The sequence below is a fragment of the Pseudophryne corroboree genome, chromosome 10, assembly GCF_028390025.1.
Source record: "Pseudophryne corroboree isolate aPseCor3 chromosome 10, aPseCor3.hap2, whole genome shotgun sequence".
Lineage (NCBI taxonomy): Eukaryota > Metazoa > Chordata > Amphibia > Anura > Myobatrachidae > Pseudophryne > Pseudophryne corroboree.
Genome location: NC_086453.1, coordinates 58,833,486 through 58,977,664, shown reverse-complemented (window position 1 = coordinate 58,977,664; position 144,179 = coordinate 58,833,486). Strand labels below are relative to the sequence as shown.

The 144,179-nt window shown below is 46.3% G+C and overlaps 1 protein-coding gene across 1 annotated transcript; it reads left to right on the top strand.

Annotated features, from left to right (window-relative positions):
* The first annotated feature begins 49,514 nt into the window (after window positions 1-49,514).
* LIN7B (lin-7 homolog B, crumbs cell polarity complex component) lies at window positions 49,515-113,628 on the top strand. The gene is made up of 6 exons (XM_063942443.1): window positions 49,515-49,694; window positions 79,893-80,011; window positions 85,921-85,992; window positions 89,556-89,765; window positions 90,237-90,400; window positions 113,394-113,628. Exons 1-6 carry the CDS (start codon window positions 49,658-49,660, stop codon window positions 113,413-113,415), a joined length of 624 nt encoding a protein of 207 aa, XP_063798513.1. The 5' UTR covers window positions 49,515-49,657; the 3' UTR covers window positions 113,416-113,628.
* Window positions 113,629-144,179: the final 30,551 nt, after the last annotated feature.

Sequence of the window (144,179 nt, the reverse complement as noted above, 5' to 3'; positions counted from 1 at the left end):
CAGAATGAGCCAAAATTCACATTATAGCACGCTGAATGAGCCGAAATTCACATTATAGCACACTGAATGAGCCAAAATTCACATTATAGCACGCAGAATGAGCCAAAATTCACATTATAGCACGCTGAATGAGCCAAAATTCACAATATAGCAAGCAGAATGAGCCAAAATTCACATTATAGCACGCTGAATGAGCAGAAATTCACATTATAGCGAACAGAATGAGCCAAAATTCACATTATAGAACGCTGAATGAGCCAAAATTCACAATATAGCAAGCAGAATGAGCCAAAATTCACATTATAGAACGCTGAATGAGCCAAATTTCACAATATAGCAAGCAGAATGAGCCAAAATTCACATTATAGAACGCTGAATGAGCCAAAATTCACAATATAGCAAGCAGAATGAGCCAAAATTCACATTATAGAACGCTGAATGAGCCAAAATTCACAATATAGCAAGCAGAATGAGCCAAAATTCACAATATAGCACACTGAATTAGGCAAAATAATGCAGGGACATAATGCAGGGAGAAGAGGGGGGAGAAATGGGACACAAGGGACCCCCCCCACCACCACCACCACCACCACACAGACACACACACACGAGACACCTACTCATAGATGGCACACACTGGAGGCCGGGTCCCGCCGCGTTATTGGGAACTGGTGGAGAGCGGTGCAGCGCGGTGGGGGACGAGGAGAGAGAGAGCGTCCTAACGCGCGTACAGGGAGGAGGGGACGTGGTCAGAACAGAAGCTGCTGTACGCGCGTGAGGACGCTCTCTCTCTCCTCGTCCCCCGCCGCGCTGCACCGCTCTCCACCAGTTCCCAATACCGCGGCGAGACCCGGCCTCCATCCCGGTGGCGGTATATCTAGGGGGGGCGTTTGCCCTAATCGCCCCCCGCTAAATCCGCCACTGAAAGGAGGTGGATATATACTACCAATATCAACCGTTTTGAATATATCTTACAATCTAAAAAGACATATCGGCCCTGAGGGTCCACCTTTACCAAGATACACTCAAAGGGTACTGTCTTTTTAACCAAAGTAGAGACTCCACTAGAATGTGTCGTAAAAGGGGCATGATAAGCCCATCCTATCCAGGGCCTCTTAATAGTCATAAGTTTCCCACCTTTCAGATGGATCTCAGTTAAGCACGAAAATATATCAGCACCATATTGTCGTAGCTGTTTTATCGGGTGGTCTTCAGTATGCCGAATGTCGGGATCCCAGCGCACAGTATACCGGCGCCGGAATCCCGACACCCGGCATACCGACAGCTATTCTCCCTCGCGTGGGTCCACGACCCCCCTGGAGGGAGAATAAAATAGTGTACCGTGCCCGCAAGGGGCTCCTTTGCGCTCGCCACGCTGTCGGTATGCCGGCGGTCGGGCTCCCAGCGCCGGTATGCTGGTTGCCGGGAGCCCGAGCGCCGGCATACCGTACTACACCCGTTTTATCACTAAGGAGCATTTTAATTTATCATTTAATCCCCTTACATGCCAAGTTAATATTTTAAGCATTTACTTCCAACCGGTCTACCCATAGAATAACATCCTTCTTTCCCTTATTCCAATGTTTATGCTAGCAATATTGGTAATTAGTAGTTTAGTGTAGCTGCGCATCAAACATTTTACTGACACAGCTGCTTCTGACGAGGAATCCACTACTCAGGTTGATGTCCCTAACTTAGTGGTTGCTATTAAGCAGATCCTACAAATCACTGATGATGACGAGGATTCCACTACGGTGTCTAAGAAACCTTATAGGTTTGAACGTCAGAAGGTAACTAAAACGTTATTACTTCTGACCATCTAGTGGACATACGACAAGAACCCTGGACTTTTCCAGGAATTAAATTCTCCCTGTCTAAAAGGATGGTAGCTCGCTATCCTCTCCCTACAGAGTTGTGTAACAAGTGGGAAAATTCACCGGTTGATTCCCATGTCAGTCGTCTACTCTGCCTGTCACCTCACTGAAGGAACCGACAGATAAGCGTGTGGATGGATGCTTGAAGTCTTTTTACTCCCTTACAGATGCTGTACATAGACCCACTATAGCAGCCTCTTGGGCTGCAAAAAGGAATTGAAGCTATGGGTCCAGGCATTAGAGGTAGAGCTGCCTCAGGATATATCTGACATTGCCAGACAGTACCTGTCTCACATGACCACCACCACCTATTACATTTAGGAGGCGTCCTCTGAGGCAGGTGTGTTGGCGGCCAAGGCATCGACTATGTACATCCTGGCTTGCCGTATTCTGTAGTTGAGGTCATGGAAGGTGGACCTGGACTCCAAAAAGACCTTGGAGGTATTCTCTTTCAAGGGAGACATCCTGTTTGGGGATGACCTCAATAAAATTGTGGCTGACTTGGCGGCTGCTAAGGCCTTTCTCCCCAACACTACTCCTTCTGCACAGAAGGCAAAAAAGTACCACTTTTCGCTCCTTTCAGCCTCAAGGGAAAGCAAAAGGTCAGGCATACCTGAGACAATCTCGTGCTTCCAGAACCACAAAGCCCAAGGCTAAGCAATCCTGGGCATCCCGTCAGCCTACTTCTAAACACGACAAGCCTGCTGCATGATGGGACAAGCATTCCCCTGGGGGATCCCAGTGTGAGAGGCCAACTTCTGACATTCACCCAGGTCTGGTTAAAGACCACTTCAGACGCATGGGTGCAAGAAGTTGTCTCTCACGGTACGCAGTCTCTTTCAAGAGGCATCCCCCTCGCCAGTTCTGCACAACGGTTATCCCTTCGGATCTGTTGCAGGTGCAAGCTCTACAAATGGTTGTGAGTTCCCTCCTGGTTACGGAAGTGGTGGTGCTGGTACCTCTATCCCAGAGAGGCAGAGGATACTACTCGGCCCTGTTTCTAGTACCGAAACCCAATGGGTCTTTCCGGCCTATACTCAACCTAAAATCACTGAACACGTTTGTGAGAGTATCCAAGTTCCATATGGAAGCACTGCGCTCAATTGTACTGGCCATGGCACCCGGAGATTATATGGTATTCCCGTATATACAAGATGCTTACCTGCATATACCTATTGCCATATCGCATCAGCAATATCTGCGGTTTGCTATTGGCAACCTTCACTATCATTTCCAGGCTCTGCCGTTTGGACTGGCCACGCCCCTTGGATCTTCACCAAGGTTATGGCCGTGATGACTGCTCATCTCCGTCGCCAAAGGGAGTAAGGATCCAGCCATATCTGGATGACTTGCTGATCCTGGCAAACTCCCACAATGTACTCTGTCATCTGCAATGGAAAGTAAACTTCCTACAAGCCCACAGATGGCTCATCAACTGGAAGAAGTCCTCGCTGGTCCCTGCTCGGAGCATGGTGCACCTGTGGGCACTACTGGACACACAGTGTCAACGGCTGTTTCTGTCTCCAGAGAAGGTCCTGAAGCTTCAGGACAGGATAAGGTACTTCCTCTTTCGCCCCAAAGTGTCGATACACTCAGCGATGCAAGTACTAGGCCTGATGGTGTCGGCTTTTAACATGATAGAGTATGCTCAATTTCATTCCCGCCCTCTGCAGAGGTTAATCCTTTCCAAGTGGGATGGCCTACCTCACACGATGTCCTTGACTCCGGAGGTTCGTCTATTGCTGACCTGGTGGCTACAGGACCAGCAGTTCAACAGAGGCTGTGCCTTCTGGATCTCCAACTGGGTCTTACTGCGGATGCCAGTCTGAGGGGCTGGGACGCGGTGTTGGAGCAACACTCTTTCCAGGGTCGGTGGACCAGGAGTTATCACTCCTCCCGATAAACATTCTGAAATTGCGGGCAGTGTTCAATGCTTTGTCTCTCGCCCTACCTCTGTTAAAGGCCTGTTCAAGTACGGTCAGACAACGTTACCACGGTGGCATACATAAACCATCAAGGAGGCACTTGAAGCTGCATGGCAATGATGGAACTGTCAAAAATCCTTTGTTGGGTGGAACGCCATCTGCCAGCAATATCGGCAGTGTTCATTACGGGAGTCTTCAACTGGGAAGCGGATTTCCTCAGTTGTCAGGACGTGCATGCCGGAGAGTGGAGTCTTCATCAGGAAGTTTTTCAACTCCTAGTGGACAAATGGGGCCTACCAGATGTAGACCTGTTGGCATCTCGACACAATCACAAAGTTCCGGTCTTCGGATTAAGAACCAGGGATCCTCAAGCAGCATTCGTGGACGCACTGGAAATTCCATGGAACTTTCGGCTGCCCTATGTGTTCCCTCCAGTGTCACTCCTGCCCAGGGTACTACGGAAGTTCAAACAAGAAGGAGGAATACTACTTCTAGTTCCTCCAGCGTGGCCCAGATGGCATTGGTTCTCAAAACTGCAGGGTCTATTGATAGAGCATCCTCTTCTACTTCCTCAACGCCCAGACCTCGTTCAGGGCCCTTGTGTCTACCCGGACCTGACCAGAATGGGTTTGACGGCTTGGCTCTTGAGGCATCACTCCTGAGGGTCAAAGGATTCTCCGAGGCGGTTATCCAAACTATGCTAAAGGCCCGAAAACCGTCATTTGCATGGATATATTACAGGGTCTGGAATTCTTACTTCACCTGGTGTGCTCCTAAGAATTGCGATGCATACAAATTCGGAACTTCCAGACTTCTAGCTGTTCTGCAACAAGACTTGGACTTCGGCTTTTGTCTGGCCTCCCTCAAGGTTCATACAGTATATCTGCCTTGTCGGTGTGGTTTCAGAGAAAAATTGTGTCTATTCCCGACGTTCATACTTTCACTCAGGGTGTTTTACGGATTCAGCCTCCCTATGTCCCTCCTGTGGCTCCATGGGATCTGTCTGTTGTCCTGAATCCCCTGCAAGAGTCTCCATTTGAACCTCTTTAGTCAGTGGACCTTAAATGGCTCACGGCCTTTTCCTACTGGCTATTGCCTCTACTAGGAGGGTGTCAGACCTAGGCGCTTTGTCCTGTCGTCCATCCTTCCTGATATTTCACCATGACCGGGCAGTTCTTAGAACTCGCCCTGGCTATTTACCTAAGGTGGTGTCATCTTTTCACCTAAACTAAGAGATTGTGGTTCCGACCTTCATCTCTTCTGGTTTGTCCTCCAAAGAGCGGTCTTTGGATGTGATACGGGCTCTCCGTATATATGTGGAGAGGACTGCCTCTATCTGGAGGTCAGATTCCCTTTTTGCATGGTTTGGTTTTCACAAACGTGACTGGCCTGCGAATAAGCAATCCCTGGCCAGATGGATTAGAATGGTGAATGCACAAGCTTAAGCACAGGCTGGACTCCCAGTTCCTGCTTCTATCAAAGCCCATTCTACTCGATCTGCATCCGCTGAACAATTGTGCAAGGTGGCTATGTGGTCCTTAGTGAATACGTTCATTAGGTTCTATGGCTATGCCTTTGATACTTCCGCCTCCCAGGATACTTCATTTGGGCGCTGGGTTCTCATACCCGCTAAGGCGCGTCTTGTCCCTTGAGGAACTGCTTTAGTACATCACCTGATGTTTCCCTGTGGAAACCAATGTACCCTGCTGCAGAAAAGGAGATATATAGTAGACTTACCATTGTTAAATCACTTTCTGCGAAGTACATTGGGTTCCACGGGGCACCCACCCTGACGCACCTAGCTTCTATGGTTTTGTATGGCATTAGCCACTGGTCCCTTCTCCTGACATGAGAATGTGGTTCTATGTGACTAACATCTGCCTTCTCTTTTGCCTGCTCCTACATTGGACTGGTTAACAAAACTGAGCTCACAGTGCCTGGAGGCGGGGTTATAGAGGAGGCCCCACAATGCATCCTAGTACAGCCTAAAGCTTTAGCCTGTTGGTGCCCCTCTGGATCAAGATCCACTCTACACCTGATGTTTCCCCGTGGAACCCAATGTACTTCGCAGAAAGAGATTTAACAATGGTTTCTCCTGTAGTGTCCACAGGTTATCCACAGGATAAACATGAAGATATGAGGTAGCGACAGCGGAATCGCACCAACAATCAAAGTTTTCATCCTCCCAGAATGCAACGGGCCAGTCCTCTATATCCCCGCCTCCTAGCTCAAGCAGTTCAGATTTTTGTTTGGTGCTGCAGGAGCCGGACCATGGTCAGTGAGCTGCTGGTTTTTAGCAGCCAAAGGCTTTTTTTTTTTTTTTTTTTTGAGCGATCTTTCTAAAAAGCGACTTATACATACCTTAGAAAGTGTCGCTCCAACAACTCTCCGCCGGGTTGCGACAATGCTTACCCATGAGTACTGGTTTCCCCTGAAGAATGTCCTTCAGTACAGTGCTGTTTTGGAGGTCGTCTGTGTAGGATGTACTAGCAAGTTCAGCAGACGTTACCATGCTGTGATTGGAGCACGGGGAGAAGGTAAGGCATTGGTTCCGCTTAGAAGGGGAAACGCAAGACAGCCGCACTGTTTTGGGATGGAGACTACCAAACAGTCGCTGACGCGGCTGCCACCTCGGGTGCACCAGTGGTAGGCCTCAGGGATCATAGGCTCCAGGGGTAGTATGAGGCCGCGATCCCTGGGGTTGAGGTCAGCAGAGTAAGACGCTCCCCTGGTCGCATCTCCCCCCGCTTCATGACCCGTTTCCCCCCGAGTTTCCCGCCATGAACTGATTTCCCACTTCCGTCTGAGATGCTGTGTATTTAAAAGGACCCAGTTGCAGCATAGGCATCTGTATGACTAGGGTGTCATTCACTTGGACATCTGTGTTCATGGTTCGGTTGTGTACACTAATAGCATCTGGATACACTTAGCGTTCACTAACGTTTTGATCGATCCTGGAAGCGGGGTGAAGTCTACCTGTATCCCACTCTCCTGAGCTAATGTTACATCTGAACAAAATATCCAAAATTCAGTCAAGGATTCAGGAGCTGCTACACAAAGGGTATCCATTCACGCAGCAATGATGGTGTCGACATTCGACATGGCGGAGTATGCTCAGTTCCACTAGAGGCCTCTGCAACTTCTAATCCTTTCCAAATGGAACGGTTCTCATCAGACAATAAAAACGCAGACTATGGTCCTTCCTCTGGCTGTAAAGAGGTCATTAGCGTGGTGGCTACAGACATCTCATCTGGACAAAGGAAGACCCTTTTGGATATCAGATTGGGAAATTCTGACAACAGATGCCAGTCTTCAGGGCTGGGGAGCAGTGTCAGGAAGAATTTGCTTCCAAGGATAGTGGACCAAGGAAGAAAGTTGCCTGCCAATAATTATACTGGAACTGAGGCAAAGGACATTCTTCAGGGGAAACCAGTTAAAATTTGCTCGGACAAGCTATGGCAGTAGCGTACCTCAATCATCAAGGAGGAACTCGCAGCCAAAATGCAATGAAGGAGGTAAGTCACATGTTAAAGTGGGCAGAACTTCATCATCCTGACTTGTCCGCAGTGTTTATTCCGGGAGTCCTAAACAGGGAAGCGGATTTTCTCAGTCAACACGCCATTCATGCAAACGAATAGGCTTTACACCCCAAGGTCTTCCAGACTCTGGTGGACAAGTGGGGGTTACCGGAGATAGATCTTATGGTGTCCCATCAAAACAAAGTTCCTGCGTACGGGTCAAGAACAAAGGATCCCAGAGCAACCTTTGTGGATGCCCTGTCAATGGGATGGGAATTTCATCTGGCCTATGAGTTTCCACCGATCGCCCTGTTGCCCAGGGTGATGTGAAAGATAAAACAAGGAAAAGGCGCCGTGATACTAATAGCCCCGACTTGGCCCAGAAAACATTGGTACACAGATCTGCAGAGGCTGTCGATGGATGCTCCATTTCTACTCCCTCAACGTCCAGATCTACTGTCACAGGGTCCTTGCTATTACAAGCACTTGGACCGACTGTCTTTGACGATGTGGCTCTTGAGACTTCCATTCTGAAAGCAAGAGGATTCTCACAACAGGTAATTCATACAATGCTCAGAGCAAGGAAACCATCCTCAGCTTGCATTTATCACCGAATATGGCAAGCCTATATTCAATATTGCAGTGACCGGAAATTTGACCCAGAGTTTCCAGAGTCCTAGCATTCCTACAGGCAGAAATGGACAAGGGTCTACTGGTGGCTTCCTTGAGAGTGCAGGTGTCAGCGTTGACTGTATGGTTCCAAAAGAAAATTGCTAACCTACAGGATGTTCGCACTTTCTATCAGGGAATGCTTCACATCCAACCTCCCTTTGTTCCTCCTGCAGTGCCTTGGGATTTAAGTTTAGTCCTAAAGGCGCTTCAAGTTGCTCCATTTGCACCACTAAAACTTGTGGATCTTAAATGGTTGATTGCTAAAGCTCTCTTTCTACTGGCTATTGCTTCAACTAGAAGAGTGTCAGATTTAGGGGCATTATTATGTCGCCATCCTTTTCTGATTTTTCATCCAGATAGATCCTAAATTCCACCTTAGTGAACAAATTGTAGTCCCGTCCTTCCAAGGCCCGGACCTTTCTGTGGGAGCTACATCATTGGACATAGTCCGTGTCTTAAGGATCTACGTGGATCGTACCAGTGCCATCAGAAAGACAGACACTCTGTTCTCTACGGATTTCACAAGAGAGGATGGCCTGCTGGCAAGCAGACACTGGCGAGGTGGCATCGGATGACGATTTCAGAAGCATTTTCTCAAGCTTATCTCCCTGCTCCGGCTAAAGTCTCTGCTCACTCTACTCGTAAGGTAGGTCCGTCATGGGCAGAACAACGTGGTGCTTCAACTGAACAGATAAGTAAGGCAGCCACATGGTCTTCCATTAACGCATTCATTAGACATTATGCCTTTGATACCTTTGCCTCTCAGGACGCTGAATTTGGGCGAAGGATTCTCCTGTCCAATCAGGAGCATCCCCACCACTAAATTTGCTTTGGGACATCCCAATGTTTATCCTGTGGATAACATGTGGACCCTGCAGGATAAATAAGTTATGGTAGACTTACCGTTGATAACTCTATTTCTCCTAAGTCCACAGTACCCATCCTGATGCACCTGATTTAAGGATCCTTTCACCTACTAACCTCTTCCTTCTTGTACGGAAGGATGTGCATGTGTGTTCTTGCCTGATTAGGTCTCTCTATGATGCTCCTGCCTTGAGCTTTGGAAACAACTGAATTGCCTGAGCCAGGAGGCGGGGGTAAAGGGGACTGGCCCGTTGCATTCTGGAAGGCCGAAAGCTTTGATTGTTGCTACCTCATATCCCAATGTTTATCATGTGGATATTGTGGACTAAGGAGAAACAAAGTTATCAACAGTAAGTCTGCCATAACTATTATTTTCTACTGTTACTTTCTTTTTCTGTGTGCGTGTCTCTTATACCAGCATGACGAGCAGATCTAACACAAAAGCTTCTCAGAAGCTGTTTACATGTGTAGAGTGTAACATTAAGTTTACTCAGACAAATCCTCAGGGCAATTGTACTTTATGTGAGTCTTGCATTCCAGGTCTTGCAGAACCTGATAAGGCTGTGGATGCATCCTCCGCTCCTCCCTGGGCGTTGCTTTTAGCCGGGGCAATGACAAATTTATTGTTAGAATTATCTGAGTTCCGTAGGACGGAACCAGCTTGGGCCGTAGGTTTAGGTAAGTCTATGGAGGGAAATTAGGACAGAACCTTAGAAGGCGCAGTAAATGAATGGTATACAAATAAGTTACCCGTGTGGGCCAAAGTCCATAGCTTTTCATACAGGGAAGTCCATATGTGAGTCCACTTCCAGGTGATTTTATTCAAAAAAACACAATACAGGTTGAGTATCCCTTATCGAAAATGCTTGGGACCAGAGGCATTTTGGATATCGGATTTTTCCGTATTTTGGAATAATTGCATACTATAATGAGATATCATGGTGATGGGACCTAAATCTAAGCACAGAATGCATTTATGTTACATATACACCTTATACACACAGCCGGAAGGTCATTTTGGCCAATAGTTTTTATAACTTTGTGCATTAAACAAAGTGTGTCTACATTCACACAATTCATTTATGTTTCATATACACCTTATACACACAGCCTGGAGGTCATTTAATACAATATTTTAATAACTTTGTGTATATAACAAAGTTTGTGTACATTGAGCCATCAAAAAAACTAAGGTTTCACTATCTCACTCAAAAAAGTCCGTATTTCGGAATATTTGGATATGGGATACTCAACCTGTATAGACACAAATGTTCAGAAAACACTCCTCGTGAATATTTAAAAGGTGGCTCTCAACCCAGACTCCTTTGGCTATTCAATATTCGGGATGTGTAGTTCTTATTCGTAAGGTTCACCTCAGTGATTCATATAAAGTGCTGCTCACATGTGTGCTTACTTGAAGGAAGGGAGAACAATACATATAAAGGTATCTTTATCCTTCTACAAGTGATGTAACCAAATAACGGACCATGTGTGATCATTCACTCCTATTCAAAATTCCATGAAATGAGGTGCTCACATGAGCGCTTACTTCAAATGGCGAGGTACTTCCATATAAAGGTTTCTTTCAACATCTCCAGGTGCCTTCCTCCTTTATTCCTTCAATTCGTTTTTTGCTTGGTATTAAGCACAAAAAAACGAAGAAGTATATGAGGTTGCAAATAATGTTTAATAAAACCAAATGTAAAATACAAAATGTTCTGAAGAATCACAACAATTGATTCGACAAGTTATAAGAAAAAAATGAATAAAACTGATAACCAAGTGATACAGCTGTTCAACGTGAGAAATAGATGGAAACCCGGGATATCTCACCGTTTACTAGGCCACAGTCGCTGGTAGTGTATACCTCAGTTTTCACATGCTCCACCAACGCGTTTCAACTTCTGGTAAGTCTTTATCAAGGTGCATGTGAAGACTGACTGAGGAAATATTTATACAGAGTATGCTGTATATGCCCCACCTCTCCATGGGCGGGGTATGTACTAATTAGCACAACTTACCACACAACAAATCCCACATACAATGATAAAATATAGCCTGTTATAAGTGTGGTACATGAATGCAAATAAATTTATTAAAAAACGAAGTTTAAAACTGAGGGAACGGCTTTATAGATTAGAAAGCCCCGGCGTGCGTTCCACTGATTGTGGAACACATCGCACTACCGCTGGATATCCGGTCCGTCATCCAATCAGTTTTGGACACGTCGGACCTTAGCGCACAATGCGGAAATGGGGTAGTGCCCTGTGCGTTCCACGTCCTGCGGACCGCACTAATGCCGTCATTGTTATCATGGCGCCTGGTATGCGCTTCCGTGTTTATGCGTTCCACATAGAAAGAAGCACTCACGGACAATAATAAAACATTTTGATAGGTAAATGATAATACCGTGGTGGTTTCCTACCATACAAGACCAGGATTCAACAGTTTAATCAGGATATATCCCATATTCTATTATTACCTATAGATAGGTGCATAGATGGAGTGCATTATACACATCTTTCTACAGAGAATGAACAAACCCAAGGAAAGATTCTTGTTGTAAACAAAAGTAGATTAGTAAGCCATCTTATAACATATAAGGTGTATACTGGGATATTATAAACGGATAAGAAGCGGTCCTATAGAGGGTACATTCCTAAAATATGAAACTATACGTACACCGATGGTATTTAAAAGGAAAAAAGCAGAACTGCTGGGTGTGTCTGTGGAAAGTCATTATGTACATACTCTCATGGGGGGAGTTTTGTTATACTAAAGCCTCTGATTCCATGAGTGAAATTTTAATTCCATGGGTGAAATTTTAAAAAACTCAACCTATTATAGACGGGGTGCGCAAAAAAGGGGGGTAAATTAAAGTAAAAGATGCCCTACAAGTGTGGGGATTGATACATTCGAACAAGATGATGACGTCTTTCACAGGAACCATTTTGTCTCAAAGTCCAAATTCAGTCCTGTTGGGTGCAATGTGCCCAGTTCAAAAATACTTCTCATTTCTCTTGCTAGTTGTTCCTCAGTGTCTTTTTTCCTACAATTCCCCTTTATGATATGAATTCCGCAAAAGGAAAGGAGATAAGTTCAGATAGTTGACACTGATGTGTTTCCTTAAAATGTGCCGACACTCCATGAGTGGTGATCCCTTTTTTGATGTTACGGACGTGTTCTGCCATCCGATCTTTCAATTTCCTCGTAGTTCTACCCACGTATTGCTTTTTGCATGAACACGTTAAAAGGTACACGACATTTGTGCTGTTGCACGTAATGAATTGGTTGATGCACCCAACAGGACTGAATTTGGACTTTGAGACAAAATGGTTCCTGTGAAAGACGTCATCATCTTGTTCGAAAGTATCAATCCCCACACTTGGAGGGCCTCTTTTACTTTAATTTACCCCCCTTTTTTGCGCACCCCGTTTATAATAGGTTGAGTTTTTTTAAATTTCACCCATGGAATTAAAATTTCACCCATGGAATCAGAGGCATTAGTATAACAAAACTCCCCCCATGAGAGTATGTACATAATGACTTTCCACAGACACACCCAGCAGTTCTGCTTTTTTGCTTTTAAATACCATCGGTGTACGTATAATTTCATATTTTAGGAATGTACCCTCTATAGGACCGCTTCTTATCTCTGTTTATAATATCCCAGTATACACCTTATATGTTATAAGATGGCTTACTAATCTACTTTTGTTTACAACAAGAATCTTTCCTTGGGTTTGTTCATTCTCTGTAGAAAGATATGTGTATAATGCACTCCATCTATGCACCTATCTATAGGTAATAATAGAATATGGGATATATCCTGATTAAACTGTTGAATCCTGGTCTTGTATGGTAGGAAACCACCACAGTATTATAATTTACCTATCAAAATGTTTTATTATTGTCCGTGAGTGCTTCTTTCTATGTGGAACGCATAAACACGGAAGCGCATACCAGGCGCCATGACAACAATGACGGCATTAGTGCGGTCCGCAGGACGTGGAACGCACAGGGCACTACCCCATTTCCGCATTGTGCGCTAAGGTCCGACGTGTCCAAAACTGATTGGATGACGGGCCGGATATCCGGCGGAAGTGCGATGCGTTCCACAATCAGTGGAAAGCACGCCGGGGCTTTCTAATCTATACATTTATTTGCATTCATGTACCACACTTATAACAGGCTATATTTTATCATTGTATGTGGGATTTGTTGTGTGGTAAGTTGTGCTAATTAGCACATACCCCGCCCATGGAGAGGTGGGGCATATACAGCATACTCGGTATAAATATTTCCTCAGTCAGTCTTCACATGCACCTTGATAAAGACTTACCAGAAGTTGATTGAAACGCGTTGGTGGAGCATGTGAAAACTGAGGTATACACTACCAGCGACTGCGGCCTAGTAAACGGTGAGATATCCCGGGTTTCCATCTATTTCTCACGTTGAACAGCTGTATCACTTGGTTATCAGTTTTATTCATTTTTTTCTTATAACTTGTCGAATCAATTGTTGTGATTCTTCAGAACATTTTGTATTTTACATTTGGTTTTATTAAACATTATTTGCAACCTCATATACTTCTTCGTTTTTTTGTGCTTAATACCAAGCAAAAAACGAATTGAAGGGATAAAGGAGGAAGGCACCTGGAGATGTTGAAAGAAACCTTTATATGGAAGTACCTCGCCATTTGAAGTAAGCGCTCATGTGAGCACCTCATTTCATGGATTTTGAATAGGAGTGAATGATCACACACGGTCCGTTATTTGGTTACATCACTTGTTAGAAGGATAAAGATACCTTTATATGTATTGTTCTCACTTCCTTCAAGTAAGCACACATGTGAGCAGCACTTTATATGAATCACTGAGGTGAACCTTACGAATAAGAACTACACATCCCGAATATTGAATAGCCAAAGGAGTCTGGGTTGAGAGCCACCTTTTGAATATTCACGAGGAGTGTTTTCTGAACATTTGTGTCTATATTGTGTTTTTTTTTATAAAATCACCTGGAAGTGGACTCACATATGAACTTCCCTGTATGAAAAGCTATGGACTTTGGCCCACACGGGTAACTTATTTGTAAACCATTCATTTAGTGCGCCTTCTAAGGTTCTGTCCTAATTTCCTTTGTATACATTTGTCTATAGTGTGTTTGGTGACACACCTGGATAGACCTGGGTCGGCTGCAGTGAGAGTGCGCAGGGACATATCTTAAATATTTAATCGGCATATTCAGTTTTTCACCTAAGATATTGACCAGCTGCACTCAAGAAATGTTTTCCCATAGGGATGTAAGGAGGGATAAGCTTGAAGAGATATTCTTAGAACATGCAGAATCTAGCCACTGTAGATTGGGACCTAGAAAGCATGATGGATAAACTACAGAATGCATTATTGAAAGAAGGGAAAATCTGGTGGGAACTTATCTCACTAGAGAGATATATTGCAGAGGAAATTATTCCCAGGGGCCTCAGAATAGATAATCTACCCTCTTTTCAGAATAGGTCATCACCATTTGAAACAGAATGGATCAGAATTCTAGATTCTTGCTCACTGTCCCTAATGAGGCTTATAGTACGAGAAAGAACTAAGGAATTGAAAGAATTAGAAACGGAGATCGATTCTCTTAAAACACTGGTAGAACCATTCAAGGGTCTACCGGATTTCAAAGAAATGGAGCAAGATATCATTGAAAAAGTGGCACTAAATGAGAAAGAACTAATGCAGAAGAAAAAAAAGAAGTATATAAGGGATGTTATCGACTTTAAGGAAGGTAAACAACATCTCATCACCAAGAAAGAGAGGAATTTCTTCGGACCCCATGGGGTCGCGTCTAGAAATGTAGAAAATAGGGTCCGTTTCCATGAGACACGACCCTATGACAGGAGAAGAGACTATCGAGATAGAAGGGGAAACTCCACACACTCCAAGAGATACCCAAGACAATGGACGGAACGAAAGAAGAAATCCAGAGAAGACAGGAGGGGATCATGGAGAGCCAGAACCCCATTCGTTCAGAGGAATGGAAGTGTAAAGGAAAGAAATAGATCTTGGAAAGATGGATTCCAACAGAAGAGAAGCTATGATATCAGGAATCATAGGGAGTATAGATCTGGGTACTCGCCACACTTTGAGAGACGACATCCGTTTAGGATGCCCAACCGACCTGGATACCGAAATGTTGACAATGAAGGGGAAGTTTTTTTAGAATAAAGCATCTCCAAAAAACCAAAAGGGGTAAAAGAGGTGGGAAAGGGAAAAGAAACAGACACCCAAATAATAAAAAAAACAAGAAGAAGAAAAAGAGGAAGGAGACCACTAACCCCGATGCTAACATGAATGGGGGTACAGACACACATGATTCCAACACTCCCCAAGAGAAGGCCACCAGGGAGAAGAGGTTGAATCAAGGATACGTCAAAATATTCAACTTAAGTGATTATAAGCTTTCGGAGGTAGAGGAGAATGTCCTGGCAAAAGGCTTTGTCAAAGTCGAAAAATATTGTAATGCATGCCCCATGTACTAACCCCATGCACATGCCCGCTGCGCGTGCACTCAGTCTGCCGTGCGTGCACATATCCGCAATTTGCGTAAAGGAGCTTTCCACGGCCATGCGCCTTAGCGAGTGGTATGCGCATTTACGGTAGAGTTTGTGAACGCATAGAGGTTATTAGAACATTACATATTTAACCCAAATAGTGCATTTTGTACCCATAGTTCCCTTGCACCACATCAATGAGTATTAATAGTTTAAACAGTTCCTGGACTAAGAGATTCGCCTTTGCATGATAGGAGGGGTCAGATAAAGGTTGGAAGGTGATGTCTAGTATCCAGCTGTAGGGTATTTTGAGGGTAACATTCCGGTGTTGGTTAGAGAAAGATCGCATGTTCCAGCGTATAGTTATGTGCAGAAGTAGAATATAGATATTAACTGTATTTACTGTATATTATGTATGCGGCGGGAATCCAGAGGATACCACCCACAAGAGCAGTTAGGGAAAGACATCGCCCATCTATTCAAATCAACCTATGACCTCTTCTGTAATGTAAAGACACTTCCCTGTGTCCAATGGACAATGAGATTACAGTGACCATTGTATTGTGTATGCATGTTGTGTATAAAAAGCCCATTGTTGCCTGGCCGGTCAGAAGACTCTGAACGCTTTCTATCTGACTAGCGGAGGACCGGCCAGGTTGCGCTTACGAACATTCTCACGTATATGTACATTCTCTAGCCATTATTCTGTTTAGATTTATCTTGTTAGCCTGTAGTGTATGATTTGTACTGTTTTACCTTTTGGAATAATCCACTGTGGCCTTAGAACCCTGTGGTTTTAACTACAAATCAGTGTTGTCTTCACCTTCCTGCAAGGGTTTTAGAGTGTATTTATCTGTATAAGGTGTATAAGTATTGATTAGGTGTACGCACTGCGGGTACTTTATACCGTCAGCGCTACTTAAGGTTTAAGGTATAACATCGTTGCAGTACTTTGCTGTTAAGGGTTTAAAGTGTGATCATATCATTACATTGTATCATTAACAAGGTTTAAAGGTTATCAATTGTGTGTGTGCACGCTGTGTGTACTCTGTACACTCAGCGCGGCGTGTGTACGCCAAGTACGTACCACGTGCAGGACTCTGTACGCAAATAGCGTACAAAATGCGTAGCACGTGTATTCAGTCTAGCGGCCATAGCGGCTCCACGGTAATAGTGTATCTAGAGGTATAGCTTTTCGGTCTAAGATAATATCGACATTATCATTTGGGAGCTCGTCCGGTATCTTCCTCATACCCGCAGCCTAGCAGGTTTACGCAGACTTTATCTATCAGCAAAGGGCGGAAAGGTATCCCCTGTAAGCCTTCTCTTGGTCGGTGGATACACTAGTGCTGACTAGATAAGCGTCTGCCCTGCATGGTTTTAAGGGATGCTGGAGGGATCCGTAAGGTAAGAACACAAAAGCTATTTTTTTTTATTATCTGAAAATTTCTGTTTGGCGCCAAATGCGCACGCAACACACGCATACACCTGTATTTTGTACTTTGCATATCTGCTCGCATTATTGCCATAAGCATTGATTACTAGATTCATTTTGACCTGTACTGAGAAAATTTGTTGCTATTTAGTTAAAATATAGTTAATAGTTAAGGTAGTAAGTGTAAGACGCACACGCAGCCTGGCCTAGTTGTAAAGGTTTATACAGTAGAAACTGTGTGTTGTGTTCAGTAAGCGATTATAGTTAAATATCGCTTACATTTATAGAAGTGTGGGTTTTGTAGTACTGCGGACGTACGGTCTTTGTACACGTGTCTCAGGCAACGTAAAGACATACACACGTGGCGTGTTCACGCAACGTGCGTAAAAATACGACCGCTAAATACAAATCACACAATAGCATTGTTTTAGTTTAGGCGCGAGACGGTAGCCACGCGATAATAGCACAAATTGATCAGTTTTCCAATATTTAGTTTAAAAACCTTTTTTACTGTATTACCTCTGGAACTAAGACTGTTTTACCTGAATGAAAGTTAATTTTCTGTACAGAAAAACCAAAGTGTATATGAGTGAACGAGCGTGAGTGTGCAAACAATAAAGGTTTTGTGGACCCAGGGAATTCGGGATCCCGTAGGAGACCACACCAGGTGAGTGGACACTTGGTGGCGTGAGAGTGGCTTGCTCACGTTAACATTGATTAAGGTACAAAGGAGCAAGTAGTAGATAACAGCAGACCAAGAGGTCAGCGAAGTCAGAAAACCGCTGACAAAGTCAAGCGAAGCTCTGAATACCGCGGCCTAAAAAGGTCAGCTAGGTTTTTGTGTAGAGAGCGCAGCCCAGGTGGTTGGCGTAGAACCCATATAGGCCCGTTCAGATACGCTCCGGCTGAGGTTTCGCAGCCTGAAAAACGATTATATTGGTCGCACGGCGGATAAGTAACAGTTACCTATACGCTGGGCGATTGGACCGCGCGTTCGTGTGTGCAATACTTAGCTCACCGCAATACCCTTTCTCTATCGTCCTAGTGGATGCTGGGGTTCCTGAAAGAACCATGGGGAATAGCGGCTCCGCAGGAGACAGGGCACAAAAAGTAAAGCTTTCCGATCAGGTGGTGTGCACTGGCTCCTCCCCCTATGACCCTCCTCCAAGCCAGTTAGATTTTTGTGCCCGGCCGAGAAGGGTGCAATTCTAGGTGGCTCTCCTAAAGAGCTGCTTAGAGAAAGTTTAGCTTAGGTTTTTTACTTTACAGTGAGTCCTGCTGGCAACAGGATCACTGCAACGAGGGACAGAGGGGAGAAGAAGTGAACTCACCTGCGTGCAGGATGGATTGGCTTCTTGGCTACTGGACATCAGCTCCAGAGGGACGATCACAGGTACAGCCTGGATGGTCACCGGAGCCTTGCCGCCGGCCCCCTTGCAGATGCTGAAGTAAGAAGAGGTCCAGAATCGGCGGCAGAAGACTCCTCAGTCTTCTAAAGGTAGCGCACAGCACTGCAGCTGTGCGCCATTTTCCTCTCAGCACACTTCACACGGCAGTCACTGAGGGTGCAGGGCGCTGGGAGGGGGGCGCCCTGGGAGGCAAATGAATACCTATTTTGGCTAAAAATACCTCACATATAGCCTCCGGAGGCTATATGGAGATATTTAACCCCTGCCAGAATCCGTTAAGAGCGGGAGACGAGGCCGCCGAAAAAGGGGCAGGGCCTATCTCCTCAGCACACAGCGCCATTTTCCCTCACAGAAAGGCTGGAGGGAAGGCTCCCAGGCTCTCCCCTGCACTGCACTACAGAAACAGGGTTAAAACAGAGAGGGGGGGCACTAATTTGGCGATATGCTTATATATTAAGATGCTATAAGGGAAAACACTTATATAAGGTTATCCCTATATAATTATAGCGTTTTTGGTGTGTGCTGGCAAACTCTCCCTCTGTCTCTCCAAAGGGCTAGTGGGTCCTGTCCTCTATCAGAGCATTCCCTGTGTGTGTGCTGTGTGTCGGTACGTGTGTGTCGACATGTAGGAGGACGATGTTGGTGAGGAGGCGGAGCAATTGCCTGTAATGGTGATGTCACTCTCTAGGGAGTCGACACCGGAATGGATGGCTTATTTAGGAAATTACGTGATAATGTCAACACGCTGCAAGGTCGGTTGACGACATGAGACGGCCGACAAAAAATTAGTACCGGTCCAGACGTCTCAAAAACACCGTCAGGGGTTTTAAAACGCCCGTTTACTTTAGTCGGTCGACACAGACACAGACAGGGACACTGAATCCAGTGTCGACGGTGAATAAACAAACGTATTCCTTATTAGGGCCACACGTTAAAGGCAATGAAGGAGGTGTTACATATTTCTGATACTACAAGTACCACAAAAGAGGGTATTATGTGGGATGTGAAAAAACTACCATAGTTTTTCCTGAATCAGATAAATTAAATAAAGTGTGTGATGATGCGTGGGTTCCCCCCGATAGAAAATTATGGGCGGTATACCCTTTCCCGCCAGAAGTTAGGGCGCGTTGGGAAACACCCCTTAAGGTGGATAAGACGCTCACACGCTTATCAAAACAAGTGGCGGTACCGTCTATAGATAGGGCCGTCCTCAAGGACCAGCTGACAGTAGGCTGGAAAAATATCATAAAAAGTATATACACACATACTGGTGTTATACTGCGACCAGCGATCGCCTCAGCCTGGATGTGCAGAGCTGGGGTGGCTTGGTCGGATTCCCTGACTAAAAATATTGATACCCTTGACAGGGACAGTATTTTATTGACTATAGAGCATTTAAAGGATGCATTTCTATATATGCGAGATGCACAGAGGGATATTTGCACTCTGGCATCATGAGTAAATGCGATGTCCATAACTGCCAAAAGATGTTATGGACACGACAGTGGTCAGGTGATGCAGATTCCAAACGGCACAAAGGTGTATTGCCGTATAAAGGAAGAGGAGTTATTTGGGGTCGGTCCATCGGACCTGGTGGCCACGGCAACTGCTGGAAAATCCACCGTTTTTTACCCTAAGTCACATCTCTGCAGAAAAAGACACCGTCTTTTCAGCCTCAGTCCTCTCGTCCCTATAAGATCATATCTGCCCAGGGATAGAGGAAAGGGAAGAAGACTGCAGCAGGCAGCCCATTCCCAGGAACAGAAGCGTTCCACCGCTTCTGACAAGTTCTCAGCATGGCGCTGAGACCGTACAGGACCCCTGGATCCTACAAGTAGTATCCCAGGGGTACAGATTGGAAGGTCGAGACGTTTCCCTTTCGCAGGCTCCTGAAGTCTGCTTTACCAAGGTCTCCCTCCGACAAGGAGGCAGTATGGAAAAAAATTCACAAGCTGTATTCCCAGCAGGTGATAACTAAATTACCCCTCCCACTACAAGAAAAGGGGTATTATTCCACCCTATATTGTGGTACTGAAGCCAGAAGGCTAGGTGAGACTTATTCTAAAAAAATTTTTGAACACTTACAAAGGTTCAAATCAAGATGGAGTCACTCAGAGCAGTGATAACGAACCAGGAAGAAGAGGACTATATAGTGTCCCGGGACATCAGGGATGCTTACCTCTATGTCCCAAATTTGCCCTTCTCACTAGGGGTACCTCAGGTTCGTGGTGCAGAACTGTCACTATCAGTTTCAGACGCTGCCGTTTGGATTGTCCACGGCACCCCGGGTCTTTACCAAGGTAATGGCCGAAATGATGATTCTTCTTCGAAGAAAAGGCGTCTTAAGTATCCCTTACTTGGATGATCTCCTGATAAGGGCATAGTCCAGGGAACAGTTGGAGGTCGGAGTAGCACTATCTCGGATACTGCTACAACAGCACGGGTGGATTCTAAATATTCCAAAATCGCAGCTGATCCGACGACACGTCTGCTGTGCCTAGGGATGATTCTGGACACAGTCCAGAAGAAGGTGTTTCTCCCGGAAGAGAAAGCCAGGGAGTTATCCGAGCTAGTCAGGAACCTCCTAAAAACAGTGCATCATTGCACAAGGGTCCTGGTAAAAATGGTGGCTTCCTACGAAGCAATTCCATTCGGCAGATTTCACGCAAGAACTTTTCAGTGGGATCTGCTGGACAAATGGCCCGGATCGCATCTTCAGATGCATCAGCGGATAACCCTATATCCAAGGACAAGGGTGTCTCTCCTGTGGTGGTTATAGAGTGCTCATCTTCTAGAGGGCCGCAGATTCGGCATTCAGGATTGGATGCTGGTGACCACGGAGCCCAGCCCGAGAGGCTGGGGAGCAGTCACACAAGGAAAAAATTTCCAGGGAGTGTGATCAAGTCTGGAGACTTTTCTCCACATAAATATACTGGAGCTAAGGGTAAATTTATAATGCTCTAAGCTTAGCAAGACCTCTGCTTCAAGGTCAGCCGGTATTGATCCAGTGGGAAAAACATCACGGCAGTCGCCCACGTAAACAGACAGGGCGACACAAGAAGCAGGAGGGCAATGGCAAAAACTGCAAGGACTTTTCGCTGGGCGGAAAATCATGTGATAGCACTGTCAGCAGTGTTTCATCCCGGGAATGGAAACTGGGAAGCAGACTTCCTCAGCAGGCACGACCTCCACCCGGGAGAGTGGAAACTTCATCGGGAAGTTTTTTCCACATGATTGTAAACCGTTGGGAAATACCAAAGGTGGACATGATGGCGTCCCGTCTGAACAAAAAACGGGACAGGTATTGCGCCAGGTCAAGAGACCCTCAGGCAATAGCTGTGGACGTTCTGGTAACACCGTGGGTGTACCAGTCGGTGTATGTGTTCCCTCCTCTGCTTCTCATACCTAAGGTGCTGAGAATTATAAGACGTAGAGGAGTAAGAACTATACTCATGGCTCCGGATTGGCCAAGAAGGACTTGGTACCCGGAACTTCAAGAGATGCTTACAGAGGTCTTATGGCCTCTGCCGCTAAGAAAGGACTTGCTTCAGCAAGTACCATGTCTGTTCCAAGACTTACCGCAGCTGCGTTTGTCGGCATGGCGGTGGAAAGCCGGATCCTAAGGGAAAAAGGCATTCCGGAAGAGGTCATTCCTACCCTGGTCAAAGCCAGAAAGGAGGTGACCGCACAACATTATCACCACAGGTGGCGAAAATATGTTGCGTGGTGTGAGGCCAGGAAGGCCCCACAAAGAAATTTCAACTCGGTCGTTTCCTGCATTTCCTGCAAACAGGAGTGTCTATGGGCCTCAAATTGGGGTCCATTTAGGTTCAAATTTCGGCCCTGTCGATTTTCTTCCAGAAAGAATTGGCTTCAGTTCCTGAAGTCCAGAAGTTTGTCAAGGGAGTATTGCATATACAACCCCCTTTTGTGCCTCCAGTGGCACTGTGGGATCTCAACGTAGTTCTGGGATTCCTCAAATCACATTGGTTTAAAACCAGTCAAATCTGTGGATTTGAAGCATCTCACATGAACAGTGACCATGCTCTTGGCCCTGGCCTGGACCAGGCGAGTGTCAAATTGGTGGTTTTTTCTCAAAAAAGCCCATATCTGTTTGTCCATTCGGACAGGGCAGAGCTGCGGACTCGTCCCCAGTTCTCTCCCTAAGGTGGTGTCAGTGTTTCACCTGAACCAGCTTATTGTGGTGCCTTGCACCTACTAGGGACTTGGAGGACTCCAAGTTGCTAGATGTTGTCAGGGCCCTGAAAATGTGTTCCAGGACGGCTGGAGTCAGGAAAACTGACTTGCTGTTATCCTGTATGCACCCAACAAACTGGGTGCTCTTGCTTCTAAGCAGACTATTGCTAGTTGGATGTGTAATACAATTCAGCTTGCACATTCTGTGGCAGGCCTGCCACAGCCAAAATATGTAAATGCCCATTCCACAAGGAAGGTGGGCTCATCTTGGGCGGCTGCCCGAGGGGTCTCGGCTTTACAACTTTGCCGAGCAGCTACTTGGTCAGGGGCAAACACGTTTGCTAAATTCTACAAATTTGATACCCTGGCTAAGGAGGACCTGGAGTTCTCTCATTCGGTGCTGCAGAGTCATCCGCACTCTCCCGCCCGTTTGGGAGCTTTGGTATAATCCCCATGGTCCTTTCAGGAACCCCAGCATCCACTAGGACGATAGAGAAAATAAGAATTTACTTACCGATAATTCTATTTCTCGGAGTCCGTAGTGGATGCTGGGCGCCCATCCCAAGTGCGGATTATCTGCAATACTTGTACATAGTTACAAAAATCGGGTTATTATTGTTGTGAGCCATCTTTTCAGAGGCTCTGCTGTTATCATACTGTTAACTGGGTTTAGATCACAAGTTGTACGGTGTGATTGGTGTGGCTGGTATGAGTCTTACCCGGGATTCAAAATTCCTCCCTTATTGTGTACGCTCGTCCGGGCACAGTACCTAACTGGCTTGGAGGAGGGTCATAGGGGGAGGAGCCAGTGCACACCACCTGATCGGAAAGCTTTACTTTTTGTGCCCTGTCTCCTGCGGAGCCGCTATTCCCCATGGTCCTTTCAGGAACCCCAGCATCCACTACGGACTCCGAGAAATAGAATTATCGGTAAGTAAATTCTTATTTTTACGAGTTTTGCGTAAAATCGCGGGATCATTGGCGCTAGGTGTAGCACACGCAACGTGATTTGTGTAACAATTTTTTTGTTTTAAGGGAGTTTTCGCTGGTCACTCAGGAAATCTCCAACGACCAATATTTACTGGGAAGGGTAAGTCACTCCCACACACTCTCAGTAAATAGAGGTTACACAGGGGCCCTAGATTGGGTACGTACCGGCGCTGACGACAGTGCTTAGGTGTATTGGCCAACGTGGCCGTGAGTGGGTGAGAGCACTCGTTGAACTTTCACCGTTGCCTTATAATTGAGTATTTTGGTTTTTTGTAGGAATTAGCTGAGAAGGCAATACCTGCAAAAGATGGGGGCCAGTTGCTCAAGTAAGGGACGATCAACCAGGGTTCAGGTTGATATTCCGCAGCCCAAGGGGTCGGCGAGGTACATAATGTGTGAGAAATATGGATCACACGCAGAGGTTTTATGCAATGAATGGGAACGTATGACTGCGGAAGATAGGGAACCATTCCCTAAGGTAGGCAGTTTTAATCCAGAGGTGTTGCAGAATTTAAGGATTAGGATATGTCTGTTAAAATCCCGCAAAGAAAGGATCAGACACTCAAACTGTTTACATTTATGGCAACGAGAGAGTGATATGCAAACGGAACTAGCTCACGCAGCCGGTTCCAACCCTAGCAGGAAACTGATTGCAACTGCACCACCACCACCGTATATTACAGGGGAGAGAGTGGCTACAGACAATGGCATACTAATATTTGATAAGAGTGAACTTGATAAATGTATTAATGCTAACCCGTGCAAGTTGTTTCCCATCTTAAACTTCCCTCAGGACTGCGACCAAGAAGATGAGCCCGGCACGATATAGGCACTCTCTCTAGCAGCCACCATACAAGACACACAAGTGGGCACGGCCCAACCAGTAAGAACAGTAGCAAAGGCCCCTAGCGGAGGGACAGGTGAGGTCGTGTCCACAGGTAAGTACGGTACAGTACATTATGCAGAGACAATTGCACCGCACATTGTAGAAGCAACCCAGAATTATGTAATTGAACTAAATCCTGTCAGGGTGATCGCAGTCCCCAATGGGAAGACTGACGCTCAGGGAATCACTCCCGTCAGGAACATTGCTATGCATTGTCCTTGGTCCGGGACAGAATTGAGGACAATTTTGTCTGAATTTCCCGATCCCAGAAAGGATCTAGCCGCATGTCAGAGGTTTATTAGAGAACTAGGTAACGCCACCGAACCCACAAACAAAGATTGGCGGACAGTGCTACGGGCATGTTTGCCCTCCAATATTGACCCTGTGAAATTCATTGCTGATTGTAAATTAGACGCAGAAGTACCTCTCACTGATGAATACACTCAGGAGAATGTAAAACAGATCAATCTGCAGTTAGGGGTATATTTCCCTACTGTTGTCAAGTGGAATAAAATCTTTTCCATAAGACAAAAAGAAGGTGAAACTGCTTCTGAATATTTCCATCGAGCACTGCAGGAAATGGCAAGATACACTGGGGTCGAGGACATTAAGGAAAATGTACATCATAGAGAGGTAGCTGTGTCCGTGTTAATGGACGGCTTGAAAGAAACGTTGAGGACAAGGGTACAAACCACTCAACCTAACTGGAGAGGTATTTCGGTGGCTGCATTAAGAGAGTCCGCTATCGAGCACGATCAGAAACATCATTAAGCACAGGGAGTCACAGGGGGATAAGCTGATGACCGTAAGTATCAAAGCCCTGACAACGAAGTATGTAGTGAAATGTTATAATTGCAAGAGGGAAGGACATTACTCACGGAACTGTAATTATAAAAGCAACGTATATCGACCCCCTAGACCAGAACATGACTCACAGCATAACACACGTAATTGGGATCAGGGACCGCATAGGAGGAATTATGAGCCACATGCAGGGGAAACAAGGAGGTACCCACCTAGGAGGGACTGGCAGACCTCTGAAAATTCTCAGCTACCCCCCTCACATATTGTAGCTGCCAGCGCGCTGCGGGAGGGTCACAACATACAATAGGGGTTAGGCCACACCTGTAGTTTGCAGCCAGTGAAGTTGATTGCTAGCCTTGGAAATGAACCCAAGGTTACAGTTGATGTAGCTGGTAGATCACTACCTTTCCTTGTAGATACAGGGGCGGCCAGGTCAGTGTTAAATTCAATGGTAGGTATGAAAACCACGGGTAAAACAATTTCAGCAATGGGGGTAACAGGAGTAGTGCAACACTACCCTTTAAGTAGACCAGCTGAGATTACGATAGGGCCTTTGCAGACCAAGCACTCCTTTTTGCTGGCTGCATCGGCTCCGACTAATCTACTTGGGAGAGATTTATTGTGTAAGATGAGGTGTGTCATATATTGTACTCCTGAGGGTGTCTTCTTAGATATACCAGAGAATCACGTTCAGGAAGTGCAGGATATGTTAGACACCCCACAAAGGTTGATGTCACACTCTGCTGTTATAGACAGGTGTCCATCCAAGGTAGAGGAAATGATCTCCCAGATACCGGAATCCCTCTGGACCAAAGATGGACAAGACACTGGATTGATGGCAAATGTAGCTCCTGTAGTAGTGCAAGTAAAAGATGGTAGGATAGCTCCAAAAATCCCACAGTATCCTCTGAAGCCAGAGGTGGAATTAGGAGTGTACCCAGTCATAGAGCGCTTGCTACAACAGGGCATCCTAGTTAGGACGTCCAGCACTGCCAATAGTCCCATCTTCCCTGTGAAAAAGAGTGGGGGGAGGGGTTACAGGCTAGTGCAGGATCTAAGGGGGATAAACAAGATAGTTGAGAGCCAATTCCCCGTAGTGCCAAATCCAGCTGTCATCCTCATGCAAATTCCCCCTACTGCGAAATTTTTCACTGTCATTGACCTCTGTTCTGCTTTCTTCTCGGTCCCTCTGCACCCTGACAGCCAATTTTTGTTTGCATTTACATACAGGGGAGTACAGTACACCTGGACTCGCCTACCCCAAGGTTTCATTGACAGCCCAAGTATTTTCTCCCAGGCTTTGCATGACTGTTTACAATCCTTTCAACCTGAGAGCGGATCAGTATTAATACAGTATGTAGATGACTTACTGCTGTGTTCAGATTCACTCGAAGCATCCTTGAAAGACACGAAACAGCTTCTGTTTCACCTTTCTAATACGGGACACAAGGTTTCAAAGGATAAGTTACAGTTGTGCCAGACCAAGGTAAAATATTTCGGACATTGCTTGACACAAGGACTGAGACACCTCACCGCTGATAGAATACAGGTGATTCGCGACATGACTCTGCCACAAACCCAGCAGCAGATCCGCACTTTCCTTGGAATGTGTGGGTACTGCCGAAACTGGATCCCAGGGTTCTCCATACTGGCTTTATCTTTGCAGGAAATGGTCTCCTCGAACAAACCAGATCGGAACTCTCACACAGATGAGTCCGAACTATCATTTGAGAGACTTAAACAATGCCTATCACAGGCATCTGCATTAGGCATGCCAGATTATGGGAAACCTTTTGAGTTGTACGGTACGGAAAGTGCTGGGTGTGCGGCAGGTGTCCTAACCCAGAGACATGGTGATGCCAGCAGGCCGGTAGCTTACTACAGTGCACAGTTGGACACCGTAGCACGGTCTCTCCCCACATGCTTGCGAAGTGTTGCAGCGATAGCATTGCTAGTGAGTAAAAGTGAAGATGTTTTGTTGGACACAACCTGACCATCCATACACCTCATGCAGTATCAGCCTTACTGAACTCTGCCCAAACCAGACATGTCTCATCAGCACGGTTTACAAGGTGGGAATTAGCACTAATGGCACCTGTAAACATCACCATAAAGAGATGCAGCGCACTAAATCCTGCAACTTATCTCCCAGGTGTGCCTGGACAGGCACAAAGGGTGGACGATGAGAGTGATGGTGAAGGAGGATTTAGTATAGACACTGACACACATGATTGTATGGAATATCTGAAGCAAACTTTCACTGCAAGACCCGACATTAGTGACAACCCACTGGAAGGCGTAGATTTTACTTTTTACACTGACAGTAGTTGCCACAGACAGACGGACTCGGGAGACTTGTGTACTGGATACGCAGTCGTAGATGACAAAGGTATCATAGAAGCTGAACCCCTGGGCCTACCGCACTCAGCACAAGTTGCTGAGCTGGTCGCCCTAACCAGAGCGTGTGAATTGGCTAAGGGTAAGTCAGCCATATATTACATATATACAGACTCTAGGTATGCCTTTGGAGTAGTGCATGATTTCGGGGCCCTATGGCGCCTCAGAAATTTCATGACGGCAGCTGGCACACCTGTAGCGCATGCATCCCATATAAAAAGGCTTCTAACAGCGATACAGGAACCTGACAGTGGCTGTTATCAAGTGCAAAGCCCACACTTACAGTCAAGACCCAGTGTCACTTGGTAACAGCCGGGCAGACGAAGCTGCTAAATCAGCAGCCAGCACCCCCATACAGACAGATATAACACAACTGATGGTATTCAATACCGTCAACACACAAAAATTAAGTGAAATGCAAAATTTGTGTTCTCCACAGGAAAAGGCAGTCTGGAGGTCAAAAGGATATGGCCAGGAGTCCTCAGGACTCTGGACAGATGGACAGGGTAAGCCAGTAACCCCCAGAGCATATCTTCCAAGCTTAGCTGAGGCGGCACACGGTTTGACTCATCTGGGCAAAGAGGGTATGTGTAAGCTGGTGAGAGACTACTGGTGTGCGCCAGGATTCTCTTCTCATGCAGGTTAGAGAGCAATGACATGTCTTATCTGCTTGAGGAAGAATATTGGAAAGTCAATACCAACAGAACCATCCCATATCCCGCCGACAGACGGCCCTTTTCAGGTAATACAAATTGATTTCATACAGTTACCACCCTGCAGAAATTTAAAATATGTGTTAGTTTGTATTGACGTGTTTTCAAATTGGGTAGAAGCGTTCCCCGCTGCCACAAATACTGCTACGTTCACTGCAAAGAAAATTGTGCAGGAATTTGTGTGCAGATATGGTATCCCTGGGATAATTGAAAGCGATAGGGGTACCCATTTTACAGGTGAAGTCTTTCAGGTTATGTGCAAACTGATGGGAATTAATAGTAAGCTGCATGCTCCGTACCACCCACAGGCGAGTGCGAAAGTGGAAAGAGTAAACAGCACTATTAAGAACAAGCTGAGCAAAGTGATGGCTGAAACTGGATTGTTATGGCCAGAAGCTTTGCCACTTGTATTGTACAGCATCAGAACCACTCCCAGGTCCCCCCTTAACCTATCACCCTTTGAGATTCTTTTTGGTCGACAACCCCATGTAATGATTGACCCACAGGATGATTTGAAATGCAATAATGCCTTATTGACCGGTGGGAAGGACCGTACCAAGTCTTACTGACCAGCACGACAGCATTAAAGGTTGCCGAGAGAGAGACTTGGGTCCACTCGTCCCACTGTAAGAAGGTCGCTGACCCAGAGAGAACCCGTGACAAAGAGCAGAGTGTAGAGGAAATCGTATCACTGGAGTGCCTGTTCCGGGAAGGTTGAGAGGCAGGACTGTTGTCACGGCACCTGAGCACAGAGAACTACAAGACCAGAGGCGGTTGTCGCACCAAATTTCTTTTTCCTTTTTATTATTTTCTCCATCTCCCATTACCCTCCTTTCCCCCCTTCCTTGCTCCTTTTTCTTTCCCCTTAACAAGATGGACTTACCCCAAGAGACTGCATTCCGGGTTTTCCTGTTGACCCTGTTGTTGACCAGAGCAGTCTGTTTCGGTGAGAGTACCAGAGAGGTCGAGAAAGGATCTGGAATGGGTTCTGATGGCAAGGACGGATTTGGAGAATTCCAAGAGCAACACATCCATCGAGCATCAGAAAACGATCTGGTAGTCAAGAAACTAGGAGGCACTGTGAAGGGTTATTGGCTGAGGAAAATTGTATTTGTAGAAACTGTGAAAACATAGTTGAGGACGGGTACATCCAGAGATGTCAGTCCAGCCATAATATCAACATGGACCGTCATCCATTAAGTGATTATCACTCATTAGTGGGTAAGGTTTTAAACCAAACAGAATGCTGGGTGTGCTCACAAGTACCTCAAGGGCAGAGCAAGTCAGGACTAGTACCGTATCCATTAACAATAGATGAGGTACTTGAATTAAGGGGTGGGAGACCGGTGGACAAGAAATGTTATATTTCTAGGCCCCCTAGTTTGAAGCTCCACCAATATCATGTGGATAGATCCTTAGTATGTTTCAACATTTCCAATTCCCGAAAGCCGGGAAATTGGGAAGTGACATGGAATAACCAAACCATGGCATTTTCACACAGAGCCGACAGACTACCCGTAAACACTGAACTTATACGCCAAATAGCCGACGGTGGAAGGTATTTTCGGTACAGGTATACTCTAGGAAGTAGGACCATGCGGGTTGGAGAAGTATCACCAGGGTACTGTGCGCATATCATACAGCCTGATACGTGTACTGAACAGATGAGAGAGTTAGGGATAGGATTTTTCACTTGGAAGGTTTGCAATATGGTAATGTCATATTCTGTCCCATATGTTCTCCCCGATGATGCATATTTCATATGCGGGAGGAAGGCGTATAAGTGGCTTGCCCCAAACTCAGAAGGATTGTGTTACATTGGAAGAGTGTTGCCAGAAGTTATGACCATAACCCATAATAAGATGAAAGACGTTCACCACAATGCTTAAGCTCCTTACACTCATACTCACTATGAACACATCGTTAAGAGACACCTTATAGATAGGACAGAGCACGCAGCCTCTGATTTGATCCACGAATCCACCGGGATTCAATTCCTACTCGCGTTAGATATCACCCGTACCGCCAGAGGAATTATAAATTATAGGTATATTCATGCGCTAGCGAACCTGATAGATAATATCACCGAGATGTATGATGACACCTTCAGGTATACAGGGAGGGAGTTGCAAGCTTACAAAACGGAACTGATCCAGCACAGGATGGTTCTAAATTATATCACAGCGGTGACATGCGGGTACTGTGTCACCTTGGCAACTCAGTATGGTGTGAAGTGTTGCACGTACATCACAAACAGCACTGATGACCCAACCGAGGTCATAGATCAAAAGATGGACGATATCTTGCAATTGAAGTGGGAGTTCCGAAGGAGACACAACCTTACCCTTACTGCTGTGAGTAATGAACTGACCGGCTGGGTCTCATGGTTGAACCCACGCAATTGGTTCTCAGGTTTAGGAGAATGGGCTCAAAATGTTATCATGAATGTAGGAAAGTTTCTCCTTTGTATCCTGGGAGTTGTCATAATGATTGGTTTGATATTTAGGTGTGTTCGAATTTTAACGCGGCGCAAGCGCGGTACCAAAGTGATGAGTTTGAGGAGCGGGGGCATTGTTACAGCAACTGATTTAATTTATGACCCATCAATAGAGACAATGTTGTGATAAGACGCGATTCCACGGTCCGTTTCTTTCACCCGTTTCTCCTTTGTTTTCCCTCAAGCAAAAATACATCCATTCGGAAAAGACTTTGATGAACAATACATCCATTCGGAAAAGACTTTGATGAACAATACATCCATTCGGAAAAGACTTTGATGAACAATACATCCATTCGGAAAAGACTTTTGATGAACAATACATCCATCCAGAAAAGACTTTAATTAACACTTTCAGCAAAGATACACCCATCCGGACAAGACTTCAACCAACACCCAAGAACGATTGCACAAATGTTATGTGAATGTATTTGTGATACGTGTCTTATCTTCATCTCTACAACCTTCAGGTAGTGTCACACATAGTCGATAGGTAATACCCATATATTAGCATTCACATATGTTCCCCCCCTCCATGTATCATCAACTAAATGTGCACCCCATTTGTTGGAACAAGAAGCCGAAAAGAGCTCGGTAGTGTTTGTTGGCCCACTTACAGACCCTTGATACGGGATAAGAAGGATTTAATGTATACTTCGCAATACCTCGAAGCTTATCTAGAACATATACGGCACGATGATACATGCCCCTCAGACATGGATTTCATACATACATGCTTTTACTATCCCACTAGGTCATACATTTCCCGCCTACACCTCTCCTCCTACCATCCAATCATCTGTAGATATTGCATGGTATATTTTTCTGTTTAATGTTTAGATAGTGGCAGTTATTGTTGACTGCCAAAGGGTGGACTGTCAAAGTCGAAAAATATTGTAATGCATGCCCCACGTACTAACCCCATGCACATGCCCGCTGCACGTGCACTCAGTCTGCCGTGCGTGCACATATCAGCAATTTGCGTAAAGGAGCTTTCCACGGCCATGCGCCTTAGCGAGTGGTATGCGCATTTACGGTAGAGTTTGTGTACGCATAGAGGGTTATTAGAACATTACATATTTAACCCAAATAGTGCATTTTGTACCCATAGTTCCCTTGCACCACATCAGTGAGTATTAATAGTTTAAACAGTTCCTGGACTAAGAGATTCGCCTTTGCATGATAGGAGGGGTCAGATAAAGGTTGGAAGGTGATGCGAACATTCTCACGTATGTACATTCTCTAGCCATTATTCTGTTTAGATTTATTTTGTTAGCCTGTAGTGTATGATTTGTACTGTTTTACCTTTTGGAATAATCCACTGTGGCCTTAGAACCCTGTGGTTTTAAGACCAGCATACCCTCCCAAAACTGGTCCTATCCGTGCCCCTCATACTAACATGTATTTCTAGCTTAGACTACTCCCTCCCTTTCATGCACCTGAATGGTATTTCCTAATTGATTTGAGCAACTAACACTTGGTTCTGTTAGTATGAGGGGCACGGATGGGACCAGTGTTGGGAGAGTATGCTGGTCTCTGTAGTGCCATTTGGGGTATCTTCAGGTAGGTTAGCTCTCAAAGAGGATACGTTTGCTCAGATGCCATTATCATTATATATATTAATCCTTCTGGTCTTTTAATTGCACCTTCACTATTATATTCATTTTTGTATATAGATTTTGCTTTCTTTTTATTAACACATACTAACACTTTACCTTCTCACATTGTGCTGCCCTGGGGTAGCTAGCCTTTGCTGGTTTGTTGGGTCCTGTACCCCAGGCCTAGAGTTAGGAACCACCAGCATCAAAGGAGCCTTGACTGGGCCTGGTGACTTATCATACGTTTGTAAACTGTATGTAACTAAGACCTCTGGATTTCTATTATATAGTCTTTCATGTCTTGGTACAGGTACAGCTCGGTGTGCTGGGGGACACCAATGGTTAATCCCCAATATATTTCTACCATGTACATTAGCATCCAGACTGCCCTGCTATGTACAATAACCAGCAGCCTAGGGCTTTCTATACTTGCCAAGAGACTGATGAGGGGAAGATGACCTAAGCCTTTGAAAAGTGATAAAGTAGAGAGTGATAAACTAGTGGTAATCAGCTCCTAAATATCACTTTCTGCTGCGGGGTACACTGGGCTCCACAGGGAATGACATTGGGGTGTAGAGTAGGATCTTGATCCAAGGCACCAACAGGCTAAAAGCTTTGACTGTTCCCAGAATGCATAGCGCCGCCTCCTCTATAACCCCACCTCCGTGCACAGGAGCTCAGTTAGTTTTGTAGTTGGGGCCATGCAGTGCAGGCATACAACAGGTGTGCTGCTCCAGCAGCCCTCAGAAGAGCTTTTTTAAGTGAAAAATGAAGACTTCAAGGGCTGCAGCAGAGGTACTGGGAGTGTTAGATGTCGGTCAGACATTTCCAGCTGCAGCTCCATCACCTCCCCCAGCGGCGCTGTATACTCCCGCGCCCTGGTTGCCGGGTACTTACAGCGGAGGCTCCGGTTTTCATCTGTCAGTCACACACCACACCGCATCTCTCCAGGATCGCGTGGCCGCATTCAGGGAGGAAATCGCGATGCCGTTGGGAGGCGGGCCGCGCACGCTGGCGTGGACACTGTGGCAGTACAGGGACCCCACTAGACCACCAGAGCAAGGGCACAGGTCAGTTTTACTAAAAACCATTTATTATATAGCCCGCAGCACCCGGTGGTGAAGTCCAGCAGGGAAATAAGGCTTTGACCTGTAGCCCCAGGGCGTCAATTAGAGTAAATCTTCCCGCCCTGGAGCTGCATATCTCTCACTCCCTGTCAGATGTTTGGGTGCCATTAGGACAAGCAGAGCTGATCCTGGGACTGTTTGGGCAAATCCTCCTCTGTAAAGCCGCCTGCATGTCAGCGCTGTGCATTTTACAGGACACTTAAGAATTCTACATGTCTGCTGACAGTGTTAGTTAAGAAACAGTGCATTTAGTCAGGGTTATGTAGTACAAGTACCCTGTGATATACATCCAGTATTTACTGTGCATTGATATATCTATTGAGTGTATAGCTATACTTAGTATTGCTTTGTATTGCAAGTCCAGTGCAGTTTTATTGCATGTCATAATTTCTGCATTGTACAATGTGGCTATGTGTGTGTGCATATAGCTGCTGTGTGACCTCCATTTCGTGTATCTCGCTCAGATTGCTATCCCTATATTCTGTAACCTGAGGGGGCTAAGTGCGTCAGGGTAATTATTTAATATAGGAGTTTCACAAGATATACTTATTGTGTATGTTTCTCTGTGATTTTTAGTCACCATATACCTCTGGAACTCTCTGTTTGTGCTTATACACTACACAGGGGGTTCTTGTTAGGTGTTGTGCTGCTGATATTGTGCTGGGTTGCCTTGAATTGAGCTTTCAGATATGTCAGCTACAAGGGGCGACGGAGCTGGGGCTGATCCCACAGTGTGTGGTGGTGACGCTGCAGACAATTTTGAGGAAAATATAGCAGCGGAGGGTTCAGGTTCTGGGGGTTCCTTACCCGCCAGTGGGACCGTAGCAACGGAGGTTCAAAAAGACCCACCTTGGGCTACTTTCTCCACGTAATTGAATACGCTGGTAACTAGACTTACGCCCTCTATGGGACCTTCTGTGCCGCTACAACTGCTAATGGTCCCTGTGGTTAATCCGCCATGGGCAGATCAACTGTCCACTCAGTTACAGCAATTGAACCGATCACTGACTAAACTGAAATCTCACCCTCGCCCGCCTAAGACCAATGGGTCCTCTAAGAGAGCCATTACTTCCTCACAATCCACCAACGTCCCAGACACCTCGTCGTATGAGGATGGCGTATATACTGACCCCACAGACACTGATCCTGATACTTCTGATGGGGAATCTGTTTCACAGGTGGATGTTCCTGACTTGTTGGAGGCTATCGGGTTAATTCTTCAAATTACTGATGACCCAGAGCCTGATACTGCCCATAAGAAACCGGATAGTTTTAAACTCCAGAAAGTGGTTAAACAAGTTTTACCTCACTCTGACCATTTAGTTGACATACGTCAGGAATCCTGGGAAAATCCAGGAAAGAAATTCACGCCTCACAAGAAGATGCTGGCTCGCTGTCCCCTCGCGGGGGGTAGACACCCCCGCCTGTGGATTTGCAGGTGGCGCGGCTGGTGGTATCCTCAGCTCTGCCTGTAACTACCGTCACTTCTCTGAAAGAACCGACGGATAAGCGTGTGGAGGTTTGTTTAAAGGCAATTTACACCCTAGCAGGTGCTGCACATCGGCCCACCATTGCAGCGACTTGGGCTGCAGAGGCTATTGAAGCGTGGGCCCAGGAGTTGGAAGCTGAGCTGCCTTCCAACGTTTCTGATCATGCTAGACAATGTCTATCGTATATTGTCACAGCTTCTCATTACATTAAGGAGGCAGCTTCTGATGCCGGTATTCTGGCGGCCAAGGCTTCTACTACGTCCATTTTGGCTCGCCGGATTCTCTGGTTGTGGTGCTGGTCTGTGGATCTGGACTCTAAGAAACCCTGGAGGTGTTCCCTTTTTAAGGGAGACATTCTTTTCGGAGAAGACCTCAACAAGATAGTGGCTGACTTAGCTTCTGCTAGAACAGCTTGTCTACCTAGTACTGCTCCTTCGGTACCGAATGCTAAGAGTACTTCCTTTCGCTCCTTTCATCCTTCAGGTAAAGCAAAGGGTCAGGCATACCCGAAACAGGCTCGCACTTCCAAACCCACTAAGCCCAAACCTAAATGGGCCTGGGCTGCCCGTCAGCCTGCTTCCAAAACTGACAAGCCTGTTGGATGACGGGACGGGCCTCCCTCTGGGGGATCCCAGGGTGGGGGGCCGACTTCTAGGGTTTACCCAGGAATGGTTGAAGACCACTTCAGATGCCTGGGTACGGGAAGTCGTCACTCGCGGTTATGCCGTATCCTACAAGAATTGTCCCCCTCATCGATTTTGCCTGACAGACGTCCCTTCGGATCAGGTGAAGGCAAAAACTCTTCATTCGGAGGTACAGTCCCTCCTGGACACAGGAGTGGTAGTACAGGTGCCTCTGGCTCAGAGAGGCAAGGGTTACTATTCACCGCTGTTCCTAGTCCTGAAACCGAATGGGTCCTCTCAGTCCATTCTCAACCTCAAGTCCTTGTGAGGGTCTCCAAGTTTCGTATGGAAACTCTTCGCTCTATTGTTTTGGCCTTGGAACCTGGGGATTATATGGTCTCCCTGGACATACAGGATGCTTACCTTCATATTCCCATTGCAATGTCGCATCAGCAGTACCTGAGGTTTGCGGTTGGCAACCTCCATTACCAATTTCGGTCATTACCTTTTGGATTGACCACGGCGCCACAAGTCTTCACCAAGGTCATGGTGGTAATGACGGCTGCACTTCGCCGTCAAGGGGTCAGGATCCTACCGTATCTGGATGACTTGTTGATCCTGGCGAATTCCCCAGAAATTCTCCTACGCCATCTGGATCTCACTATCCAGTTTCTGCAAGACCACGGGTGGTTCATCAACTGGAAGAAATATTCCCTGGTCCCTAGTCAGAGCATAATGCACTTGGGGGCGTTGTTGGACACTCACAACCAGCGGTTGTTCTTGTCTCAGGAGAAGGTCCTGAAGCTTCAGGACAGGATTCAAAGCTTCCTATCTCGTCCGCAAGTGTCGATACATTCGGCGATGCAAGTGCTAGGTCTCATGGTGTCGGCTTTCGACATGGTGGAGTACGCTCAATTCCATTCCCGCCCTCTGTAGAAACTGATTCTTGCCAAGTGGGATGGCCTGCCTCAATGGATCAGGTCTCAAATGATATCCTTGTCTCCGGAGGTCCGTTTGTCACTGAGCTGGTGGCTGCAGGACCAACGATTGACCGGGGGTCGTCCCTTCTGGATCTCCAACTGGGTCCTTCTAACGACGGATGCCAGTCTGAGAGGTTGGGGTGCGGTGTTGGAGCAACACTCCCTTCAGGGTCGGTGGATCAGGGAGGAGTCTCTTCTCCTAATAAACATTCTGGAACTGCGGGCGGTGTTTAACTCACATCAATCATCAGGGCGGTACTCGAAGCCGCATGGCAATGAGGGAAGTATCAAGGATTCTTCAGTGGGCGGAACGCCATCTGCCAGCCATATCGGCAGTATTCATTCCGGGGGTCCTAAACTGGGATGCAGACTTTCTCAGTCGTCAGGACGTACATGCCGCAGAATGGAGCCTCCATCCAGAAGTGTTTCAACTCCTCGTGGACAAGTGGGGCCTTCCAGATGTGGACCTGATGGCGTCTCGACACAATAACAAGGTTCCGGTCTTCAGAGCAAGGACAAGGGATCCTCAAGCAGCGTTCGTGGATGCACTGGCAATTCCATGGAACTTTCAGCTGCCGTACATGTTCCCTCCGGTGTCACTCCTGCCCAGAGTAATAAGGAAGTTCAAGCAAGAAGGAGGAATCCTACTTCTGATCGCTCCCGCGTGGCCCAGACGACATTGGTTCTCAGACCTTCAGGGTCTCTCGATAGAGCATCCCTTTCTACTTCCACAGCGCCCAGATCTCCTCATTCAGGGCCCCTGTGTATATCAGGATTTAGCCCGGCTGGCTTTGACGGCGTGGCTCTTGAAGCTTCCAACCTGAGGGCTAAAGGATTTTCTGAGGCGGTCATTCAAACCATATTGAAGGTCCGGAAAACGGCTTCTGCTTGGATTTATCATAGGGTCTGGAATTCTTACTTTGCTTGGTGCGCATCTAACGATCATGACGCTTACAAGTTTAGTACGGCCAAACTTTTGGCCTTTTTACAACAGGGCCTGGACTTGGGCCTTTGTCTGGCCTCCCTCAAGGTTCATATTTCTGCCTTGTCGGTTTGGTTCCAGAGAAAAATTGCGACTTTACCTGATGTTCATACGTTCACTCAGGGTGTGTTGCAGATTCAACCTCCTTATGTCCTGCCTGTGGCTCCTTGGGACTTGTCGGTGGTTCTGAAGGCATTGCAAGGGTCTCCGTTTGAGGCTCTTGAATCTGCAGACCTTTAGTGGCTTTCTCTTAACGTATTGTTCCTGCTGGCTATTGCCTCTGCTAGGTGTCGGATTTGGGTGCTTTATCTTGTAGGTCCCCATATCTGATTTTTCACCGTGACCGGGCGGTTCTTCGAACAAGTCCCGAGTACTTACCTAAGGTGGTGTCTTCTTTCCATCTTAATCAGGAGATCGTGGTTCCGGCCTTTGCCTTTCCTGACTTGTTTTCCAAAGAGCGGTCTTTGGATGTGGTATGGGCTCTCCGTATCTATGTGAAGAGAACTGCGTCCCTTCGGAAGTCTGATTCTCTCTTTGTGCTGTTTGGTTTTCACAAACGTGACTGGCCTGCTCACAAGCAGAAACTGGCCAGATGGATTAAAATGGTGATTGCACATGCTTATGTACATGCTGGCCTTCCAGCTCCTGCTACCATCAAGGCCCATTCTACTCGGTCTGTTGGACCTTCTTGAGCGGCCCGCCATGGTGCGACCCTTGAATAATTGTGCAAGGCGGCTACGTGGTCCTCAGTGAACACGTTCATAAGGTTCTATGCCTTCGATACTTCCACCTCCCAGGATGCTTCCTTTGGACGCCGGGTTCTTGTGCCCACTACAGTGCATCCCCTCCCATGAGGAACTGCTTTAGGACATCCCCAATGTCATTCCCTGTGGAGCCCAGTGTACCCCGCTGCAGAAAATGGGATTTATGGTAAGTACTTACCGTTGTTAAATCTCTTTCTGCGAGGTACACTGGGCTCCACAGGGCGCCCACCCTGACGCACTTAGCTTCTTTGGGTTGGTATGGCATTAGCTGCTGACACTTTCTCCTGTCGTGAGAATGTGGTGTGTGTGGCTACTAACGGTTGTCGTCTCTTTTACCTGCTACTGCATTGGACTGGTTAACAAAAACTGAGCTCCTGTGCACGGAGGCGGGGTTATAGAGGAGGCAGCGCTATGCATTCTGAGAACAGTCAAAGCTTTTAGCCTGTTGGTGCCTCGGATCAAGATCCTACTCTACACCCCAATGTCATTTCCTGTGGAGCCCAGTGTACCTCGCAGAAAGAGATTTAACAATGGTAAGTTCTTACCATAAATCTCATTTTTCAAACACAGCCTATAACATGACAGGATCTGATTGGCTGATTCAGTGCCAGGTACATCTGCCCCATAGACTTGCTTTGTACATTCGCCACCAAACTATGCCCTCCTTTCTACTCTAGCCTCTAGACCAGTGGTTCATAACCTGAGTTCGATCAAACCCCAGGGGTTCGGTGAGTCAGTCTCAGGGGTTCGGCGGAGGTGTGTATCCATTCCGTTCGCCAGGGTTGCCAGGTGCATTAATATTCTTTTATGACATTTTCAGTGTTTCACCATAAGAAACTGAAGGCTATTGACGAATTGCAAAAAATGCCATACATGGCACTATCTGGCAGCCCTGCCGTTCACCCCACTCGTAAGACTCGTGACGTCACGCTCACCACGGCCATCGTTGGCTGCTCGCTTGGCCTCGATATCTGTGCTGCAGGGAACTTGGCGCGCTCAGTAGCCGACTTGCGACTGTCGTGATTGTACGTCATTTGTGATTTCCTTTTTAATATTCCAATCCCTTCGTACTATATCGAGCAAAATAAGAAAGTGGTCGGACGAATACGTACAATATGGATTCACGTGTATAACGGAATCTGATGGAAGTCAGCGTCCTCAATGCTTGATTTGCAATGCCAAGTTGAGCAATTCTAGTCTAGCACCGGCAAAACTAAGGGAACACTTCTTAAAGCAGCAAGGAGATGGGAAATACAAGAACACAACGCTTGCGGAATTCAAGGTGGAGAGAGCCAGTCACATTGATTTGCAGTCAATATTCATTGAGTTATGTTTTTGTGTGGCATTCATGTTCTGTTGGTTTTGTTTCCTGAAAAACTGCTCCAAACCCTTTCATTTACTTCTTTTTTTAGTAACCCACATCGCATTCCCCATACTTACAATGGGAAATGTGATGTGGCCGAATTTACTAAAAAAATAAATGTGAAAATACTCAGCTCAGGCTGGCGAGTTCACAGGGCAGCACTGCGATAAGCACCCTTTTGCCCAGCTTTCTCTGCCCCTGGCAGAGAAAGATCAGCGGGACCCGGCTCCAGTGATCAGCTATGTGTGTCCGATGGACACACAAGCTGATCACAGTGTAAAAAAAAACCCATACTCACCTGTCCAGGGAGCCGGTGTCCGGTGCTCCGGAGAGCGCTGCCGGGCGCTGGGTCCCCCATATCCTGCAATGTGACCCCGATACAGTAAAGTGACACTGCAAAACGGCAGCGCACTTTACAGCACCGGGGGGTCACAGCGCAGGAGAAGGGCCCGGCAGCCTCTTGAAGCAGAGCGGACTGGCTCCCTGGACAGGTGAGTATATTATCCTGCTGTGGGGGAGGTCCGCGGCCCGCAGGGGGTAGTCGCGACTGGGGTCGACCGGGTAGCGGCGGGGGCGGCGCATGTGCAGCAGGACATTGGGGTATTTTTTACGGAAAATACCCTGATGATGCTGCGAAGAGGCATCGCAGGGACAGAGCTTGACCGCATGCGATACTTGATACACCCCTACGATGTAATCAATTATCGCAGTGCGAGTTGGGGCGATTTTATCACCTGTCATCCGCATCCTGGATCCGAATGGTGATAAATAGGCCCCTAAGTCCTGCTTTCTACAGTAACCACCAGACTTAAAGGGATGCAGTCAGTTTACCTCCAATCAAAATCCCGACGTTCAAAATCCCGACACCAATTGACCGATGGTCAAAATCCCGACAAGGTCAAAATACCGACATGGACAAAATACCGACAGGTCAAAATACCGACAAGGTCAAAATACCGACATGTAAAATGCCAACAGGTCAAAATACCGACATGAGTTTTTCATGATTTTTTTCATTGAAACCGACTTGTTCATACTTTACCATCCCAGTGGACCTGGAGGGGGAATATAATAGTGTGCCGAGCGTAGCGAGGCACCGTGCCCGAAGCGAGCCATGGGAGGGGACGCGGTACACTTTATATGGTGTCCATGTTGACTTATGCCGACATACACACAAAAAAACGTCAAAAACAACATGTCGGTATTTTGACCTGTCGGCATTTTACATGTCGGTATTTTGACCTTGTCGGTATTTTAAACGTTGGTATTTTGTCCATGTCGGGATTTTGACCTTGTCGGGATTTTGACCATCGGTCAATTGGTGTCGGGATTTTGAACGTCGGGATTTTGATTGGATGTATTTCATACCGATCCAGACTTAAACTTGCTTTGTACCCTAACCACCAGACTAAAGGGTTCATTGAGATCTGATCGCTGCTTTTGCACAGCGGGCGATCAGGTACTAACTGAGCATGTGCGTCAGCCATCAACAACGGGCATCACTGGTCAGCGACAGGATGGTGCGAAAAATTTAATCGCACGGGCGTTTGAAAGGTGATTGACAGGGGGAGGCGGTTTGTAGGTGGTAACTGACCGTTTAATTGGGAGTGTCCGGAAAAACGCAGGCGTGCCCAAGTGGTTTCAGGGAGGGTGTCTGACGTCAGCTCCGGCCCCGATCAGCCTGATGTGATCGCACTGTAGGAGTAAGTCCTGGGCTGCACACATTGGATTTTAGCAGCTCTGCGTACACATAGGAACGCACACTTGCACAGCGAATATACATTCCCCCTGGAGTCAGCGACTAGCTGAATGCAGGACAGCAAAGTTAGCAGCCCAGCGATCAGGTCTGCTTTGTACACGAACCACCATGGAGTGCTTTTATTTATTTCTCTTACGTCCTAGAGGATGCTGGGGACTCCGTAAGGACCATGGGGTATAGACGGGCTCTGCAGGAGACATGGGCACTATAAAGAACTTTTAGTATGGGTGTGCACTGGCTCCTCCCTCTATGCCCCTCCTTCAGACCTCAGTTAGATCTTGTGCCCAGAGGAGACTGGGTGCATCACAGGGAGCTCTCCTGAGTTTTCTGTGTAAAAGAATTTTGTTAGGTTTTTTTTATTTTCAGGGAGCACTACTGGCAACAGGCTCCCTGCGTCGTGGGACTGAGGAGAGAGAAGCAGACCTACTTAAATGATAGGCTCTGCTTCTTAGGCTACTGGACACCATTAGCTCCAGAGGCTCGGAACACAGGTCTCACCCTGGGGTTCGTCCCGGATCCGCGCCGCCGTCCTCCTCGCAGAGCCAGAAGATAGAAGCCGCGTGAGTATGAGAAGAAAAGACTTCAAGGCGGCAGAAGACTTCAGATCTTCCTGAGGTTACCGCTGCGCGCCATTGCTCCCACACAACACACACATGGCACAGATGGGTGCAGGGCGCAGGGGGGGCGCCCTGGGCAGCAATAAACCTCATTACTGGCAAAAATGATATGTATTAGGCTGCGGAGGCAGCAAATAGATGATCCCCCGCCATTTTTTATTAATTGAAGCGGGACCGAAGACCGCCGCTGGAGGGGGCGGAGCTTGATCCCTCAGCACTAACCAGCTCCATTTTCTCCACAGAAGCTGCAGGGAACGCTGGCTCCCCGGACTCTCCCCTGCTGAACGAGCTCAGAGGGCTGAAAAAAGAGGAGGGGGGCACATTACAGGCGCAGTGAGTGGGAAAATCTGTGTAATTTCATATAAAAGCGCTATCTGGGTTTATTCCAGTGTCAGTTTGGTGCTGGGTGTGTGCTGGCATACTCTCTCTCTGTCTATCCAAAGGGCCTGGTTGGGGAATTTTCCCCTTATAGTTATATCCCTGTGTGTGTGGGGTTTCGGTACGTGCGTGTCGGCATGTCTGAAGCGGAAGGCTTATCCAAAGAGGAGGTGGAGCAGATGAGTGGTGTGTCCCCGTCGGTGGTGCCGACTCAGGAATGAATGGATATGTGGCATATGTTAAATGGAAGTGTAGCATCATTACATAAGAGACTGGACAAAGCAGAGTCCAGGGTGTCGACAGGGGGTCAATCCACGGATTACACCGACTCACAGGGCCCATCGGGGTCTCAGAAACGTCCCTTGTAACAAATAGTAGACACAGATACCGACACGGACTCTGATTCCAGTGTCGACTATGATGAAGCGAGATTGCACCCTAGGGTGACAAAAAGTATTCAGTGCATGATTATTGCAATAAAAGATGTTTTGCATATCACTGATGAACCCTCAGTGCCCGACACGAGGGTGCACATGTTTAAGGAGAAGAAACAGGTAGTAAACTTTCCTCCATCTCATGAACTTAACGAGTTATGTGAAAAAGCTTGGGAAACTCCAGATAAGAAACTGCAGATTCCCAAAAGGATTCTTATGGCGTAACCTTTCCCTACACAGGACAGGGTACGTTGGGAATCCTTTCCCACAGTGGACAAGGCTTTAACACGCCTGTCCAAGAAGGTGGCGCTGCCGTCCCCTGACACAGCGGCCCTCAAGGATCCTGCGGACCTATTTATACACATACTGGTACTTTACTTAGACCGGCAATTGCGTCGGCATGGGTATGTAGTGCAGTAGCAGCTTGGACAGATACCCTGTCAGCTGACCTTGATACCCTAGATAGGGATACCATTTTGTTAACATTAGCCCATATTAAGGACGCGGTCTTATATATGAGGGACGCTCAAAGAGACACTGGGTTCAAGAGCCAATGCCACGGCTGTTTCTGCGAGACGATCCTTATGGATCCGCCAATGGACGGGTGATGCGGACTCAAAAAAGCATATGGAGGTCTTACCTTACAAGGGTGATGTATTGTTTGGGGATGGTCTCGCTGACCTGGTTTCCACAGCTACCGTGGGTAAATCTACCTTTTTGCCTTTTGTTCCCCAACAGCAAAAGAAACCTCCACAGTATCAGATGCAGTCCTTTCGGTCGCATAAGTCCAGAAGAGGTCGGGGCTCCTCTTTCCTCGCCAGAGGTAAGGGTAGAGGTAAGAGAACACCTGCTTCGGCTAGTTCCCAAGAGCAGAAGTCCTCCCCGGCTTCCGCTAAGTCCACCGCATGACGCTGGGGCTCCCCTACGGGAGTCCGCACCGGTGGGGGCACGCCTTCGACTCTTCAGCCAAGTCTGGGTTCAGTCAGACGTGGACCCTTGGGCGAGGGAATTCGAGGAGGTGCCCCCGGTTTTTCAAGTCGGCCTTACCAGCTTCTGCCCAGAGAGGGAGGTAGTATTAGCTGCAATTCAAACGCTGTGTCAACAGCAAGTGATTACAAAATACAAAGGTTACAACCAAAGTGCGCAATAAATTTCCCCCACAATGCAGCTATAATTCCTGTGTGTGAGTAAGCACCAAATTACTCAAAATTGCGAAATGTGAAGAAAAATACACAGCAACTAATTAGCGCTAAAGAGAAAACCACGTCCACCAATTACAATGAAATAGAACACCACTTCACATAACTCCTTAAATGTTGCCACTAATTATACTTATTTAGGAGTTAAAGTTCTTATTCATCCTTAGGTGTCAAAAATTCATCTAGAGGGCAATACTGGTATTGGAAAGTATAGCCCGCTGGAGCCTACAGTAACGGAGATCGTCTGGTGGAACGCAGAATGACGACACCCGGAACGCATAGGCGCGTCACTTCCGGATTCGAGATGACGTATACGGAAGTGGACGCGAATGCGGCGATTTCCTTATTCGAAACAGCTGTCAGGTCAATTTACCATCTTTTTAAGCAAGGACCTAGTGTTACATACCACGCTACTGAGGAAGGACATCCAGTCTGAAACGCGTTTAGCGACGGTATGTTTATGTGGATCCGCTCACGCTGAACTTTGGTGCTCGAACTGATTTACTGAACCCACTATCCGGAAGTGAGTTGCAGTGTACCCGTGGACATCTTTCTGGGGAAGAATATCAGGAGTGGGGACCAACTGTTCTGCCTTGCGGATTTTTGTTAATGCCCTATATTAACATATGTTTGTAAGTGGAACCATTTATTAAAGCTGCTATTGTTATTATCAATCTGCACTATTTTGCACTCTGTTTGTTTTTTATGGAACATGATATGATTCGGTGGACGTCCTGAAAGAGGTCCCTTTGCTGTAGTGCCTATGTGGATGATTTTATACGCCTCAAAAAAATCACTTGTTTGTAAGTGTGCATCGTGCAATAAAACCATCATTCCACTCATAAAACCATCTGCACTATTATTGTATGTCTTTTTGCCCTCTAGATGAATTTTTGACACCTAAGGATGAATAAGAACTGTAACTCCTAAATAAGTATAATTAGTGGCAACATTTAAGGAGTTATGTGAAGTGGTGTTCTATTTCATTGTAATTGGTGGACGTGGTTTTCTCTTTAGTGTTAATTAGTTGCTGTGTATTTTTCTTCACAACAGCAAGTGATTGTCAGGGTTCCCCTGAACCACCGGGGAAAAGGATATTATTCGACCCTGTTTGTGGTCCCGAAGCCAGATGGTTCGGTCAGACCCATTTTAAATCTAAAATCCCTAAACTTGTACTTGAAACGGTTCAAATTCAAGATGGAATCGCTCCGAGCTGTAATATCCAGCCTGGAAGGGGGGGATTTTATGGTGTCGCTAGACATAAAGGATGCTTACCTTCATGTCCCCATATATCCCACTCATCAGCAGTACCTGAGATTCGCTATACAGGATTGTCATTACCAGTTTCAGACGTTGCCGTTTGGGCTTTCCACGGCCCCGAGGATTTTCACCAAGGTAATGGCGGAAATGATGGTGGTCATGCGAAGGCAGGGTGTCACAATTATCCCATACTTGGACGATCTCCTGATAAAAGCAAGATCAAGAGATCAATTGCTGTAGAACGTGTCGCTCTCCCTGAGGGTGCTCCAACAACACGGTTGGATTATCAATCTGCCAAAGTCGCAATTGGTTCCAACGACTCGACTATCGTTCCTAGGAATGATACTGGACACGGAACGAAAGAGGGTTTTTCTCCCGTTGGAAAAAGCCCAGGACCTCCAGAACATGGTCAGAGATCTGCTAGCGCCAAAAAGAGTGTCAGTTCATCAATGCACTCGAGTTCTGGGAAAAATAGAGCCGCATACGAGGCCATTCCTTTCGGCAGATTTCATGCAAGGACATTTCAGTGGGACCTTCTGGACCAGTGGTCCGGGTCCCATTTACAGATACACCAGGAAATAACACTGTCCCCCAGGGCCAGGGTGTCTCTCTTATAGTGGCTGCAAAGTGCTCACCTTCTAGAGGGTCGCAGGTTCGGCATTCAAGACTGGGTTCTGATAACCACGGACGCGAGCCTCCGAGGATGGGGAGCAGTCACCCAAGGAAGAAATTTTCAGGGACTATGGTCAGACCAGGAGTCATGTCTGCACATCAACGTGCTACAATTAAGGGCCATATACAACGGCCTTCGACAAGCGGAGAGCTTCTTCGCAACCTACCGGTTCTGATTCAATCAGACAATGTAACAGCCGTGGCACATGTGAACCGCCAAGGCAGGACAAGGAGCAGAGTCGCAATGGGGGAAGCCACCAGGATTCTTCGCTGGGCGGAAAATCACGTAAGCGCTCTGTCAGCTGTCTTCATCCCGGGAGTAGACAACTGGGAAGCGAACTTCCTCAGCAGACACGATCTCCATCCAGGAGAGTGGGGACTTCATCAAGAAGTATATGCAGAGATAACGGGTCTCTGGGGAATTCCTCAAATCGACATGATGGCGTCACGCCTCAACAAAAAGCTTCGGAGGTACTGTGCCAGGTCTTGGGACCCTCAGGCAGTAGCAGTAGATGCCCTGGTGACACCATGGGTGTTTCAGTCGGTATATGTGTTTCCTCCTCTTCCTCTCATTGCAAAGATTTTGACGATAATAAGACAGAAAAGAGTACAGTCAATACTCATTGTTCCAGACTGGCCTCGAAGGCCCTGGTACTCAGATCTTCAGGAAATGCTCACAGAAGATCCTTGGCCCCTTCCTCTCAGGGAGGACCTGTTGCAGCAGGGGCCCTGCGTATTCCAAGACTTACTATGGTTGCGTTTGACGGCATGGCGGTTGAACGCCGAATCCTAGCTGAGAAAGGTATTCCAGAGGAAGTCATACCTACTCTGATAAAGGCTAGGAAGGAGGTGACAGCGAAACATTATCACCGTATCTGGCGGAAATCTGTCTCTTGGTGTGAAACCAAGAATGCGCCTACGGAAGATTTCCATCTGGCCCGTTTTCTCCACTTCCTACAGACAGGAGTGGATATGGGCCTACAGTTAGGCTCTGTTAAGGTACAGATTTCGGCCCTATCTATATTCTTTCAGAAGGAATTGGCTTCTTTACCAGAAGTCCAGACTTTTGTGAAAGGAGTGCTGCACATCCAGCCTCCTTTTGTGCCCCCAGTAGCACCCTGGGACCTTAAGGTGGTGTTACGGTTCCTTAAATCTCACTGGTTTGAGCCCCTTCAAACGGTTGAATTAAAATTTCTCACCTGGAAGGTGGTCATGTTATTGGACTTGGCATCTGCAAGGCGTGTGTCAGAATTGGCGGCCTTGTCTCACAAGAGCCCCTATTTGATTTTTCATGTGGATAGAGCGGAATTGAGGACTCGTCCTCAATTTCTACCTATGGTGGTGTCTTCATTTCATATGAACCAACCTATCGTGGTGCCTGTGGCTACGAGTGACTTGGAGGACTCCAAGTCCTTGGATGTAGTCAGGGCCTTAAAAATGTATGTAGCCAGAACGGCTAGGGTTAGGAAAAGAGAGGCTCTGTTTGTCCTGTATGCAGCCAACAAGATTGGCGTGCCTGCTTCAAAGCAGACTATTGCTCGCTGGATCTGTAACACGATTCAGCAAGCTTATTCTACGGCTGGATTGCCGTTACCAAATTCGGTGAAGGCCCATTCCACTAGGAAGGTGGGCTCTTCTTGGGCGGCTGCCCGAGGCGTCTCGGCATTACAGCTTTGCCGAGCAGTTACTTGGTTGGGTTCAAACACTTTTGCTAAATTCTACAAGTTTGATACCCTGGCTGATGAGGACCTCGCATTTGCTCAGTCGGTGCTGCAGAGTCATTCGCACTCTCCCGCCCGATCTGGAGCTTTGCTATAAACCCCATGGTCCTTACGGAGTCCCGAGCATCCTCTAGGACGTAAGAGAAATAAGATTTTAAACCTACCGGTAAATCTTTTTCTCCTAGTCCGTAGAGGATGCTGGGCGCCCGTCCCAGTGCGGACTGGATCTGCAAGACTTGTATATAGTTATTGCTTACATAAGGGTTATGTTACAGTTGGAATCGGTCTTTGACTGATGCTGTTATTTGTTCATACTGTTAACTGGTTATGTATATTCCAGGTTATATGGTATGATTGGTGTGGGCTGGTATGAATCTTGCCCTTAGATTAACAAAATCATTTCCTCGTATTGTCCATCTCCTCTGGGCATAGTTCTCTAACTGAGGTCTGGAGGAGGGGCATAGAGGGAGGAGCCAGTGCACACCCATACTAAAAGTTCTTTATAGTGCCCATGTCTCCTGCAGAGCCCGTCTATACCCCATGGTCCTTACGGAGTCCCCAGCATCCTCTACGGACTAGGAGAAAAAGATTTACCGGTAGCTTTAAATTCTTATTTTTTATTTTTTTCTACTGTTGCCACTACAATGGACTAGTAGTTGTAATGTAGAGTGTGCAGAGTTCTATGTGTCCCGTCCCCTTGCACTGTATAAACTGCAACTCTGGCACAGTGTCTGTTAATCATTATACTGCACGATAATCACCATTACGTTAGCCTTCTGCAGCACCAGCTAATGTTCTGCGGAAATCCAAAACCTGTTCCCTGAGTCTGGCCATCCTTACCAGTGGCGTAAGTTCGTCACAGTTGCCCGGAGGCAAGTTCATACCAGTTGCCACTATATGAAGTTATGTGTAGTAGTACGGATGGTGTAATGGTTAGCATTACTGCCTCACAGCACTAAGGTCATGGGTTCAATTCCCACCATGGCCATAACTGTGTGGAGTTTGTATATTCTCCCCGTATTTGCGTGGGTTTCCCCCGGGTACTCCGGTTTCCTCCCACAAGCCAAAAATATACTGGTAGGTTAATTTGGCTCCCAACAAAATTAACCCTAGAATGACTGTGTGTGTATAAATGTGCTAGGGAATATAGATTGTAAGCTCCACTGGGGCAGGGACTGTTGTGAATGGCCAAATATTCTCTGTAAAGCGCTGCGGAATATGTGTGCGCTATATAAATAACTGATAATAAATAAATAATAATAATAAAATGTGTAATTGTCAGAGAAGTAACTTCATATAGTGAAAAGATAGCGGCAGCCATCAATTAACTTACTTCAATGGTGTCACAGAATGGGGGGAGAAGAGCCCCCTTTCAGAGCAGGAGCCCAGCGGCAGATGACTCCGTTGCCTCCCAGAGTTCTGCCTCTGATCCTTACTATAGGTGCACCGTGCTGCACCAACATCAAAGTGTCCCTGAGAATCCTGTCCACCGGTGGCCAATTTCCGTGCTTTTGCCAAAAGGCTAGAGATGAAATTAAATTCTACATAAAACCAAGCTTCTTCCTGTGCGAATCCTCTGCCGGCTAATGTCATTTCAGTTACCAGCAGCAACGAGTAGGATGACAGATCAAGCAGATCCTGACTAGATTACCATGAGGTTGGACAAACCATAAAACAACATTACACTCTTTATTCATCTGAAGTGATGCGTGCACAACGGAGTGTGATTGTAGCTTCACAGCGACTACAAAGTACAAATACTACTATGTGATGAGACTGTGTGATGCGTTCTGCGACAACTCATGGCTGTGGCACGTTCTGGAGGAGGATGGCGAAGTGGCCGTCAGGATGCACACAGCATCTTCACAGCTTGTAGATTGAGCAGCACAGTCCCCTCCTCCTTCTCCTCCTCCACCACAGTGGGAAACTCCTGGGCATGTGACTGCTGGAGTTAAGATGGCAGCTCTGACTGAACCTTTAGGTCTGGAAAGAGGTAATAGATACAATGCATGTTTCATTGCAGGGGTTGGGATTGTGCCTGTATCTGCTGAGTGCAGACAGAGGGAGGAGGGAAATAATAAATGGCTTTGCCTCTCTCTCTCTCTCTCTTTTTTTTTAACTGGCACCAACCTGCTAATCAGGGCAGTGAGTGATTTGCAGAATAACCTTGCATTTGGCTCTCCCTTCATCCGACTCTATTTCTGTTCTGCTTCTTTGTAGATCGCGCACCTTAACATCTCATACTGTATAAAATTTCTCCAGCCAGTGTTGAATCATTCACATTTCATCCTGTCCCTACACCTTCCACATACAATACGTTCACATTTCCACGCTGCAGTTTTTTCTCTGCTTTTCAATGTTCAAAACAATTGAAGTAATCTCACTACACTATACACACACACACACACACATATATATATACATATATATATATGTGTGTGTGTATATATATATATATATATATATATATATATATATATATATATACACAGCATCAGAACCTGTGTAAATCATAAGTGTCCCGGATTAAAGGGATATTATGGAAAGCCTACATGTATACATTTATTTTTTTCCATGCAATGACAATTGCAGGGTGTCTTAAGAGAGCTGTTGCCTTTTCCGTACTGCAGGTAAACATGTCATTTGGTGCTTTAACTCTTTCAGAAGAAGAATGGCTATAAAGAAAATTGTCCACAGTGCACTTGACTTAAAATTCCAGACTACGCCAGTAGGAAAAACAGGTTGACTCAGTCTCCAGTATAACCAGACAGAAAAATGTATTATCTTCTTATCTGCTGCATACTAAGATTGTCATATGTTGTTACAAAATATCCTCATTCTCACGTGTGGCAGAATTTCGTTTTATTTATTTCTGTAAAAAAAAATAAAAAAAGGTGAACATGTTTTATTCACTATTTCTCATACGTCCTAGAGGATGCTGGGGACTCCGTAAGGACCATGGGGTATAGACGGGATCCGCAGGAGACATGTGCACACTATAAGACTTTGAATGGGTGTGAACTGGCTCCTCCCTCTATGCCCCTCCTCCAGACCTCAGTTAGACTCTGTGCCCAGGAGTGACTGGACACACACTACGGGAGCTCTACAGAGTTTCTCTAAAGACTTTATTGTTAGGTTTTTTATTTTCAGGAGACCTGCTGGCTACAGGCTCCCTGCATCGTGGGACTGAGGGGAGAGAAGTCAGACCTACTTCTGCTTAGTTCAAGGGCTCTGCTTCTTAGGCTACTGGACACCATTAGCTCCAGAGGATTCGATCACTTGGTTCGCCTAGCTGCTTGTTCCCGGAGCCGCACCGTCAACCCCCTCACAGAAGCCAGAAGAAAGAAGCCGGGTGAGTATTAGAAGAACAGAAGACTTCAGTGACGGCAGAAGACTTCAGTAACGGAGGTAAGCGCAGCGGTAGCGCTGCGCTCCATGCTCCCACACACCAACGGCACTCACAGGGTGCAGGGCGCTGGGGGGGAGCGCCCTGGGCAGCAAGTTACTGAGGGTCAAAACCGCTGGCAAGAGATACATATTCGGTGCCCGGGCACTGGGTCCGATACCCCCGCCAGTATACAGCAGCGGCCGCGCTGCGCGCCATTGCTCCCACACACCAGCGGCTTTGCAAGGGTGCAGGGCGCAGGGGGGCACCCTGGGCAGCAATATAAACCTATTTGTGTGTGAAAAAGACATGTATACAGTGCGTGGGCACTGTATACGGCCCCCGCCAGCATAAAAAAGTTATTTTAATAGAAGGGCTGAAGCACGCCGAGAAGGGGCGGGGCTTAGCCTTCACAACGAGATTCAGCGCAATTTTCTCCATGTCCCCGACAAAAGCATGTATATAGTGCAAACGAAGGGGGGCACAGTGTTTTAGTGCTATATAGAACGAAATATAGCACTATTTTGGATAATGGGCATGTAATCATTATTGTTGTGCATATATCTCTGTGTGTCAGATATACCCATTATAGCTCTTTAGTCAACATATGTCGACATGCATGAGTGCTCTGTCACAAACAGCTGTGGGGATCACTGTCGGCATCGCCGACGCCTGTTGGTACGTGATTCGGTAGATGTCGTATCAGCAGGTCGGTAGTTGTATGCTTGTTAAAAGTAAACACTGTATGGGAGGAACAGTAGTATGTGGGTGGCCCTGTCGGCACCAACTGTTCTTACTGGGTGTAAATTAACATGTTGTAACTGTTTTATACCTGTATATATATTTATATGTATATGTATGGTACGGTTCCATGGGCCTGTAGCTCGAGCGCAGACATGGTAGTATATGTGGGGGAGTGTTATTACAATTATTTATGTATACTTCCCTCGGACCCCTCGGGGTTGCAAGAATGTTATTTTGCCTGGTTACTACTCCCTGCTGTCGACGAATACTAGGATTTCTGTCGACCATAATGTTTCCTGGTAGATCCACAACTAGGGCATTCAGTACATGGTCATACACATTCAGAACACATTAATGTCGCTAGGGACCCGACGGTTCCGGACAATCCGCTTATATATATATATATATATATATTTAGGATATGTGTGTAATTGTGTATTCCATTATGTATATTCATATTATGATTTATAATGAATGCTGAAGTAAAGCTATTCCTTCTCATGTGCTGGTCGCTCTGTTGATGAAGCTCTAGGTCGGCCGTGACGAGTTGGTCTCAGATCCTCTCAAGGAGTCCGACTGTTTATTCTTTTCCTGCCGCGGATAGAATACTGTGAATGTCAACTCCTGGTCGACACGGGGCCCTGTCACAAAGGATCGTATACAGGAAGCTAAGTGATATTTTATTTCTATGCTTTGGTCTTATTTGCATTACTTTCACATGGGGGAGTGTTTGTATTTGGAAAGACATCCGATAGAATTACCCTAAAGAGAGAGGGGATGTGTCTTATGTTGATTCTTCTCTATAACATTGCGGCTGGCTGCCGTGCGTATACAGGAACCGCTGTCTGGGGATGCCTCAGTCCAGTCAATCTCGGCAGATACTGCTGGTAAGTCTAACTTCGTGAGTTAGTCTCCTTCACAACGGTTGGTGACGCATTCTTTTGTGGGATGCAGTCGTTTTAACCGGTTCGATACCGTTCTTTTTTCCTTTTCTGTGCAGACAGTGGAAGGTGAAAAGGTAAGAGTGCTGCAGCCTTGTTAGGTTCGCAGAAGCGGATGTCGTTTTCTGTTTCTACCACATCCAACACATATTCGCTGAGTCTATCTGGCTGGAGCCCACTCCGGTGGGAACTCGTCTACTACTTTTCAGTCAGTCTGAGAATAGACTAGGACTTGTGAGTTAATTATAGAATTCAAAGGGGGACATTCTGGCATTTACAGATGTTTCCCCTCACTGATTTTTCAAATAGATCTTGCTGTTTCCCCGCTGGAAGGGGAGGTAGTACGCGACGCCATACCAGAGGTGCGTCAGGTTCAGGGCATTGTCCTGCTCTCCCTGTTTAAAAAGAAAAAGAAAACCAAGGGGTTTAAATGCGTTGTTCTCCGCATCCAGCTTACCTGGGTGGATATCCAGGATTGTCTGTGCCATTTCACTGGAGTGATGGCAGTAGGATGGTATTCTTTCAATAGTAAGAGCCATTGTTATTCTGTACCGTGACTCTCTCCTGATTAAGGCGAGATCAAGACACAAGTGGTGCAAATCGTTGTTTTCTCTCGGACTGTTCTTCAGCACAGGGGAAGGCTGTTATTCCCAACGACGCAGACGTCGGAGGTGGGTATCAGAGTAGATACGGAACGGTTGAAGTTCTGTGTGTTCCTGTGGAAAGAGGTCTGAGGATCCGGAGTCGGCTCAGATTTGCAGTGACAATCCATCAATATGTTCCGTTGATGAAGAAGATCGGTGCGGCCTAAGAGGCCTTTTCGGAGAGCAGGTCAAATGCCAGAGTGGTTTTCACGGGGCCAGTTGGAAATGTGGTCCGGGTCTCACCTGCGCATGCGCCGGAATATAATCCTAATGGCCAGGTTTCCGCTCCTGTGGTGTCGGCTCAGTTTTCACCTCCTAGAGGGACGAAGGTTCGGAATCCAGGATGAGATCCTGGTGTCCATGCATGCAGATCTCCGAGACTGGGGAGCAGTCCTTGCAAGGGGAAGTATTTCCAGAGGAAAAGGTCAAGCTGTGAAGCTTGTCTGCCATAAGCTTTCTTTAATTAAGAGCTATTTTCAATGAACATTTGCTTACTGATCTGCCCGTGTTAATTCTGTCGGACGACTTGACAGCAGTGGTGTAAGTAAGCCGCTAGGGCGGAACAAGGAGCAAAGCGGCAATGGCAGATGCCGAAAAAGTTTTCCGCTGGGTGGAAAGACTGGTAAACGCTATATTAGCAGTCTTCGTTCCGAATGGGAACGACGGAGAAATAGATTCCTCTGCAGACGCGATCTTAATCCGGGAGAAATACAGTCGTCATCGAGAAGTATCACTGAAGCGACAAGTCTTTGAGGAGTGCCTCAATTGGACATGTTGGCGTCTCGCCTCAACGAGAGATCTCAGAGATATTGTTCCAGGTCAGGGGACCCTCAAGCTATAGCAGTGGACGTCCTCAGGACACCTTGGGTGTTTTCAGTCGGTCTACGTGTCCCCTCCGTTTTCACTCTTCTGAAGGGGTTAAACGTAAGAAGAACAAAGGCTCAGGTGATCCTCATTGTTCCGGTCTAAACAAGGAGGGCTTGGCATCCAGTTCTTCAGGATTGATTCATAGAAGATCCCTGGCCTCTTCCTCTACGTGAGGAACTGTTACAACAAGATCCTGGCGTGTATCTAAACTTACCACGGCTGCGTTTGACGACGTGGCGGTTGAACGCCATATCCTAACCAGAATGGATATTCCCAGTGAAGTCGTTTCCACACTTCTTCGGGTTAGAAAAGAAGTAATGGCAAAGCCTTACCACCATGTTGGGAGAAAATGTGTGTCTTGGTGTGAATCCAAGAAGGATACTACGGAAGAGTTCAGCTGGGTCGTTCTTCTCCATTCTTTGCAAGCAGGTGTGGGTGCAGGCCTAAAGTTAGGCTTCATTTCAGTGCGGTTTTGGCCTTATAAATTTTCTTTCAAGAAAGAATTGGCAACCTTTCCGGAAGTTCGGACCTTCGTGGAAGGAGTACTGCACATCCAACCTCCATTTGTGCCCCATTGGCACCGTGGGACCTTGACGTGGTGTTGCGTTTTCTTGTGTCACAAGGTTTGGAACCTTTATGAAAGGTTGTGTTAAAATTTCTCTCTTGGAGAGTGGTCGTGCTTTTGACTTTGGCGTCCGCAAGGCGGATGTCGGACGTAGCGGCTGGGTCTCACAAGAGCCCCTGTTTGATCTTCCAGGTGGATACAGCGGAATTGAAAACTCTGATAATAGTTCTGCCAAAAGTGGTTTCGATGTTTCGCAGAAACCAGCCTATTTGATGCTTGTGGTTACATAAGCATTGGCTGATTCGGGGTCTCTCGATGTAGTCAGGGCTTTGAATATTTATGTCGACAATTTGGCTCAGATTTAGGGAAAAGAGGCTCTATTTGTCCGGTATGCCCCCAGCGTGATTGGGGCGCCTGCGTCTCTGCAGTCTGTTACACGCCAGATCTGTGATACGATTCGGCGTGCTCGTTCTACGGCTGGATTGCCGTTACCGAAGTCGGTGGTGGCCCATTCTACTAGGTAGTTGGGCTCTTCTTGGGCGGATGCCCGAGGAGTTGCGCAGGTTCAGCTTTGCTGAGCGGATACTTGGTCGGGTTCAAACACTTTTGCTACGCTCTACAAGTTTGATACCCTGGCTGATGGGGACCTCATGTTTGCTCAATCAGTGCTGCAGAGTCGTCCGCACTCTCCCGCCCAGTCTGGAGCTTTGGTATAAACTAGAGATGAGCGGGTTCGGTTTCTCTGAATCCGAACCCGCCAGAACTTCATGTTTTTTTTCACGGGTCCGAGCGACTCGGATCTTCCCGCCTTGCTCGGTTAACCCGAGCGCGCCCGAACGTCATCATGACGCTGTCGGATTCTCGCGAGGCTCGGATTCTATCGCGAGACTCGGATTCTATATAAGGAGCCGCGCGTCGCCGCCATTTTCACACGTGCATTGAGATTGATAGGGAGAGGACGTGGCTGGCGTCCTCTCCGTTTAGACACTTGATTTACTAATTTTGGGGAGCATTAGGAGTACTCAGTAGTGTACAGTGCAGAGTTTTGCTGATAGTGACCAGTGACCACCACTTTTATTTATAATCCGTTCTCTGCCTGAAAAAAGCGATACACAGCACACAGTGACTCAGTCACATACATACCATATCTGTGTGCACTGCTCAGGCTCAGGCCAGTGTGCTGCATCATCTATATATATTATATATCTGTCTGACTGCTCAGCTCACACAGCTTATAATTGTGGGGGAGACTGGGGAGCACTACTGCAGTGCCAGTTATAGGTTATAGCAGGAGCCAGGAGTACATAATATTATATTAAAATTAAACAGTGCACACTTTTGCTGCAGGAGTGCCACTGCCAGTGTGACTAGTGACCAGTGACCTGACCACCAGTATATAATATTAGTAGTATACTATCTCTTTATCAACCAGTCTATATTAGCAGCAGACACAGTACAGTGCGGTAGTTCACGGCTGTGGCTACCTCTGTGTCGGCACTCGGCAGCCCGTCCATAATTGTATATACCAGTGACCTAACCGTGGTTTTTTTTTCTTTCTTTATACATACATACTAGTTACGAGTATACTATCTCTTTATCAACCAGTCTATATATTAGCAGCAGACACAGTACAGTGCGGTAGTTCACGGCTGTGGCTACCTCTGTGTCGGCACTCGGCAGCCCGTCCATAATTGTATATACCACCTAACCGTGGTTTTTTTTTCTTTCTTTATACATACATACTAGTTACGAGTATACTATCTCTTTATCAACCAGTCTATATATTAGCAGCAGACACAGTACAGTGCGGTAGTTCACGGCTGTGGCTACCTCTGTGTCGGCACTCGGCAGCCCGTCCATAATTGTATATACCACCTAACCGTGGTTTTTTTTTCTTTCTTTATACATACATACTAGTTACGAGTATACTATCTCTTTATCAACCAGTCTATATATTAGCAGCAGACACAGTACAGTGCGGTAGTTCACGGCTGTGGCTACCTCTGTGTCGGCACTCGGCAGCCCGTCCATAATTGTATATACCACCTAACCGTGGTTTTTTTTTCTTTCTTTATACATACATACTAGTTACGAGTATACTATCTCTTTATCAACCAGTCTATATATTAGCAGCAGACACAGTACAGTGCGGTAGTTCACGGCTGTGGCTACCTCTGTGTCGGCACTCGGCAGCCCGTCCATAATTGTATACTAGTATCCAATCCATCCATCTCCATTGTTTACCTGAGGTGCCTTTTAGTTGTGCCTATTAAAATATGGAGAACAAAAATGTTGAGGTTCCAAAATTAGGGAAAGATCAAGATCCACTTCCACCTCGTGCTGAAGCTGCTGCCACTAGTCATGGCCGAGACGATGAAATGCCAGCAACGTCGTCTGCCAAGGCCGATGCCCAATGGCATAGTACAGAGCATGTCAAAACCAAAACACCAAATATCAGTAAAAAAAGGACTCCAAAACCTAAAATAAAATTGTCGGAGGAGAAGCGTAAACTTGCCAATATGCCATTTACCACACGGAGTGGCAAGGAACGGCTGAGGCCCTGGCCTATGTTCATGGCTAGTGGTTCAGCTTCACATGAGGATGGAAGCACTCAGCCTCTCGCTAGAAAACTGAAAAGACTCAAGCTGGCAAAAGCACCGCAAAGAACTGTGCGTTCTTTGAAATCCCAAATCCACAAGGAGAGTCCAATTGTGTCGGTTGCGATGCCTGACCTTCCCAACACTGGACGTGAAGAGCATGCGCCTTCCACCATTTGCACGCCCCCTGCAAGTGCTGGAAGGAGCACCCGCAGTCCAGTTCCTGATAGTCAGATTGAAGATGTCAGTGTTGAAGTACACCAGGATGAGGAGGATATGGGTGTTGCTGGCGCTGGGGAGGAAATTGACCAGGAGGATTCTGATGGTGAGGTGGTTTGTTTAAGTCAGGCACCCGGGGAGACACCTGTTGTCCGTGGGAGGAATATGGCCGTTGACATGCCAGGTGAAAATACCAAAAAAATCAGCTCTTCGGTGTGGAGGTATTTCACCAGAAATGCGGACAACAGGTGTCAAGCCGTGTGTTCCCTTTGTCAAGCTGTAATAAGTAGGGGTAAGGACGTTAACCACCTCGGAACATCCTCCCTTATACGTCACCTGCAGCGCATTCATAATAAGTCAGTGACAAGTTCAAAAACTTTGGGTGACAGCGGAAGCAGTCCACTGACCAGTAAATCCCTTCCTCTTGTAACCAAGCTCACGCAAACCACCCCACCAACTCCCTCAGTGTCAATTTCCTCCTTCCCCAGGAATGCCAATAGTCCTGCAGGCCATGTCACTGGCAAGTCTGACGAGTCCTCTCCTGCCTGGGATTCCACCGATGCATCCTTGCGTGTAACGCCTACTGCTGCTGGCGCTGCTGTTGTTGCCGCTGGGAGTCGATGGTCATCCCAGAGGGGAAGTCGTAAGCCCACTTGTACTACTTCCAGTAAGCAATTGACTGTTCAACAGTCCTTTGCGAGGAAGATGAAATATCACAGCAGTCATCCTGCTGCAAAGCGGATAACTGAGTCCTTGACAACTATGTTGGTGTTAGACGTGCGTCCGGTATCCGCCGTTAGTTCACAGGGAACTAGACAATTTATTGAGGCAGTGTGCCCCCGTTACCAAATACCATCTAGGTTCCACTTCTCTAGGCAGGCGATACCGAGAATGTACACGGACGTCAGAAAAAGACTCACCAGTCTCCTAAAAAATGCAGTTGTACCCAATGTCCACTTAACCACGGACATGTGGACAAGTGGAGCAGGGCAGGGTCAGGACTATATGACTGTGACAGCCCACTGGGTAGATGTATGGACTCCCGCCGCAAGAACAGCAGCGGCGGCACCAGTAGCAGCATCTCGCAAACGCCAACTCTTTCCTAGGCAGGCTACGCTTTGTATCACCGCTTTCCAGAATACGCACACAGCTGAAAACCTCTTACGGCAACTGAGGAAGATCATCGCGGAATGGCTTACCCCAATTGGACTCTCCTGTGGATTTGTGGCATCGGACAACGCCAGCAATATTGTGTGTGCATTAAATATGGGCAAATTCCAGCACGTCCCATGTTTTGCACATACCTTGAATTTGGTGGTGCAGAATTTTTTAAAAAACGACAGGGGCGTGCAAGAGATGCTGTCGGTGGCCAGAAAAATTGCGGGACACTTTCGGCGTACAGGCACCACGTACAGAAGACTGGAGCACCACCAAAAACTACTGAACCTGCCCTGCCATCATCTGAAGCAAGAAGTGGTAACGAGGTGGAATTCAACCCTCTATATGCTTCAGAGGTTGGAGGAGCAGCAAAAGGCCATTCAAGCCTATACAATTGAGCACGATATAGGAGATGGAATGCACCTGTCTCAAGTGCAGTGGAGAATGATTTCAACGTTGTGCAAGGTTCTGATGCCCTTTGAACTTGCCACACGTGAAGTCAGTTCAGACACTGCCAGCCTGAGTCAGGTCATTCCCCTCATCAGGCTTTTGCAGAAGAAGCTGGAGGCATTGAAGAAGGAGCTAAAAGGGAGCGATTCCGCTAGGCATGTGGGACTTGTGGATGGAGCCCTTAATTCGCTTAACAAGGATTCACGGGTGGTCAATCTGTTGAAATCAGAGCACTACATTTTGGCCACCGTGCTCGATCCTAGATTTAAAGCCTACCTTGGATCTCTCTTTCCGGCAGACACAGGTCTGCTGGGGTTGAAAGACCTGCTGGTGACAAAATTGTCAAGTCAAGCGGAACGCGACCTGTCAACATCTCCTCCTTCACATTCTCCCGCAACTGGGGGTGCGAGGAAAAGGCTCAGAATTCCGAGCCCACCCGCTGGCGGTGATGCAGGGCAGTCTGGAGCGACTGCTGATGCTGACATCTGGTCCGGACTGAAGGACCTGACAACGATTACGGACATGTCGTCTACTGTCACTGCATATGATTCTCTCAACATTGATAGAATGGTGGAGGATTATATGAGTGACCGCATCCAAGTAGGCACGTCACACAGTCCGTACTTATACTGGCAGGAAAAAGAGGCAATTTGGAGGCCCTTGCACAAACTGGCTTTATTCTACCTAAGTTGCCCTCCCACAAGTGTGTACTCCGAAAGAGTGTTTAGTGCCGCCGCTCACCTTGTCAGCAATCGGCGTACGAGGTTACATCCAGAAAATGTGGAGAAGATGATGTTCATTAAAATGAATTATAATCAATTCCTCCGCGGAGACATTGACCAGCAGCAATTGCCTCCACAAAGTACACAGGGAGCTGAGATGGTGGATTCCAGTGGGGACGAATTGATAATCTGTGAGGAGGGGGATGTACACGGTGATATATCGGAGGGTGAAGATGAGGTGGACATCTTGCCTCTGTAGAGCCAGTTTGTGCAAGGAGAGATTAATTGCTTCTTTTTTGGGGGGGGTCCAAACCAACCCGTCATATCAGTCACAGTCGTGTGGCAGACCCTGTCACTGAAATGATGGGTTGGTTAAAGTGTGCATGTCCTGTTTTGTTTATACAACATAAGGGTGGGTGGGAGGGCCCAAGGACAATTCCATCTTGCACCTCTTTTTTCTTTTCTTTTTCTTTGCATCATGTGCTGATTGGGGAGGGTTTTTTGGAAGGGACATCCTGCGTGACACTGCAGTGCCACTCCTAGATGGGCCCGGTGTTTGTGTCGGCCACTAGGGTCGCTAATCTTACTCACACAGTCAGCTACCTCATTGCGCCTCTTTTTTTCTTTGCGTCATGTGCTGTTTGGGGAGGGTTTTTTGGAAGGGACATCCTGCGTGACACTGCAGTGCCACTCCTAGATGGGCCCGGTGTTTGTGTCGGCCACTAGGGTCGCTAATCTTACTCACACAGCTACCTCATTGCGCCTCTTTTTTTCTTTGCGTCATGTGCTGTTTGGGGAGGGTTTTTTGGAAGGGACATCCTGCGTGACACTGCAGTGCCACTCCTAGATGTGCCCGGTGTTTGTGTCGGCCACTAGGGTCGCTAATCTTACTCACACAGCTACCTCATTGCGCCTCTTTTTTTCTTTGCGTCATGTGCTGTTTGGGGAGGGTTTTTTGGAAGGGACATCCTGCGTGACACTGCAGTGACACTCCTAGATGGGCCCGGTGTTTGTGTCGGCCACTAGGGTCGCTAATCTTACTCACACAGCTACCTCATTGCGCCTCTTTTTTTCTTTGCGTCATGTGCTGTTTGGGGAGGGTTTTTTGGAAGGGACATCCTGCGTGACACTGCAGTGCCACTCCTAGATGGGCCCGGTGTTTGTGTCGGCCACTAGGGTCGCTAATCTTACTCACACAGTCAGCTACCTCATTGCGCCTCTTTTTTTCTTTGCGTCATGTGCTGTTTGGGGAGGGTTTTTTGGAAGGGCCATCCTGCGTGACACTGCAGTGCCACTCCTAGATGGGCCCAGTGTTTGTGTCGGCCACTAGGGTCGCTAATCTTACTCACACAGCTACCTCATTGCGCCTCTTTTTTTCTTTGCGTCATGTGCTGTTTGGGGAGGGTTTTTTGGAAGGGCCATCCTGCGTGACACTGCAGTGCCACTCCTAGATGGGCCCGGTGTTTGTGTCGGCCACTAGGGTCGCTAATCTTACTCACACAGCTACCTCATTGCGCCTCTTTTTTTCTTTGCGTCATGTGCTGTTTGGGGAGGGTTTTTTGGAAGGGACATCCTGCGTGACACTGCAGTGCCACTCCTAGATGGGCCCGGTGTTTGTGTCGGCCACTAGGGTCGCTTATCTTACTCACACAGCGACCTCGGTGCAAATTTTAGGACTAAAAATAATATTGTGAGGTGTGAGGTATTCAGAATAGACTGAAAATGAGTGTAAATTATGGTTTTTGAGGTTAATAATACTTTGGGATCAAAATGACCCCCAAATTCTATGATTTAAGCTGTTTTTTAGTGTTTTTGGAAAAAAACACCCGAATCCAAAACACACCCGAATCCGACAAAAATAATTCGGTGAGGTTTTGCCAAAACGCGTTCGAACCCAAAACACGGCCGCGGAACCGAACCCAAAACCAAAACACAAAACCCGAAAAATTTCAGGCGCTCATCTCGGTCCTTACGGAGTCCCCAGCATCCTCTAGGACGTATGAGAAAATAGGATTTTAATAACTACCGGTAAATCCTTTTCTCTTAGTCCGTAGAGGATGCTGGGCGCCCGTCCCAGTGCGTACTGTTTCTGCAGTTATTGGTTATGGTTACACTCTTGTGGTGTTTCTTTTCTGTCAGTCTGTGGCTGACGTTGTGCGTGCCATGGCATGCGGTGTCTTATTATTGGTTGTGTTGACACACTGGTTGTGTTACATATTCTCTCAGTATATGGCTGTGTATTGTTCATGCTGTTGGCTGGTATTCTTTTGAATGCCACGTTCTGCGGTATGTTCGTGGTGTGAGCTGGTATGACACTCACCGTGCTTAAACAATAAATTATTTCCTCGAAATGTCCGTCTCCCTGGGCACAGTTTTCTAACTGAGGTCTGGAGGAGGGGCATAGAGGGAGGAGCCAGTTCACACCCATTCAAAGTCTTATAATGTGCCCAGGTCTCCTGCGGATCCCGTCTATACCCCATGGTCCTTACGGAGTCCCCAGCATCCTCTACGGACTAAGAGAAAAGGATTTACCGGTAGGTATTAAAATCCTATTTTTAGAATGACTGCGGAAAGGGTGTGCGGGTGGGAGGAACCAATCAGCAGGGCCATGCTAAAGGCCTGCTCTGACCAGCTCATGCCAGCTTCAGAAAGATGTCGTCTCGATAACAGACAGCCTGGTTTCCATCTGCATTCATCCAGCTCCAAGCTGTCTTGTCTTTAAAGCACACGTGAAGCCTGATTTAGAGGTGGACGCAAGCGGCTGATGTTTTTAAGCCTGCACAAGCTGTCCGATGGTTACCGCTCTCAAATCGAGCTTGAACGAAGAGATACTGAATTCTACTGCCCATTTTTGGGAGGTAACAAGGGGAGGTGGCTACCCGACGTGGGCATTTCACGGGGGTTTCGCTGACAGCTCGCTGCATCTAAAGAAGCAGAACCGCTGACACTGGAGACCACGTTCAGAGAGAGGGACTGTGTCTCCATAGAGCTGGTGCAATTATCAAAGATGAATAAGCCCCAAAGTCTCAAATGGCAAATAAGAGTATGTTAGTTATAGTTGCTGCAACATCACTGGCCTCAGTGTGTGTATTTGTGTGAGTATCACATTTATGTTACCTAGGAGACTGCATGCCTATGATCCCCTTGATATGCCAAAGAGGAGAAGTCGAAGGGGCATGATGACACAAGTTGCATCATCACTCACAACTTTTTACTGCACAATGATCTGAATATCGTCCTTGCACAATGGAGACTAATTGTTTAATTGTGACCACACCGACTTCACAAGAAAGAGAAGCAGGATCTATTAAGCTGGTCTATTCTCCTAGGAGTCCAAGAGAAAGACTTCTCGAAATGTTTAAGTCTCCCGGCATTAGCCCGGGACTGTAGCTTAAGGGGAATTGGATATATTAGACAGTCAGTTCTTAAAGTTGATGAAAATTTGCAAGCATAAGGATCTGAGCGACTTTGACAAGGGCCAAATTCTGATGGTTAGACGTCTATTTCGGAGCATCCCCAAAAGATCAGGTCTTATGGGGTATTTCTGATATGCAGTGGTTAGTACCTACCAAAAGTGGTCCAAGGAAAGACAACCGGATGCCTGTGTGTTGTTTACCTGGGGAAGAGATGGCACCAGAATGCACTACGGGAAGAAGGCAAGCCAGAGGCGGCAATGTAATGCCTTGGGAAATGTTCTGCCGGAGAACCTTAAGTTCTGGCATTCATGTGGATGTTACTCTAACACGTACCACTGACCTAACCATTGTTGCAGACCAAGTACACACCTTCATGGAAACGGGATTCCCTGATGGCAGTGGCCTCTCTCAGCAGAATAATGTGCCCTACCGTACTGCAAACATTGTTCATGAGTGGTTTGAGGAACATGACCAAGAGTTCAAGGTGTGGACTTGCCCTCAAAATTCCCCAGATCTCTATCTGATTTAGCATTTGTGGTATGTGCTGGTAAAACAAGTCCAAGCATTGGAGGACCCACCTTGTACCTTACAGGACTTAAAGGATCTGCTAACGTCTCAGTGTCTGATACCACAGGATACCTTCAGATGTCTTGTAGAGTCAATGCCTCGATGGGTCAGAGCTCTTTTGAGGGCCAGAGGGGGACCTACACAATTTTAAGCAGGTGGTTTTAAATTTAGGGCTGATCGGTGTATACATGAATGTATTATATTTCTATATATACGCATTATCGGGACTATTTATTAATAAATTAAGATGTTTTTTTATCGATACTTCCTATGGCTACTGCATCCTGAGATGGTAATAGCAACAAGAAGCTTGCGGTAGTACATCTACTGGCATGATCCTTCTTAAGTAGGCAGGGAAGACTTTGCCAGAGGGATCTGGGGTAATCTATCACCAACGATACCTGCCAATAGCTGTCACTCAATAGTGACCTTTAGTAGATATGGAGAAGCCTTAGTTCCACTAAAAGACACCGACTGTCCCTGGAAGAATGGCTTTTCGGCATTTAATAAATAGACATGTATATATTACATATGTAAATATAATGAGTGGTCTGTTTCCATGTCATATGTAAAAATAACATACCCTCCAACATTCTATACATAAAAATCGGCACAAATTAGGGAAGTGGGCGTGGTCACGGGTAAAGGGTGCGTGGCCACGCCCCTTTTCCTATACTTTCAATGGACATTTGGAGAGTCCAGAATCGGTACAGACCATAAAAAAAAGGTACTGTACCTGGAATTCGCCTTTAGTTACCTGTTGCTACTAAAATTTCTAGGACAGTGCACATGAAATATAGTAGAATCACACAACACAGCTTTTCATCTGTCTTCATCAGTGATTTTTGTTCCGCCTGAGTTTTGCCATCTCATCATGAAATGCTAAGTTTTAATAAGAGTTTCTCCTTGTTTGTTCCGTGCCCTCTGTTGCTCATCTGAAATTCAGACACTGGGCTGCTGTGATCACTGAGCTATGTGCTTGTGTTGTGACTGAACCCCCTAAGGTCTTATTCCATTGCTGTTATTATCCCAGTGGGACAGAAGAACTGATTAATGCCTCATTTGCTCCTTAAGAAGAAACACCAATCCCTTCATACAGCTGTCAGTGCAGCAGGGCTACGGCATCGTTACTACAGTATAGCTTTCAACGTTTGAATAGTATTTTTGGTGACCCCTTGCTCACTGGCCAGACATATTATAACCGCGGCACCCCTTCAACGTCACCACTGGACATATTTTATTTTACACTGAAAACACTTTTCCATACTGGAGCTGAGACAGAGTATTGATCGTAGGGTATTCAATGCATACTTACCTACTCTCCCGGAAGCTGTGGGAGGCTCCTGTATTTTGGGGTAGCCCCCCGCACCCCCGGAAGAGTAGGCAGGTCTCCCGCATCCTGCTCGCACCCTAGTGATGCGGGCAGGAAGGAGATAATTTCCCATATTCGCGTGTCTGTGCGGTGGAGAAGGGGTTAAAATGATGCATATCGCGTCATTTTAGCCCCACCCCCTCTCCATGGACCAGCGAATCGCAGGGTTTTCTGGTGTGGGGGCAGAGCTTGATGATGTCACAGCCCAGCCCCACCCCCCGAAGTCTCCTGCAGCGTCGTCTCTCCGGGCTTCTCCCGGAGAGGAGAAATCTAAAGTAGGTAAGTATGGTTCAATGCGACCTCTTAAGGGGATGTAGTTATGTGACCGGCGGTCACAATACCTCCCCCTACATCCCGCCCCCTCACAATCCCGACGGTCAGCCGACCAACAGGGAATATTTCCACTTGTGGGTGTCCACGACACCCATTGAGTGGGGATAGAACCCGTGGCGACCGCAGGTCGCCGCCGGGACCGCAACATGGTGAGCGAAGCGAGCCTGCAAGGGGCTTGTTGCGCTCGTCCCCCTGCCGGCATTCCGCTGCTGGGATATGCTGACCAACGGTGTACTGACCGCCGGTCACGCATACCACACCCCCTCTTAAGTGCCACATTGTTGGTCTGAGCATCTTGAAAACAAGGGTGCACCTTAATTACAGTGTAAGGCATACGGAAACCACCTATTATGTAGCTGTAACATACTTGCAAAAAATAAATAAATCAGAGTTGTATACATTCAAATAGGATAATCAGTGCCATTCACCTGCTAACCTGAGCATAGGGACTCCCACTGATGTTGCATCATTTCATTCCGATGGTGTGCAATTGCTGATACATCGGCACCACTGTCGCAAATCGGTCATGTTGCAGATTATGAGTGCCCCTGTAGACGCGCAGGCTGCGCTGCTCTCCTGGGAAGCAGAGGACTCTCCAGTAGCAAGTAAGATTGCAACTGCTAATTTACACACGCCCAGAAAACGACGTCTCAGTGGCCATGACACGTCTGCGTTTACCTGACCATTTCCCGGTCCCACCCCCAAACGCCGTCTACCTGTCACTCACTTTGTGACTAATTCCTTGGTGCGACCGCCATTGCAATTTAATCGTTGCGCTTGAGCACTGCACCTCAGATGAATGCGCAGTAAGAAAACATTGACCAATTTGCGTGCAATAGCCACTTTGCGACTGCATGTGAATTAGACCCAATGATCCCTGTGGCTACATGCATTTTTAAATAAGGTTTCTCATGGCCACTTATATGGAAGCTCTTGTAAAACACAATACATGCAGAGCCGGATTAAGGGGGGGGGTCCCGGGGGTACGTACCTCCGGGCCCCCCTTCCCAAAAGGGCCCCCTGCCACACCACAGATTGGATCTCTCTTTCGATCCGATCTGTTGTGTTATGCTCCCGTCCGCACTGCAGCCGTACAAACAGGACAGCTGAGCGACGGCTCAGCTGTCCAATAACGTATAAGTGAAGTAGGCTGCCCCAATGGCTGAGCGGCAGGCTGCTTCATTCATACATGATTGGAGAGCTGAGCTGTCGCTCTGCTGTCTGTGCGGTTGGCGGGGACGGGAGCTCAGTTCGTTCACTGGATGGTATGTGAGTGACCGCGCGCGCCCCCCACCTCCTCCTCCTCCTCTCTTGCATAGGGGCCCCACTGTTTTAAGTACCCCGGGCCCCCCAGCGACTTAATCCGGCTCTGAATACATGAGCAAGCCCTGCAAAATATCAGTGTCTTTTTATCAACAAATAGGTCTTACTAGCTGCTTTGGGGTCATTAACATTTGGATGTAAGTCATGTTTATGACACACCTCTCAGATGTAGCAGTACAAGTCCGTGCTGGTTAGAGATGTGCACTTGAAATTTTTCGGGTTTTGTGTTTTGGTTTTGGGTTCGGTTCCGCGGCCGTGTTTTGGGTTCGACCGCGTTTTGGCAAAACCTCACCGAATTTTTTTTGTCGGATTCGGGTGTGTTTTGGATTCGGGTGTTTTTTTTAAAAAACACTAAAAAACAGCTTAAATCATAGAAGTTGGGGGTCATTTTGATCCCAAAGTATTATTAACCTCAAAAACCATAATTTCCACTCATTTTCAGTCTATTCTGAATACCTCACAATATTATTTTTAGTCCTAAAATTTGCACCGAGGTCACTGGATGACTAAGCTAAGCGACCCTAGTGGCCGACACAAACACCGGGCCCATCTAGGAGTGGCACTGCAGTGTCACGCAGGATGGCCCTTCCAAAAAACACTCCCCAAACAGCACATGACGCAAAGAAAAAAAGAGGCGCAATGAGGTAGCTGTGTGAGTAAGATAAGCGACCCTAGTGGCCGACACAAACACCGGGACCATCTAGGAGTGGCACTGCAGTGTCACGCAGGATGGCCCTTCCAAAAAAACACTCCCCAAACAGCACATGACGCAAAGAAAAAAAGAGGCGCAATGAGGTAGCTGTGTGAGTAAGCTAAGCGACCCTAGTGGCCGACACAAACACCTGGCCCATCTAGGAGTGGCACTGCAGTGTCACGCAGGATGGCCCTTCCAAAAAACACTCCCCAAACAGCACATGACGCAAAGAAAAAAAGAGGCGCAATGAGGTAGCTGTGTGAGTAAGATAAGCGACCCTAGTGGCCGACACAAACACCGGGCCCATCTAGGAGTGGCACTGCAGTGTCACGCAGGATGGCGCTTCCAAAAAACACTCCCCAAACAGCACATGACGCAAAGAAAAAAAGAGGCACAATGAGGTAGCTGTGTGAGTAAGATAAGCGACCCTAGTGGCCGACACAAACACCGGGCCCATCTAGGAGTGGCACTGCAGTGTCACGCAGGATGGCCCTTCCAAAAAACACTCCCCAAACAGCACATGACGCAAAGAAAAAAAGAGGCGCAATGAGGTAGCTGTGTGAGTAAGATAAGCGACCCTAGTGGCCGACACAAACACCTGGCCCAACTAGGAGTGGCACTGCAGTGTCACGCAGAATGGCCCTTCCAAAAAACACTCCCCAAACAGCACATGACGCAAAGAAAAATTAAAGAAAAAAGAGGTGCAAGATGGAATTGTCCTTGGGCCCTCCCACCCACCCTTATGTTGTATAAACAGGACATGCACACTTTAACCAACCCATCATTTCAGTGACAGGGTCTGCCACACGACTGTGACTGAAATGACGGGTTGGTTTGGACCCCCACCAAAAAAGAAGCAATTAATCTCTCCTTGCACAAACTGGCTCTACAGAGGCAAGATGTCCACCTCATCATCATCCTCCGATATATCACCGTGTACATCCCCCTCCTCACAGATTATCAATTCGTCCCCACTGGAATCCACCATCTCAGCTCCCTGTGTACTTTGTGGAGGCAATTGCTGCTGGTCAATGTCTCCATGGAGGAATTGATTATAATTCATTTTAATGAACATCATCTTCTCCACATTTTCTGGAAGTAACCTCGTACGCCGATTGCTGACAAGGTGAGCGGCGGCACTAAACACTCTTTCGGAGTACACACTTGTGGGAGGGCAACTTAGGTAGAATAAAGCCAGTTTGTGCAAGGGCCTCCAAATTGCCTCTTTTTCCTGCCAGTATAAGTACGGACTGTGTGACGTGCCTACTTGGATGCGGTCACTCATATAATCCTCCACCATTCTTTCAATGGGGAGAGAATCATATGCAGTGACAGTAGACGACATGTCCGTAATCGTTGACAGGTCCTTCAGTCCGGACCAGATGTCAGCATCAGCAGTCGCTCCAGACAGCCCTGCATCACCGCCAGCGGGTGGGCTCGGAATTCTGAGCCTTTTCCTCGCACCCCCAGTTGCGGGAGAATGTGAAGGAGGAGATGTTGACAGGTCGCGTTCCGCTTGACTTGACAATTTTCTCACCAGCAGGTCTTTGAACCCCAGCAGACTTGTGTCTGCCGGAAAGAGAGATCCAAGGTAGGTTTTAAATCTAGGATCGAGCACGGTGGCCAAAATGTAGTGCTCTGATTTCAACAGATTGACCACCCGTGAATCCTTGTTAAGCGAATTAAGGGCTCCATCCACAAGTCCCACATGCCTAGCGGAATCGCTCCGTGTTAGCTCCTCCTTCAATGTCTCCAGCTTCTTCTGCAAAAGCCTGATGAGGGGAATGACCTGACTCAGGCTGGCAGTGTCTGAACTGACTTCACGTGTGGCAAGTTCAAAGGGCAGCAGAACCTTGCACAACGTTGAAATCATTCTCCACTGCGCTTGAGACAGGTGCATTCCACCTCCTATATCGTGCTGAATTGTATAGGCTTGAATGGCCTTTTGCTGCTCCTCCAACCTCTGAAGCATATATAGGGTTGAATTCCACCTCGTTACCACTTCTTGCTTCAGATGATGGCAGGGCAGGTTCAGACGTTTTTGGTGTTGCTCCAGTCTTCTGTACGTGGTGCCTGTACGCCGAAAGTGTCCCGCAATTCTTCTGGCCACCGACAGCATCTCTTGCACGCCCCTGTCGTTTTTTAAAAAATTCTGCACCACCAAATTCAAGGTATGTGCAAAACATGGGACGTGCTGGAATTTGCCCAGATTTAATGCACACACAATATTGCTGGCGTTGTCCGATGCCACAAATCCACAGGAGAGTCCAATTGGGGTAAGCCATTCCGCGATGATCTTCCTCAGTTGCCGTAAGAGGTTTTCAGCTGTGTGCGTATTCTGGAAACCGGTGATACAAAGCGTAGCCTGCCTAGGAAAGAGTTGGCGTTTGCGAGATGCTGCTACTGGTGCCGCCGCTGCTGTTCTTGCGGCGGGAGTCCATACATCTACCCAGTGGGCTGTCACAGTCATATAGTCCTGACCCTGCCCTGCTCCACTTGTCCACATGTCCGTGGTTAAGTGGACATTGGGTACAGCTGTATTTTTTAGGACACTGGTGACTCTTTTTCTGAGGTCTGTGTACATTTTCGGTATCGCCTGCCTAGAGAATGTCAGGAATCGACTTACCAGGCTGATATCCGTCCGCCGCTGCGGACTCCGTCCTGGCTCCCTGCGGTCACCTGTCACCTATGCCCCTGCCATGGGACATCATCAAGGGCCTGGGAACACTCCTGAGACAGCGGGCACGTCGCGCGCCGCGTCCCTGCTAGGCCGCAGCGTGGGCGCCGCCATGACAGTCTGTAAACAGCCAGTATACTGCGGCCAATCCGGTGCTTGGCCGCACCCACTTTCCTTCACTCATCCAATCCCTGTGCACCATGGGGTACATAAGAGACTGCAGGATCAGTCTGCAGGCATCCTGGACTTTGTGTCTCTCCAGCGACCCATGTGAAAGGATCTGTTCCTGTTCCTCCTGTGTTCCTGGTTCTCTGCTTAAGAACTTGTACTCCTGGTTACTCTGCACAGCTCCGTGGAACTTCAAGGCCCAGCAATACCTGCAACCTGCAAATAAGGCTTCACACTCATCACCACCTTGTGTGCTTCAGCCTGCAGTTGAAGACTGACTCCAGGTGTGTTTCATTCCTCCACCTGTGATACAGCTTGCTGCTGCCAGTGCCTCATCACCTGCACTGTGAAGTCAGACTCCTGCCTCTGCTCAGGTTTGCCATTCTACACCTTGCTGCCTAAGTTTCCTGTTTTAAAACCTGCACTGGTTTCCAAACCAGAACCATTTCACAAACACTTGTTCTTCTGTTTATATATTACCGGATATTATTTTCTCAAGTCATCTGTCATCCATTGCCATAGACTTTCAGTTATCATACTGAGTGATTGACTTTATTCATCTGTTATTATTGTTTCTGCTACCATTCTGTGTTATATCATCTGCCAAATAAAATACCATTGCGCTCATGCGCAGGAACGTTATCCAGCCTCCTCGTTTTCTCCCATCTACCTCCACTGACCCACTAGCGCCCCCTCCGGGGACACAGCCCAAACACAATCTGACAGTAAGTCCAGGATCGATGGACTCGGATGGTGGACGGAGTGTGGGGTCAGAGGCCTTGCAAAATCTGGTCTCCCGTCTGGATGGTCAAGAGGTTGCGCAGCAGCAGATGCTTCAATTCCTGCAAGGGATGTCCTCCCGATTAGATACACTACAGCAATCCCTGCCTAGTGTACTCTCTCCTACTGTTCCTGTTACTCCAGCACCTGCCAGTGCTGTGAGTTCTTCTATGCCGGCTGCATTAGCTCCAGTGTCACGTCTGCATCTGCCCGTGCCGAGCAAGTATGATGGCAGTCCTAAGTTATGTCGCGGGTTTCTCAATCAATGTGAAATACAGTTTGAGTTATTGCCACATAATTTCCCCACGCCAAGATCCAAGGTTGCCTACATCATCTCCTTACTCTCTGGATCTGCTCTGAGTTGGGTGTCTCCTCTGTGGGAACGTGCTGACCCTCTGATTAACAACTACACAGACTTCGTGTCAACCTTCAGACGGATCTTTGACGAGCCTGGTCGTGCGACATCAGCTTCGGCAGACCTGATCCAACTTCGTCAAGGTACCCGAAGCATGGGACAATATGTCATCCAGTTCCAGACGTTGGCTGCAGAGGTTCAGTGGAACAACCAAGCTCTGGTAGCAGCTTTCTGGCACGGACTCTCGGATCGGATCAAGGATGAACTGGCGACCCGTGACATTCCTGTTCAACTGTCTGATTTGATCTCACTGTGCATTAAGTTGGACTCTCGCATCCGCGAACGCAATAATGAACGCGCTCGGAGTGAGCCACGCAGATCAAGGTTCATACCTTCTGTACAGTTCCAGTCTCCCTCTTCTGACGAGCCTATGCAGATAAATAGGTCCCGCCTAACTCCTGAAGAGCGGGCAAGAAGAATACGTGAGAGACTCTGCCTATACTGTGCTGCTGCGGGCCATCAGATTAACTCCTGCACGGTGCGTTCGGGAAACGCCAGATCCTGACTTGTAAGGGAGGAGTCAAGTTAGGATCTTTCAGTCAAGCTCCTTCTCAACAAGACCTCATCCTTCCAGTGATGCTAGAGACTCCAGTTGGGCTCCAGTCTGCGTCAGCATTAGTGGACTGCGGTGCTGCAGGAAACTTTATCACCCAAGCTGCGGTAAATAAATTTTGCCTATCTACCTGTGAACTTTCTTGTCCAGTTTACATTACTGCTGTGGATGGTAGTCGAATCTCCAAGGGGAACATTTCTCATCAAACTGTTCCAGTGGTTCTGGGAGTTGGATTTCTCCATTCTGAACTGATCAAGTTCCTGGTCATCCCTCAAGCCACCCAGGAGATTGTCTTGGGCATGCCCTGGCTCCAGCTACATAATCCACAGTTTGACTGGTCAACGTTGCAGCTTACCTCATGGGGTTCACATTGTCATCAATCCTGCTTAGCCCAAGTGTGTCCCATTAAGTCTACCGAAGTAAAGACACAGTCAAGTCTCCCAGCAGCTTATCAAGACTTCTCAGACGTCTTCTGTGAAAAGGCTGCTGATATCCTGCCGCCCCATAGGGAATGGGATTGTCCCATCGATCTCCTTCCTGGCAAGAAGCCACCTAGGGGGCGCACCTACCCGTTGTCTGTTCCTGAAACTGAGGCGATGAGTAATTACATCAGAGAGAATCTTCAGAAGGGATTCATCCGTCCGTCATCATCTCCCGCTGGTGCAGGTTTCTTCTTTGTTAAAAAGAAGGATGGAGGACTGCGTCCATGCATTGACTATCGGGGTCTCAATGACATTACTATCAAGAATAGTTATCCATTACCACTCATTACCGAATTATTTGACAGAGTTAAAGGAGCCCGCATCTTCACCAAGTTAGATCTCCGCGGTGCCTATAATCTCATCAGAATCCGGAGTGGTGACGAGTGGAAGACAGCTTTCAACACTCGAGATGGCCATTATGAATACCTGGTAATGCCATTTGAGTTGAGTAATGCTCCAGCAGTGTTCCAACACTTTGTGAACGAAATCTTTCGTGATGTCCTGTATAAGTACCTCGTTGTTTACTTAGATGATATCCTTATCTTCTCCCAAGACCTTCCATCTCATCGTCTACAAGTTTGTGAAGTTCTCCGACGTCTTCGTGAGAACCGGCTCTACGGGAAACTATCTAAATGCACCTTTGAAGTTCCCTCTATACCCTTCCTGGGTTATATAATTTCCGGATCGGATCTTCAGATGGACCCGACAAAATTGGAAGCTATTGCCAATTGGTCCATTCCAAACTCTCTCAAGTCTATCCAGCGATTCCTGGGTTTCGCCAACTACTATAGAAAATTTATTCGAGGATTCTCCACTCTCATCGCTCCTATTACCAACCTGACTCGGAAAGGGGCAGACCATTCCAACTGGTCAGAAGAAGCCTTGGCAGCCTTCCAGAAGATCAAGCTAGCCTTTATGTCTGCTCCAGTGCTGTCTCAGCCAGATGTCAACAGACCATTCGAGTTGGAGGTAGATGCCTCTACAGTTGGGGTTGGAGCTGTTCTCTCCCAGAAGGGATCCGATGGGAAAGTCCACCCTTGTGGATTTTATTCTCGAAAGTTTCTTCCTGCAGAAGCTAACTACTCCGTGGGAGATCAAGAACTACTGGCGATCAAGCTGGCTCTCGAGGAATGGAGATATCTCCTAGAAGGGGCCAAACATCCGTTTAATATCTACACGGATCATAAAAACCTGCTATATTTAAAGGCAGCTCAGTGCCTTAACCCTCGCCAGTCCAGGTGGGCTATGTTTTTCTCACGTTTTAATTTCAAGCTTCATTTCCGCCCAGGTTCGCAGAATGTGAAAGCCGACGCGTTATCCCGATCCATGGAATCTGAAGAAGGAACATCTGACTCAGTGCCACATTCCATCCTGAGTCCCGTGGTTTTCGCTGCATCTCAAGTCTCCCCAGCTCCTCCTCCTGGTAAGACTTTTGTTTCCCCAGATCTCCGTCCCAAGTTGCTATCTTGGGCCCATCAATCCAAGTTCACTGGTCATCCTGGGGTCCTGAAGACCTTCAAGTTCCTTTCTGCTACATATTGGTGGCCAAAGATGAAAATGGACATCCAGGATTTCGTGGCATCCTGTCCTAAATGTGTGCAGCACAAGACTCCTCGTCAGTCTCCAGCAGGTCAGTTACAACCACTGTCTATCCCTAGTCGTCCCTGGTCACACCTGTCCATGGATTTTATCACCGACCTTCCTCCTTCTCAAGGACATAATACCATTTGGGTTGTAGTGGACAGATTCACCAAGATGGCTCATTTTGTTCCTCTCCAGGGTCTCCCTTCTGCCCCAAAACTTGCCCAAATCTTCCTACGGGAGATTTTCCGCTTACATGGTTTACCCTCTGAAATAATATCTGACCGGGGGGTACAGTTTGTAGCGAGGTTTTGGAGGGCCCTCTGTTCTGCCATGCAGGTCAAACTGAAGTTTTCATCTTCATACCATCCTCAGACGAATGGGCAGACAGAGAGGGTCAATCAAGAACTTGAGACTTTTTTAAGATTATATGTTTCATCTTCCCAGGATGACTGGTTCGATCTGCTCCCATGGGCCGAGTTTGCCCACAACTTTCGATACCATACTGCCACTGAAACGACACCATTCTTTGCAGTATATGGGCAACATCCCCGTGTACCTGATTTCCAAGAACTCCCTCATATGGATGTTCCTGCTGCCACTACTGCTCTGACTCAGTTTTCATCTATTTGGAGAAAAATTCACGTTTCCCTTAAAAAGGCCTCCAGTCGGTACAAGGTCTTTGCCGACCGCAAGAGACGTGCGGTTCCCCATTTGAAACCTGGGGACAAGGTTTGGCTATCAACCCGTAACCTCCGTCTCAGGGTCCCATCCATGAAGTTTGCACCACGCTTCATTGGTCCTTACCCTGTCGAAAGAGTCATCAACCCAGTGGCCTATAAATTAAAGTTACCATCTTCCCTTCGTATACCTAACGCTTTTCATATTTCTCTCCTCAGACCTCTAGTCCTAAACCGCTTTCAGAATACTCTTCCAGTAGGTCCCAAGGTTCGAACTCAGCGGGGCGTGGAATTCGAGATCAACAAAATTCTGGACTCCCGTTGTCGGTATGGACGTCTCCAGTACCTGGTCGATTGGTCCGGTTATGGCCCAGAGGAGAGAAGTTGGGTGAATTCGTCCGATGTCCATGCTCCTAGGTTGGTCCGTGTCTTCCACAGCACTCATCCCTCCAAACCACGTGGGTGTTCGGTGTCCACCCCTAAAGGAGGGGGTACTGTCAGGAATCGACTTACCAGGCTGATATCCGTCCGCCGCTGCGGACTCCGTCCTGGCTCCCTGCGGTCACCTGTCACCTATGCCCCTGCCATGGGACATCATCAAGGGCCTGGGAACACTCCTGAGACAGCGGGCACGTCGCGCGCCGCGTCCCTGCTAGGCCGCAGCGTGGGCGCCGCCATGACAGTCTGTAAACAGCCAGTATACTGCGGCCAATCCGGTGCTTGGCCGCACCCACTTTCCTTCACTCATCCAATCCCTGTGCACCATGGGGTACATAAGAGACTGCAGGATCAGTCTGCAGGCATCCTGGACTTTGTGTCTCTCCAGCGACCCATGTGAAAGGATCTGTTCCTGTTCCTCCTGTGTTCCTGGTTCTCTGCTTAAGAACTTGTACTCCTGGTTACTCTGCACAGCTCCGTGGAACTTCAAGGCCCAGCAATACCTGCAACCTGCAAATAAGGCTTCACACTCATCACCACCTTGTGTGCTTCAGCCTGCAGTTGAAGACTGACTCCAGGTGTGTTTCATTCCTCCACCTGTGATACAGCTTGCTGCTGCCAGTGCCTCATCACCTGCACTGTGAAGTCAGACTCCTGCCTCTGCTCAGGTTTGCCATTCTACACCTTGCTGCCTAAGTTTCCTGTTTTAAAACCTGCACTGGTTTCCAAACCAGAACCATTTCACAAACACTTGTTCTTCTGTTTATATATTACCGGATATTATTTTCTCAAGTCATCTGTCATCCATTGCCATAGACTTTCAGTTATCATACTGAGTGATTGACTTTATTCATCTGTTATTATTGTTTCTGCTACCATTCTGTGTTATATCATCTGCCAAATAAAATACCATTGCGCTCATGCGCAGGAACGTTATCCAGCCTCCTCGTTTTCTCCCATCTACCTCCACTGACCCACTAGCGCCCCCTCCGGGGACACAGCCCAAACACAATCTGACAGAGAAATGGAACCTAGATGGTATTTGGTACCGGGGACACAGTACCTCCAACAAGTCTCTAGTTGGCTCTGCAGTAATGATGGATACCGGAACCACGTTTCTCACCACCCAGGATGCCAAGGCCTCAGTTATCCGCTTTGCAGCAGGATGACTGCTGTGATATTTCATCTTCCTCGCAAAGGACTGTTGGACAGTCAATTGCTTGGTGGAAGTAGTAAAAGTGGTCTTACGATTTCCCCTCTGGGATGACCATCGACTCCCAGCAGCAACAACAGCAGCGCCAGCAGCAGTAGGCGTTACACGCAAGGATGCATCGGAGGAATCCCAGGCAGGAGAGGAATCGTCAGAATTGCCAGTGACATGGCCTGCAGGACTATTGGCATTCCTGGGGAAGGAGGAAATTGACACTGAGGGAGTTGGTTGGGTGGTTTGCGTGAGCTTGGTTACAAGAGGAAGGGATTTACTGGTCAGTGGACTGCTTCCGCTGTCGCCCAAAGTTTTTGAACTTGTCACTGACTTATTATGAATGCGCTGCAGGTGACGTATAAGGGAGGATGTTCCGAGGTGGTTAACGTCCTTACCCCTACTTATTACAGCTTGACAAAGGCAACACACGGCTTGACAAATGTTGTCCGCATTTCTGTTGAAATACTTCCACACCGAAGAGCTGATTTTTTTTGGTATTTTCACCAGGCATGTCAACGGCCATATTCCTCCCACGGACAACAGGTGTCTCCCCGGGTGCCTGACTTAAACAAACCACCTCACCATCAGAATCCTCCTTGTCAATTTCCTCCCCAGCGCCAGCAACACCCATATCCTCCTCATCCTGGTGTACTTCAACACTGACATCTTCAATCTGACTATCAGGAACTGGACTGCGGGTGCTCCTTCCAGCACTTGCAGGGGGCGTGCAAATGGTGGAAGGCGCATGCTCTTCACGTCCAGTGTTGGGAAGGTCAGGCATCGCAACCGACACAATTGGACTCTCCTTGTGGATTTGGGATTTCGAAGAACGCACAGTTCTTTGCGGTGCTTTTGCCAGCTTGAGTCTTTTCAGTTTTCTAGCGAGAGGCTGAGTGCTTCCATCCTCATGTGAAGCTGAACCACTAGCCATGAACATAGGCCAGGGCCTCAGCCGTTCCTTGCCACTCCGTGTGGTAAATGGCATATTGGCAAGTTTACGCTTCTCCTCCGACAATTTTATTTTAGATTTTGGAGTCCTTTTTTTACTGATATTTGGTGTTTTGGATTTTACATGCTCTGTACTATGACATTGGGCATCGGCCTTGGCAGACGACGTTGCTGGCATTTCATGGTCTCGGCCATGACTAGTGGCAGCAGCTTCAGCACGAGGTGGAAGTGGATCTTGATCTTTCCCTAATTTTGGAACCTCAACATTTTTGTTCTCCATATTTTAATAGGCACAACTAAAAGGCACCTCAGGTAAACAATGGAGATGGATGGATACTAGTATACTTATGGATGGACGAGCGACTGCCGACACAGAGGTAGCTACAGCCGTGGACTACCGTACTGTGTCTGCTGCTAATATAGACTGGATGATAATGAGATGAAATCAATATATATATATATAATATCACACTAGTACTGCAGCCGGACAGGTAGATATATTTATTATGTAATGACTGATGACGGACCTGCTGGACACTGTCAGCTCAGCAGCACCGCAGACTGCTACAGTAAGCTACTATAGTAGTATGTATAAAGAAGAAAGAAAAAAAAAAAACACGGGTAGGTGGTATACAATTATGGATGGACGAGCGACTGCCGACACAGAGGTAGCTACAGCCGTGGACTACCGTACTGTGTCTGCTGCTAATATAGACTGGATGATAATGAGATGAAATCAATATATATATATATAATATCACACTAGTACTGCAGCCGGAAAGGTAGATATATTTATTATGTAATGACTGATGACGGACCTGCTGGACACTGTCAGCTCAGCAGCACCACAGACTGCTACAGTAAGCTACTATAGTAGTATGTATAAAGAAGAAAGAAAAGAAAAAAACACGGGTAGGTGGTATACAATTATGGATGGACGAGCGACTGCCGACACAGAGGTAGCTACAGCCGTGGACTACCGTACTGTGTCTGCTGCTAATATAGACTGGATGATAATGAGATGAAATCAATATATATATATATATAATATCACTAGTACTGCAGCCGGACAGGTATATATATTTATTATGTAATGACTGATGACGGACCTGCTGGACACTGTCAGCTCAGCAGCACCGCAGACTGCTACAGTAAGCTACTATAGTAGTATGTATAAAGAAGAAGAAAGAAAAAAAAAAACGGGTAGGTGGTATACAATATTATATATATATTATATACAATTTATATATATATATATATATATATATATATATATATTAAACTGGTGGTGATTATTAAACTGGTGGTCAGGTCACTGGTCACACTATCAGCAACTTGCAAGTAGTACTCCTAAGCAGACAATCACAATATATATTATACTGGTGGTCAGTGTGGTCACAATGGCAGTGTGGCACTCTGGCAGCAAAAGTGTGCACTGTACGTTATATGTACTCCTGAGTCCTGAGATATACATTATACAGTCACACTATCTATCTATCTATCACTTCAGCAAGTAGTAGTACTCCTCCTAATGCTCCCCAAAATTACTACTGTGTCTCTCTCTACTCTAGTCTCACTCTCTTCTCTATAAACGGAGAGGACGCCAGCCACGTCCTCTCCCTATGAATCTCAATGCACGTGTGAAAATGGCGGCGACGCGCGGCTCCTTATATAGAATCCGAGCCTCGCGAGAATCCGACAGCGGGATGATGACGTTCGGGCGCGCTCGGGTTAACCGAGCAAGGCGGGAAGATCCGAGTCGCTCGGCCCCGTGTAAAAAAAAATGAAGTTCGGGCGGGTTTGGATTCCGAGGAACCGAACCCGCTCATCTCTAGTGCTGGTAGGTGTTACTTTCACAATCTCCCTGAAATGCTTTTTCAAAAGTAGGCAAGTACGTATACTCCATAAGTGAAGCATTTACCCTCCTGCATTTCAGCCTGCACCCTGTTCCACATTCTGATTGCACAAACAGAATAGTTGGTGAGTGACAGAAAAGACAAATGTAATGGAAAAAATAGAATATCTTTTTAGGCCAAAGGCTTCTAGATTGTAGACTTCAGTATTGGGATAACATCAGTTTTTCATAGAGTACATTAACTACAACTACTACAAAGGAAAAGGAAATGTTGCCCATAGCAACCAATCAGATCCTTGCCATAATTGTTTTAAAATTTGCTAGATACATGATAGCTGGAACCTGATAGGCTGTTATGGGCAACTCCTCCACTTGTCCACTCTAGAATTTTGTTGTTGTTCCATGTTTTATAGATGTGTCCCGTGCGATTGAGCTCCTAGAGAGACTGCAGCGAAGCGGGGAAGTACCGCCACAGAAACTGCAAGCCCTGCAACGTGTCCTACAGAGCAAGTTCTGCTCTGCCATAAGAGAGGTCAGTGTGTTCTCTGTCACATGATGCCCGTAGAGACAGAACTGCCATCCTTGCTCCCACAAAGCTTGTATGTGTGTGCTAACAGTAAGTAATATATACAATAAAGGAATGAAATGCGAGGAATTTGCAGCAGGACACACATCCCCAACCTTCTGACTAATCACTATGGGATCCATGACTTCAGCATTCCTTCCTATCAGTGATGTAACTACAGCTGTTGCTGAGGGTGGCGGCAACGGGGCCTAGAGGTGAGGGGAGGCTCACAAGGGTGCAGGGAAATCCCCAGTGGGCACAACTGCCCAAGGGCCCCACCCCTTCTTCCGGTCACCATACTTCCTACAAAGTGACAGTTTCACCCACTGCCTGTACAGACCATTTACAGTGACACCCTTATGGACTACCATACTCATGTGCAGGTAATCCCCACTACCCATACATACACACACTCACTCTCTCACTCAGGGGAGCATAGCTGAGACTGCAGAAACATTGAGCTGTTGCCAGTTCTCCTTCCAAATTTTGCTATGGGCCCAGCAAAGTAGTCTTCCAACCCTGCTCTGAATATTTCATGAAACACTCAGGACATATTATGCCATGACCTGTCCACTCCTCTGTATCCCACATAGGAAGAAGTGTAATACGAGGGTGGTTCAATAACTATGGTAAAAAGACCTCTGTGTAATATTCTCTTATGTCGTTCTAATGTCCCGCCAGGCCAGAGCAGGTAGACCGCTGCTTCCGCTCACGGCCATTAGACTGCGCCTCATATCAGTCATACTGTCCCAACATCAGCTGTAAGATGGCGGGCTGGTGGAAACATGGTCACACACTGAGGTGCGTAGCGTGATCAGAATCAGCAGCGAAATTCATTGCCAGCTTGTCAAGGTGTACGGTGATAACGTCATGTCAGGGAAACAGGTTTGGCTTTCTCAGCTGCTGATGTGCCCTTTAGGTGCAGAAGTCTGATCACACTACGCACCTCAATGTTTGACCATGGGCCTAATTCAGACTTGTTCGTAGATGTGCAAAATAACGCACATCTACGATCAAAATCTCTGACATGCGGGGGGATGCCCAGCACAGGGCTAGTCCGCCCCGCATGCCAGGCCCTACCTTCCCCCCTGCAGACGCGCGAAAGCATCGCACAGCAGCGATGCTTTCACACCTGCCGTATAGCTCCCTGCCTACGCAACCTCGCTGGCTACCAGCCATGTCTTTGGCTGCAGGGGCTGCGCGTGACGTCACGCAACCACTGTGGCCCGCCCTGCAAACGGTGCGGACACGCCTGTGTGGCTGCTGCGCGTGCGCACACCTCACTGGGCTTCAGCCTGCGACCAGGTCTGAATTAGGCACCATGTTTCCACCCGCCCCAACAGGCAGCATATTAACATTGTCAGAATGTCGACAGGTAAAATGTTGTCATTATCAGAATGTTGACATCAGGGTTAGGCTGTGAGTGGAAGGGTTAGCTTTAGGCTGTGTGGGGGGGGGGGGGGGATTTGGGGTTAGTCCGGGGTGGGTAGGTTATGTTTAGGCTGCGGGTGGGGGTGGGGGGAGAGGTTAGGCTGCGGTCAGATGTTAGGCTGTGGGAGGGGTATGGCTGCGTTCGGAGGTTAGGCGGTTAGGGTTAGGCTACGAGGGATAGGGTTAGGCTGGGGAGGTTAGGTTGCGGGCAGATTTTAGGGTTAGGCTGTGGATGTTTAGGGATAGGCTGTTGGGGGTGGGGGGTTAGGGTTATGCTGCTGCAGCTGCCAGGAAAAAGTAAGTCGCTACTGGGCCACTAGGGATATGTTGTCATTCAAAATGCCGACATGGTCGAAATGTCCACATTTACCATGTTGACATGATGAATGGTAAGTCACAGGAGCAGCAGGGTCAGGTTTATATGCTGTGGGAATAAAATAAACCAGAGTTTTGGTTGTACACAGCACTGATAGGCCGCCACTCCCGGGTGTGATATGGTATGCTGACAGTAGTGCCCTATCGGTACTGTGTACAGCCAAAACACTGGTTTCATTCCCACTGCATATATACCTGACCCTGCTGCTTCTGTGACTTACCATACCCTCTACCATCATAGGCGTGCGCAGACACCAACACAGGGGTGTCGCTCCTGACTTCCCCCCTCCACCGCATTATGTCCTCCTCCCCGTTCAAGACATAGACTGCTCACCGGGGCAGCCCAGGTGTGCAGTCATATGTCCCAGAGCAAGGGGTGGAGGAGGTAGTCTGATACTCGACGGAGGGGGAGGGGGGGGGGGGGGGGGGAGTGCGGAGCGGCATTCCCGTGTTGGCGTCTGCGCATGCCTATGTCTACCATGTTAGCTTCAGTAAGCCCCAGTGATCATAGAGATGATGCTGTTTATCTGCACCCTAGTGTCCCTTGCATCCCTTCAGGTATTTTCAAACAATTCCAAGTGGTGATACTTATTACAGAGGTTCTCAAACGTGGTCCTCAAGGCACCCAAATGGCCCAGGTTTTAGCTATATCCATGGCTCAGCACATATGGTTAACGCAAACTGACTGAGGTGCCAATTAAGTCACCTGTGGCCAAGCATAGATAAAAATAAAAACCTGGACCGTTGGGGTGCCTTGAGGATCACATTCGAGAATCTCTGGCTTATTACATCGCTCATCTTCTGTAACTGGAATTCGAAGAAAATTAAATCTTCTAATATAAATATTCCCATTGCCAAGAGTAAGCCAATTGAGAAACCTAGGCATGGGAAAGTCACAGGGCCTCTGAGCCCAGAATCCGGACCGTTCCAGCTACAGGATTAGTGTCCAGTTTAGTCCACACATGGAAGTGGGCATGTGGAATGGCAGTTAGAAGCTGATTTCCTGCTACTTTATCTCTATCCATTTACTGACAGGCCTGATCCTCAGTGCTTCATTGTAGAAGTGAAATACAAACATGTATGAGCTTCCCTAGGAACATAAAAAGTTTTCTTCAGATATTAAAGGGACAATAAAAAACCACAGAACATAATGGGCCGGATTCAAATGTGCGCTCCCCCCTCCTGGCCGTGATCGCGACTGCCGGCGGTATTCTAATGTTACTGCCGACGGGCGCGACAAGATCATTTCAGTAATGCGTGTAAAGAGACCCGTTTGGGTGCCCAAATGGGTGTTTCCACGATCGTGCCCATTAGTTTAGTCGAGTTTAGGTGCTTTGCGCGCCTAAACACGAATGTACTGGGCGCGATAGGGGGGAAAATGGTGGACATTTGAATATCGCCCCCCTATCTCCCATCACTTTAAACGGGAGATAGATGGCACGTTAACATTTGAATCCGGACCAATAAGTCTTACAGTGGGGATCGAAAGTTTGGGCACCCCAGGCAAAAATTCATTTTAATGTGCAAAAAGAAGCCAAGTAAAGATGGAAAAATCTCCAAAAGGCATCAGATTACAGATTAGACATTCTTATAACATGTCAAAAAAAGTTTGATTTTATTTCCATCATTTACACTTTCAAAAGAACAGAAAACAAAAAATGGCGTCTGCAAAAGTTTGGGCACCCTGCAGAGTTAATACCTTGTACTGCCCCCTTTGGCAAGTATCACAGCTTGTAAACGCTTTTTGTAGCCAGCCAAGAGTCTTTCAATTCTTGTTTGAGGTATCTTCGCCCATTCTTCCTTACAAAAGTCTTCCAGTTCTTTGAGATTCCTGGGCTGTCTGTGACGCACTGCTCTTTTAAGGTTTATCCATAGATTTTCAATTATGTTGAGGTCAGGAGATTGTGAAGGCCATGGCAAAACCTTCAGTTTACGCCTCTTGATGTAATCCACCGTGGATTTTGAGGTGTGTTTAGGATCATTATCCATGTGTAGAAGCCAGCCTCTCTTTAACTTCAGCTTTTTCACAGATGGCATCAAGTTAGCGTCCAAAATTTGCTGGAATCTTATTGAATCCATTTTTCCTTCTACTCGTGAAATGTTCCCTGTGCCACTGGCTGCAATACAACCCCAAAGCATGATTGATCCACCCCCATGCTTAACAGTTGGATAGAGGTTCTTTTCATTAAATTCTTTGCCCTTCCTTCTCCAAACGTACCTTTGCTCATTCCGGCCAAAAAGTTCTATTTTAACCTCATCGGTCCACAGAACTTTATTCCAAAATGCATCAGGCTTGTCTATATGTTCATTTGCAAACTTCAAATGCTGATTTTTGTGGTGAGGACGTAGAAGAGGTTTTCTTCTGATGACTCTTCCATGAAGACCATATTTGTACAAGTATCTCTTTATAGTGGAATAGTGTACCACAACTCCAGTGTCTGCCAGATCTTCCTGGAGGGATCGTGCAGTCAAACGTGGATTTTGACTTGCTTTTTCTCACAATCCTGTGAGCTGTTCTGTCTGATATTTTTCTTGGTTTTCCAGATCTTGCTTTAACTTCCACTGTTCCTGATGACTGCCATTTCTTAATTACATTCCGAACAGAGGATATGGGCATCTGATTTATGGGCATCTGATAACGCTTTGCTATCTTCTTATAGCCTTCTCCTGCTTTGTGAGCGTCAACTATTCTCAGTTTCAGTGTTCTACACAACTGCTTAGAGGAACCTATGGTGCTGATTGTTGGAGCAAGGTCAGATGAGTCTGGGCTTTTAAAACCTTTGAGATTGACATCACCTGGTCTTTCCAGACGATGATTGAGAACAATCCATGACACTGCCAGGTCTCAGTTGTCCAAAGGGGGCAGTACAAGGTATTAACTCTGCAGGGTGCCCAAACTTTTGCAGACGCCATTTTTTGTTTTCTGTTCTTTTGATAGTGTAAATGATGGAAATAAAATCAAACTTTTTTTGACATGTTTTAAGAATGTCTAATCTGTAATTTGATGCCTTTTGGAGATTTTTCCATCTTTCCTTGGCTTCTTTTTGCACATTAAAATGATTTTTTGCCTGGGGTGCCCAAACTTTCGATCCCCACTGTATTTATTAATTATCCAGTTGATTTCAAACAGCTTGTAATTGGGCATTGCAGGAGTTTCGGGGTCACACGTTATGTTTTTAAGCCAATTGCTCAATAAGACAGCATGTGGGGGGCAGTATAAACTAGCAAAGAACTCTGCGGAGCCTAGGATAGCCGTCACAGGGCAAACCTGCATACAAAGTCATATTTTCACCATAGAATACTTTACATTGGCCCTCATTCCGAGTTGTTCGCTCGCTAGCTGCTTTTAGCAGCATTGCACACGCTAAGCCACCGCCTACTGGGAGTGAATCTTAGCTTTGCAGAATTGCGAACGAAAGATTTGCATAATTGCAAATAGAAATTTCTTAGCAGTTTCTGAGTAGCTCGAGACTTACTCTGCCACTGCGATCAGTTCAGTCAGTTTCGTTCCTGGTTTGACGTCACAAACACACCCAGCGTTCGCCCAGACACTCCCCTGTTTCTCCAGCCACTCCCGCGTTTTTCCCAGAAACGGCAGCGTTTTCCCGCCCACACCCATAAAACGTCCAGTTTCCGTTCGCCCAGACACTCCCCCGTTTCTTCAGCAACTCCCGCGTTTTTCCCAGAAACGGCAGCGTTTTTCCGCACACACCCATAAAACGGCCAGTTTCCGCCCAGAAACACCCACTTCCTGTCAATCACACTCCGATCACCAGAACGATGAAAAATCCTGCCGTGAGTAAAATACCTAACTTTTGTGTAAAATAACTAAGCGCATGCGCTCTGCGAACCTTGCGCATGCGCAGTAAGCGACTAATCGCAATATAGCGAAACTCTGCAACGAGCGAACAACTCGGAATGAGGGCCATTGTGCATTATTTCTGTGAAAGGTTCAGCGCTATTACAGGCATTTGTTAATAAAGCTGTGTGTGAAGCTGTTTCCCCGTAACTCAGAGGCACAATTACCACACTGAATGGATCTCATTCTCCCTGGTCTCCTCTCTGTGCAGGTGTACGAGCAGTTATACGACACTCTGGATATCTCGGGTAATGCAGAAACCAGGGCACATGCCACTGCCAAGGTGAGTGGTGATGTGCAATGCAGCAAAATGTTCCCACATAGTCTCTTACAGCGAGAGAGCATATAGGGGGATGCCGTGAATGGAAGAGTGCGGACCCCAGTGAGTACTGCCGCATTCATCAGTTGTGCCGGGTGGATATTGCTGGTGTACGTGTTGATTCTCTGTATGTTTTGAGCATGTGATATGTTATCAGCTGCACTCTCTGGTGTGATTACTGAGCACTAAGATACACACACACACACACACACACACTAGACTTGGTAGGAAAATCTGCCGTCACTGGACATGTGCAGCAGCTCCTTTCCGCCTTTTATACTGCATGTGGTGTCTGCTGGTCAAGCTGTGGGGAAGGGGGATTTCCGGGAAACTGGAAACCCTCCTGCATTTGCCTATGAGCTGACCTGGAAGTTTGAGGAACCCCACTAAGAGGTCAGGCTAAGGGATCTGTACAAGGTGGCCCTGGTCATTCTGCTAACAGGCCAACTACAGTAGATTATATTATATGTGGCCAACTGTACCTGGTTTGGAACCTGCGGTAGTATGAAGGGGACTGGATGTGCAATCCTTCTAGGGATGTTTAGTTCACCTGAGATTACTTCTACAGCACCTAGTGCTGTGAAGAAGAAGAATTTGAGTGGAAGGTGGGGAGTGAGGTTGGGGCAGCCGTGGCTGGCCAAAGTAATCTGGACCAGCCCTGATATAAAGGGGTCGGAGATGGCCAATAATGTTGTGTCTAGGGTCGACATGACCTTTAAATCCACCACTGCCCCTTAGACAGGGCCGGACTGGGACTAAAAATAGGCCCTGGCATTTTTGAAGCACATTGGCCCACCTCTGTGACTCCTCCCCTTACTATTCCTGACTCCTCCCACTTATTAGTCTATGCTCTTACAAATATAATTCATATTCTAACAACATACAAGCGTACATCATTCTCTATTAAAATACACACAACCAGTGGTTGAAGTGGAAATTTTTAAGTGGGGGTATGGAAATGTGAAGTTTGTAATTAAGCGCACGCCGAAGCGCTCCGGAAAAGTGGGCGTGGCCACTCAAAAGGGGCGTGGCCTTCAGTGTAGTTTACCACACCATACATTACGCATTATGCACCACAATAGTAGGACCCCTTATACTATCTAGTACTGGTGCCTCTTTCACATTATACCACACAGTATGAGCCAAAATTCACATTATAGCACCCGGTATGAGCCGAAATTTACATTATAGCACCCGGTATGAGCCGAAATTTACATTATATGCCCCCAATAGTGCAGTGCCAGATCCACAATTGCCCCCACAGTGCCAGGTATACAAATGTCCCCACAGTGCCAGGTATACAAATGCCTCCACAGTGCCAGGTATACAAATGCCCCACAGTGCCAGGTATACAAATGCCCCCACAGTACCAGGTATACAAATGCCCCCACAGTGCCAGATCCACAAATGCCCCCACAGTGCCAGATCCACAAATGCCCCCACAGTGCCAGATCCACAAATGCCCCCACATTGCCAGATCCACAAATGCCTCCACAGTGCCAGGTATACAAATGCCCCCACAGTGCCAGATCCACAATTGCCCCCACAGTGCCAGGTATACAAATGCCCCCACAGTGCCAGGTATACAAATGCCCCCACAGTGCCAGGTATACAAATGCCCCCACAGTGCCAGGTATACAAATGCCCCACAGTGCCAGGTATACAAATGCCCCACAGTGCCAGGTATACAAATGCCCCCACAGTGCCAAATCCACAAATGCCCCCACAGTGCCAGATCCACAAATGCCCCCACAGTGCCAGATCCACAAATGCCCCCACAGTGCCAGATCCACAATTGCCCCCACAGTGTCAGATCCACAATTGCCCCCACAGTGTCAGGTAATACCTGACACTGTGGGGGTAATTGTGGATCTGACACTGTGGGGGCAATTGTATACCTGACAGGTATACAAATGCCCCCACAGTGCAAGGTAAACAATTGCCCCCACAGTGCCAGGTATACAAATGCCCCACAGTGCCAGCCAATTGCCCCCAAAGTGCCAGGTATACAATTGCCCCCACAGCAGCCAGTGCTGCAGCTGCTTACCGCTGCTGCACTGCTGCTGCTGCTCCTCCTCCGGGCTCCGGCTGTGAGGGACGGGTGAGTCAGGAGAGGAGAGCGCCCGCCAACGCGGCTGTGTCTGGCGCGGCGGCGTATAGCGGACTTCGTTCAAACCAGCCGCCGGTTCGTGAGCCAATCAGAGCTCGCGGACCGGCGGCTTCTGATTGGCTGCCGGTCCGCGAGCTCTGATTGGCTCACGAACCGGCGGCTGGTTTGAAGTCCGCTATACGCCGCCGCGCCAGACACAGCCGCGCTGGCGGGCGCTCTCCTCTCCTGACAGCTGAGACACGCTGCCGCCGGACTGAGCGGCAGCGTGTCTCAGTGAGCGCTCGACCGGCCCACGTGGCCATCGGCCCTTCTGGCATTTGCCAGATGGCCAGTCCGGGCCTGCCCTTAGAGTACGATTTCCCACATATGTCCGTGGAGGCATAACTTATGTATAGGGTAGCACTGTTTAGTGAGAACACAGAAACTCAGTAGTGTTCCTGTAAGACTAGCATCACCTCTCCTGTTAGTACAACATGTGTTTAGATGCTCTAGCATATGCTTAGATGCCAATGGCATTTATATCTACGTTATTGACTTTTAATACAATTAATTAAAATATTTATATTGACCCACACACATTGAGCAAGCCTTTAATAAAATACATATGTTGGTATTCCTTTAACTATGAGCAGCTGTAGACTAGGAAATAGGAAAACATTTAATGGGTTAAGTTAATGACAGAAGCTCCAGGAAGAATGGTGAAAACGCGCATTTATTAAAAAGGTATTTTATGTCACTGTATTGTCTCTCTCTTTGTATTACTTTTGTAACTGCACTATCTGTTGTTTTCTTTGATCTTTATTTGTTACCAAATTTAGTAGTACACGATTAGCAAATTGAACATTCTTTTGTATGGTTATGGTATTATGTAAATATTTGCTGGTTGCTCAATTCTGTCACCCTTCTTGGATATCTTATGTAATGTGTACTATTGATTTTGGTTTTCTGTTTGTTCAAAATCTAATTAAAAGTTAAAAACCATTATAAAAAAAAAAAAAAAAAGGTATTTTATGGATACAAAAAAAAAACACAACCTGTCCCATGATCGGAGACTTCAGGCAGTGAAAGGGTTAAACAGTTATTCCTCACTACCAGTTTAAAAGGATTTTATAATATTCATCACCTGGATTGGCAGCGCTGATGAAATCAAGAATAGTCTGTGTAAACTACTATAGTAACATCATATCACCATCAATGGAGTATGCACCCGCCCGTCAGCCATCACTGAGTCGCCGACAGTGTTATGTGAGTGTGATACAACTGTTTTGCTTTTGCTCTTTACCCATTAGCGCATTACTTCTGCACAAAAAACACAAGCAATCGGTTTTGTTACTTATGGTATTAGATCATTTGGCAATGCACAGCAGACACTGACACCATTGGCTCTCTAAAATCTGGTTTATTTCACCCATTCCAGGCAACTGTTGCTGCTTTTGCTGCTAGCGAAGGCCACGCCCACCCGCGAGTCGTGGAGCTCCCGAAAACCGACGAGGGTCTGGGGTTCAATATCATGGGAGGAAAAGAGCAAAACTCCCCCATTTATATTTCCCGTATCATTCCCGGCGGAGTGGCGGACCGCCATGGAGGCCTGAAACGCGGAGACCAACTCCTGTCTGTCAATGGGGTGGTGAGTGGGAACAAGTATATTATATGTTGCGCTGTGTACTATTGCTCTTCCCATATGTAACCCGAGAAGCCATCTGACCATTTTCTTCCAATAATCGTGAAATGTGACGAACCACTAATCCTAAAAGCTTTCTATATCTTAATGTAGACGTTACTGTTGGTATTTCAGGTTTGTCCTCTTTCTCCGACCTTTGCTTGACAAATGCGCCCGATTCTAAGCGCGTCATTTGCACCAAGTATAGGACAGGTGCAAATTTGCTCTGATGATACTCATAGTATGACACCAAGCGGTGCATTCCCAGGCCCTTTATGTACCCTGGGAAGATACCAAGGAGCTGGCAAACTATAAATACACATTATAACACAGGAAAGTAAATCTCACCCATGGATATGGTCAGATGCTGCCTTCCCGAGTTACAGCCGTAGGAATGTTAGACTATTATATGCGTATTAACACGTTTCTCCTCTGCAGAGTGTGGAAGGGGAGCAGCACGAGAAGGCGGTGGAACTACTGAAGGCCGCACAGGGAACGGTGAAGCTGGTGGTGCGCTACACTCCGAAAGTGCTGGAGGAGATGGAGGCCAGATTTGAAAAAATGAGGACAGCTCGACGTCGGCAACAGCAGAACAGCTACACGTAAGCGATAAGGGTGGATTCTAATTGTTATAGAGAGGGAAAACAAGGCCAACAGTGTGCAATAATAGCAGGACCATAGCTAATTGGATTGTGCATGGCCTGAGTGGTGCCATCAGGGTTGGACTGGCCCACAGGGGTACAGGAGAAACCACCGGTGGGCCCCACTACCTGGGGGCCCTATCTCCTCCTCTAGGGATCAAGTTCCAGACTAAGCACATGAATTATACATTATATACTGCACAGGACTATGGTGTATTTTCTGTAGTGCATTGCTGGAATTATTCTGGTACATTATTATGCATGCACTAGCAGTATTTACTATATACAGTATATTTATCAGGGAGATCAGCTTATGCACTCTCTAATGGTTAGGCAAACCAATGGGCCACACTCTTGAGACTGGCCACTACCCTAAACATGGGCCCCTACTACTTCATTCCCCCGGTGGGCCCATCATGCCCCAGTCCGACACTGGGTGCCACTTTAACAACAGTCCTACTGGTGCAACGTCTTCTAAGTTCCAGGCACTCAGGAAGGGGTGTATATACTGTATATAACAATGGTGTCACGGCTTGGCTGGTTACCATAGAGCCATCCATAGCCAGACTCAGTAATGAGATATAGGGAAATATATTACAGCGCTGTCCCTATAATGATTTAAGCAGAGGTCTTGTCATGCTCCATAATTGTACCCTCCGATAGCCATCCCTTATAGTCATTTGAGCTGTCGCTATGGTCTGTGCAGCACAATGACTTCTTCTTTCCTATGGCCATAGAACCTGCCAGTATTAGGTTGGCCTAGTGCCGCACATACAGCAGTACTGACCCGTCTTCACACTGTTTAATGTAGTCGTTCACGGTCCATTTCCTTTGCTGTTGTGTATAATTCTAGCACGCTAAAATAAGAATTTACTCACCGGTAATTCTATTTCTCGTAGTCCGTAGTGGATGCTGGGGACTCCGTAAGGACCATGGGAATAGACGGGCTCCGCAGGAGACTGGGCACTCTAAAAGAAAGATTAGGTACTATCTGGTGTGCACTGGCTCCTCCCTCTATGCCCCTCCTCCAGACCTCAGTTAGGGAAACTGTGCCCGGAAGAGCTGACACTACAAGGAAAGGATTTGGAATCCAGGGTAAGACTCATACCAGCCACACCAATCACACCGTATAACTTGTGATAACCATACCCAGTTAACAGTATGAACAACAACTGAGCCTCAATCAACGGATGGCTCATAACAATAACCCTTTAGTAAGCAATAACTATATACACGTATTGCAGAAGAAGTCCGCACTTGGGACGGACGCCCAGCATCCACTACGGACTACGAGAAATAGAATTACCGGTGAGTAAATTCTTATTTTCTCTGACGTCCTAATGGATGCTGGGGACTCCGTAAGGACCATGGGGATTATACCAAAGCTCCCAAACGGGCGGAAGAGTGCGGACGACTCTGCAGCACCGAATGAGCAAACTCAAGGTCCTCCTCAGCCAGGGTATCAAACTTGTAGAACTTAGCAAATGTGTTTGAACCCGACCAAGTAGCAGCTCAGCAAAGCTGTAAAGCCGAGACCCCTCGGGCAGCCGCCCAAGAAGAGCCCACCTTCCTTGTGGAATGGGCTTTTACTGATTTTGGATGCGGCAATCCAGCCGCAGAGTGAGCCAGCTGAATCGTGCTACAGATCCAGCGAGCAATCGTCTGCTTCGAAGCAGGAGCGCCAACCTTGTTGGCTGCATACAGAATAAACAGCGAGTCAGACTTTCTGACTCCCGCCGTTCTGGAAACATAAATTTTCAACGCCCGGACTACGTCCAGCAACTTGGAATCCTCCAAGTCCCTAGTAGCCGCAGGCACCACAATAGGTTGGTTCAAAGGAAACGATGATACCACCTTAGGGAGAAATTGGGGACGAGTCCTCAATTCTGCCCTGTCCATATGGAAGATCAGATAGGGGCTTTTACATGACAAAGCCGCCAATTCTGACACACGCCTAGCCGAAGCTAAGGCCAATAGCATGACCACTTTCCACGTGAGATATTTTAGCTCCACGGTCTTAAGTGGCTCAAACCAGTGGGATTTCAGGAAATCCAACACAACGTTAAGATCCCAAGGTGCCACTGGTGGCACAAAAGGAGGCTGAATATGCAGCACTCCCTTTACAAACGTCTGAACCTCAGGCAGTGAAGCCAGTTCTTTTTGAAAGAAAATGGATAGGGCCGAGATCTGAACCTTTATGGACCCTAATTTGAGGCCCATAGTCACACCTGACTGTAGGAAATGCAGAAAACGACCCAACTGGAAGTCCTCTGTAGGGGCCTTCCTGGCCTCACACCAAGCAACATATTTCCGCCATATGCGGTGATAATGCTTTGCTGTCACATCCTTCCTAGCTCTTATCAGCGTAGGAATTACTTCATCCGGTATACCCTTTTCCGCTAGGATCCGGCGTTCAACCGCCATGCCGTCAAACGCAGCCGCGGTAAGTCTTGGAACAGACAGGGCCCCTGCTGCAACAGGTCCTGTCTGAGAGGCAGAGGCCATGGGTCCTCTGTGACCATCTCTTGAAGTTCTGGGTACCAAGTCCTTCTTGGCCAATCCGGAACAATGAGTATTGTTCTCACTCCTCTTTTTCTTACTATTCTCAGTACCTTGTGTATGAGAGGAAGAGGAGGAAACACATATACCGACTGGAACACCCACGGAGTTACCAGTGCGTCCACAGCTATCGCCTGAGGGTCCCTTGACCTGGCGCAATATTTTTTTAGCTTTTTGTTTAGGCGGGACGCCATCATGTCCACCTGTGGCCGTTCCCACCGATTTGCAATCTGCTCGAAGACTTCTTGATGAAGTCCCCACTCTCCCGGGTGGAGGTCGTGCCTGCTGAGGAAGTCTGCTTCCCAGTTGTCCACTCCCGGAATGAACACTGCTGACAGTGCTTGTACGTGATTCTCCGCCCAACGAAGAATCCTTGTGGCTTCCGCCATCGCCACCCTGCTTCTTGTGCCGCCCTGTCGGTTTACATGGGCGACTGCCGTGATGTTGTCTGACTGAATCAGCACTGGTTGGTCTCGAAGCAGGGTCTCCGCTTGACTCAGGGCGTTGTATATGGCCCTTAATTCCAGTATGTTTATGTGCAGACGAGTCTCCTGACTTGACTACAGCCCCTGGAAGTTTCTTCCCTGAGTGACTGCCCCCCATCCGCGGAGGCTTGCACCCGTGGTCACCAGGACCCAGTCCTGTATGCCGAACCTGCGGCCCTCGAGAAGATGAGCACTCTGCAGCCACCACAGAAGAGACACCCTGGCCCTCGGGGACAGGGCGATCAGCCGATGCATCTGAAGATGCGATCCGGACCACTTGTCCAACAGATCCCACTGAAAGATCCTGGCATGGAACCTGCCGAAAGAAATGGCTTCGTATGACGCTACCATCTTTCCCAGGACTCGCGTGCAGTGATGCACCGACACCTGCTTTGGTTTCAGGAGATCCCTGACCATGGTCACTAACTCCTGAGCCTTCTCCTCCGGGAGAAATACCTTCTTCTGTTCTGTGTCCAGAATCATGCCCAGGAAGGGCAGACGCGTCGTAGGAATCAGCTGCGACTTTGGAATATTCAGAATCCAGCCGTGCCGTAGCAACACTTCCTGAGAGTGCGCTACGCTGACCAACAACTGCTCTCTGGACCTCGCCTTTATGAGGAGATCGTCCAAGTACGGGATAACTGTAACTCCTTGCTTCCGGAGAAGTACCATCATCTCCGCCATTACCTTGGTAAAGACTCTCGGTGCCGTGGATAGACCAAACGGCAACGTCTGGAATTGGTAATGACAGTCCTGTACCACAAACCTGAGGTACTCCTGGTGAGGCGGATAAATGGGGACATGCAAGTACGCATCCTTGATGTCCAGAGATACCATAAAATCCCCCTCTTCCAGGCTGGCAATGACAGCTCTGAGCGATTCCATTTTGAACCTGAACTTTTTCATGTAAATGTTCAAGGATTTTAAATTTAGAATGGGTCTTACCGAACCGTCCGGTTTCGGTACCACAAACAGTGTGGAATAGTAACCCCTTCCCTGCCGTACCATTATTATCACTTGCTGGAGGTACAGCTTGTGAATAGCCGTCAGGACTATCTCCCTCCCCGTGGGAGAAGCTGGCAAGGCGGATTTTAGGTAACGGTGAGGGGGCGTCACTTCGAATTCCAGCTTGTATCCCTGAGATACAATTTGTATAGCCCAAGGATCCACTTGTGAGCGAACCCACTGGTTGCAGAAATCCCGGAGACGTGCCCCCACCGCTCCTGGCTCCGCCTGTGGAGCCCCAGCGTCATGCGGTGGACTTAGTGGAAGCAGGGGAGGACTTTTGTTCCTGAGAACTGGCTGCATGGTGCAGCTTCTTTCCTCTACCCCTGCCTCTGGCAAGAAAGGATGCACCTCTGACTCTCTTGCTTTTTTGAGAACGAAAGGACTGCATTTGGTAATACGGTGCTTTCTTAGGCTGTGAGGAAACCTGTGGCAAGAAAGTCGACTTTCCAGCTGTCGCTGTGGATACGAGGTCCGAGAGACCGTCCCCAAACAATTCCTCACCCTTATAAGGCAAAACCTCCATGTGTTTTTTAGAGTCGGCATCCCCTGTCCATTGCCGAGTCCATAAGACCCTCCTGGCAGAAATGGACATTGCATTTATTCGAGAGCCCAGCAGGTAAATGTCCCTCTGGGCATCCCGCATATATAAGACGACGTCTTTAATATGGCTAAGTGTTAGCAATACGGTATCCCTGTCTAGGGTATCCAACCCCTCTGACAGAGTATCTGTCCATGCTGCAACAGCACTGCACATCCAAGCTGAAGCAATAGCTGGTCTCAGTAGAGTACCAGAGTGTGTATACACAGACTTCAAGATACCTTCCTGCTTCCTATCCGCAGGTTTCTTTAGGGCGGCCGTATCCTGAGACGGCAGGGCCACTCTTTTAGATAAGCGCGTCAGGGCCTTGTCAACCCTAGGGGAGGATTCCCAGCGTAACCTATCCGTTGGCGGGAAAGGGTGCGCCATTAGTATTCTCTTGGGAATCACCACTTTCTTATCAGGGGAAGACCACGCTTCTTCACATAACTCATTTAATTCATGTGACGGGGGAAAAGTCACTGGCTGCTTTTTCTCCCCAAACATATTTACCCTCTTGTCAGGGACAGGGTCAGCCTCTGAAATGTGTAATACATTTTTCAATGCAATAATCATGTATCGGATGGCCTTAGTCATTTTGGGCTGTAATAGTGCCTCATCCTCGTCGACGCTGGAGTCGGACTCCGTGTCGACATCTGTGTCAACCAACTGAGATAGTGGGCGTTTTTGAGACGCTGACGGCCTCTGAGGCGCCTGGGCAGGCCCGGGTTGAGAGCCCGGCTGTCCCCCGGCAGCAACATAATCAAATCTCTTATGTAATGAGTTTACATTGTCATTTAAGACCTTCCACATATCCACCCAATCAGGTGTCGGCACCGACGGAGGCGACACCACATTTATCTGCACTTGCTCCGCCTCCACGTAACCCTCCTCATCAAACATGTCGACACAGCCGTACCGACACACAGCACACACACAGGGAATGCTCTGACTGAGGACAGGACCCCACAAGGTCTATGGGGAGACAGAGAAAGAGTATGCCAGCACACACCACAGCGCTATATACACAGGGATACACACTACCAGAAGTGAATTTTTCCCAATAGCTGCTGTATCAATACACCTTTTGCCTAAATTTATGTGTCCCCCCCCCTCTCTTTTTACCCTCTTAGTGCCAGGAGACTGCAGGGGAGAGCCAGGGGAGCGTCCTTCCAGCGGAGCTGTGAAGAGAAATGGCGCTGGTGTGCTGAGGAAGAAGGCCCCGCCCCCTCAGCGGCGGGCTTCTGTCCCGCTGTTTCTGACTAAAAAATGGCGGGGGTTTTACACATATACAGACTGTATTATGTGTCTTTTTTATGCCAAAGGTATTCTTATTGCTGCCCAGGGTGCCCCCCCCCCCCCCAGCGCCCTGCACCCTACAGTGACCGGAGTGTGTGGTGTGCAGTGGGAGCAATGGCGCACAGCTGCAGTGCTGTGCGCTACCTTCATGAAGACAGGAGTCTTCAGCCGCCGATTTCATCACCAACTTCTGATCTTCTGGCTCTGCGAGGGGGACGGTGGCGCGGCTCCGGGAACGGACGACCGAGGACCTTTGCCTGTGTTCGAACCCTCTGGAGCTAATGGTGTCCAGTAGCCTTAGAAGCACAAGCTAGCTGCACGCAGGTAGGTTTGCTTCTCTCCCCTCAGTCCCTCGTAGCAGTGAGTCTGTTGCCAGCAGATCTCACTGAAAATAAAAAACCTAACAAATACTTTCTTTTCTAGTGAGCTCAGAAGAGCCCCTAGGGTGCATCCAGCTCTGGCCGGGCACAGATACTAACTGAGGTCTGGAGGAGGGGAATAGAGGGAGGAGCCAGTGCACACCAGATAGTACCTAATCTTTCTTTTAGAGTGCCCGGAGCCCGTCTATTCCCCATGGTCCTTACGGAGTCCCCAGCATCCACTAGGACGTCAGAGAAATTGTAGTTGCTCACTTCACTTCATTTTCTTTATCGTCATCCTGTATCATTTATCTGTGACCTAGAGCAGCAGCATGTTAGACATTATTGTGTCATCCATTAAAACCATTTACCCTTCCAGATCATTTGCCTTTCCTTCCACACAATTTGTGATATCACTGATAGACGTATTTATCATCTTCCTGAGGGGCTGTCAGGTGCTTCCAATACATGTAGGGGAGATGTACAAAGCCTTATCGAGAGATAAAGTGCCAGCCAATCCGCTCTTAACTGCCACGTTACAAGCTGTATTTGAATAATGACAGGAGCTGATTGGCTGGTACTTTCTCTCTCTCCTCTTTATCTCTCTCCAAGTCTTTAGTACATGTTAGACGCCTCCTGCTGCATTTGCATAATCTAGCAGTAATACTGCACTGCGTCCGTCTCTGACTCACCTCAAGTGTGAAAATCCTAGGGGGTGAGCAGTTTCTGAGATAGTATTCTGGCTGGTGCGATCATTCGCTGCTCAGAGTCATTTAAAAATCAGATTTCTGGAGCCCATTCTGGTGTTTAGTCGGAACTACAGCTGAACCTCTTGACCATGCCTGTATGCTTTTATGCATTGGGTGATATTTACAGTAACATGCCGGTGCATATTTCATGTAGTTCTTAAAAATATGTCTATGAAGAATAGGCGGGATAATAAACAGGGGGGCAGATGTATTAACCTGGAGAAGGCATAAGGAAGTGATAAACCAGTGATATGTGCAAGGTGATAAAGGCACCAGCCAATCAGATCCTAACTGTTAATTTACATATTGGAGCTGATTGGCTGGTGCCTTTATCACCTTGCACATATCACTGGTTTATCACTTCCTTATGCCTTCTCCAGGTTAATACATCTGCCCCAATGTTCTACTTTATTATAAGCAAGTCAGCAATATGTTACTGGATATAGCCAGATACTGTTTCCTATTGTAAAAGGTTCGGCAGGATTCCATATTGAATATGAACTCTTTTGCCTTTCACATTCAAATGAATACGTCTAATAAAATGAAAGTAGGGCCATAAATGTTAAGACGTTTTCTGTAATCTTGCTTCTAGAAACTCTACGTTTTTTTTGCATTAATGTCACATAAAATTGAACATTTGTACGCAACTGGCTGAATCACTGGGAATTTATGTTCATCTATGAAATCTCCTAAAAAAATATACAGCGCCTACTGTAGCTGGCAGTACCCTGGGGTACGAGATGCTTATAAAAGATTGTGCCATCATATGATCCATATAAACCTTAGTAGTGCCCTAATTCACATTATGTCACATCGTAGGGCTGTCAGTACACATTATGCAACAGTGTCCCCAATTCACATTGTCACAGTCTGTTTACTAAGCCTTGGAGAGATAGTGGATAGAGATAAAGTAATCAGCTCCTAACTGTCATTTTTCAAACACAACCTGTAACATGGCAGTTAGGAGCTGATTGGCTGGTACTTTATCTCCATCCACTATATCTCTCTCCAACGCTTAGTACATAAACCACAGTGCCCCCAGTTCATATAATGCCAAACTAAAGTGCCCTCACGTCATATTATAATACAGGTTGAGTATCCCTTATCCAAAATGCTTGGGACCAGAAGTATTTTGGATATCGGATTTTTCCGTATTTTGGAATAATTGCATACCATAATGAGATATCCTGGCGATGGAACCTGTCTAAGCACAGAATGCATTTATGTTTCATATACATCTTATACACACAGCCTGAAGGTCATTTTAGCCAATATTTTTAATAACTTTGTGTATTAAACAAAGTTTGTGTACATTGAGTCGTCAGAAAACAAAGGTTTCACTATCTCAGTCTCACTCAAAAAATTCCGTATTTTGGAATATTCCGTATTTCGGAATATTTGGATATGGGATACTCAACCTGTAATAATAAGAATAAGAATTTTATTTATATAGCGCTCTTTCTCCAATAGGACTCAAGGCGCTTAACAGATACATAGCATAATATAGTACAGAAAATAATGAAGTACATTTTCATAAAATATAGAAGCCTGAAGATACTAAAAGGGACATTATGGAAATGCTTGAGTAAACAGGAAAGTCTTGAGTCTACTTTTGAAGGATTCTATAGTTGGGGCCTCTCGCACTGTGCGGGGAAGTGAGTTCCATAGAGTCGGAGCCGCATGACTAAAAGCTCGACCCCCAGATGAATTACGGGAGATTCTAGGTACTGCTAAAAGTCCTTCATCTACAGATCGCAGTAATCGAGTGGGGCAGTATGGGGTCAGAAGCTGTTTCAGGTACCTTGGGCCTTGGTCATGTAATGCTTTGAAACTCATTAAGCAAATCTTGAAGATGATTCGCCATCGTACAGGCAGCCAGTGAAGGGAGTAGAGGATGGGTGTTATGTGGCTAGAATGGGGCTGGTTGGTTAATGGCCTGGCAGCTGTGTTTTGCACCAGCTATAAGCGTTGCAATTCTTTTGCTGGTAGACCAAGGTAGAGGGCATTACAGTAGTCTAATCGAGATGATACAAATGCATGTATGACTTTTGGCAGATCATCTGAGGGAATTAAGTGCTTGATTCTGGCTATGTTCCTCAGGTGAAAGAATGAGGATTTGATTGTGGCTGATATCTGATGTTTAAGTGTCAAGCCACCATCCAGTACAACGCCAAGATTCCGCACACGATCAGTGGTCTGTAATTCTGAATCCCCGAGTGTAAGTCCAGTTGGTTGGCTATGCTGCAGTCTTGTCCTTTGATGTTGTGATCGTATCATAAGGACCTCTGTTTTATCCGGGTTCAGTCGCAGCCAACTGGCGCTCATCCATTATGCCACATTACAGTGCCCCCAGTTCATATAATGCCAAACTAAAGTGCCCTCACGTCATATTATGCCACATTACAGTGCCCCCAGTTCATTAATGCCAAACTAAAGTACCCTCACGTCATATTATGCCACATTACAGTGCCCCCAGTTCATATAATGCCAAACTAAAGTGCCCTCACGTCATATTATGCCACATTACAGTGCCCCCAGTTCATATAATCCCAAACTTCACTTCCTGTTGTGCCACATTATAGTGCCCCACTTCATATTATGTAACAGTATAGTGCCCTCTTGTTCATTTTATACCACATTACAATGTTCAGGTCCAGAGGTATAACTAGATATATTGAAGGCCCCAAGGCAAATGTGTGTAAGTGCCTCTATGTAGCACCCAATGGGGAAAAATGTACATAACACATCTATCTTTGACAGGTGACACCCTGCACCTATGGTAACTATGCCCTTAGTATACACACTATAATTAATAACCGTCTGCTAGCAATTAGCATACGCTAAATCTAAGGGGCTGAAGATAATGGGACCACAGTTTCCGGCACACATTCCCCTTTACGGGGAGTTCAAAGCCAAAAAAATTCAATTTTCAACCACCAGGGAAGCAGGATAGAATCACAGATTACCACCAGAGGGCACCCATCTTGGGAGAGGCAGCCAACTGGCCATATGTCTGTGCTGGCTACATGTGACAATTGAGATGTTATGATATAAGGATTTGAAAGAGTAATAAGGAAGTCACAGACTGAGAGTTATATGGTGGAAGGTGCTGGTTCACCAGCAGCACAGAGTATATGAGGAGATGAGTGCTGTGTTGGCGTAGTGTGTTCCACAGTATGCCAACGGAACTGCCTAGATCCACCATCATGAAGATGGTGTTAGATGGTGCAGGACTCGCGCTTCCACTCCGATCATTGATGTGAACCAGATCTGCATAGTTTTGCTCACCACGTGTTTGCAATATGGCCATAATTCTAATTTATCAGCCAACCCATGTTTGGTCTCTGGGTGGGTGCAGCTACTGCATGATCTAAAGGTAAGGGGAGCCCAGAAACCCTCTGAGGATCCTAGGCAAGTAGTATAGTGAACCACTTTCCGTCAAACTCATTTTTGACAGGTGGGAACGCCTCTAATTATGCAAACCACGCCCAGATCCTCACCTAACCCCGCCCAGATACACCCTTAACCACGCCCCTAACCAAGCCTCCTGATACGCCCACTTTTCATTCCCTTCTGCTGGTATTTTATATGAAATAAGCCTACAAAATCAGTTATAAGCGCTTTTTATACATTGTGTATTATCACTGATGATGCAACGATGTATATTATTTCAAAATGATTTATAAAATAAGTATTAACTCTTAATATTAATAATATTATATGAAGAAATCATTGTGTGTTTAAAGTATTTTTTTCTTCATACATTCACTGTGGTTCTGGGATCCTCTTACACGCTGAAAGTCCGGAGGGGGGATGATGAGTGGCCTGTTGTTTAAGATAAATGCTAATAATGAGGGCTACCAGCACCCAACATGACTTGTGTAATTAGATAAGAAATTGCTAACTTTAAAAAAAAATAAAAAAAAATGCATATTACAAATACTCAGCAAAACACAGTAACACATTTTTTTTGTTGATCAGAGTGCTGATGCTAATAATAAAAATACAATGTTTTACATGTCTATTTGTAATATGCTGGTGCTTCATCTTTTTGACTTCGCCCTTGATATTTTAGGAACAATAGTATATATTGTATATGAATCAATGTTTTGGCTCATAGGACCGTTATCATGAGGTATACTGCAAATATGGCTTGTTTATAATCATTCTGATGTATAAGTGTATACTATTCCCAATTGATTTATCACTGATGATGGAGCGTTGTATATTATTACCAATTGATTTATAAAATAAACGTGCTGATTCGATCATGATATAATTTTGCATTTTAAAATGATTTTTAAAATGAGTCATTGCTGGAGGACGTATTTTTTTTTTTTCATACAGTCACTGATCTAAATATCTCACAGAAAATGGGGTGTATGATCTAACCATCATTTCAAAAAATATATACTTTATTCATGCTGGACATGCTCAGACATGTATATACATGTATTATTTTAAAAAAATATTTGCGTTATTTTTGCAAACATATGTAGAAACAGCATATTTGTGCTTAAGTCGTAGAATTTTTTTTTAAATATGTGCATTTTTGTTACATCAATAATGTAAGTTTATTAAATGTTAATGATATATTAAAGAAGCCTTGTTATCCATCACAAGAAGCAAATCAAAAGAAAATTCACTGATTCCGTAATTTTAACCAATTTAAATAAAGGTTGTATTTTATTTTAACTCAGTGTTTAAAATACCTTTTTTTCCCACCAAGTAATTGCTGGTGGGTTGCTCTAATGAAAGACCCTTACAAGACATGTACTGTGCCAGATAAGACTTTACTTACAATTCTGTTACAGGACATCTCTATTCTACAAAGTGATAACAACTGTTTAATATCACATTCATATCTTTCCTTGAAATGTAAGTGTACATTGTACTTATTGTATCCTCTTTTCATTTTCTGAACATGCTCTGCAAAATGATCTTTCACAGATTGCTGCAAGTACTGTTCACTAATTGTATACTGCAACTCTAGTAGTAGTATGACATCTTGTTCACTGGTGGTTAATACAGTATGTGCATTTTCGTAATAAAAAAAGTATATTTGCATTTTTGTTACATCAACAATACAAGTTTATTAAAGGTTTATGATATATTAAAGAAGCCTCCTTGTTATTCATCACAAGAAGCAAATCAAATAAGTTATTTACACATATATTATATTACATTTTTCTTATGCCAGCACTGCTATTATATATTTGGTGCCACAGTAACTAAACAGGAAGGGAGAACAGTGTTATTGTGAGGCTGGACATGACAGGACAGGAAGCAGGCAGTGGTGATACAGTATGAAGTAGAGATGGTTCAATCTGCTGAAAAGCTCTTTGAGGTATGAATTACAGAAGGCTGTGTATTTGGAATGGATGCATGTTTTTATGTAAAATGTGTGGTGTTATTGAGTGTAGATTGTGTTAGAAAGTGTTCAGTGAATGTACATGAACATTAATGTATCCACAGCAAGAAATCCACAGTTTCTAACATGTTGCTGCTTTGATGTAGCATATGGATAATCATTGATATATTTTTGTTACAGTACATATGATATAAAAAAAAACTAAAAAAAATTCTAAAGTAAAAAATTAGGCTCCATTCAGAAATAGTAAAATGTAAAAATAAACAGTATGTAGGTTTGGTGCTTCCATTTTTGTAGATGTTGAATTGCCAGAAATAGGTGAACTTTTCTCAGTTGTCTGTTCATTGTAACATGTTTAACTTTTTTGAGTGGAGTCTATTATAAATATAGTACAATATTCTTGTATTAGAAAATAGCAGAACAGTGAACAAGGAGCAGCTAAGTTGTAAAAACAAAAGATTTCACTTTTGCATCTTTAAATGCTGCAAAAACAATTAGTATAATTCCACTTAATTCAGGAACAAATCATATTTTGCAGTTCTCTTTAAGGATACGTAAAAAAGACCAAAGCACATGCAACAGGACAACACCGTGTGACCAAGTATACGGAAACCTACTCACATGTATTAAATCCATTTAAAACATAATATAATAAGCCACCATACAGCAAGTTACCCCCTTTTTGTGTAAGATTTCTACTTGATGTAAAGATGGCAATGAGCACTTCAAACCTACAATGCCCCAATCAAATTAGGTGCAGCTGGAAAATCCTACAGTCAGCAAAAATGACAAATACTTCTGATCCAAGGGAGCTGGTCCCGGTAGTAAACGTGATGTGTAAACAACTCTGCTAATTATCTAAAATATATGTGGAGTTTTCAGAAAACCAGAAGTAACATGGCCGCCAAACCAGTACTGCAAGTATTCCAGTAAGCGTTCCAAGTGCTCCAAACAGAAAGTAATGTGCCCATTCTTACACTGTATTCTAAAGACTTAAACAGGAAGTATATGCGTCCATTCATGCGGTCCACACCATCACTAGTGCAGGAGTTGCAGAGCACACGATATGATAATCATTAGGTATCTTCATTTTAAAGCTTTGAGTTCCATTGGCATCATAAGTTTTTCAAAGGATATTTGTTGCATTCAAAAAAAGATTTAAAAATATACAGTACATTAAAATAAACATAATACATAAATAGGTTTTTCTCTAACGTCCTAGTGGATGCTGGGACTCCGTCAGGACCATGGGGAATAGCGGGCTCCGCAGGAGACAGGGCACATCTAAAAAAGCTTTTAGGTCACATGGTGCGTACTGGCTCCTCCCCCTATGACCCTCCTCCAAGCCTCAGTTAGGTACTGTGCCCGGACGAGCGTACACAATAAGGAAGGATCTTGAATCCCGGGTAAGACTCATACCAGCCACACCAATCACACCGTACAACCTGTGATCTGAACCCAGTTAACAGTATGATAACACAAACGAAGTAGCCTCTGAACAGATGGCTCACAACAACAGTAATAACCCGATTTTTGTAACAATAACTATGTACAAGTATTGCAGACAATCCGCACTTGGGATGGGCGCCCAGCATCCACTACGGACTATGAGAAATAGAATTATCGGTAAGTAAATTCTTATTTTCTCTAACGTCCTAGTGGATGCTGGGACTCCGTCAGGACCATGGGGATTATACCAAAGCTCCCAAACGGGCGGGAGAGTGCGGATGACTCTGCAGCACCGAATGAGAGAACTCCAGGTCCTCTTTAGCCAGAGTATCAAATTTGTAAAATTTTACAAACGTGTTCTCCCCTGACCACGTAGCTGCTCGGCAAAGTTGTAATGCCGAGACTCCTCGGGCAGCCGCCCAGGATGAGCCCACTTTCCTTGTGGAATGGGCCTTTACAGATTTAGGCTGTGGCAGGCCTGCCACAGAATGTGCAAGTTGGATTGTACTACATATCCAACGTGCAATCGTCTGTTTAGACGCAGGAGCACCCAACTTGTTGGGTGCATACAATGTAAACAACGAGTCAGATTTTCTGACTCCAGCTGTCCTTGAAATATATATTTTTAATGCTCTGACAACGTCCAGTAACTTGGAGTCCTCCAAGTCGCTAGTAGCCGCAGGCACCACAATAGGCTGGTTCAAGTGAAATGCCGAAACCACCTTAGGGAGAAATTGAGGACGTGTCCTCAATTCTGCCCTGTCCGAATGGAATATCAGATATGGGCTTTTGTATGACAAAGCTGCCAACTCCGAAACTCTCCTGGCTGAAGCCAGGGCCAACAGCATGGTTACCTTCCATGTAAGGTATTTTAAATCTACCGATTTTAAAGGCTCAAACCAATGAGATTTGAGAAAATTTAGAACCACGTTCAAATCCCACGGTGCCACTGGAGGCACTATTGGGGGTTGTATATGTAGTACACCTTTGACAAAAGTTTGTACTTCAGGCACTGACGCCAATTCCTTCTGGAAGAAAATTGATAAGGCCGAAATTTGAACTTTAATGGACCCCAATTTGAGGCCCATAGACAATCCTGCTTGCAGGAAATGTAAGAATCGACCCAATTGAAATTCTTCCGTTGGAGCCTTCTTGGCCTCACACCACGCAACAAATTTTCTCCAAATGCGGTGATAATGTTGTGCGGTCACTTCTTTCCTGGCTTTAATTAAAGTAGGAATAACTTCCTCAGGAATGCCCTTCTCTTTTAGAATCCGGCGTTCAACCGCCATGCCGTCAAACGCAGCCGCGGTAAGTCTTGGAACATACAAGGTCCCTGCTGAAGCAGATCCCTTCTTAGAGGTAGAGGCCACGGATCCTCCGTGAGCATCTCTTGAAGTTCCGGATACCAAGTTCTTCTTGGCCAGTCCGGAGCTACCAGTATTGTTCTTACTCCTCTTTTCCGTATAATTCTCAGTACCTTTGGTATGAGAGGCAGAGGAGGGAACACATACACTGACTGGTACACCCACGGTGTTACCAGAGCGTCCACAGCTATTGCCTGAGGGTCTCTTGACCTGGCGCAATACCTGTCCAATTTTTTGTTGAGGCGAGACGCCATCATGTCCACCTTTGGTTTTTCCCAACGGTTCACAATCATGTGGAAAACTTCTGGATGAAGTCCCCACTCTCCCGGGTGAAGGTCGTGTCTGCTGAGGAAATCTGCTTCCCAGTTGTCCACTCCCGGGATGAACACTGCTGACAGTGCTACGACATGATTCTCCGCCCAGCGCAGAATCCTTGCAGCTTCTGCCATTGCACTCCTGCTTCTCGTGCCGCCTTGTCGGTTTACGTGGGCGACTGCCGTGATGTTGTCGGACTGGATCAACACCGGCTGACCCTGAAGCAGCGATTTTGCCAGGCTTAGAGCATTGTAGATCGCTCTTAGCTCCAGTATATTTATGTGAAGAGACGTCTCCAGGTTTGACCACACGCCCTGGAAGTTTCTTCCCTTTGTGACTGCTCCCCAACCTCGTAGGCTGGCATCCGTAGTCACCAGGACCCAGTCCTGTATGCCGAATCTGCGGCCCACTAACAGATGGGCAGTCTGCAACCACCACAGGAGAGACAACCTTGTTCTCGGTGACAGTGTTATCCGCTGATGCATGTGCAGATGCGATCCGGACCATTTGTCCAGCAGATCCCACTGAAATGTTCGTGCATGGAATCTGCCGAATGGAATCGCTTCGTACGAAGCCACCATCTTTCCCAGGACTCTTGTGCATTGATGTACTGACACAGTTCCTGGTTTTAGGAGGTTCTTGACAAGTTCGGATAACTCCCTTGCTTTCTCTTCCGGGAGAAATACCTTTTTCTGAACCGTGTCCAGAATCATGCCCAGGAACAGCAGATGTGTTGTCGGGGTCAATTGAGATTTTGGAAGATTTAGAATCCACCCGTGTTGCTGAAGCACTACTTGTGTTAGCGCTACACCGACTTCCAGCTGTTCTCTGGACTTTGCCCTTATCAGGAGATCGTCCAAGTAAGGGATAATTAATACGCCTTTTCTTCGTAGAAGAACCATCATTTCGGTCATTACCTTGGTAAAGACCCGAGGGGCCGTGGACAACCCAAACGGCAGCGTTTGAAACTGATAATGACAGTCTTGTATCACGAACCTGAGATACCCTTGGTGTGAGGAGTAAATCGGGACATGTAGATAAGCATCTTTTATGTCCAAGGACACCACGAAGTCTCCTTCTTCCAGATTCGCTATCACTGCTCTGAGTGACTCCATCTTGAACTTGAATTTCTTTATGTACAGGTTCAAGGATTTCAGATTTAGAATAGGCCTTACCGAACCGTCCGGTTTCGGTACCACAAATAGTGTGGAATAATACCCCTTTCCCTGTTGTAGGAGGGGTACCTTGACTATCACCTGCTGAGAATACAGCTTGTGAATGGCTTCCAAAACCGACGTCCTTTCTGAGGGAGACGTTGGTAAAGCAGACTTTAGGAACCGGCGAGGGGGAGACCTTTCGAACTCCAGCATGTAACCCTGAGATACTATCTGCAGGACCCACGGGTCCACTTGTGAGTGAACCCATTGATTGCTGAAAATCTTGAGTCGACCCCCCACCGTTCCTGAGTCCGCTTGTAAAGCCCCAGCGTCATGCTGATGGCTTTGTAGAAGCCGGGGCGGGCTTCTGTTCCTGGGCAGGGGCTGCTTGCTGCCCTTTCTTACCCTTTCCTCTGCCTCGCGGCAGATAAGACTGTCCTTTTGGTCGCTTTTTATAGGAGCGAAAGGACTGCGGCTGAAAAGACGGTGTCTTTTTCTGTTGGGAGGGGGTCTGAGGTAAAAAAGTGGATTTGCCGGCAGTTGCCGTGGCCACCAGGTCCGAAAGACCGACCCCAAACAATTCCTCTCCTTTATATGGCAATACTTTCATATGCCTCTTGGAATCCGCATCACCTGACCACTGTCGCGTCCATAAACTTCTTCTGGCAGATATGGACATCGCGCTTACTCTTGATGCTAGAGTACAAACATCCCTCTGAGCATCTCGCATATAAAGGAAAGCATCCTTTAATTGCTCTAGAGTCAATAAAATACTGTCCCTATCCAGGGTATCAATATTTTCAGTCAGAGAATCCAACCACACTACCCCAGCACTGCACATCCAGGCTGAGGCTATTGCCGGTCGCAGTATAACACCAGTATGTGTGTATATACTCTTCAGTGTAGTTTCCAGCCTCCTATCTGCTGGATCCTTGAGGGCGGCCGTATCAGGAGACGGCAACGCCACTTGCTTTGATAAACGTGTGAGCGCCTTATCCACCCTAGGGGGTGTTTCCCAGCGCGCCCTTACCTCTGGTGGGAAAGGGTATAATGCCAATAACTTCTTGGAAATTAGCAGTTTTCTATCGGGGTTAACCCACGCTTCATCACACACGTCATTCAATTCCTCTGATTCTGGAAAAAATACAGGTAGTTTTTTTACCCCCCACATAATACCCCTTTTTGAGGTACCAGCAGTATCAGAGATCTGCAAAGCCTCCTTCATTGCCGTGATCATATAACGTGTGGCCCTATTGGAAAATACGTTTGTTTCTTCACCGTCGACACTAGATTCATCTGTGTCGGTACCCGTGTCGACTGACTGAGGTAAAGGACGTTTTACAGCCCCTGACGGTGTCTGAGACGCCTGAACCGGTACTAACTGGTTTGCCGGGCGTCTTATTTCGTCAACTGACTTTTGTAATGTGCTGACATTATCACGTAATTCCATAACTAAAGCCATCCATTCCGGTGTCGACTCCCTAGGGGGTGACATTACCATCATCGGCAATTGCTCTGCCTCCACACCAACATCGTCCTCATACATGTCGACACACACGTACCGACACACAGCAGCCACACAGGGAATGCTCTAATCGAAGACAGGACCCCCTAGCCCTTTGGGGAGACAGAGGGAGAGTTTGCCAGCACACACCAAAAACGCTATAAATGTATATAAACAACCCTAGAAGGTGTTGTTTACTATATATGCGCTCTTAATATATAAATATCGCCAATTTATGCCCCCCTTCTCTTTGTTACCCTGTTTCTGTAGTGCAGTGCAGGGGAGAGACCTGGGAGCCTTCCTCACCAGCGGAGCTGAGCAGGAAAATGGCGCTGAGTGCTGAGGAGAATAAGCTCCGCCCCTTTTTCGGCGGGCTTTTCCCCGGTTTTTAAGAAACTGGCCTGGGTTAAAATACATACATATAGCCTTAATGGCTATATGTGATGTATTTATTTTGCCACTAAAGGTAATTATATTGCTGCCCAGGGCGCCCCCAGCAGCGCCCTGCACCCTCCGTGACTGAGTCAGTGAGCCGTGTGACAACAATGGCGCACAGCTGCCGTGCTGTGCGCTACCTTCAAGAAGACTGAGGAGTCTTCTGCCGCCTGCTTTCCGGACCTCCGTTCTGCCGTCTCTTCAGCGTCTGTCCCCTTACAGACTCCGGGACGAACCCCAGGCTGACCTGTGTTCCGACTCCCTCTGGAGCTAAGTGTCCAGTAGCCTAAGACTCCAATCCATCCTGCACGCAGGTGAGTTGGAAATCTCTCCCCTAAGTCCCTCGATGCAGTGATCCTGTTGCCAGCAGGAATCACTGAGATTGAAACCTAAAAAAAAACTTTTCTAAACAGCTCTTTAGGAGAGCCACCTAGATTGCACCCTCTCGGACGGGCACAAAAACCTAACTGAGGCTTGGAGGAGGGTCATAGGGGGAGGAGCCAGTACGCACCATGTGACCTAAAAGCTTTTTTAGATGTGCCCTGTCTCCTGCGGAGCCCGCTATTCCCCATGGTCCTGACGGAGTCCCAGCATCCACTAGGACGTTAGAGAAAAACCTATTTATGTATTATGTTTATTTTAATGTACTGTATATTTTTAAATCTTTTTTTGAATGCAACAAATATCCTTTGAAAAACTTATGATGCCAATGGAACTCAAAGCTTTAAAATGAAGATACCTAATGATTATCATATCGTGTGCTCTGCAACTCCTGCACTAGTGATGGTGTGGACCGCATGAATGGACGCATATACTTCCTGTTTAAGTCTTTAGAATACAGTGTAAGAATGGGCACATTACTTTCTGTTTGGAGCACTTGGAACGCTTACTGGAATACTTGCAGTACTGGTTTGGCGGCCATGTTACTTCTGGTTTTCTGAAAACTCCACATATATTTTAGATAATTAGCAGAGTTGTTTACACATCACGTTTACTACCGGCACCAGCTCCCTTGGATCAGAAGTATTTGTCATTTTTGCTGACTGTAGGATTTTCCAGCTGCACCTAATTTGATTGGGGCATTGTAGGTTTGAAGTGCTCATTGCCATCTTTACATCAAGTAGAAATCTTACACAAAAAGGGGGTAACTTGCTGTATGGTGGCTTATTATATTATGTTTTAAATGGATTTAATACATGTGAGTAGGTTTCCGTATACTTGGTCACACGGTGTTGTCCTGTTGCATGTGCTTTGGTCTTTTTTACGTATCCTTAAAGAGAACTGCAAAATATGATTTGTTCCTGAATTAAGTGGAATTATACTAATTGTTTTTGCAGCATTTAAAGATGCAAAAGTGAAATCTTTTGTTTTTACAACTTAGCTGCTCCTTGTTCACTGTTCTGCTATTTTCTAATACAAGAATATTGTACTATATTTATAATAGACTCCACTCAAAAAAGTTAAACATGTTACAATGAACAGACAACTGAGAAAAGTTCACCTATTTCTGGCAATTCAACATCTACAAAAATGGAAGCACCAAACCTACATACTGTTTATTTTTACATTTTACTATTTCTGAATGGAGCCTAATTTTTTACTTTAGAATTTTTTTTAGTTTTTTTTTATATCATATGTACTGTAACAAAAATATATCAATGATTATCCATATGCTACATCAAAGCAGCAACATGTTAGGAACTGTGGATTTCTTGCTGTGGATACATTAATGTTCATGTACATTCACTGAACACTTTCTAACACAATCTACACTCAATAACACCACACATTTTACATAAAAACATGCATCCATTCCAAATACACAGCCTTCTGTAATTCATACCTCAAAGAGCTTTTCAGCAGATTGAACCATCTCTACTTCATACTGTATCACCACTGCCTGCTTCCTGTCCTGTCATGTCCAGCCTCACAATAACACTGTTCTCCCTCCTGTTTAGTTACTGTGGCACCAAATATATAATAGCAGTGCTGGCATAAGAAAAATGTAATATAATATATGTGTAAATAACTTATTTGATTTGCTTCTTGTGATGAATAACAAGGAGGCTTCTTTAATATATCATAAACCTTTAATAAACTTGTATTGTTGATGTAACAAAAATGCAAATATACTTTTTTTATTACGAAAATGCACATACTGTATTAACCACCAGTGAACAAGATGTCATACTACTACTAGAGTTGCAGTATACAATTAGTGAACAGTACTTGCAGCAATCTGTGAAAGATCATTTTGCAGAGCATGTTCAGAAAATGAAAAGAGGATACAATAAGTACAATGTACACTTACATTTCAAGGAAAGATATGAATGTGATATTAAACAGTTGTTATCACTTTGTAGAATAGAGATGTCCTGTAACAGAATTGTAAGTAAAGTCTTATCTGGCACAGTACATGTCTTGTAAGGGTCTTTCATTAGAGCAACCCACCAGCAATTACTTGGTGGGAAAAAAAGGTATTTTAAACACTGAGTTAAAATAAAATACAACCTTTATTTAAATTGGTTAAAATTACGGAATCAGTGAATTTTCTTTTGATTTGCTTCTTGTGATGGATAACAAGGCTTCTTGAATATATCATTAACATTTAATAAACTTACATTATTGATGTAACAAAAATGCACATATTTAAAAAAAAATTCTACGACTTAAGCACAAATATGCTGTTTCTACATATGTTTGCAAAAATAACGCAAATATTTTTTTAAAATAATACATGTATATACATGTCTGAGCATGTCCAGCATGAATAAAGTATATATTTTTTGAAATGATGGTTAGATCATACACCCCATTTTCTGTGAGATATTTAGATCAGTGACTGTATGAAGAAAAAAAATACGTCCTCCAGCAATGACTCATTTTAAAAATCATTTTAAAATGCAAAATTATATCATGATCGAATCAGCACGTTTATTTTATAAATCAATTGGTAATAATATACAACGCTCCATCATCAGTGATAAATCAATTGGGAATAGTATACACTTATACATCAGAATGATTATAAACAAGCCATATTTGCAGTATACCTCATGATAACGGTCCTATGAGCCAAAACATTGATTCATATACAATATATACTATTGTTCCTAAAATATCAAGGGCGAAGTCAAAAAGATGAAGCACCAGCATATTACAAATAGACATGTAAAACATTGTATTTTTATTATTAGCATCAGCACTCTGATCAAAAAAAAAAATGTGTTACTGTGTTTTGCTGAGTATTTGTAATATGCATTTTTTTTTTTTTTTTTTTTTTAAAGTTAGCAATTTCTTATCTAATTACACAAGTCATGTTGGGTGCTGGTAGCCCTCATTATTAGCATTTATCTTAAACAACAGGCCACTCATCATCCCCCCTCCGGACTTTCAGCGTGTAAGAGGATCCCAGAACCACAGTGAATGTATGAAGAAAAAAATACTTTAAACACACAATGATTTCTTCATATAATATTATTAATATTAAGAGTTAATACTTATTTTATAAATCATTTTGAAATAATATACATCGTTGCATCATCAGTGATAATACACAATGTATAAAAAGCGCTTATAACTGATTTTGTAGGCTTATTTCATATAAAATACCAGCAGAAGGGAATGAAAAGTGGGCGTATCAGGAGGCTTGGTTAGGGGCGTGGTTAAGGGTGTATCTGGGCGGGGTTAGGTGAGGATCTGGGCGTGGTTTGCATAATTAGAGGCGTTCCCACCTGTCAAAAATGAGTTTGACGGAAAGTGGTTCACTATACTACTTAGGCATTGTAAGCTCTTAGGACACCTCTCACTCACCTCTGCAAAAGACCAGACTAGAGCTGCATCACCAGGGCCACAACCAAATTTTGGTGTGGAGTCAAGTGATCCACTGTCCCACCGCTACCTTGGACCCCAACATCTAAAGATGGCCATAGGCGGCATTATGGTGCAGACAACCAGGGAAAATGGATGAGGGGAAGAGTTACGGGACAATAGTCGTCACACTTCCATACAATGCACGATGTATAGATGGGATCTACATTCACTAACTGGAATCGGCTGAACGATGCTGGGAATGATCTGACAGGTGTAATAGTCAAATCAAACCAATCAGATCTTTCTCATTTGTTTCCAGGCTGTGAACGATTAACGTTCATGTCCATACAATGAGCAATAATTGTTCAGAACAGTTGTTTCATATCATATCATTAGGGTACAAAGATCTCCCAATAAACCAATGATTGTGATTGTATTGAAATGAATACTTTAACGTATGGAAAATAATATATCCCTTGTTGACTAACTCCAGTTCTTGCGTTGCAGGTCTCTGGAGACCCGAGGATAATCATTCCCACCGGAGTGTGTCCTAGAGGACTCATGAGTGCCAGGCCCGTCACTCTGTATTTATTGACACAACTCATCTCTGATCTGTGTACAGTGTTTATTTCAGTTGTGTTTGTATATGCAAGTCCAGGAGTGTATCTGAAAGACAGTGGTGTGCTCTCAGATTCTCTGACATGTCTCTGTTGGTTGTGATGGAGCTTTCTTGGTGGTTGGTGGTGGTGGTGGTGGTGGTGGTGGTGGGTGGGGGCGTTTATGGTGTAGTCAATAGGTTTTTTTTATTACGTGAAATGTTAATTTATTTTGCAACCTATATTGTACCATTGTAAAATATAAAGGTGACAGTGCCATTGCAGGAAATTGTATATTTAATTGTATTTGTTGTTGGGGTACAGTTCCTTCTCACAGTCTGTACATGGCAATCTGTGTTTATCTGCCTATGTGGACAGTATTGAGACGGTTAGACAACCGCTGTTCAGTGACGTAGTTGTGGGCAATGGGACTATATTGTGACAATTTTACTTTACAGATTACTGTACAACCTAGGACTACCACTAATAACTTAAGGGGGATATTTATCAAAGCGTGGAGAGAGAGATAAAGTACAGTACTGACCTATCAGCTCCAAGCTGGCGTGTTACAGGCTGTGTTTGAAAAAATGACAGGAGCTGATTGGTTGGTACTTTTTCTCTCTCCACTTTATCTCTCTCAAGCTTTGAAAACTCTCTCCTGTAAAAGAGATATACATCAAACAGAACATGTAAAGTGTATGGTCACTACATATAGGGGGTCATTCCGAGTTGTTCGCTCGTTGGCGATTTTCGCAACGGAGCGATTAAGGCAAAAATGCACATGCGCATAGTACGCAGCAAGTATTTTAGCACAAAACTTAGTAGATTTACTCACGTCCGAACTAAGAATTTTCATCGTTGAAGTGATCGGAGTGTGATTGACAGGAAGTGGGTGTTTCTGGGTGAAACTGACCGTTTTCTGGGAGTGTGCGGAAAAACGCAGGTGTGCCAGGATAAAACGCGGGGGTGTCTGGAGAAACGGGGGAGTGGCTGTCCGAACGCAGGGCGTGTTTGTGACGTCAAACCAGGAACGAAACGGGCTGAGCTGATCGCAATGTAGGAGTAAGTCTCGAGCTACTCAGAAACTGCTAAGAATTTTCTATTTGCAATTCTGCTAATCTTTAGTTCGCTATTCTGCTAAGCTAAGATACACTCCCAGAGGGCGGCGGCCTAGCGTGTGCAATGCTGCTAAAAGCAGCTAGCGAGCGAACAACTCGGAATGAGGGCCATAGAACGTATATAGCTGCTAACTGGGTGTCTCTGACCAATACACTTGGTTTCTATTGATGGGCATTGAATCGGTTTTTAGTATTTATGATTTAGTGGTACCATAAAATGTGAACGGTTTCCTTATAATAAGCTATTAATATAATTTCTGAATATATGTTTAACCATTTTAGAAGCTCAGAACTACATGCATTTGAATACGATGCATGCATTTATATACCAGGCATTTTGCCATTACATTAAACAGCAGTGCAGGGAACGTTAACATTGTTGATAACAGAGAACAATGGGCAGATGTATTAAGCCTGGAGAGGTGATAAAGCAGTGATAAATGAACCATCCAATCAGCTCCAATATGTAAATTGACAGGAGCTGATTGGCTGGTGCATTATCACTTTCCACTTATTACTGCTTAATCACTTCTCCAGGCTTAATACAACTGACAGTGAGGAAAACAGTGAGTAACCTGTCAAGCTATGTAACCACTGTTTTTTAGAACAAGCTCTAATGGCGGGCTATAAAGACGCCAAGTTCAGCAGCTGTGCGGGATGCCGGCCAACCTCTGTTTGTTTTTTTTAATGGGCAATCACTAACAATGCAAAACCATGCCTTGTAAGCGATTGCCCCCTTAAAAAACCGCCCGAGTTCGGACAGCATACCGTATGGCCGCCGAATTTGGGCGTCATTACATCCGGCCCTAAATATGGATGTTTGCAATTATAGTTGAGACAGATGCACAATCCACAGTGTGCAGTGGGACTAATTTGTCATTTGTATTGTGTGGGTTCCGTTCGAATTGTAATAGTTGGACAGATAACCAGTTGTCTGAAGCAACACCATCAGTTTCTAAAGACTCTTTGTCTAGAATTGACCCATAATGCTTTGTGGTCAGTGTATTGGAATGTGGCTCACACTATATAAGGTACACCTAAGATACCCATTGTGTCTAATGCCAATGACGGGTACAGTAGGCCTCTGAATGTCTTGTTTGACACTAAAGGTTACAGCTGTTCTCAGCATGAATACAATCTCCTTAGGTCTTAAGGGTCCCTAAATGCTATGTTGAAATCAAATAGCCGGTTGAATAGCCGGTTTTCCATTTGAATTTATTTCATTTGAATTTCTACATCTCTCAGTGAAGGCTGTGATTTACAGAAGAGGTTCTGCTTCATTGTCTGGCAGCGTGGCTATGAGAAACGTGACATTGTAACGTTACAAGATGCCGTGTAAATGCTCTCGCTCCCTCCTCCTATCTCTCTCTCTCTCATGATATCAGCATTGTGTACATAATTATATAAACGTGATTATTATTCATCTTTGTACATGCAGATGCAATCAGTGGTTCCATAGTCACAAACATAATAATCATTTAAAGTGAATAATAAACTGGGGGAATCTCTGAGGCCCCTATTAAAATATTAGTTATTGTAGTGCGTGATTAGAATAATCACATGACCTGCGTCCTCCCAGCAGGGGCGTTAATGTTGTCTGGTTATCAGCAGACGGGTAAAATGCGCCTATTCACAATATAACAGATTTCTTGCTTTGCCGCTTGACAATTGTATTCAGTTTTGGTAAACGGTCTGTTTGATGCAGCTGAGGAATTGAAAAAATGCAGGATTAATGTAACAAAGGCCTTTGCAAATTATATATCTTATCTTCAACTGAGCACAATGGGCCCACTAGAATTTATTTTTCTTCCCCGTGAAGTGAAATTAAACCTAACAAGTGAAAATACATTTTACGGTGTAATGATAGAGAGCTCTGTTCGTACCTTGAATATTCTAGTTTATGCACAATTATAGTACTTCTGTCAGTGCTTCAGTGATGGCCTATTCCAAGTAGGAATTACTGATCTTTACCAACTAGGGCATTGCGCTGTCTGTATCATGTATTTATTACCAGTTCATTAAATATCGCATACATATTGCGCAGCACATTACAGAGAATATTTGCTCATTCACATCAGTCCCTGCCCCAGTGGAGCTTACAACCCTATCATTCACCAGTGGAGCTTTTAGCCCTATTATTCACCAGTGGAGCTTACAACCCTATCATTCACCAGTGGAGCTTACACCCCTATCATTCACCAGTGGAGCTTACAACCCTATCCTTCACCAGTGGAGCTTACAACCCTATCATTCACAAGTGGAGCTTGCAACCCTATCATTCACAAGTGGAGCTTACAACCCTATCATTCACCAGTGGAGCTTACAACCCTATCATTCACCAGTGGAGCTTTTAGCCCTATTATTCACCAGTGGAACTTACAACCCTATCCTTCACCAGTGGAGCTTACACCCCTATCATTCACCAGTAGAGCTTACACCCCTATCATTCACCAGTGGAGCTTACAACCCTATCCTTCACCAGTGGAGCTTACAACCCTATCCTTCACCAGTGGAGCTTACACCCCTATCATTCACCAGTGGAGCTTACACCCCTATCATTCACCAGTGGAGCTTACAACCCTATCCTTCACCAGTGGAGCTTACAACCCTATCATTCACAAGTGGAGCTTACAACCCTATCATTCACAAGTGAAGCTTACAACCCTATCATTCACCAGTGGAGCTTACAACCCTATCCTTCACCAGTGGAGCTTACAACCCTATCATTCACAAGTGGAGCTTACAACCCTATCATTCACCAGTGGAGCTTACAACCCTATCATTCACCAGTGGAGCTTACAACCCTATCATTCACCAGTGGAGCTTACACCCCTATCATTCACCAGTGGAGCTTACAACCCTATCATTCACCAGTGGAGCTTACAGCCCTATCATTCACCAGTGGAGCTTACACCCTATCATTCACCAGTGGAGCTTACAACCCTATCATGCGCTGGTAAGATGGGGGGCACGTGGAGGTTGCACAAGGGGGCCTACCACTGTTAATCCGCCCCTGAGCACTATGTTATGCTTGGAGGGTGGTGCTTTTCTAATAGAGTACGCACAGAGTGACTGCCCGCTAGGCAGACATGAAACGATACAGAAGTGCACTGTCTGGATCGCTAGATTCATAAACTGTGCCAGAGTCAGTAAGTTCACAGCCGGTAACATGACTGCCATGTCATAGCTTTGATCTGTACCAGATGTCCTAAAAATGCAGGAGGAGCATTAACTGTGTGTCATTTATCTGGAAGGTAATACAGAGCTGCAGTGGAGTGGTGTCAGGGTAACGCTCAACATCTATCTTGTTAGTTGTTTTCAGGGTCGAAGAGAGAGGCCACGGGCCCGGGTACTAAAGGGGTACAGTCAAATCTGGTAGGCATGGCCACATCTTCTCAAAGAAAAATGTAAAAATAGTTTTCTCAGCAGCACGAAGCGGCGCCGGCAGCAGCACAGGGAGACATTTGTTCCCTTCAGCAGCTGCTGCACCCACAGGACAGCGTTGGGGGAGGGGACCTGAGGGCGTGTGCACCCAGGAGAAAATCTCTCCCCATAGGTGCTGGCTGCTGTGGACACAGCTATGTTATCTGCAGGAGTCACCCCGCCTTCTGCAGATCAAATACCCCCGCCCACGTCCAGCTGGCACCTATTGGGGAAAACTTCTTCCTGAGTGCACACGCATGGAAGGTATGATTGCACAAGTGTGTACCCAACTTAAGATAGGTTGTCAGTTTAAATAGTTACAAATGAAGTAAAATGAGATTCATTTAGTTGTGGAATACATTTAATTTATAAACTCTAGATTATTTTTTTATAATAATGTATATTATAGTTATATATATTTCTACGAATTGGATATGGTCAGCGCACTCAGATGTGAGGATGTGTGTGAAGATTTGAAGGCTGAGAGGAGGGGGGAGGAATATTGATTTAGTCAATGACTGTGTAAAATGATTAAAGAACAGAGGACTATGTTTGTACTGATTTGAGATCTGATATTTATTTGTGGGTATAAAAGTCTCTATCAGGTGTGTCATGCAGACCACCCTTTGTACAGTATACCCTCCTAAACGGTATACCCTGATCTGGATTGACCCCTGATGGGTGAATGTCAGGTGTTCCTGTTAGGGCACCTTTACCATAGGTGGATATGACCTATGTATTTAGCCTGAGTATAATAGTTTATCAGTGTTAGTGGGGTATGAGACTGTTGCGGCGTCCCGCTAGTCTGACCCTTGTATTGCTGATGTCTATGTGCACCACTATGAGGAAAACAGGTTTCGGGCTTGGTTCTTTTACTTACCGCCGGGGGTGCGTTCAGCGCGCCTGTGCCGGCTCAGCTTCCGTGCCTGTATCCTCCAGTGCTGTTGTCTACCAGTCCGTGGTGTCTCGAACACCGTGCGGTGCAGCAGCTGCTGCACTCGCCTGCTTGGGGTCCTGTTGGTCACTTCCTGGTAGCCGCGTCACGTGATGCGTCCCGTGGTGCGGAATCTCTCGGGCAGTCCTCGTTCTCCAGCCGGGGGAGAGAGCTGTAAAGTATGGTAAATAATTGTGTTGCAGTGGCCAACGCGTTTCAGCAATAATGCCTTTGAATCCTTGACAAAGGCATTATTGCTGAAACGCGTTGGACACTGCTGGAAACTGCAACACAATTATTTACCACACTTTACAGCTCTCTCCCCCGGCTGGAGAACGAGGACTGCCCGAAAAATCCCGTACCACGTGACGCATCACGTGACGCGGCTACCAGGAAGTGACCAACAGGACCCCAAGCAGGCGAGTGCAGCGGCTGCTGCACCGCACGGTGTTCGAGACACCACGGACTGGTAGACAACAGCACTGGAGGATACAGGCACGGAAGCTGAGCCGGCACAGGCGCGCTGAACGCACCCCCGGCGGTAAGTAAAAGAACCAAGCCCGTAACCTGTTTTCCTCATAGTGGTGCACATAGACATCAGCAATACAAGGGTCAGACTAGCGGGACGCCGCAACAGTCTCATACCCCTCGAACACTTATAAACTATTATACTCATACTAAATACATAGGTCATATCCACCTATGGTAAAGGTGCCCTAACAGGAACACCTGACATTCACCCATCAGGGGTCAATCCAGATCAGGGTATACCGTTTAGGAGGGTATACTGTACAAAGGGTGGTCTGCATGACACACCTGATAGAGACTTTTTTACCCACAAATAAATATCAGATCTCAAATCAGTACAAACATAGTCCTCATTTCTTTAATCATTTCCCACACAGTCATTGACTAAATCAATATTCCTCCCCCCTCCCCCCTCCTCTCAGCCTTCAAATCTTCACACACATCCTCACATCTGAGTGCGCTGGCCATATCCAATTCATAATTCAGTAGGAGGATGGACACCTCCAGGTCTAGCCGCACCAATTCCCTACATTTCCCTCCCCCACCAGTGAGCGCAGTCTCCCATTTTTTCTTTTGATATCACAATATATATTTCTACACCTATGTTTTTATTGTTATTTTTAGATAGAGACGGTACTATAATAAACTTGAGAACAGGAAGGTCAAGGAGAGGTAGACGTAGGAAAAGAACAACCAAACATGAAATCTGCCAGCGAAGTCTCCCAGTTCTGGCAGAAGTTCTGTCTTGTTCCTGAAATCCAGGAGAACTATCTGGGAGAGGAATACTAGAAGAAGTAGGATTGAAATGCACCAAAATACAATTTTAATATAGTTTCTTTCAACCCTTTCTGGGTATAATGCTCCTGGGCCATTGGAGATTTGTGTTTGCCAATCACAGAAAAAGACAGATGACTGACACCTTCCCCCCAAGAAGAACTTCATATTTTAGCTATGTATGGTAACTACTACACATAGCACATAGTTAAATACAGGAATGGCATTGCACCGATTGATTGATTGATTGACCGATTGATTGATTGATTGATTGATTGACAAGAAAAGAGAAACAGGAAATGGTCATAACGTACAACATGCTATTATTTACTTTAGGCAAAAGGAGCAAGAAGTCTCATTGTCTGTCCAATAATTCAGCCAATCAGCTCATTAGAAACCAATGACATCACAGAGGCAGAAAGACATTAGGCAGTTGATGAACTACATGCTCAAACGAACCAGATCCTACGGGGCTGATTCCAACTTTACACCTGGGCAATACCATGCTGCACTGCAGGTGGGACAGATGTATCATGTGCAGGGACAGTACCTTACACCTGTGTAATACCATGCTGCACTGCAGGTAGGACAGATGTATCATGTGCAGGGACAGTACCTTACACCTGTGTAATACCATGCTGCACTGCAGGTGGGACAGATGTATCATGTGCAGGGACACTAACTTACACCTGTGTAATACCGTGCTGCACTGCAGGTGAGGCAAATGTATCATGTGCAGGGACAGTACCTTACACCTGGGCAATACCATGCTGCACTGCAGGTGGGGCAGATGTATCATGTGCAGGGACAGTACCTTACACCTGTGTAATACCGTGCAGCACTGCAGGTGGGACAGATGTATCATGTGCAGGGACAGTACCTTACACCTGGGCAATACCATGCTGCACTGCAGGTGGGGCAGATGTATCATGTGCAGGGACAGTACCTTACACCTGTGTAATACCATGCTGCACTGCAGGTGGGACAAATGTATCATGTGCAGGGACAGTACCTTACACCTGTGTAATACCGTGCTGCACTGCAGGTGGGACAGATGTATCATGTGCAGGGACAGTACCTTACACCTGGGCAATACCATGCTGCACTGCAGGTGGGACAGATGTATCATGTGCAGGGACAGTACCTTACACCTGTGTAATACCGTGCAGCACTGCAGGTGGGACAGATGTATCATGTGCAGGGACACTAACTTACACCTGTGTAATACCATGCTGCACTGCAGGTGGGACAGATGTATCATGTGCAGGGACAGTACCTTACACCTGTGTAATACCATGCTGCACTGCAGGTGGGACAGATGTATCATGTGCAGGGACACTAACTTACACCTGTGTAATACCGTGCTGCACTGCAGGTGAGGCAAATGTATCATGTGCAGGGACAGTACCTTACACCTGGGCAATACCATGCTGCACTGCAGGTGGGGCAGATGTATCATGTGCAGGGACAGTACCTTACACCTGTGTAATACCGTGCTGCACTGCAGGTGGGACAGATGTATCATGTGCAGGGACAGTACCTTACACCTGTGTAATACCGTGCAGCACTGCAGGTGGGACAGATGTATCATGTGCAGGGACACTAACTTACACCTGTGTAATACCATGCTGCACTGCAGGTGGGACAGATGTATCATGTGCAGGGACAGTACCTTACACCTGGGCAATACCATGCTGCACTGCAGGTGGGACAGATGTATCATGTGCAGGGACAGTACCTTACACCTGTGTAATACCATGCTGCACTGCAGGTGGGACAGATGTATCATGTGCAGGGACAGTACCTTACACCTGTGTAATACCATGCTGCACTGCAGGTGGGACAGATGTATCATGTGCAGGGACAGTACCTTACACCTGGGCAATACCATGCTGCACTGCAGGTGGGACAGATGTATCATGTGCAGGGACAGTACCTTACACCTGTGTAATACCATGCTGCACTGCAGGTGGGACAGATGTATCATGTGCAGGGACAGTACCTTACACCTGTGTAATACCATGCTGCACTGCAGGTGGGACAGATGTATCATGTGCAGGGACAGTACCTTACACCTGTGTAATACCATGCTGCACTGCAGGTGGGACAGATGTATCATGTGCAGGGACAGTACCTTACACCTGTGTAATACCATGCTGCACTGCAGGTGGGACAGATGTATCATGTGCAGGGACAGTACCTTACACCTGTGTAATACCGTGCTGCACTGCAGGTGGGACAGATGTATCATGTGCAGGGACAGTACCTTACACCTGGGCAATACCATGCTGCAGTGCAGGTGGGGCAGATGTATCATGTGCTGACAGTACCTTACACCTGGGCAATACCATGCTGCACTGCAGGTGGGAGAGATGTAACATGTGCAGAGAGTTTGTGAGAGGGTGGTGTCCAAACTGAAATGTAAATTGCAGTTTAAAAAAATAAAGCTGTCCAGTATTTGTGGGCTACATGCAGAAGCAGCCAGTGTTTACCTTGCATGCAAAATAAAATTATGTCCACTCCTTGAAATTGCAACACGGTTGTTTCCAGACGCAAACTTACTTGCTTTGTCTGTGCCTTTTTCCCAATTCAGAATCAGTCCCTGGCCCTCATTCCGAGTTGTTCACTCGCAAGCTGCTTTTAGCAGCATTGCACGCGCTAAGCCGCCGCCTACTGGGAGTGAATCTTAGCATATCAAAATTGCGAACGAAAGATTAGCAGAATTGCGAAAATACATCTCTGTGCAGTTTCTGAGTAGCTCGAGACTTACTCGGCATCTGCGATCAGTTCAGTGCTTGTCGTTCCTGGTTTGACGTCACAAACACACCCAGCGTTCGCCCAGACACTCCCCCGTTTCTCCAGCCACTCCCGCGTTTTTCCCAGAAACTGTAGCGTTTTTTCACACACTCCCATAAAACGGCCAGTTTCCGCCCAGAAACACCCACTTCCTGTCAATCACATTACGATCAGCAGAACGAAGAAAAAAATGTGAGTAAAATTCCTAACTGCATAGCAAATTTACTTGGCGCAGTCACACTGCGGACATTGCGCATGCGCACTAAGCGGAAAATTGCTGCGATGCGAAAAAATTAACCGAGCGAACAACTCGGAATGACCCCCCCTGCGTGTAGGCAGCAAAGAGACATTAAATAATTGATAAATAAGTAAAAGGCGTGTTTCTGTAGCAAACAAATAGTAATTTGTGAGGCTACTGAAGGTTTTTTTCATCTATACAAAGCAGGGGATGGGGAATCTGGATGGGAATACATGTCACTGCAAGCAGCGATGTAATTTCTAAACATTTTACAAAGAAAGTATAGTAGCTCTAAAAATAAAATCACACTTGGTAGCTCTCCAGAAATTTCCGGGAGTGTGCCAAATTTTTGGGGTGTGGCTGATGTCAGTCTCCTGCATGATGCCCACTTCCCAAGTAAAGCGACCCTCACCCCCACAGATTAAAGATGCAGCGGCTCGCATATGGGGGGGGGTCATTCCGAGTTGTTCGCTCGTTGCCGATTTTCGCAACGGAGCGATTATGTGGAAAATGCGCATGGTAAGTACTTTCGCACAAAACTTAGTAGATATACACAAGGCAGACCGACGTTTTTTCATCGCTCGAGTGATCGTAGTGTGATTGACAGGAAGTGGGTGTTTCTGGGCGGAAACTGGCCGTTTTCAGGGAGTGTGCTAAACAACGCAGGCGTGTCAGGGAAAAACGCAGGAGTGGCTGGAGAAACGGGGGAGTGGCTGGCCGAACGCTGGGTGTGTTTGTGACGTCAAACCAGGAACTAAACGGACTGAGGTGATCGCAATCTAGGAGTAGGTCTGGAGCTACTCAGAAACTGCAAGGAATTATTTAGTAGCAGTTCTGCTAATCTTTCGTTCGCAATTCTGCTAAGCTAATATACACTCCCAGAGGGCGGCAGCCTAGCGTGTGCAATGCTGCTAAAAGTAGCGAGCGAACAACTCGGAATGACCCCCATTGTTGCATCCTCCAGCTTTTTAAAAGTAGGCAAGTATGAATAAAATATACACAGATAAAATATATTAGAGTATGATAGTATTATATTTTTTGTACTATTATTCCTTTCGACTTAAGTGACACATTACCATCTTGCCACCTATCCCCTCCAAACAAAGGGAAAAGTTTTGCCCAAAACTGGGCGTTTCCGGGTAGGTCAGGGTGGAGTTTGGACAGGTATGGGCGGAGTTTGAGCAGATCAGGGTAGAGTTTGGGCAGATCGTGGGCGTGTTTTATATTTTCCTGTCTAAATGTTGGGAGGTATATGTTATTTTTGGGTACATTTTACCATATCACACACATCAGTAGAGGGTGAACGTAACCCGCGTTTGTAAGAATTGTGCTGAAGGTGATCCTCATTTCCAGGTGTGCTCTGTGCCGTGAATGCATGTCGTTTTGTTTGGTACATGTGGACATGAATGCCTTTTGTTTAATAATAAAACACATGTAGAAGGAGCACAATATGTTCTGTGTCCTTTGCTGTATGCTGTAAATCCTTGTATGTAATGCAGGGTAAGATATCAAAACCGTGTTCTTCCTGTATCTAGAGTGGCAATGAACTATGACCTTTGTGATGTCATTCTAGAACCATTCTACTACCTGTAATTGTTGTGACTATTATAATGCAGTCTCCCCAAACATTCTACATGTACCAGTCACTCTAGAATGCTGCTGTGATATCCCTTTACCTACAATAAAGTATTACTGTTGGTAATGGAAGCTGATGTGTCGCTTGGTGATTTGCATGAATCTCTGCATGCAGTGCGGAGCAAATATGTTATATATGTAATCTGTATGCTCATACACAATGCATGTTTATTGTTACGGTGATTAAAGTTAGGCTTTTGAATGTTTTCTAGAAATGCAATTGTCTACATGGGAAGCGGTTAAAATACCGCCAGTCGGGATCCCGGTGGTCACAATACCAACGCCGGAATCCCGACAGGGGGTAAAATGCTGCCGCCGGAAACCGGTGACATAGGCTATTCTACCTCTGTGGGTGTCCACGACACCTATAGAGGGAGAATATAACCTGTGGTGAGCGCTGCAAGCCACCGTGTCCGCAACGTGGCGGGCGTAGCGACCCCACAAGGGGCCTTCTAGTGCTCGTCCCACTGCTGGCATTCTCGCGTACGGGATCCCGACAGTCTGCATCCTATCTGCCAGCAAATCATACGTATCCTGTCTACATAAACAGTACACTAACTATGTTGAATAGTCAAATCTACGTAATAGCAAAATATTTCTCCCTTGGGACGCAATACGGTGCACATTTAGCGGTGTATGCCTCATCAAGGTGTATAACACTGGAAAATGTTAACTCTGTTGTGTCGTATAGTTGTAAGAAATTGGCTGGTGGATGATGTCTGCTCTGATTCGCAAATTCCATTTCGTCCCACAGATGATAAATTGGATTGGTCTTTACTGGTGATACAACTGAATTAACTAATATTCACTGTCATGTTTAAGGTAATGGTCCTGAAACTCCCCAGCCTTGTGGAATGGAAACAGACACTGTTGCCTTGAACTAATTAACTGGATCTGATGCTCTTGTTGCACTCAAATGTTGCTCTACCCCCATGAAGAGGCCCAATGTGGACCATAAGAAAAACCCACACCACTACGCCAGACTGCACTGTTTAAAATCTACAGGGATCGTTCCAATGAATTATATGGTTTTAACCAAATCTATCAGTGGAAACTACGAACATTCCAGAATGGACATTTAACCTGCATAAAGCCAAGCCCTGTTTCGATTAGAAAAATTCCAGAAAACAATTACTTACCTTGTATATTGCAAAAGTGAAACGTAAATCACACTCAGTATTTCTCATGGGCAATACTGTATGCTGGGAACTGAGATGAGCAGCAATGAGGAGAGGTGAGCGTGAGGGAGACCAAAAAGAGGTTACAGTGGTCTAGGTGGGAAATGAGCGGCAGTTGAAGGTTTTTGTGGCATCAAGAGAACTGAAAGGCCAGATCCCAGAGATGTCACAGAGATGGAAGCAGCAAGATTGCAAGAAAGCCCGAATATGGAAGATGATACCAAGACAGTGAACAATGGGGTACAGAAGAGAGGGTAATGTTATCAACAGAGAGGGATGGGAGGTATGTGGATGGTACCTGGCAGGGAAAAAAAACCAATTAAGTTGGTTTTGGCCATGTTGAGTTTTAGGAAGTGCTTGAACATCCAGATGAAGATGGTAAGAAAGCAATTAGACATGCAAGCGAGTATGGAAGGAGATATTTGAGTGTCATCAGGGTAAATGGTATTGGAGGCCAAAGGAGCTGATGAGAAAGGATGAAATATAGAGGGGGAAGAGAAATGGGCCAAGAATAGGGTTGACACCTCATGCATCATTGATTCCTGGCGATCCACCCTAGCAAGGTAATGTAATACCAGTAACAGTGTACTGTGCTTACCCAGAGTCCCCACTGCAACTGCTGCTGCAATCCACAGCCCCACTGGGACCTGACAATCCAACACCAGAGTGTACTGGCCAGTCCAGGAGGATCCAGCTCCCTTGCCCTGCTGGCTGGCTGCTAGTCTGCTCTCACTTTCTCCCGCACTACCAGCCCCAGCAGCCGGAAGCTTATTCCAGCTCACAGCTCTCTGAGTCACCGTCTGCTGCCAGTCCGCCCTGCTGCTACTCATCTCAACGAGTCTCCCTCGGCCATCCCCTGCTTCCCTTCACTCACGTGACACGTCATGGCCGTCCGCGTCCCCTATGTGCGCGCGGCACGCAGCGCCGCCACCAGCAGTCTCCCGGAATCCGGGAGAGAGGAAAAGCCTCCTGGAGGGTTGCCACCAAATCCTGGAGAATCCAGGAAATCCGGGAGAGGTGGCAACCCTAGCCAAGAACAGACTCCTACATGTAGAGGAAGGGACAGAGCGGTGGATTCAGGAATAGAGACTGGGGTAGGAGGAGATCCATGAAAGGACAGAGTCAAGGAGGCTGATAGAGTGGACGGTGTTATAGAGGACAGGGTAGTTAAAAGCGTCAGACAGATCAAGGAAGATGAGAAAGAAGTGACCCTTGTATTTGGCGACCTTGGTGAGGACAGTGTTGGGTGCAGAAGCCAGATTGAAGATGGTCAAAAAGATAATGGGAGAAAAGGAATTTGGCAAAGTTAGACAATAATATCAAGGCACTTAGAGACATAGTGGAGGATAGAGTCATGGTCATGTGAGGGTTAAGAATGAGTGAGACATGGGCATATTGAAAGAAAGAGAGGACAGAGCTAGAAGACTGGGACAAGTTAAGGAGATGGGAGCAAGCGATATCATAAATGGAGCAGAGTTGGGAGGGTGTGGTGCAAAAGGAGAGGGGAGATAAGGAGAGGAGGATGCAAATGTTATTCCCATTGGTGGGGGAGAAGGAAGAAAGGATGGAAAGAGAGATGATGGAGGGTGTTTGTGCTACTGAGGAAAGATGCTGGTTTTGCAAATGGCTTTGATTTTGGTCATCTGCACATTTGGATTTTTATACCGCACACATGAACAGAACAATTCATTAGCATCCATCTCTATATATTATATATCCGAGACACATTTTGTGCTTATTCCTCCTTACATTTTGGAAGGCTCTAAGAAACGTGTTATTATTAGCCTTTATTCATACAGCACTATAGTGTTCCGCAACGCCGAACAATGTACATAAACAAATGTGCAGAACAAGAAAACAGTGACATACAGTACAGGGCGAGCCCCCTCCCCTTATCTGTCGGCAGCAGCTTCTTTCCGCAGCCCGCATATGCTGCTGTGTGCTGGGCTGCAGTGGGGCCAGGGAGGCAGCAGCAGCCTCCTCTGCCCCAATTGTATTTCCCCTAGCTTAGAGGCTCCTGGCGCCCCGCTGTTCATAGGCTTTTTCTAAGGAGGCATGTCTGGAAAAGTTCCTGGGCCTGGCCCCGCACTCTGCAGCCCAGGCAGTCACAAAACTGAAATTAGCATCAGGGTTGTAGAAAGCAGGGGTTAGGTGCCTATGTAGGGAGTATGGAGAAGATGATAGTTTAAGTAAGGGAAGTAAATGCAGATGTGGGAAGAGGGCCCTGCTCATGAGAGCTTACATTCTAAAGGTGGGCAGTGGGTTAGTATTAGAGCTGGGTAGCATTGGTGAAGAAGTGGGTCTTGAGAACCCATATGAAGTTTTGTGGAGAGGGAGAGAATGCCAGAGGTAGGGAGCAACATAAGCAAAATCTTGCAGAATCAAAGATGGCAGACGGGAGTGTGAAGGGAGAGGAGTGGGTGAATGCTTTATAAGTGAGTGTGGTAAGCTTGAATTGGGTTCTGAAGGGGAAGGGGGTCCAGTGTTGGGCTTTTAGGAGATGGGAGGCAGATGTAGTACGCTTGGAGAGGAAGATGAGCCAGGCTGCAGCATGGAAGACAGATTAGAGTGGAGAGAGGTTTTCGGAGTTTGCTTGTGGGAATTGGCACCTTTTTTATATGTTGTTGATTCAGACAGTCCCTCTCCTTCCTATAGTGAAGAGAAATCCGATTAGATCCCTCCACCTCTGTTCGGATCCCGAGCTTTGCTATATTGTGTCATAAATTAATTACCATACCTGCCAATTTTCTCACACTCTCCAAATACAAGAACCGAAGACAGCTGAAAGGGAACAGATGGTATATCATCTTCCATTAGGTGTGAAGTGGTACAGTGATAGGTGTCTTGGCCACATAGGTACTCTTAGAAATTAGTGATGAGCGGGTTCGGTTTCTCCGAAACCGAACCCCCCCGAACTTCACCTTTTTCACACGGGTCCGAGGCAGGTTAGAACCTTCCCGCCTTGCTCGGCTAACCCGAGCGCGCCCGAACGTCATCATCCCGCTGTCGGATTCTCGCGAGATTCGGATTCTATATAAGCAGCCGCGCGTCGCCGCCATTTTCACTCGTGCATTGGAGATGATAGGGAGAAGACGTGGCTGGCGTCCTCTCCGTTTATTGTAGAAGTTGATTGGTTTACTTTATTTCTTATTTGTGGGGAGGATTGGGGAGCAGCTGTTAGGAGGAGTACAGTGCAGAGTTTTGCTGATAAGTGACCACCAGTTTTTATCCGTTATCTGCCTGAAAAAAACGCTCCATACCATATCTGTGCTCAGTGTGCTGCATGATATATCTGTGCTGAGTGCTCACACTGCTTAATTGTGGGAACTGGGGAGCAGCTATAGCAGGAGTACAGTGCAGAGTTTTGCTGACAGTGACCACCAGTATACGTTGTCTGCCTGAAAAACACTCCATATCTGTGCTCACAGTGTGCTGCTTTGTTGTGGGGACTGGGGACCACCAGTATAATTAATATTATATAGGAGTAGTACAGTGCAGAGTGCACTGCTGTACCTACCTCTGTGTCGTCACTCGTCATCCATTAAGTATACTATCCATCTGCATTGTATACCTGTGGTGCATTTTAGACTAGTTTTGCAGTTTGCTGACAGTGTCCACCAGTATACTATATATAGCAGTACGGTAGGCCACTGCTGTACCTACCTCTGTGTCGTCACTCGTCATCCATTAAGTATACTATCCATCTACATTGTATACCTGTGGTGCATTTTTTTAGACTAGTTTAGCAGTTTGCTGACAGTGTCCACCAGTATACTATATATAGCAGTACGGTAGGCCACTGCTGTGTACCTACCTCTGTGTCGTCACTCGTCATCCATTAAGTATACTATCCATCTACATTGTATACATGTGGTGCATTTTAGTTTTGCGCAGTAAATATAGTAGTAGGCCATTGCTATTGATACTGGCATATAATTCCACACATTAAAAAATGGAGAACAAAAATGTGGAGGTTAAAGGGAAAGATCAAGATCCACTTCCACCTCGTGCTGAAGCTGCTGCCACTAGTCATGGCCGAGACGATGAAATGCCATCAACGTCGTCTGCCAAGTCCGATGCCCAATGTCATAGTAGAGAGCATGTAAAATCCAAAACACAAAAGTTCAGTAAAATGACCCAAAAATCAAAATTAAAAGCGTCTGAGGAGAAGCGTAAACTTGCCAATATGCCATTTACGACACGGAGTGGCAAGGAACGGCTGAGGCCCTGGCCTATGTTCATGGCTAGTGGTTCAGCTTCAAATGAGGATGGAAGCACTCATCCTCTCGCTAGAAAAAAGAAAAGACTTAAGCTGGCAAAAGCACAGCAAAGAACTGTGCGTTCTTCAAAATCACAAATCCCCAAGGAGAGTCCAATTGTGTCGGTTGCGATGCCTGACCTTCCCAACACTGGACGGGAAGAGCTTGCGCCTTCCACCATTTGCACGCCCCCTGCAAGTGCTGGAAGGAGCACCCGCAGTCCAGTTCCTGATAGTCAAATTGAAGATGTCACTGTTGAAGTACACCAGGATGAGGATATGGGTGTTGCTGGCGCTGGGGAGGAAATTGACAAGGAGGATTCTGATGGTGAGGTGGTTTGTTTAAGTCAGGCACCCGGGGAGACACCTGTTGTCCGTGGGAGGAATATGGCCCTTGACATGCCTGGTCAAAATACAAAAAAAATCAGCTCTTCGGTGTGGAATTATTTCAACACAAATGCGGACAACAGGTGTCAAGCCATGTGTTGCCTTTGTCAAGCTGTAATAAGTAGGGGTAAGGACGTTAACCACCTCGGAACATCCTCCCTTATACGTCACCTGCAGCGCATTCATCATAAGTCAGTGACAAGTTCAAAAACTTTGGGTGACAGCGGAAGCAGTCCACTGACCACTAAATCCCTTCCTCTTGTAACCAAGCTCCTGCAAACCACACCACCAACTCCCTCAGTGTCAATTTCCTCCTTACCCAGGAAAGCCAATAGTCCTGCAGGCCATGTCACTGTCAAGTCTGACGAGTCCTCTCCTGCCTGGGATTCCTCCGATGCATCCTTGAGTGTAACGCCTACTGCTGCTGGCGCTGCTGTTGTTGCTGCTGGGAGTTGATCGTCATCCCAGAGGGGAAGTCAGAAGTCCACTTGTACTACTTCCAGTAAGCAATTGACTGTCCAATAGTCCTTTGCGAGGAAGATGAAATATCACAGCAGTCATCCTGCTGCAAAGCGGATAACTGAGGCCTTGGCAGCCTGGGCGGTGAGAAACATGGTTCCGGTATCCATCGTTAATTCAGAGCCAAGTAGAGACTTGATTGAGGTACTGTGTCCCCGGTACCAAATACCATCTAGGTTCCATTTCTCTAGGCAGGCGATACCGAAAATGTACACAGACCTCAGAAAAAGACTCACCAGTGTCCTAAAAAATGCAGTTGTACCCAATGTCCACTTAACCACGGACATGTGGACAAGTGGAGCAGGGCAGACTCAGGACTATATGACTGTGACAGCCCACTGGGTAGATGTATTGCCTCCCGCAGCAAGAACAGCAGCGGTGGCACCAGTAGCAGCATCTCGCAAACGCCGACTCGTTCCTAGGCAGGCTACGCTTTGTATCACCGCTTTCCAGAATAGGCACACAGCTGAAAACCTCTTACGGCAACTGAGGAAGATCATCGCAGAATGGCTTACCCCAATTGGACTCTCCTGGGGATTTGTGACATCAGACAACGCCAGCAATATTGTGCGTGCATTACATCTGTGCAAATTCCATCACGTCCCATGTTTTGCACATACCTTGAATTTGGTGGTGCAGAATTATTTAAAAAACGACAGGGGCGTGCAAGAGATGCTGTCGGTGGCCCGAAGAATTGCGGGCCACTTTCGGCATTCAGGCACCGCGTACAGAAGACTGGAGCACCACCAAACATTCCTGAACCTGCCCTGCCATCATCTGAAGCAAGAGGTGGTAACAAGGTGGAATTCAACCCTCTATATGCTTCAGAGGATGGAGGAGCAGCAAAAGGCCATTCAAGCCTATACATCTGGCCACGATATAGCAAAGGAGGTGGAATGCACCTGACTCAAGCGCAGTGGAGAATGATTTCAACGTTGTGCAAGGTTCTGCAACCCTTTGAACTTGCCACACGTGAAGTCAGTTCAGACACTGCCAGCCTGAGTCAGGTCATTCCCCTCATCAGGCTTTTGCAGAAGAAGCTGGAGACATTGAAGGAGGAGCTAAAACAGAGCGATTCCGCTAGGCATGTGGGACTTGTGGATGGAGCCCTTAATTCGCTTAACCAGGATTCACGGGTGGTCAATCTGTTGAAATCAGAGCACTACATTTTGGCCACCGTGCTCGATCCTAGATTTAAAACCTACGTTGTATCTCTCTTTCCGGCAGACACAAGTCTGCAGAGGTTCAAAGACCTGCTGGTGAGAAAATTGTCAAGTCAAGCGGAACGTGACCCGTCACCATCTCCTCCTTCACATTCTCCCGCAACTGGGGGTGCGAGGAAAAGGCTAAGAATTCCGAGCCCACCCGCTGGCGGTGATGCAGGGCAGTCTGGAGCGAGTGCTGACATCTGGTCCGGACTGAAGGACCTGCCAACGATTACTGACATGTTGCTACTGTCTCACCATTGAAAGAATGGTGGAGGATTATATGAGTGACCGCATCCAAGTAGGCACGTCAGACAGTCCGTACGTATACTGGCAGGAAAAAGAGGCAATTTGGAGGCCCTTGCAGAAACTGGCTTTATTCTACCTAAGTTGCCCTCCCTCCAGTGTGTACTCCGAAAGAGTGTTTAGTGCAGCCGCTCACCTTGTCAGCATCGGCGTACGAGGTTACTTCCAGAAAATGTGGAGAAGATGATGTTCATTAAAATGAATTATAATCAATTCCTCCGTGGAGACATTCACCAGCCCTCCAGAAAGTACACGGGGACCTGAGATGGTGGATTCCAGTGGGGACGAATTAATAATCTGTGAGGAGGGGGATGTACACAGTAAAATGGGTGAGGAATCGGAGGATGATGATGAGGTGGACATCTTGCCTCTGTAGAGCCAGTTTGTGCAAGGAGAGATTGATTGCTTCTTTTTTGGTGGGCGCCCCAACCAACCAGTCATTTCAGTCACAGTCGTGTGGCAGACCCTGTCACTGAAATGATGGGTTCGTTAAAGTGTGCATGTCCTGTTTATACAACATAAGGGTGGGTGGGAGGGCCCAAGGACAATTCCATCTTGCACCTCTTTTTTCTTTCATTTTTCTTTGCATCATGTGCTGTTTGGGGACAATTTTTTTGAAGGGCCATCCTGCCTGACACTGCAGTGCCACTCCTAGATGGGCCAGGTGTTTGTGTCGGCCACTTGTGTCGCTTAGTCACACAGCCACCTTGGTGCGCCTCTTTTTTTCTTTGCATCATGTGCTGTTTGGGGAGTATTTTTTTGAAGGGCCATCCTGCCTGACACTGCAGTGCCACTCCTAGATGGGCCAGGTGTTTGTGTCGGCCACTTGTGTCGCTTAGCTTAGTCACACAGCCACCTTGGTGCGCCTCTTTTTTTCTTTGCATCATGTGCTGTTTGGGGACAATTTTTTGGAAGGGCCATCCTGTCTTGATTGACACTGCAGTGCCACTCCTAGATGGGCCAGGTGTTTGTGTCGGCCACTTGTGTCGCTTAGCTTAGTCACACAGCGACCTTGGTGCGCCTCTTTTTTTCTTTGCATCATGTGCTGTTTGGGGACAATTTTTTGGAAGGGCCATCCTGTCTTGATTGACACTGCAGTGCCACTCCTAGATGGGCCAGGTGTTTGTGTCGGCCACTTGTGTCGCGTAGCTTAGTCACACAGCCACCTTGGTGCGCCTCTTTTTTTCTTTGCATCATGTGCTGTTTGGGGAGTATTTTTTTGAAGGGCCATCCTGTCTGACACTGCAGTGCCACTCCTAGATGAGCCAGGTGTTTGTGTCGGCCACTTGTGTCGCTTAGCTTAGTCACACAGCCACCTTGGTGCGCCTCTTTTTTTCTTTGCATCATCTGCTGTTTGGGGAGTATTTTTTTGAAGGGCCATCCTGCCTGACACTGCAGTGCCACTCCTAGATGGGCCAGGTGTTTGTGTCGGCCACTTGTGTCACTTAGCTTAGTCACACAGCCACCTTGGTGCGCCTCTTTTTTTCTTTGCATCATGTGCTGTTTGGGGACAATTTTTTTGAAGGGCCATCCTGCCTGACACTGCAGTGCCACTCCTAGATGGGCCAGGTGTTTGTGTCGGCCACTTGTGTCGCTTAGCTTAGCCATCCAGCGACCTCGGTGCAAATTTTAGGACTAAAAATAATATTGTGAGGTGTGAGGTGTTCAGAATAGACTGGAAATGAGCGGAAATTATGGTTATTGAGGTTAATAATACTATGGGATCAAAATGACCCCCAAATTCTATGATTTAAGCTGTTTTTTAGGGTTTTTTGAAAAAAACACCCGAATCCAAAACACACCCGAATCCGACAAAAAATTTTCGGTGAGGTTTTGCCAAAACGCGTCCGAATCCAAAACACGGCCGCGGAACCGAACCCAAAACCAAAACACAAAACGCGAAAAATTTCCGGTGCACATCACTATTAGAAATGTTTATTGATGAGTTGAACTCTATCTCAGAACTCTAATATATTGCCTAGATGACGTAGTTAATTATGAAAAAAATTGTGTTGAACCCATTCCAGGAAATGGACATAGTGGTGGCCAATTAGCGGTGACCAATTTAGAAGGCTGTTTGGCTAGACAATGTTTGTTCCCTTAACTCACATGAAAACAGCATACTAGGGAGATGTTTTTTACATTTATTTTTTAGTAAGACCGACTTTAACGCAAAATGTGACTGACCCTGTTTAGGGCTGGATGCGTGCATGTGATAGGGGATACAGTATAGATTGTCAGCTCCACTGGGGTGGGACTAGTGTGAGTGACCGAAATATTCTCTGTAAAGCAATGGGTTGGGTCAAATGTGTTTTATATAAATAAAAAACATATTTAGGTACTGATCTTATGCTTTTAAACACAGTAATCACAAGGGGGTGCCACTGCTCTGCAATGCATACACAACTGCCTCACTGTGAACATATTGGGCCTGATTAAGATGCGGTCGCAATGCTGCTATTGTATGCAAATCAGCCGATGCTTTCTTACTGCGCATGTGTCTGAGCTGCAATGCACACATGCAGCGAGTGAATTGCTATAGCGGTCGCAACAAGGAATTAGTCGCAAAGTGTGTGACAGCAGGGCCGTCTTAACAGCAGTGTAGGCCCCTGGGCACAGCAATTCACTGGGCCCCCTACCCACGCTTCAGCGGTAGGTGTGGGGGGTGCTATCAGCGGAATCTTTTGTCCCGCAGGTGGTAGGGGGTGTTCTATCTTCCGCTCAGCATGTAGGACCTGGAGCAGTAATTTCTACTAATTACTCCTTTACTGCACAGATGGGGCTAAACTGTAGAAGGGGGCATTGGACTAAATGAAGAAGCCATGGTACATGACTTCCAGGGGGGTAGGGGGTGTTTAATAAGCAGGGGAGGGGTGGATAGTGGAGTGGGCTTAATATTTATAATTTTCTGGTGGGAGGGCAGATTGCTTGACTGCAGATATCTCCAGTTCCTGGAAATAGATTGCTTAGCTTTGAATGTGATAAAACACTGGAGAGTCCCACCTTTCAGGAGGTTCTGGGTACTTGGGGATCAGAGTTCAGTAGTCAGAGCAATCCACCAATGAAAATATGAAACTGCATATTAGGTGTGTGGAGCTGAAGCGGGGACCGGATGCTGGAAGGCTGATATCTCTGGTTCTGGACAAAGTAGAGACAAGTTGCCACTGTCCCCAAAAGGAGAAAGTCCCAACTTTTGGATTATACCCTCAGAGAAGCTGTAAATCAGACAGAACCCAAGATATCTGGCTGGGAAGAGCAATTAACAGGCTTGGATGGGGACCACTACTTTGAAGTCGGATATCTCCGGTTCCCCAGTGCCGATTTTCAAAAATCTGGTACCCCTGGAAAGAGGAGACCCTCATCTATCAGCCTAGAGCCCTTATACTCCTGGGGCCCTTGGGCAAGAGCCCATTGAGCCCATACGAAAAGACGGCCCTGTGTGACAGGAAGGCAGTCTTTGGGGGTAGTAACGGGAAATGATCGGACAAACGCAGACATGTCATGGCCGCTCAGACGGTGTTTATTGGGCGTGCATAAATTAGCAGTTGCGATCTTACTTGCTACTGGAGAGCCCTCTGCATCCCAGGAGAGCAGCGCAGCTTGTGTGTCTTCAGAGGCAAGACACACCCGACCTGACCCGATTTGCAACAATGGTATCGATGTATCAGCAGTTCTACGCTGTGGGAAGGAAATAATGTGACATCAGTGGGTGTACCTATGCTCGGGTTAGCTTCTGCCGTATTAGCATATAATTGCAATTGCGAACGGCAAAATACTGTAACAGCTGCTGAAAGGACAGCCGCATGTGAATGACCCCCATAGGGCCTGATTCAAGTTTGTAAGCAAAGCAAAAAAGCATGCAACTGGGTACAACCATGTGCACTGCAAGTGGGGCAGATATAACATTTGCAGAGAGAGTGTATCTGCATTCAGCTGTGATCATGTATGCAGGGAAAAATGGTGCCACCGTCGCTACTGCCGCGGCCAGTCTGCGTGACCATAGTCCACTCGGGTCTAATCGCTCAGTTGCGTGAACATCGTGATTTGCGTACAAACGTGAAGTAGGCCCTCAGTTCAAGTTCAGTAAAATGTTTTTAGATTGTCAGTCATTTGCATGGGCAGTCTGATATATATATATATATATATATATACATATATATATATATATATATATATATAATATATATATTTATAATTGTATCATTATTGATTGCATATATTATTCTGTCTAAGACAGCTGCCTCCTTATATGCCCAACTCAGCCCCTAACTCAGAAACTAGTGATGAGCGGATTCGGTTTTACTCGGTTTTACTCGGTTTTACTCGGTTCTCAAAACGGCATCTTATTGGCTCACGGATGTCACGTGTTTTGGATAGCCAATAAGATGCCGTTTTGAGAACCGAGTAAAACCGAGTAAAACCGAACCTCGCTCATCACTATCAGAAACTCATAGTGACAGTTGTCGTTCTGCAGCAGCTTCCAACCCACACACTGGCAATGCCACAAGCAATAAGGCATCTCTGGACGCTCTTAGAAGCTCTCTCATTGAACAAATATTTATATATTATATTCATCAACTCTATCATTTCTCTTGCAATATATAACTACAGTATAAGCACTCCTCTCTCATCACTTCTATATGCTGTTCATGTTGTAATCATTGATGGTAAATATTTAACATATACAGTAGTACTGTTCCAGTGTCACAAAAGCCAGTGCTGATGTGTCACCACTGAGAGACACCATCATCCACGAATTAATGTTAAATATTCTTCTAGAGGTCATCTTGCTGTAATGCATGGCACTGCCGGATAAACCCTTTGGCACTTGGTTGATACAAAAACTTTAGAACTTTGGCTAAGTGGTGAAAGGATAAAGATAAATGGTAATTGGAAGCAGCGGATTGGGTGGACATGAAGAGGTAAGCAGATGGTTGAAGCAGTAGGGTAACAAACAAAAGGTTAATACAAGCAGGATTCAGTCAGAAGCCAAACATTAAATGCAATAAACGAACCCCACCTAGGAAATAGGATTGCCTGTAATGATTTGTGTGTAGCCACGCATCTAGAATGATGGCAGGTGATACAACTTCTAGAGCAGTTTTTTTTTTTGTCAAGTTACAGCAGTGTTTTTCAACCACTGTGCCGTGGCACACTAGTGTGCCCTGAGCAGTCTCCAGGTGTGCCGCCATAGAAGCAGAGCCAGGCCCGTCAGTGTGCTGCCGCTACTGAGGACCTGGAACGATCAATAATGGTGGGTTTAGTGGTTGCAGAGCCAGTTCTAATTTTGGGCCTGGGCAGTGTTGGGCTCTTCTGGCTTTCCCAGATGTGGCTCAGGCATTACCTATAGAGAAGCTGCGACATGACATCCTAGGACACTGCACCATTATATTTGAGTGTGCCTTGGCAATATTTAAATCATGTTCAGTGTGCCGCGAGTTGAAAAAGGTTGAAAATCTCTGAGTTACAGGGTAATCCATTTGTTGGGACCCAGACTATGGAGTGCTCAGGTTTGCTGTTTCTGAAAGCCTGACCCTGATAAATAACCACCTTAGTCTACCCTTGCTAAAGTCCTTCTAGAACTGAGATTCTCCAAGTAGATGTATTGGAAGAGGGCAATCAACTGGTGGTTTAAAGAGTGGTAGCAAGATGAACGCTCTGAGATAGATAGATAGGACTGATTGTCCCAAGTGCTAACCTGTAAGTACAAGATGCCTGGGGTTTTGTGATTTGGTTTGGATCTGGATTTCCTTTGTGTTTTGGATCTGTATTGGTTTTGCCAAAACCACCCTTGCGGGTTTTGGTTTGGATCTGAATTAAAAAAAAAAAAAAAACGCTAAAATAACAGAATTTGTGGGTGTTTTTGTTCCTACAGTATTATTTAACCTCAATAACATTAATTTCCACTCATTTCAGTTCACAAAAAGATTCATTAGTCAAAGAAGAGTAAAAAAAAAGACAATATTTTAGATGCTGTAACCATGATTTGAATTTATTTTGGAGCAAGTTCTTCTGTTGCTGAAGGAAATCTTTGAAATGCAGAAGGTTGGCTATTCAAGTGGAGAGTTTAGTTATTTTAATTTAAATTTAGTTAATTTATAATTATTAATAATAATTTGAATGAATTACAATGTTGTAATAAGAAGAATTATGAAAATAGGACAATAAGTTATAACATAAGAATATGCAATGGGCAGATCACGCCTGGATGTATACTGGGAGGATATAGCACAAAATATAAAAAAAAAATGTCTTTTGTTTTTGGTGGATTGACAGGACACCCCTAGATGGACAGAGCAGCTGCAGTCCCTGGATGTATACTGGGATGTCACAGCAAAAAAATATTAATTTAAATCAAAATATATATATTATTTTTTTATATTACACACTGCAGTTACAGTGTCGCACAAATGAGTCAGAAATGTGTATTTTTACATACTGCAGTTTAGCTTCACCGACAGTGTCGCACAAATGAGTCAGAAAAATGTATTATTTTTTATATCACACACCGACACTTACATTGTCGCACAAATGAGTCAGAAATATATATTTTTACACACCGGTTTAGCTTCACCGACAGTGTCACACAAATGAGTCAGAAATATATATTATTTTTTATATCACAAACTGACGGTTACAGCAGTTTAGCTTCACCAACAGCGTTACACAATACGTGTATGAGTCAGAAATGGGAGTCGAACACTGCAGTTGACCTTCACCAACAGCGTCGCACAATACGTGTATGAGTAAGAAATAATATACTGCGGTCTGACTGGCAGTGTCACAGTAATTATAAAAATAAAAATTGTTTAGTACACTTGGGTATGCACAAACAAACAAAAATATTTTTTTATAATTTTAGGCATTTTGTTTTTAGCTTTTAATATTTAAATTTTACACTAGGGCAGAGCGCCTGGATGGACGGACAGACCACCCTTTTCAGATACAGCAGAGAGAGCACCTCTTTTTCAGATACAGCAGACAGCACCCCATTCAGATACAGAAGACAGAGAGAGCACCCCTTTTCCAGATACAGCAGGGTGAGAGCATCCCTTTTTCAAATACAGCAGACAGAGCACCATTTTTTCAGATACAGCAGACTTAAAGCACCCCTTTCAGATACAGCAGACAGAGAGCACCCCTTTATACATACAGCTGGCAAACAGAACACCCCTTTCAGATACAGTAATCAGAGCACCCCTTTCAGATACAGCAATCAGAGCACCCCTTTCAGATACAGCTGGCAGACAGAGCACCCCTTTCAGATACAGCAATCAGAGCACCCTTTTCAGATACAGCAGACAGAGAGAGCACCCCTTTCAGATATAGCAGACAGAGAGAGCACCCCTTTCATATACAGCAGACAGAGCACCCCTTTCAAATACAGCAGACAGAGAGCACCCCTTTCAGATACAGCAGACAGAGCACCCGCCCCACGTCAGACAACATAGTACTGAGACGGACACGTCCATCCAGTACACTCAACACAGCCAGAGAGAAGATGGCACCGATGCACGGGGACTTATGTAGAATCCAAAACCCACGAGAACCCGACAGCAGGAAGATTACGTTCGGCCTCGCTTTGGGATCCGAGTAAGGCGGGAAGCGCAAGCCGGACTTGGATCCTGGCTTGGATTTATTAATTATTATATTAATTAGAATCACAAACATTGGCATGAGATCATTGGAATCACAGTCTATAATGAGGAGAGTGATGAAAAATATGGGTTGGTTATGTGTGACTGGCGGTCAGGATACCGCCGGTCACAATGCCAACAGTGTTGGATAGCTGGCAGGGGGGCAAGCGCAACAAAGCCCCTTGCAGGCTCGGTGGCTCACTGCGCTCACCACTGGTTCTATTCCCACTCTATAGGTGTCGTGGACATCCACGAGTGGGAATAGTCCCCGTTGGTCAGCATGCCGACCGCCGGGATTTTCAGATGCCGGGATCCTAGCGTCGGTATTGTGACCTCCGGTCACATAAATGCATCCTGAAAAATACAATTAATAATAACTAGCACTATTTTCTAGATTTCCCTAGCCAAGGTATGTCAATCTTCACCAGCAATAAACGTTGGAGCTCTGGTAGAAGTCTGCTGTGCCACAGTATGTCATTGGGGGGATTGGCACAAAATTGAAAGGGGGAGACAATTGTTCACCGTTCTTGTGCAAAAAGAAGCGATGGGATAATAGTGTCTCTCAACAGATTTACTGTAACTCACCTAGCAATGAGTGCTTTTCCAATGGAGCGAACTCTGGGGCTAATGCAGGTTGGATCGCAAATCGCAATTTTTACGATGGCCTCGCGGGTGCATGCGCAGCACCCGTCCTGCGCATGCACCAGCACTTTCCATTGGGGGCGCAGAAAAAGCGATTGACAGGTAGAGGCGGATGCAGGGCGGGGGGGGGGGGGGAGGGGCGGCAAAGCTCAGTTTTCAGGGAGGAGACAGCGTTGCGGGAGCAGGGTGATGCAAATGGTGGGCGGTGCGACAAGAACAGGGGCGTGTCGGGGGGGTGATCACGGCGGCTGTGTGATTTCACACGCAGCCACCGCGATGGGTAAGATGGTGCCGGGACTCCTGCGGGCGCAGCTAAGCTGCGCCGGCAGGAGCCATTAGTTTCTGCTGACAAGCAGAAATTGTGAAGCAATCGCAATTTCTGCCTGTTGAACTGGGGGAGGCGCCGGTCAGTATGCTGGGTGGCCCCCAGCATGCGACCAAAAGGATAGCAAATACTACTGATTAGCAGCATCTGCTATCCTTACTGAATTAGCCCCTCTGTCTCTTTCCTGTTTACAAGGCTGTATTCAAACTGGCCACAAACTCAGTCTTCTAAAGAAATGTCTGCATCTGCGCTGGTAACACAACTCAGTCTTCAATAAGTCTCACAGTCTCAATGTAGAAGTGTAAGAGGGTGCCTCAATAACCTCCTTGCAGTGCTTAGCATGTGGAATATGGCGTTGCAGTGTTTGACTTAGGGAATGTGGTGCTATGCTGGCCGTGCCCTTTAACTGCACAGATGGTGATAGGGGTCCCTTAATCTGGTTATCAAGCTTGCTTGGTGCACTTGTTACTTAATCACTTATGTACTCATTCAGTTCCTCTTAGTGATGAGCGGGTTCGGTTTCTCGGAAACCGAACCCCCCCGAACTTCACCCATTTTACACGGGTCCGAGGCAGGTTCGAACCTTCCCGCCTTGCTCGGCTAACCCGAGCACGCCCGAACGTCATCATCCCGCTGTCGGATTCTCGCGAGATTTGGATTCTATATAAGCAGCCGCGCGTCGCCGACATTTTCACTCGTGCATTGGAGATGATAGGGAGAGGACGTGGCTGGCGCCCTCTCCGTTTATTGTTGAACTTGATTGCTTTATTGCTTAATTGTGGGGAGGACTGGGGAGCAGCTGTTAGGAGGAGTACAGTGCAGAGTTTTCCTGATCAGTGACCACCAGTTTTATCCGTTCTCTGCCTGAAAAAAACCCTCCATACCATATCTGTGCTCAGTGTGCTGCATAATATATCTGTGCTCACACTGCTTAATTGTGGGGACTGGGGAGCAGCTGTATTATATAGCAGGAGCACAGTGCAGAGTTTTGCTGACAGTGACCACCAGTATACGTTGTCTGCCTGAAAAACACTCCATATCTGTGCTCAGTGTGCTGCTTTATTGTGGGGACTGGGGACCACCAGTATAATTAATATTATATAGGAGGAGTACAGTGCAGAGTTTTGCTGACCAGTGACCACCAGTATACTATATATAGCAGTACGATACGGAAGGCCACTGCTGTGCCTACCTCTGTGTCGTCATTAAGTATACTATCCATCTACATTCTATACCTGTGGTGCATTTTAGTTTTGCAGTTTGCTGACACAGTGACCACCAGTATACTATAAATAGCAGTACGATACGGAAGGCCACTGCTGTGCCTACCTCTGTGTCGTCATTAAGTATACTATCCATCTACATTCTATACCTGTGGTGCATTTTAGTTTTGCAGTTTGCTGACACAGTGACCACCAGTATACTATATATAGCAGTACGATACGGAAGGCCACTGCTGTGCCTACCTCTGTGTCGTCATTAAGTATACTATCCATCTACATTCTATACCTGTGGTGCATTTTAGTTTTGCAGTTTCTGACACAGTGACCACCAGTATACTATATATAGCAGTACGATACGGAAGGCCACTGCTGTGCCTACCTCTGTGTCGTCATTAAGTATACTATCCATCTACATTCTATACCTGTGGTGCATTTTAGTTTTGCATTTTTCTGACACAGTGACCACCAGTATACTATATATAGCAGTACGATACGGAAGGCCACTGCTGTGCCTACCTCTGTGTCGTCATTAAGTATACTATCCATCTACATTCTATACCTGTGGTGCATTTTAGTTTTGCAGTTTGCTGACACAGTGACCACCAGTATACTATATATAGCAGTACGATACGGAAGGCCACTGCTGTGCCTACCTCTGTGTCGTCATTAAGTATACTATCCATCTACATTCTATACCTGTGGTGCATTTTAGTTTTGCAGTTTGCTGACACAGTGACCACCAGTATACTATATATAGCAGTACGATACGGAAGGCCACTGCTGTGCCTACCTCTGTGTCGTCATTAAGTATACTATCCATCTACATTCTATACCTGTGGTGCATTTTAGTTTTGCAGTTTGCTGACACAGTGACCACCAGTATACTATATATAGCAGTACGATACGGAAGGCCACTGCTGTGCCTACCTCTGTGTCGTCATTAAGTATACTATCCATCTACATTCTATACCTGTGGTGCATTTTAGTTTTGCAGTTTGCTGACAAAGTGACCACTAGTATACTATATATAGCAGTACGATACGGAAGGCCACTGCTGTGCCTACCTCTGTGTCGTCATTAAGTATACTATCCATCTACATTCTATACCTGTGGTGCATTTTACTTTTGCAGTTTGCTGACACAGTGACCACCAGTATACTATATATAGCAGTACGATACGGAAGGCCACTGCTGTGCCTACCTCTGTGTCGTCATTAAGTATACTATCCATCTACATTCTATACCTGTGGTGCATTTTAGTTTTGCAGTTTGCTGACACAGTGACCACAAGTATACTATATATAGCAGTACGATACGGAAGGCCACTGCTGTGCCTACCTCTGTGTCGTCCATAAGTATACTATCCATCTACATTCTATACCTGTGGTGCGCCTCTTTTTTTCTTTGCATCATGTGCTGTTTGGGGACAATTTTTTTGAAGTGCCATCCTGTCTTGACACTGCAGTGCCACTCCTAGATGGGCCAGGTGTTTGTGTCGGCCACTTGTGTCGCTTAGCTTAGTCACACAGCGACCTTGGTGCGCCTCTTTTTTTCTTTGCATCATGTGCTGT

What these genes read in the sequence shown, in the direction of transcription:
- LIN7B (XM_063942443.1), top strand. Translation starts at nt 49,658, where the DNA reads ATGGCAGCTCTGACTGAACCTTTAGGTCTGGAAAGAG. An exon ending in TCTGCTCTGCCATAAGAGAG is followed by an intron (nt 80,012 to 85,920) that starts GTCAGTGTGTTC and finishes CTCTCTGTGCAG; the next exon opens with GTGTACGAGCAGTTATACGA. An exon ending in GGGCACATGCCACTGCCAAG is followed by an intron (nt 85,993 to 89,555) that starts GTGAGTGGTGAT and finishes CACCCATTCCAG; the next exon opens with GCAACTGTTGCTGCTTTTGC.